Source organism: Mya arenaria, chromosome 10 (genome assembly GCF_026914265.1).
Source record: "Mya arenaria isolate MELC-2E11 chromosome 10, ASM2691426v1".
In the NCBI taxonomy this organism is placed as follows: domain Eukaryota; kingdom Metazoa; phylum Mollusca; class Bivalvia; order Myida; family Myidae; genus Mya; species Mya arenaria.
In genome coordinates this window covers 33,076,736-33,220,914 of record NC_069131.1, presented here as the reverse complement: position 1 = coordinate 33,220,914, position 144,179 = coordinate 33,076,736, and the positions used below count along the sequence as shown (strand labels likewise).

At 34.2% G+C, this 144,179-nt stretch overlaps 12 protein-coding genes across 12 annotated transcripts in view; 4 read left to right on the top strand and 8 right to left on the bottom strand.

Annotated features, from left to right (window-relative positions):
- Nucleotides 1-5,766: 5,766 nt before the first annotated feature.
- LOC128206460 (receptor-type tyrosine-protein phosphatase kappa-like) lies at nucleotides 5,767-17,158 on the top strand. The gene is made up of 18 exons (XM_052908890.1): nucleotides 5,767-5,819; nucleotides 5,990-6,136; nucleotides 7,136-7,299; nucleotides 7,459-7,546; nucleotides 7,840-7,904; nucleotides 8,581-8,617; nucleotides 8,802-8,905; nucleotides 9,058-9,183; nucleotides 10,754-10,902; nucleotides 12,559-12,694; nucleotides 12,820-12,948; nucleotides 13,065-13,167; nucleotides 13,436-13,512; nucleotides 13,709-13,843; nucleotides 14,118-14,246; nucleotides 14,495-14,652; nucleotides 14,900-15,035; nucleotides 15,550-17,158. The coding sequence occupies exons 2-18, from the start codon at nucleotides 6,055-6,057 to the stop codon at nucleotides 15,646-15,648; spliced, it is 1,917 nt and encodes a 638-aa protein (XP_052764850.1). The 5' UTR covers nucleotides 5,767-5,819; nucleotides 5,990-6,054; the 3' UTR covers nucleotides 15,649-17,158.
- Nucleotides 17,159-23,192: 6,034 nt separating this feature from the next.
- LOC128204612 (tyrosine-protein phosphatase non-receptor type 20-like) lies at nucleotides 23,193-24,741 on the bottom strand. Its single transcript, XM_052906015.1, has 4 exons — nucleotides 24,615-24,741; nucleotides 24,171-24,328; nucleotides 23,740-23,875; nucleotides 23,193-23,279 (listed from the first exon to the last, which is right to left on the bottom strand). The coding sequence occupies exons 1-4, from the start codon at nucleotides 24,705-24,707 to the stop codon at nucleotides 23,193-23,195; spliced, it is 474 nt and encodes a 157-aa protein (XP_052761975.1). The 5' UTR covers nucleotides 24,708-24,741.
- Nucleotides 24,742-37,377: 12,636 nt separating this feature from the next.
- Nucleotides 37,378-40,829, bottom strand: LOC128204611 (tyrosine-protein phosphatase 12-like). The gene is made up of 4 exons (XM_052906014.1): nucleotides 40,731-40,829; nucleotides 40,233-40,358; nucleotides 38,692-38,807; nucleotides 37,378-37,543 (listed from the first exon to the last, which is right to left on the bottom strand). The coding sequence occupies exons 1-4, from the start codon at nucleotides 40,827-40,829 to the stop codon at nucleotides 37,378-37,380; spliced, it is 507 nt and encodes a 168-aa protein (XP_052761974.1).
- A 15,704-nt stretch (nucleotides 40,830-56,533) lies between these two features.
- Nucleotides 56,534-69,546, top strand: LOC128204610 (cell death abnormality protein 1-like). Its single transcript, XM_052906013.1, has 7 exons — nucleotides 56,534-56,657; nucleotides 58,459-60,105; nucleotides 61,171-61,253; nucleotides 68,130-68,210; nucleotides 68,460-68,527; nucleotides 69,000-69,033; nucleotides 69,466-69,546. Exons 1-7 carry the CDS (start codon nucleotides 56,603-56,605, stop codon nucleotides 69,544-69,546), a joined length of 2,049 nt encoding a protein of 682 aa, XP_052761973.1. The 5' UTR covers nucleotides 56,534-56,602.
- LOC128206641 (mucin-22-like) lies at nucleotides 69,152-72,750 on the bottom strand. The gene is made up of 5 exons (XM_052909228.1): nucleotides 72,431-72,750; nucleotides 72,165-72,227; nucleotides 71,837-71,971; nucleotides 71,442-71,555; nucleotides 69,152-70,752 (listed from the first exon to the last, which is right to left on the bottom strand). Exons 1-5 carry the CDS (start codon nucleotides 72,744-72,746, stop codon nucleotides 70,370-70,372), a joined length of 1,011 nt encoding a protein of 336 aa, XP_052765188.1. The 5' UTR covers nucleotides 72,747-72,750; the 3' UTR covers nucleotides 69,152-70,369.
- Nucleotides 72,751-80,621: 7,871 nt separating this feature from the next.
- LOC128206548 (uncharacterized) lies at nucleotides 80,622-85,091 on the top strand. Its single transcript, XM_052909104.1, has 3 exons — nucleotides 80,622-83,831; nucleotides 83,985-84,171; nucleotides 84,303-85,091. The coding sequence occupies exons 1-3, from the start codon at nucleotides 80,736-80,738 to the stop codon at nucleotides 85,007-85,009; spliced, it is 3,990 nt and encodes a 1,329-aa protein (XP_052765064.1). The 5' UTR covers nucleotides 80,622-80,735; the 3' UTR covers nucleotides 85,010-85,091.
- Nucleotides 85,092-85,670: 579 nt separating this feature from the next.
- LOC128204609 (uncharacterized protein F54H12.2-like) lies at nucleotides 85,671-87,551 on the bottom strand. The gene is made up of 3 exons (XM_052906012.1): nucleotides 87,207-87,551; nucleotides 86,654-86,990; nucleotides 85,671-86,527 (listed from the first exon to the last, which is right to left on the bottom strand). Exons 1-3 carry the CDS (start codon nucleotides 87,549-87,551, stop codon nucleotides 85,671-85,673), a joined length of 1,539 nt encoding a protein of 512 aa, XP_052761972.1.
- A 447-nt stretch (nucleotides 87,552-87,998) lies between these two features.
- LOC128204608 (uncharacterized) lies at nucleotides 87,999-89,126 on the bottom strand. The gene has a single exon (XM_052906011.1). The coding sequence runs from the start codon at nucleotides 89,124-89,126 to the stop codon at nucleotides 87,999-88,001; it is 1,128 nt and encodes a 375-aa protein (XP_052761971.1).
- Nucleotides 89,127-97,170: 8,044 nt separating this feature from the next.
- LOC128204607 (tyrosine-protein phosphatase non-receptor type 20-like) lies at nucleotides 97,171-98,719 on the top strand. The gene is made up of 4 exons (XM_052906010.1): nucleotides 97,171-97,297; nucleotides 97,584-97,741; nucleotides 98,037-98,172; nucleotides 98,633-98,719. The coding sequence occupies exons 1-4, from the start codon at nucleotides 97,205-97,207 to the stop codon at nucleotides 98,717-98,719; spliced, it is 474 nt and encodes a 157-aa protein (XP_052761970.1). The 5' UTR covers nucleotides 97,171-97,204.
- A 5,791-nt stretch (nucleotides 98,720-104,510) lies between these two features.
- Nucleotides 104,511-114,792, bottom strand: LOC128206527 (receptor-type tyrosine-protein phosphatase kappa-like). Its single transcript, XM_052909068.1, has 16 exons — nucleotides 114,547-114,792; nucleotides 114,302-114,389; nucleotides 113,942-114,006; nucleotides 113,227-113,263; nucleotides 112,939-113,042; nucleotides 112,661-112,786; nucleotides 110,944-111,092; nucleotides 109,152-109,287; nucleotides 108,898-109,026; nucleotides 108,680-108,782; nucleotides 108,335-108,411; nucleotides 108,004-108,138; nucleotides 107,601-107,729; nucleotides 107,195-107,352; nucleotides 106,815-106,950; nucleotides 104,511-106,300 (listed from the first exon to the last, which is right to left on the bottom strand). Exons 1-16 carry the CDS (start codon nucleotides 114,757-114,759, stop codon nucleotides 106,202-106,204), a joined length of 1,884 nt encoding a protein of 627 aa, XP_052765028.1. The 5' UTR covers nucleotides 114,760-114,792; the 3' UTR covers nucleotides 104,511-106,201.
- Nucleotides 114,793-114,956: 164 nt separating this feature from the next.
- LOC128206528 (multiple epidermal growth factor-like domains protein 6) lies at nucleotides 114,957-121,570 on the bottom strand. The gene is made up of 5 exons (XM_052909069.1): nucleotides 120,565-121,570; nucleotides 116,467-116,587; nucleotides 116,256-116,341; nucleotides 115,718-115,864; nucleotides 114,957-115,214 (listed from the first exon to the last, which is right to left on the bottom strand). Exons 1-5 carry the CDS (start codon nucleotides 121,436-121,438, stop codon nucleotides 115,183-115,185), a joined length of 1,260 nt encoding a protein of 419 aa, XP_052765029.1. The 5' UTR covers nucleotides 121,439-121,570; the 3' UTR covers nucleotides 114,957-115,182.
- Nucleotides 121,571-139,352: 17,782 nt separating this feature from the next.
- Nucleotides 139,353-144,179, bottom strand: part of LOC128204605 (receptor-type tyrosine-protein phosphatase kappa-like) — a 7,503-nt gene continuing 2,676 nt past the window's right edge. The window contains exons 4-8 of the mRNA XM_052906009.1: nucleotides 142,984-143,119; nucleotides 140,827-140,958; nucleotides 140,361-140,518; nucleotides 139,975-140,110; nucleotides 139,353-139,466 (exon numbers count right to left, since the gene is read on the bottom strand). Coding sequence (XP_052761969.1) covers nucleotides 139,353-139,466; nucleotides 139,975-140,110; nucleotides 140,361-140,518; nucleotides 140,827-140,958; nucleotides 142,984-143,119 — 676 coding nt within the window. The remainder of the gene's footprint in view (nucleotides 139,467-139,974; nucleotides 140,111-140,360; nucleotides 140,519-140,826; nucleotides 140,959-142,983; nucleotides 143,120-144,179) is intronic.

The window sequence follows — 144,179 nt, the reverse complement described above, 5'->3', positions numbered from 1 at the left end:
CGGTATTTGTAATTCAACGATAGCTTTATGCCAATGCGATGCATATTATACTGGACATAATTGTGACCAGTGTATCGCAGGATATTATGGTAACGACTGCTCACATAGGTGTTCATTAGGCTGCTTAAGAACATGCAATCATGCCGACGGATATTGCAAATGCAAAGAAGGTTGGGCAGGGGATAGATGTGACACGTGTGACGATATATACTTTGGAAACATGTGCAGCGAGCCATGTAGAAGTAGCTGTCTATCTTGTACGGGGGATTTGAATTGTCAACGTTGTAAACCGGGACGTTATGGTGATTATTGTCAACACAAATGCGGTAAAGGCTGCATAAATGGCAGTTGTGATACTAAATTAGGTAGTTGCCAATGCAAAAACAATAAATTTATTAAATCAAAAGCATCAGGGTATTGCCATGAGTGTGTGCCCGGACAATATGGTCCAATGTGTGAGCAAAGCTGTCCTAAGATGTGTAATACATGCGAAAACGAGACAAATTGCGTTTCATGCAATGACGGGTACTTTGGGGAATCTTGTAAAAAACCTTGCCCCGATGGGTGCAAGAGCAATACTTGCATAAAGAAAGACGGATCCTGTTTAACATGTAAACATGGATATTACGGAAAGTCATGTGGAAGCACCTGCCCGGAATTATGTCAAGTATGTGACCACTACGATTCATGTTCCGAATGCAAAGCTGGGTATTCAAATACACGGAAGCAGTGTACATGTAGAACTGATATTTGCGTCAATTCGGTAGGTTGCGACTCATGCACAAATATTTCATATTATGCAAATGATAATGAGTGTTGCTTGGGCAGCATCGATAACTGTGTTTCCTTTACAAAGACGTTTGATAACATTCATTGTAAAATTTGCAGAAAGGGGTATTTTCCACACTACAATGGACAATGTAAGACCTGCAATTCTCAATGCGTCGACAGTGAATGCGATCCGTCTTCGGGAAGATGTCTTCATGGATGCACCCAAGGGTACTGGAATCAAACCTGTGACGATGAGTGTGATCCAGAATGTTTATCTTGCGATCACGCAGATGGATTGTGTTCACAATGCAAAAATAACACAAAATACGGACCGTTCTGTACAATGGAATGTAACAATACCTGTGAAAACTCCATGTGTGACATTAATGGAAATTGTACAAATGGATGCATTACGAATACGTTTGGAAAGCATTGTGAAAACACCTGTGATGAGCATTGTACACCAAATGAAAACAAAACGATTTGTTCCGAAAAGACGGGAATGTGTTTTTACGGCTGCCAAACCGAATACAAGGGGAGATTTTGTCCTCAAAGTAAAGAATTTTTATTTTATTATTTTCTAGTATACTTTGTCTTTATGATACCTGGGGCGTATTCATAAAACTTCTTAAGTTTTTCTTAAGAAAAATGAAATCTGTCTCAACTTAAGATAGGAATTTCATTTATCTTAAGTTCTATTCATAAACGTTCTTAAGTAGTAGTTGGTAAATCTCAACTTAAGATATGAAGGATTCCTAGGAATTTCCTCAGAATTTCTTAAGTCCCGTTGCTATGTGTTGAATACTCTTTAAAGAAAAAAGCTACCGTCTATTTTTTACGGTTTTGGAAGCAAATTTGTATCCTTTTGTTCAATTTTGGATAAAGTACTATTTTAAAGTCGTGTAATAATTGGCAATAGTTTAATTTAAAAAATCAACAAAATCATCAGTTTCGGCACAATTTCTCTGTGATATTATCGTACATAACCATGAATGTCACCTTAAAGTGCTAAAATGCATTTATAATATTCATTGTGAATGAACAATTGTTCCCGCGCTATAACCACAGCTGAGTGACAAGGTGTATGGTAGAGAAGCCAGGCTTCGTGACATCATTTTCATTTTAGTTTGGGATTTTTTTCCTTGAAATTGGGAAAAAACGTATACTTATTTGGCATTGGGAATTGGTCAGATATTCTGACCCCTGAATTGCAATTGCGGATTTAGGCGCGCGCCCCCTCAAAAATCGTCGAAGTAACAAAATAAGCTCATAATACACCATTCCGATTACAAATTGATAAATTTTTCTTGAGAGAGTAACCCCAAATCCACATGCAAACAGTTTATGCTATGCACATTCGGTTCTAAAGGAGGGGCGCATGTCAAAGGTTGCGCCCCTAAGAAACGCCACCTCTAACTTCAATTCCGGAGCCGCCCCTGTGATGGGCCTATTCAGTCAAACATGTGACTCCCTCCCTGGATTCGATAATGTGTTTACATACTGATTATAGAAAAAATAAGACAAAATCAGTTTAAAAGAGTATAGAGAAAAATTCTTTGTTTCAATGTAAGATCATAATATATTTCACCGTATGAGCACCAAAACCTTATTTTCACGAGTGGCGTACCAAGAGTGATTAATATACTATTAATATTAATTAGGTGAAATATGTTGCAATCTTACACTGAAACAAGCAAGTTCCTTTTTATGATATGCCTAAAATGATTTAAAATGACAGTTCCTTGCAGTATTTCGGAAGGGGTAGTCAAAAACGCAACATTATTTTGGACACTACGTCGTTGAAATGGTGTCCCAGACTTGTCGTGTTCACACGCATGTTTTAATAGTTTGAAGTTGGGGGGGGGGGGCGGTCAACATTTAAATACAGTGAAAAATATCAAAATGTTAATTCACAGTTTGAAACAGTGAAATACCAGTTTTAGTTTACTTATAAATTTGTATAAATCACAGGAAAGCCAGGGCTAAATAGAGGATAATTGTTTTTTTAGTGTAAGAACATTATATATTTTTTTGTGAAAACACCTTGAATACTTACAGTAAATAAAAGTAAATATTTCACCCGTGGCTACACCACTTGTGGACTTGGTGTTTGGTGCTCACTCGGTAAAATATAATATGATCTAACACTGATATAAATAAAATATCTTTTTAAAATATGATTTAAAAGGATATTAAATAACAGTTTATTGAGGGTTTTTTTCAGAAATAGAAAAAATATCAATTTATCTGATAAATCTCTATAAGCAACTGTAACATGTAAATAGCATATATATAAAAATAGAGGATAATTGAAGTTCTGAGATTATACCAAATATGAGAGCACTCTGAAGCTATTGTTTATAGTCATTGAACTGAAAAAGGCTTACATAACTATCAAATCATAGAAGTCAGAGTTATGAACGCGAGGTTTCAGTTTGGTGGCCCTTATAACAACGCCAAGGCTATCCCAGTACCTTCAATAACCTACCAGCTGCCACAGCTTGAGTGCAAAAAAGTGGCTACAGCTCTTTTAGGAGCTATATTAGAAAAGAGCCAATGACACTTCCGAGTGAGAGACAAATAGAAGGGCTCAAAAATCCGGGAATGCAGTCCCAAATAAATGTGTTTCATGGGAGAATCATTTGTATTAATCCAAACATTTACAAAATAACCGAAATACATGTGAACTTCACTGAAGAGTAAGCACTTTTAAATGGCAATGCATTCCCCGATTTCTCATATAGGCCTTATAATTGTGGTATTAGGTAGAATTACGAGTCATACTTACTTTATCACGATGTCCGCTCTTTGTCTCTAGTTTATAAGTGTCATTTGCTATTTTATCTATATGTAGCTCCAAAAAGAGCTGGAGCCATTGTTTCGAATACGCGCACAGGTCTTAGGTTGATATTTGATTATTGTTTATGGTTGTCCAATTTTATTTTGACATTTAAAAAATGTCAATTTTATACATTCATGTTATACAACTGTTATCAATACCTACACATGTACTTGTACATGGCATACATGCTATCAGCTCAAACTGCATACATGGACTGGATGTCCTAAAACAAAAAAATAAGCAGAAAGATAATTCGTCATTTTGAAAAGTTGGGGGTGGTAAAGAAACAGTTGCCAGGTTGACCCAGTTGACAAGAGCACCCTGCAAGTATGGGTGATCCAACGATCGAGGGTCCAAGGGTTTGATCCCTATGATTATGCACCAGTCAGTTGTAACCACGGCCCCACAGGTCCGGGAATTAGCGGTGATTTTGACTTTCAGTCCAGCCACCCCCCGTAAAATTCTAACCCTGCGGGGACAAACTGCTAGTCAAATCCATGCCAAAAACCCCCGCACCCCAGGGGCATCCTAGGTTAGGACCATTCCCCGCTATTTTTGGTGCGAAAACAAAAACCACCGCAGTCACTCGGCACTGCGTGGAAAGTAAAAACATGGCTCATTTCCCCCGCTATACCCGGTATACCCCCGGACCTGGGGCGGGGGAGGGGGTAAGGTGACAATTGACTTGGGCATTACTTTACCTTTTACTGGTGTCAGAAATAATTGAAGTGACTTAGTCAGACAGTCAACGATTGTGCTACTTGTTTACTGATAATTAATGGGGTAATTGTACAGGCAGAACATTTTTCTTTCAGTATTATTAAGACTGACAATGTGGCAATGTTTCAGAAAAATGTGGTTCCCCACCCACTGAAAGTTTCTTTAATTTCGAAAACTCAATCAGTTAATGCATAAATCCTTTGATAAACCGCTTACTGAATATAAATGTTGCTTTATTCAAATATATATTCATACAACTTACTGTAAACGCTGAACTTTTATCCGGTTGATGTTGTTTACGGAATGAAAAATCGCAAATACGTTGGTCAAGGTCAAATATGGTTATTTTTATCAACAGAAATGTACATAAAATACGCAACGTTTTCTAAAGAGCGCAACATTCATATGAATTTATCAAGAGCAAAAACGTTCAATATTTTAAATGTTCACAATGAGATATAGAATAACATTGACGATGATTTCATTTCAAGATGGACGACTCCTACTATTAAACGACTTAAGAACTTTTCTTAACTAGTTAAGACACCTCCGACGTTGTCTTAACTTTTTGCCCGATTTATGAAAAACTTAGGAAATTCTTAAGATAAGAAGTTTTATGAATAGCACTTAAGAAAAGAAATGGTAAACTTAGGAAAAAATGCCACACTTAAGTCAACATCTTATCTTAAGAAGTTTTATGAATACCGCCCCTTGCTTGAGGGTGTATTTTGCGCAATACTTAAAGTGATATCTCGTTAATACAAAATAATGTATTTGTGCAAGACAACTAGAGTATTTTTGCCAAAAAGTATGTACCTGTTTTGCTCGTTATTCTATGAACGTTTGATCTTTCATTTCACTCTATGAATGTCCGCAGTTATTGAAACAGAAGCGGGAAAACAAAACTGGCCAATAGCAGCACTTGGTGTTGGTTTTGCCGGAGGAGTTGTAGTTCTTGCTGCCATTGTGGTTGTTGGACTGTTTTTTCTTCGACGAAGGTAATAAACTAAATATATATGTGCGTCTTAAGGGAAATTAATTTTACGCATCAGTTAATCATTCTTTACAACTTATTCTATCAATTGTAAACATTAACTAAAACAAAATGACGATGCTATTTCAGAACATTCAATTTGAAAATTAAAAGCAAAGCACATGAAAAAGAACCTGAGAACTTGTTGGAGATGTACCCCAAGGTGAACAATGGAAGTACGTATGAACTATTAGTTAGTAATGATTTTTAGTGTGAGCTAATAATTAATGGTGTTTGAATGTAGAGTAGTAATTATTATTTTATACTGTACGTTTATGTTCCAATAATGTTCTAATAAGAGATTTGTATGCCTTGACAATGATAATTCACCTGTATAAATATAAAATACATTGTTTAGTTGGTGGTCATCAAGTCCGACACACTGTTTCTCTCTGGGCGCTCCGGTTTTCCCCACAATACAAACTACACACCCGCACAACAAAGTCCAAGAGAGTAACTTAGTATATATATTATCTTCCTTCTCTGTTTTTAACAAATATTAAATCGACCACGGACCAATCTGTAATTAAAGATTATTGTCACTTCAGTGTTGATCCAATATAAAGAAATACATGCTAATAACACATTTAAGAGTAAAATTATTGAAACATTCATTTCCTCAGGAACCACCCGAGCAGAAAACCCTAAGGGAGATACCGACAATTTTCACTCTGTCACCGTCATAGGAATGCCCAATTACCAGAGTCCACCAACAAACAGGTCCGGTAATGAAAGGACGCCTAACTTGACAGAAGACAATCTTGAAATTGGTAAGGTTGTTATTTATATTATTATTAGGTTAAATTATGTGTGTACTATTCTCGTTTTATATGGTCCAGTTCATTGTATGTAAAATTCACTTATTACGGAAAAGATATTACACAAAGAGTGAGGCAAATCGTTAGGAGAGTTAAAACTATGATATTCAAAACAAAGTTAAATATTTGTTCAATATAACATGCATTGACTCTGAAGACAATTATTTTGGAAAACGTTAGAAACAACATTCACCAAGGTTTTTTGCGTACTTGCTTTATCACAGTATCACGCGATGTTACCTATGTGCTCGATAAAGGTTAAATACTCATCAATGTTGAATCATTCATTGTGGTCGAGTTGTTAAGGAGTCGCTTTTCTTAATATTTCTTGACTCTACAGCGTAGGTTAGCTCCACACTAAAACCAGAATATGTCATTATACTTTACTTTATATTTTTCTGCACTTTCAGTATTAAGAGGTATAATAATTATAAAATCAGCGTTTTTCAGATGCATTTTCTGAAAGAAATGGTCATAAATGAGCAATCCTCTTTGAATTTGCCAGGCGAATATTCATGTAGTGTTAAAACAAGATAACTAACGATATTGCAGGCAGACAATTTTCATGAAGCTCATGTTAGATCAATAGAACGATTTTGCAGGAGAATTAGTGTTTTTCCAAAAGGTCATGCTAACTCAATCTAACAATATTGTGTTTGAAAAATCTCATTCTAACGATTTTGCAGACGAACTTAAGTTTTAAGAAGTTCATGTTTCCACAATCCAACGATAAATAAAACACATTTGTGCATTTTTCACTCAATCTAACAATTTTGCAATCGTATGTGTGCTTTACGGCAGGTCATGTTATCTGAATATGACGATATACTAGGCAATGTTAACGCAATCCAAAGATAATGCAAACGTATATGTTCTCATAAATTTTACAATATTTCTAACAAATGTGTGCTTTTGGAAAAGTCATGTTATCTGAATGTGACGATATTTCAGACGAAGATGATGCTTCTGCAAGGGAAGCCGCAGTAATATTTGAAGAAAATGGAGGTTTTTATTATGACAACGCTGTAGAAATTAGCAAAATCAAATTGCAAGTAACCGATCTACCGAAATATGTTCATAGTCTATATTTGAATGACCTAGAAGAAGAATTTCAGGTACTGTGTGTCTGATTTAATTCTGACTTTCTTAAAGATGAAAGTTACGTGCAGATATGTCGAATTGAGATACTTAATATTACTATATAAAATGTTCAAAAATAATAAATGTAATGGCCTTTAACCCGATTTTTTTTATATTTTATTTTGAACTTGCAGAAAATTCCATACGGTCTTGTAAAAGCCTATGGCGTTTCACAAACGAAACTCAACATGCACAAAAATAGGTACAGAGGAATCTACCCGTGTAAGAACACTTCCCTCAATACAGTTTTGTACAATTTTGTTTCATTATTATTGTTTATCAAGCAAGCGTCACTGGTGATATCAATATTGGGTTCTAATTTGATAAGCGTGACATCATTCAGCTAATTGTTTAAGACGTAACTGGCCGACTTCACATTTTAACCAACGCATGCTGCCGAAAACAGAAGCGCAAATATTCCAAGATGTGCAAAATAATCCTTAATGCTGTGGGTTCATATACTATGTATACCAGATTTATGCGTGGCAGGAATGTTTAAACCTCTTTGATTTCAGATGATGATACGCGAGTTTTAGTTCGAGGTGGAGAAACAGACTACATTAATGCAAGCTTTATAGACGTATGTTGTTTCTAACAGAGGCAGTGGTAGTGTAAATAGTTTCATCCCATTATATAAGTATGTTTGTTGCAATATAGGAGTCCGTTTCATTTAAGTTTTTATTAAGTTAGTTTAAAAAAAGCTTATAGAAATTATACCGTTATTTTGCCATATTTATTTGAATTAAATCACAAGTGAACTCCTGGTTCGCTGATAATTCCAAGGTGGTTCCCTAACATTCAAGATTAAAAATTGTTAATGTAAACATATGAAACATGTTATTGTTTTGTTGATACGCTGTGTGTGTCTCTCGTTAATTGTCTGATAGGCCTTAACCGTATGTCTCTCCAAACTGACTCATCAAAACATAATTGAATGCCGGGCTTGACACTCCATCCATTGTGCTTTATGAATAAAGGCTATTATTGTTTAAACAGAAACAATGAGGACATAAATATTTCCGTCTTTGTAGCAAGTGTAATGTAACAGTTTGTACAGAAGGAGGAAATTATGTTTTACTTAAACATTACAAACCATCTTTTAAGTGTACATGCTGAAGGATGGCTGATTTTACTTAGCCGTCTATTGTTTAAGCCACTGATTTGGTACACATTTTATTGCATACTTGGTATGGAGTGAATATAAACTTTCTCACTTAATAACTGTCATTATAAAAACATGATTTTTATTTTTTCAGGGATTCAAAAGGCGAAATGCATATATTGCTACATTGGGTAATGTCTAATACTTCTTTCACCTTGATTTGTTGTCTGACAATACAATATTAAAACTACCTTAGTTAACGACAAACTGTGCGGACTAGTAACCAAGGTCCTATTAAAACCTTATTGATTACGTGTATATATATTTGCTATGTATATAAACACGTATTGTCATAATAACTTATGCCATACTTAGGTCCAATGGCTAAGCAGCTTGGCGATTTCGGCCAATTCTGGCGAATGGTCTGGCAACAGAAAGTGGAGAAGATTGTCATGGTGACTAACTTGGTAGAGGGAAAGGTAAGGTAATTTTTAACGACGTATGTAATCTGACATGATGTTTAGGGCATTTCAATCTAAATGACCTTCTTATTACATTATGGTTGCGTAATTAAATGACAACAAATGGTTTTGAAATACATATTGACAAATTGATGAATATTTCTTTGCAGAAAACCAAATGCGAGCAATATTGGCCGGATCATTATCAAAGAAATATGTACGGCGATATAAAGGTTGTATGCAAGGATGAACAACTGTACAAAGATTTCATTTGGAGACACTTTACTCTTTTTAAGGTACAATAAAATTTCTAATCGGTCTATTGACAGTTCGATTTAATGATTAAATGTTTGAGTGCTGCGGTTTGACAGTAAAAAGAAGCATTTGGACGACTAATAGGTAGATCATAAAATACAAGAGTTATGAACCTGATATACAGTTGGACACCTCTATTCCGAACATCGTTTATTCGAAATTATCGCTATCTAAAAAATAGTTTTCGGTTTCGATGTTATTCCATCTTTGTTTAACTATATTCTTAATCTATAATCCGAAATCGCTATTCCAAATAAATTTGCTATTTGGAAGTAAAGATTGCGGTCCCATTTTGGTATTTCACACCTATTTATCAAGCCTCATTTCGAACTCGATCATCTTATAGTTTTTCACACCAACCTGCGCTATCGAACAATCCGGAAAAATGCTTTTAAACTGTGCTATGTTCGGAATGCATTCATTTGCTGTCGTTTCGTTTTTAATTTGTATTTATGTTTTAATGAAGAAGTATAATAACGAATTATTCGTAATTCATTAAACAATAATTCAACAAACATACGAAAGATTCCTCAACCCGAATGTACCATATTTTGTAAAGTGTAACCCACATTACAATATTTCAACAAACATACGAAAGATCCCTCAACTCGAATGTACCATATTTTGTAAAGTGTAACCCACATTACACTATTTACGACTTAATATTTCAAGTCAATAATTCAACAAACACACGAAAGATCCCTCAACCCGAATGTACTATATTTTGTAAAGTGTAACCAACATTACACTATTTACGACTTAATATTTCAAGTCAATAATTCGCGAACGCTGTCATTTTCTGAAACTTCTCAATCCGAAATTGTTTTGTTTGGTCCCTCCGATTTCGGATTGAAGGTGTTCAACTGTATATATATATATATATATATATATATATATATATATTTTGTACTCCTTCGTCCGTTAGTAATATTTCTTAACGTTTTTACAAAAGCAAATGGGTCATAATATATGTGATTGTTGAGAAGTAAATGTGAAAACGTTAAGAAATAACAATTACAGACAATGGAGTACGAAAAAAGTAAACACTTTCTTATTATTTGATTACATTTTCTTTTCTGATTTAAAAGATGTATGTTTAAAATATATTTTTTGTTGAAATAAAATATTCGATTAAAGTAAAATGTCCTTAAAATAACGTCGCGTGCAATGATCCAACCAAGCATTTAACTATGTAGACAACAATCATAATAGGTAACGTTTATGCCTGTTGATGCTTCTTAGCGCTCAAAGGAACTATCCGCGAATGTCTGATTTATAACCATGGAATTAATATTGCTGTATATGTCGTTGTTTAAAATTAAACCGAGTGGTTTATTTTTAAGCCTAATGATTCAAAAGTTTCAATTTGAGTCGTTATATGTATGATGACAGTGCCAAAATAATTAACAGATGTATACACGTTTATTATATTATTAATAAGTAAAAGTTATCAAAACAAGTATGCATGGTAGATATATATATAATCATAACATTTAAAACATAATAATATACAATTTTTAACGTATTTTTCTCCTCTTAAAATGATTCCAGAATTCGGAAAAAAGAAGTCTTCATCATCTACAGTTTACGAGCTGGCCAGACAAGGACATCCCTGATGATGTTACAGCATTTATAGAGTTTAGACACAGGGTGAATGCCTTGGCGAGTACCTTCGATGGACCAATAGTTGTGCATTGCAGGTTTGATATCAAACTTTGGTTCAGAAATACTGATAATTACATTCTATTTCTTGGTCTGTAGCGAATACAGAACACAAATGAACAGTCTAAAACAATATGAATTGAAAACAGAAAGACCATTAAAGTAAAGATATAATAAATAAACAATATCGTCGCACCGGCATCGGTAATAAATCCAAATCCGTCTTAGTCAGCAGTCGATCGGAGTCCGTCTTAGTCAGCAATCGATCGGAGTCTGTCTTACTCAGCAGTTGATCTGTCGAGTCTGTGTAAGTCAACAGTCGATCCGATTCGGTCTTAGTCAGCAATCGATTCGAGTCCTTCTTAGTCAGCAATCGATCCGTGTCCGTCCTAGTCAGCAATCGATTCGAGTCTGTGTTAGTCAGCAGTCGATCCGAGTCCGTCTTAGTCAGCAAGCGATTCGAGTCCGTCTTAGTCAGCAGTTGATTTAAGTCCGTCTTAGTCAGCAGTCGATCCGAGTCTGTGTAAGTCAGAAATCTATTCGAGTTCGTCTTAGTCAACAGGTGATCCGAGTTCGTCTTAGTCAGCGGTCGATTTGAGTCCGACTTAGTCAGCAGGTGATCCGAGTCCGTCTTAGTCAGCAGTCGATCCGAGTCTGTGTAAGTCAGCAATCTATTCGAGTCCGTCTTAGTCAACAGGTGATCCGAGTCCGTCTTAGTCAGCAGGTGATCCGAGTCCGTCTTAGTCAGCAGTCGATCCGAGTCCGTCTTAGTCAGCAGGTGATCCGAGTCCGTCTTAGTCAGCAGTCGACCCGAGTCCGTCTTAGTCAGCAGTCGATCCGAGTCCGTCTTAGTCAGCAGTCGATCCGAGTCTGTGTAAGTCAGCAATCTATTCGAGTCCGTCTTAGTCAGCAGGTAATCCGAGTCCGTCTTAGTCAGCAAACGATTCGAGTCCGTCTTAGTCAGCAGGTGATCCGAGTCCGTCTTAGTCAGCAATCTATTCGAGTCCGTCTTAGTCAAGAGGTGATCCGAGTCCGTCTTAGTCAGCAATCGATTCGAGTCCGTCTTAGTCAGCAGGTGATCCGAGTCCGTCTTAGTCAGCAGTCGATTCGAGTCCGTCTTAGTCAGCAGTCGATTCGAGTCCGTCTTAGTCAGCAGTCGATTCGAGTCCGTCTTAGTCAGCAGGTGATCCGAGTCCGTCTTAGTCAGCAGGTGATTCGAGTCCGTCTTAGTCAGCAGTCGATCCGAGTCTGTGTAAGTCAGCAATCTATTCGAGTCCGTCTTAGTCAAAAGTCGATCCGAATTCGTCTTAGTCAGCGTCGATCCAAATCCGTCTTAGTCAGCAATCGATCCTAGTCCGTCGTATTCATCAGTCGAGACCCGAATCCACTGCACTGGAAATATATGTTTATAAAGGGTGTTATGAAAAATATAAAAAACAATTCTAAAAGTGTAGCATAATTAGTCAACATTGCCTTTTTGATGTGTAAATATAAACCAATACACTGGTCAAAACAGAAAAAAAAGTGAAAGCGATCTATTTCAAACCCAACATAAACCCAATGTATGAAAAAGAAGTCTCAACTTGAATGGGACAGTTCCGTGAGTTTCACTTAATTCCGTTTTCAAAATGGCCTGTTAACTTTTGATAAAAACAATGTTGCTGTCATAGACAATTGAGTTTGTGTACTTTCAGTTCTGGTGTAGGGAGAACAGGAACCTTCATAGCACTAGACATTCTTACAAAAGAGGGTGAGGCAGAAGGAGCTATAGATATCCCGGGATGCGTTATTAACATGAGACAAAACAGACCCAACATGATTCAGACTTTGGTGGGATCATTATTATTTGTGAATTACACGTAGTTGTTTAGCACAACTTGTAGGAAGTACAGTTCTTTATTCATTCGTTGTCCTTCAAAGTGCCACACGACACATATATATCATTTCTATTTTAGAGTCAATACAAGTATATTCACCAAGCTTTGGTCCATACATTGACTCCTGATTGTGTGTTTATAAGAAGAGAGCACTTCATTCAATATATGGACAAATCAAGTAAACAGGAGATACAGGAGCAGTTTGAGGTAGGATTGTTTTTCAAATTAATTTTTCATAATGTAACAAATCGATATTTGAAATATGCACCGAGTGTGTAAAACAAAACTTTTAAACGCACTGTTGCATTTCAATTATACTTTAGAGATTGCAATCGGATCATGAGAAAAAGTCGGATAAGGAATTGTTAGCTACGAAAAAGAATCGGCTCCTGGCAAAAAAGTACAGGAAACACACGGATATGCCAGGTACAAACATTATATCGCCTACAACAGTGTAACATATTGTCTACATTGGAAGCATAATGTAAACAACAATATAAATTATTAAGCAGAATAAAACTCATATATAAAAAGTAAAACTTGTTTTTCGTTTTTATAAATGTAGATAAATGTTTTGAATCTGTAATAATACAATACTTACATGCTCTCCATTGTTTGCCATTTACCTTGCTTAGTCCGTTGCATATTTCATTATGTAAACATGACCTATATGTTTTGTAATGTGTATTGTAAGGTGACTCCAACAGACCGCATCTAAATTTGTTGATGAAAACAGACGAATCCGATTACATCAATTCGATATACATCGACGTAAGTGTATTGTTTGCATTACATTATAATTTGCTTTAAATGTATGACAGGTGTCCCGTCCATTCAAATGCTAATACAATATATATACTTATGGCAAGAAATAAAGGAAACACATTGTCTAATAATACAAAAGCCTAACAAAAACAGAACGGGAAAAAAAGCATTACTTTGTTGTTGTGACGAATTTTTTTTTCAGAGTTTTAAAACAAAAAACCGCTTCTTGGTTGCAAAAACACCTCTGCCTGACACAGTTTACGATTTCATTGCACTTACTCTTCAAGAAAACTGTTCCTGTATCGTTAGTATGGAGGCAAACCTGGAAATGCATAAGGTAAACAGTTAAATGGCAAGATAGCTAAAAGATGGCGGTAGTGTTTTTGTTTTATTTTTATTATTCATTTCTTACAACACATGGCGTAGGTATTAAGGCAGAACATCTTTAGGTATTGTATTAGGCCTAGAAATCATTTAAGGCATGAATTTATGCTTTTTACAAAAACAGTTATATATAAATCATATTAACACCTGTAACACCTTCTTTTTTATCTCATTTAGGTCTGTACATGTTTGTTCCTGCTACCTCAATTATTAATTGTTTTATACAGGGAATAGGCTTATACTTTCCTGGTGACAATCAAAAAATGAAGGCGGGAATAATTTCCGTACAAACATACACAGCTCAAAGTGCAAGACACTTCGTTAAAAGAATGCTGCGTTTCAAGCAAGAAGGAACGGTACGAGTTCAGACATATTGATTGTGCACACATTAGCGAGTTATCATTCTCTATTTTCTTTGTTACGTTATATATACGTTTATTCGAATACAACCCCCCGAGTATTTTGAAAGAATGAATGTCAGAAACAAAAACAACAATAATAAAAACACCATCACAAAACTAACAACATAAGCTGCCCTTAATACATTGGCAAAATTTCAGCGAAATAATTGCCTGCAAATATAGTATGTTTTTTTGGAATAAAGCCCAAGAAAGATGTGACAATTCCACACTTTCAATATTTGGACTGGGATACAAAGAACAACGTTCCTAAGTCGACAGAATGCTTTCTTGCCTTCATCAAAGAGGTTGAAGCCGTATCCAAATCCTCTAACCTGGGTGGACCGATACTGTTGCATTGTTTGTACGTACATTAATTGTTTTAGTTCCAGTTCAGCTCCAAATTTCGTCTTAGTGTATTTTTCAAACATTGTTTTGTTCATTATCTGTCACGTTCAACCGACTATCTCTGAAATATTAAAGCTATACTGACAGTGTGAAGAACACTGTAAATTAAACATCCAAAACATATTGAAAGACAAATATTCGAAGCGATAAAATAAAGCATTTTTGTTTCTAATTTCTAAGACGATATATAACATTTTTGATAGAAACGGTGCTGGAAAGAGCTGCCTTTTTTATGTTGTCTCGATATTACTTGAACAATTGGATAGAGATGATGTGGTCAGTGTGGTCAATGCGGTGAAGAAAATCAGAGCTAGACGACCGCTTGCTATTCCAAATAAGGTAAATATAAAACCGCTTCTCCAAACAGATGATTCATATTGAATGGTAGAATAATCTGCTTTGTAATGGGTTTGTATCACAATAAGACAATGAAAACCACAGTGACAAATAAAATAAGAAGATAATTAACAATGAGTCTATTAAGAGGCAGAATGATCAAGGTTCAACATACACGAATAAGAGTCACACTTAAACTTTACTGGTTTCATATGAATGTCCATAAGTCATATAATTTACGTCTTTAGTCCTATATATGTGCGGTATATAACTTAATATATGCACTTATAGTTTTCAGATTCGAAATCTTTGGCAGTATTAATGCCAAAGTAACCATTAAATTTGATTATAAATTTAAATTCGTTGTTGCAATGTCATGACATTATGTAACTTTATGACGTTATTAGGTCAAATGTACTGAATTGTTTTCATCTGACGAAGGCTAGATAAAGTCGAATATTTTATCAGTTGTTCAGCAGTTTAATCACTGCATTTTTGTATAAAATTGATATTTAAGGAACAGTTTTACTTCTGCTACGAGTGTGTTCTCCATTCCGCGAACGAAACAGATAAAGCTGTGTATTACAGCATATGTAGGGATATCCAGAGAAAATGAACACGGCTGAACAATTCGGAACAATGGCACACATAAGGTTGATCTTGACTTGAAAATATATACGTTTGATATTCATATGATGACACAATAAGTTATATTTTTGATTACATGCGGACATGATGGCAAAATTAATATTATATCAACGTAACTTTATTGCAATTCTGCATCACCTTCATGACATAATAACAGAACACTAGTATTTCACCTGTCAATATAAACATTGTATTGTAATTCTCATTGTATTTGGTTGCATATATTAATGCTTTTATTATTTTTACCATATTGTAGGGTTTTTTCTTGTTATAATTTTGAATTATTCTCTATAAATTTCGCCCCAATTTCACAAAAAAACTTTAGTGTATCTCACTATCTTATTTCGTTTACCAAAATTCTTTACTTAAATATGATTTAATAGAACAAAAAGTAGTTTATCTTATTAACAAGTACTTTATCTGATTGCTCTTAAATAGTATGTCCTTATCAAACATCATTTCTCTTTAAAAAGAGAATATTACTCAATATAGACCAAACAAAGGTAGTGTTCTGGGCTTGATCCGGTTTTAAGGGTCTTAAGATGTTTCATGACATTGGGGCGCAGAACGTTATGAAACAGTCAAGGCTTTATATGCGAGCGTACAGTATCAACATGTGTAATTGATAAGTAACAAAGATGTTGCAATATATGCACGCTACTTATTGTACGGTAAGCTTGCCTATATATTACAAAATACATACTACATCAAATCCACGTGAGTGGAATTATTCAAATTATTATTATTATTATCATGTAGTTAATGTATATACAAATATGTTATATTGTGTTTTAATGGGCTTTGTACATACTTGGAATACACATTACATTTGTAATTTGTAAAAAAATAGACATAAGGAATAAAAAATATTATTTGTTGTTGTATTTAACAAGGTTTTTACGTATGTTAAAGTGTTTTAAGCTTTTATATGTAATATAGCATTTCAATTGAATTTCTGTTTGTGTTTTATTGTTAAATCAGGAAATGTATTGTAGGAGCAGATGTGCACGCAATAGTGGCGTTTATGAATTATGTGCAGTACTGTTGCTAAACAGCTTATATAACTATAATTATGTATTGTAGATTTGTAAGAAATTATGTACCTGAATTCCTTAATTTTCTAAATACTGTCATTAGTCTAAACCATGAACTTTAAATAATTTGTATTTTTAAATAACCTTTAAATAGACAGTCTCTCAAGTGTCAAGACAGCCATCGATTGAGCATGCTCTATATAATATTCACTAGGGGTTTATCTTAATCCTGATCTAAATATAGAATATCATTCAATTAATACATTCAATGTATTCTATTTAGTTCTTAGTTTTTTTTTCATATTTTCATTAATTGACGAATATGACGGGAATCAATCAATTGAAAAATTCCGGTTGGGTTCGTATTGTATTCATTGCCATATTGATTGTTGTTGAATTTAAATGGAAAACAATCTATTGACTTTTCCGGAATCAAAATTTCCACTTGCTGTAAAGATCAATGTTGACAGAATGTTGCCATATGTTTCAATAGGGTTCATTGCTTATTATGTTGAATTTTCCTTTAGGTAATTTTGTTTTTACTATGATATCTTTTAGAAAAAAAACAACTAATATCCATGTCAATATCCATTGCATTGACACAATTGCATATTTATTGATATGCTTGACCAACAGTCATTATGACCTTATCAGAGCATATTATTTTTGTATTTCAGTTCTCTCAATAAACGTTCACTTCCAGTGTTTTTGTTCTTGTGACATTGATGGTGAAAATGTAAAGCATACCAACCACTATAGCGGTTTCTCTTACACAAAAAGTACAAATTCAACCTCACGTTTTGTAAGCTGACCATTGTGCATAGTTTAATAATTACAAACAAGATCTACCAATGTAGCTGAATGTAATCTGAGCTGTTAGACAGCATTGCAATTTGCAATACACGCCATATTCATACGACTCATACAAGTAGAAACGAAATAAGGGCTATGTTGGAACATCTATTCTGTACTTTACTTGTACCTTACTTGCGTTTCATATGTGTGCAGTTTTATAGACTTAGAAATGATCAATGATCGTGTTATTTCTGAGTGTGAGTTTATCTGCTTAGATAAACTTGATAATTGCAGTCTATTTCTTAAAAAGGAAATTAACTAATATTCGATAAAACTTTATGTAAAAGATCCGAAAATATGTTTTGCAATTCAAATTTCTACGATAGTTTGAGGATCTTAACAACAAAAATATAAATTAAATATACGCGCAGTCAATGAAAACGCACCATAGAACATTATGATCATATCTGACGTTGATGTGAAGCTCCATTATAAACCCAGATTAAAATGAAGTTTAGGCTATTTTGAAATGTAACACTTGCCAAATGACATAAGCTTGGCATGTGCATGTTATATTACAAATCAGACGTTGTATGCGCTACAGGGGGATGGTATTCCACCCATCCCGAAGCGCCTGCACAAGCTCGGCCATATTTTTGAAGACGTGACGTCCACTGTGTACATGAATTTCAAGCTGGTCCCAATGTTCAATGAAAGTCAAGTCTGAAGAGAAGGCAGGCCAGGGCAAAACATTGATGTTCTGACGTTTCATAGAGTCAGTAGTCAGTCTGGCGGAATGGGCCCGTGCGTTGTCCTGTTGGAAAATGTTTACATCACGGTGATCTTGTAAGAAAGTCACCAGGCATGGTTTCAGGATGTCGTCGACAAACTGATGGGCCGTCAGATTTCCTTGCACTACTAGCGTTGTCTTGTAGTGCCAGGATATGCCTGCCTAGACCATGACACTGCCTTCTACCAAGCTAGAGTTGTATGACGCAACAGTCGGCGTACCGTTCACATCTTCGACGCCATGTCTTACGCTTTATGTGTATGCGAGTAATCATACATTCATATAATGATAATTGATTTTAAATGAATGTGTTGTTGTTTATTCAATTAAGAAAAGGAAAATAAAAGATGTTCATACAATTAAGTTCATGGAAAATAAAGTTTATTATTTAGTAAAAACTGTTGGTTTGTTTAAACGTTACTCGTTATATTGCTAAACCGTTTTGAACATTTTAATCAGCAAATCAAAATCATGTAAAACACATATAACAGACCTGCTAAACAGGAAAATTTGCTCGATAGCCGCAATTATGACAGGTCCTTCCTCTCGCTCTTCCCGCCTTCAACTGAACGATTTATTAGCAAGGCTGCCCACACATCGATCTGTTCACACAGACATTTGTGTATACATATCCGCGGGCTTTAAGGCATTGGTCTAATACAATTGAAATCATAATGCGATCTTATACTTTAAGTGTATATGAATTCTATTTAGAACAGGCATCATTTCTTCATTAAATGAATTGATGCATATTTTATGACAGCAAGTAAGTTACATCGAAGTGTCTTCTGGTGCAATTTAGACTTAGGTTTGGAAAACATTCTTTTTTAAATGCCTGGTTTAACTTAACATTTTAACCCAAAATGAATGTTGACTTATGCTATTTGATAAACGGACGAGTGTTGTCATCTACATGAAATGCTTATGTTTTCTTTTGCTTTATTAGTTAAATTTACCTTATTATTTACGCAACTCTAGCTCCACATTGACTGTCCTATGAGCATTTCTGTTAAATAACTGTAATCCATGTGTTTAATACAAACCTTTCATGCATGACTGGTTTTGGTTTGTAGAGCGCATATTTTGTTTAATAAGGTATATTTGCAACCAAGTGAGGACCAGTCGCTATTAGCATGCATAATAAATATGTATGATGTTCATGATTGCAAGCTAGTGCATGTTTTTTTTATCTTTTCCATAATTTGTATTTTGAATAAAATCTAGTTTTTTGCAATTGACAACTTTTATCATGAGGTCCCAATTTGATGTATTAGATTATCATAAATATATTGGGATAAGTCGACACATATTTACATGCATTGGCTGTGTGATTGCTTTTTCCGAGACTTGGGCGCCTATCCCTATAGTAGACTTTATAATATATATACTATTTTTTATCAAACGTAGGATGACAAAATGTGCATAAGGAAATTGGGGTTTAATAACCGGGCTACTGCTTCTGCCACAATGACATGTCCTCGATTAGTTGTATGTAGCCTCGTCATGAATAGTTATTACTTTAAGTCTTGTAAAAAAATGATAAGTGTCTGAGCAGATAGCAATAATTGGTCAAACGGAACTAGTTCAAATATACATAGATGGATTTCGGCTATTGTAGAGAATAAACATTTAAGGGTTATAAATGTGTCACCCATAAAAATCCATGTGGTAGGACTTTAATTTAATTTTTAACTGTAATTTAATTTGGAATATATTAATTCATTTCTCGGTGACACCAATGTATAAATGGCGTTTTCTTTAGAAAATTATCAATTATGAGGTTGATTGTATTCGGTGAACATTAGACTATAAGTAACAACTAGGTAGGTGCTTGTTTGTTGTACTAAAATGCACAGCTGGTAGCTGAGTGGCTTAGGTGGCACATGCGTTGCTTGAAACCTGTATAATATTACAAAAGACTAGTTTTAGTAAAAGAGGATCATGCAAAGCAGGATCGTTTCCATATAATAGGTGTTGCATTAAATTGTAATGCATCAAAGACCTGGCACCTGTGTAGCGTTGTTTAAATGAGTGTTAAGGCCAAAGATCGAGAAACACAATTGTTGTCTCCAGATCGTCGAGACGGAAATATTGTAATATACTGTCGAAATGGTACATAAATAGCGACGGTGTTTTGTGCCAGACCTCTATTATAATGTACCAGCATCGTTATGAAACATTGGAACGTCCTGAAAGCCGAAATATAAAAATAGACAACGAGTTGAGCTGATTTATTTTGGTGTTTAAGCTTGCATATTTAATGAACTTAAATCAAACTTATTTTGTTTGGTGATACGTGTTTTCATATAAATATCAAATAAGCATTGACTTACATTTAACATATTGAGCTATCCGCTGTACATCATAGAAATGTGGTACCCTTATTCAATTTGGTAGATTATAATGATAGTTATCTTTTCTATATCATATTGGAAACCTTAAGGGGGGAGATGGAAAATAAACTGGATTAAGTGAACGACCCTAAAAATATATGGTACTGTAGATGATCTCTAATGAACTCACCAGTCCATCTTTTGCTGACGAAAACTTCAATGATACAGGACTGGAAACTGTGGCTTGATGTTGATTAGGACAACGATAATGACGTTAATGTGTCAAATACATTTGGCGCAAGTAATAGTTTGGTGAGTGGGACACACTTAAATTGTTGTAGACGGTATATGCTTAGACGGAGTGCTTAGTATTGTTTCTATGTTCTACAAGTATTTTACAATATAAATCGTAAGCGTGAATTATGGTTGTTACCAGCGGTCATAATCCTTTATGGCATTACCATTCAATTAATTAACAAACTGGGTGGAGAATGCTTACTATAATTTACTTACATAAAAAAGTGTACCTATCGAGTGTGCAAGAATTATTGAACCAAAACACCATAATAAAAACTTCCATAATAAAGGGAAACAACGCGACTAGCAAAATGCGGTGGTGAGCAACCGATTAAAATTGTCCAAGAACCTTTCTCTGCTTGTAGAAATAAAAGTGCATCGATTACACCAGACTCTACGTTTTCGGAGGACCTCCATCCACATACTATATTAAGAAGCTTTACATTTGGAAATAATAAAACACTAGTGTTTCTAATAACGGCTCATCTAATTATTGAAATGAGAATGGAAATCAAACAACAACACGCTGTCTCATCTTCAAAACATTGAATAAATAAGTAATTCGTTATTGTTTGCACGAGATATATAAGTTAAGTATTGTCTTATCGGCGAAGGGGCACGTTTTCAGAGTTGTTTGGGTTTATCTTGATTCAAATCATGTTGCCTGCGTTGCTGACGCTGCCACCTTCGATAGTCACTGATGAATAACGTATTATGTTGTATGTTGCGTTTATAGACGTATTAACGAATTTTGTACAATATCGCCTAAAAAGTATTTAAAACCTGTTGAGAAAACCCTAAGTTTGCAGAATTAAATATAAAAACTCAAAGTCAAAGTCGGAATTGAAATAAGTAGTAGTTCGACACACATAAATGATGCTTGCGAGTTTGTACCTTGTTATAAATTAATTGTGGTATAACTGAACAAAGCTTTTCTTTGAACCTCAGATAGGTAGTGAATTATAACGTCACAGACAAAGGAACTTGGTCCAGCCAGTCACAGAGAAGAACATTTTTAAGTATAAGTATATATACAACATATGTGTTTGAATTAGGTCAATGTGGAGCACTTAAAACATTTCGATACATTCATTGCAATTCATATAATGCTACATTACGTAAGTAAATAAATTAAACAAACCAGAATCCTGTTTTAGAAATTCATCGATGTACTGTAAAATTTATATCAAATAAGTTTGATTGAGGCGTGATATTTTTGTTCTATGTTGACCATTCCACATTTAACACGTGGTAATTAATGAGACTACCTGGTTACATGAACCTATTTACAACTAATATAAGAAACGAACCAGGCGCAAAAAACAACAAATTAATGTTATATTTCATCTGCCTTTTAATCAATAATAATGCATATATTTATGAATTAACTGTATAGTATTAATAGAAGTGCATGTTCAATGCTAATGCAAATTGATAGAAACATAGAATATCAGAGACCTGTTTTAAATTAAGAATATAACCAATATAAAACAAAACATATACTGTGAAGCAATAATTATGCCCATCCGAAATACTCACATGAAAACAGTCTTTAAACTGTACTATAACGTGTATATCTTCCTTTCTTTGGAACATTTATCAATGCAAAAACATTAACAGTTTAAATACAAAGGTATTATTATAAAAATGAAATAAAGCAGTTTAATTGCAATGACGTAAACACGTTTACATGTATATTAAATAACATGATAATTTTAATGTACAATGCATATATTAAACATTAAAGCAATACGTACTGCATCCACTACATCAACTTCACGACCAAAATTATTCACAACGCGTGCGAAGCTCCAGTTATGAGCGTTTCAATCACGAGGGTTCGTTGTAGTATGCTTTCTATATTATATCGGCAAGCTTTCTGTACAGGTAGAGCTGCGCAAATATTGAGATATCGCTGTATCTTATCAAATGTTACCTATTGCACGGTAAGTTTGCATATTAGGCCTTCTCTATGGGATATAGTTCTGATTAAATAAAACACCCTGCAGAATGGTACAAATCATAAAAGTATTAATTATGCAAATATATGAGTGTTTTTCACAACACAATGTTTTGACTGACAGATGAAATGCTAGCGTTTGCTAAAGTATGTGATAACGATTATGCATAACTGCAATCATGTTACGTTTGCAAGTGTCCCCATGTCTGCAAATTATGAATAGTGTAGCTGATCATGTCATATTTATCTTTGATGCTCGTGCCAAGGGCTACACACCAAGTGTTTCAAATTGTTCAGTTGTGTTCATTCCCGACTTGTGTTGTAATACACATCGTTATCTGTTGCATTCAAGGATTGAATAACACACTCGTAGCAAAAGTAAAACTGTTCCTGAAATTGAAGGAAAAATTGCAATTGTAATAATCACTCTGCATAGCCAGTCTTTTTACATATCCAAACGGAAAGCAAACTACCATTTTAATAATGCTATTTGATACGATAAACAACGTCATAAATAGTATGACGTCTAGGCGATACAACGACAAAAGTACTTATTCGCTTATGCCATCTTTGGCATAAACACTATCAAAGATGCCGATCTTGAAATAACTACAAATATTTAATCATGTAACACACAGACAAATGATGGACTCAAAGAGTAATATAATACAAACTATTAAAGTTTATTCTTGTTCATCAAATGAAAGTATCGTTCATGGACATTAAACAAGCAGTGTCTTAATGTGTCTCTGTCTAGTTTGTCCTTGCGGTTTTCGTTGATCGTGATACAAACATGATATCAAACATGTTTTTACAACATGATTTCTCCGGAAGTTAGATTATTACTTACCTTATTTGGAATGGAAAGCGGTCGTCTAGCCCTGACTTTCCTCACCGCATTAACCACACTGACTTCATTATCTTCACTCAGTGTTTCAAGTAATGTCAAGACAACACATAAAAGGCCGCTCTTTCCAGCACCGTTCCTGTCACAATGTTAATACATCGCGTAAACAGTGGGGTCTACGGTCGTTTTGGATATCAATTGCCTTTATATCTGCCTACAGAATATCTTATTTATCTCAGATATACTCGGTTCATCGTGATATCAAAGGTACTTTAATAGTAATATATATGCAAAAAGCTACAGAAACATGCTCAGTAGCAATAAGTTTAAACATAAACCCGGTTTAGTGGCAATGGGCTTGCCAAAGACATAGAACACAAATTCACAAACACTAAGAAAAGGCGACTTGGGGCTTATACAAAACTTGTACGTACATGCAATGCACCAGTATCGGTCCGTTCATGTGAGATGATTCGGATGCGTCTTCAACCTCTTTGATGAAGGCAACAAAGTGTTCTGCCGACCTCGGAGTATTGTGACTTCTATCCCAGTCCGGATGTTCATAGTGTGGTATTCTGAACTCCGACTTGGTCTGTAATCCAACGAAATCATAATATTTACAGGCAATGCTTGCAATATAATATCACCAACGCATAAAGGGTTGTTATTGCTTGCGCTGTTGACGGTGGTGGTAATACTGTTGTTGTTGATGTTATTAGTGGTGTTATTGCTTTTGTTTTCATCTATTTTAGACTAGAAATCACATATTCGTTTCTAGATAAACTTTCAGAAATTGTTAGAAATACATATCAATTTTCAAGCAAAAGATAAATGACATTTTGTTATTTTGGTAACAATCATACAGCCTTAAAACGTACTTTTCCGTCGTGTTCGAAATGCAGCGTTCGTTTAACAAAATGTTTGGTACTTTGATCTCTGGTGGAAAGTATGGAAACCAGACCTTTCTTCATCGAGATATTGTCACCAGGAACCTATAAGCCAATCCCCTGGAATAAACAATATAAATAACATGCAACAAGTTGTTGTTGTTGTTTTTTCAGATTTAAATAAGATAAAGATAATTGAACATAAATTTCAAATCGATACGGAATGTATTAATGTTGAGACTTTATAAAATTAGAAAGTTATTATAAAGATAACTAGTGCTTGATGAGTAAATTTTGCTTATTTATGAAATTTACTTTAAATTAAAGCACTTGTTATATATTTCTATATAGTTTTACGTGTAATGACGTTATTTCATGATGGGTACGTCATTTGTTATATAAACGAAATGGTGACAATTAGAACACAGTAAAACATCTAATGATTTGTGTCAAAGTACAAACATACCGTTTTCATTTTCAAAGCATATGACATGTCAATAATTTACCTGTGTCTCCATACTAACAATACAAGAATACTTTTCTTGAACAGCAAGTGTAATGAAATCGGAAATTGTGTCAGGCAGTGGTGTTTGTGAAACCAAGAAACGGTGTTTTGTTTTGTAACTCTGAAAATATATATAAAGTGACACATTTGATTTATTATGTTACGTTTCGCCTTTGTACAAAGTATCATTCAACATTTCATTTTACTTTTGACATTGTCGCTGTTTTTTCCATTTATCATCATTTTCAAAATGGTCCGTTTTATTGATAACGAGAGTCACACATATGCATTTTTTTGTAATAAGGGAGTTTTGTCGCTTTCGTTTAGCGTATGCTAGGCTTTTACATTAGGTTTGTATACAGAGATTTATTTTACATGTATTTTTATTTGACATTGTCCATGTAGTGTCCATTGTATTATCATTCTGAAAACGATCAGTTTATTTACAGTAGAAATGTAATGAATTATTCGTTTCAGCAAGCAAACAAATCTTCTGCTGACTAATAAATGCCGTGTATTTTATTCCAATCCAAAAACAATTATAGAGCTATCTTTTTAACATGCGTACGGCCAATTATCGTAAGATCAAAACCTTGAATAAAAAAAAACAAATTTTTCCAGTGCTACAAATTCAGTTGAATACTGTATTTCTATGATAAAAGATACTGGCAAATCAACTGATTGATGTAAACATATATTATTACGACTCAACACTATCGAAATATAGTACGTTATGTTTTAACTATATGGGACCATCTTAACAGTGCGTGAATCGTACGATCAGTTTATCGAAGCGATATTTCATTTACTGAAAATCTTATGTTTTGAAAAACTTGTTTGTTTTTGCAAAGTGTGTTCAATTTTGCAAGTAGCAGTTTCATTTAAATGTGTGATATTTATTCACTGAAATTCTTGATAGTTGTCGTATGTACATTGTTTAGATTCAGGCAAAGTGAGCGATATACACATTTCATCCAGCAATTTGGTTAAAGAAATATGTCATGTTAATATAGAAGCAATACTTACGTTGAAGTATATCGCATTGATGTAATCAGATTCGCCTGGTTTCAAATACAGATAAAGACGTGGTCTGTTGGAATCACCTGGTACAATTTACAAAAGTTTTAATACAAAACACGAGAATATAGATCATAAGAACATGGAGGAAACTGCAACGTAACTTTAACAAAAGCAGTTTGCTTCAGGGATGGGATTTCCCCTGGACGAATGAGGGCTCATGGTCAATATGCAACTTCCGCCACGGCAGCAGGCGGCAAATCAATATGATAGATATATATGTTAACGGTCATTAGGAAGGGTACGGGTCTTTTGAACATGATGGCAAGCGGAATATATCGTAAATATGGTTAATGTATGTTGCTGGACTAATGATAACCGTATTTTGAGAATGTATATTTTAAAAAGTTTTTATGGGGGTACTTGTACTGTTTCTATGTTTGAGAAACATTTGGGACTAAATGGCATTGAACATTTAATCGTTTATAGTTATAGCTTCAGCTTCTCTGAATACCTCAAGATAAACTAACCTGTTATATTTCAAGGGGTGAATGCGAAAAGGTTTTAAGTGACATAATATATAGATAAAAGATAGAACCTTTTCGCATACACCCCTCGATATGTTCATGTTTAGTCGTCTAAATAGTTGCTTTTGAGAAACATGCAATATATGTATTTAGGTCAGTTAAAGAAATGCTGCTTTTTTATAATCAGAATGATCATGGTACCTGGTATATCTGCGTGTTTTCTGTTCTTTTTTGCCAGAAACCGATTCTTTTCCATTGCCTGTAGTTCCTGATTCGACTTTTTCCTGGTTCAATTGCATTTTCTATTGTAAAATCAGAATGCAACAATGAAACTAAAAACTATAATGTAAAGCATACAAACTTAATATTTAGAAATTACATAGCATATTTTAACACCGTTATCCGAACACGGTTTTTCCTAATTAAACGTTCTTTTGAACTATTGTTCTGGTCCCGATCGTTTCTTCTTTATTCAAATTAAAATTCAGATCAATTAACCGGCTATTGCCATTTCAAAGTCAAACCTACAGTGTCAATTCAAATAGTTTCACTCCATACTTCGATAGCACATGGGCCTCGGCCTGAGGTGATACTATAGCACATTTAGTTCATGGTGGAGAATGCAACAAACATCGATGTCAGATATTCAGTTATTTAATTAATTTGAGGGTTATTTGTATGAAATGGATGGTACACAGTCTGAATATGATTTGGATTGTACATCATATCGCCAAATTACTTACTCGACCTGCTGCCGAACAATGCGGAGAAGAGCAAAACGAAACTGAGTTAAAAAATGTATTTACATTGCTATTAAAACATGTGTTTTTTTCAGAAACTGTGCTACATTCCATGCATGTCCTTTCATTTTGATTTACATGCATAAAGCTGTGTTAGTAATAAAGTACAATTAAACAATATTTGACATTCATAAAATAGTTATTAAAGATATTGAAAACGATCAGTCAAACAAATAAAAAATGTTAATAACGTATAGTCGACACTGAAATATCCACAAAAAAATATTGTACGTCACCAATAATTCATGAACGCTATCATTTTCGATAATTGTTAATCTATGTTAAAATTTAGTTGAGACTTTGAGTAACAATCTGACCTCAAACTGCTTCTGTATCTCCTGTTTGCTCGAACTCATATGCATATATTCGTGGAAGTGTTCTTGTTTTACCAACGAGCAATCAAGGGTCAATGAATGGACCAATGCTTCGTGTAGATACTTGTATTGACTCTGAAAGGATTTATCATAGTTATTAGATAAACAGTGATTTTTGTGTATGCTGACTTTTGGCTGTACTAATAGAATTCTTTACCGCAACATATTCTTGAACTTCTTTAGGCATAACTAGTTAAGATAAAAATAAGTATAAACTTGGTACGAAGTGAAATAAACAACAATAGACTAACAAGAAATGAAAGCAAAATAGAAGTATCAATACTCCTTTATGTCCTTTTAATGCAATAATTTGAGCCAAAATGATTTACAAAATCGCATTTTTAAAAGCGTACTTTTCAATAAATATCGTGAAACCATTTTTTTCTAAACGCCGCAATATTGCGCTGATCGATTTACGAGCTACACGTTATTGATTTATTGATTTTCAAAACTAGTAAACACTGCGGAAAATGGGTAAATATACGGGAATGTACTGAAACCCGTAAATCCATCGTGTACGGTAAGTGTACGGGATGTTGAATATACGGGAGTGTTCGGACCCGTATATTCACAAAACTCCTACATCTTGAGTATACGGGATTTGATGTACGGGCGTGTACTAACCCGTACATCAATGTTTTAATTAAAACATGAATTCTGTAATCAAATTAGGTCTCTTCGTGTTTACTTTGACAACATGTATAATATGAACAACATTTATACCATTGACTTAAAAAAAATCACTGTATTAAGGAAAATTGGCAGGTGTTAGTAAAAATCACATTTGTAGCAAATTTAATGCTTTAATCGTTGTTGACTGCTTTTTGTGAAATTAGAAAGAGGTCTGAATACTAAAAAAGAATTAAATACGACAATGTTGAGTGATTTGACTAACGACTGGTACTTTTACTATTTTGATGGATGTACGGTACCGTACATCTCCGTATATCTCCGTGTACGGGCATGTACGGTCTCCGTACACTTTGAAAATACGGGATCATACCATTCCCGTACACGATCAATTTACGGGCGTGTACAATTCCCGTATATTATGGATGTACCGAAATATACAATTTCCCGTACACGGTGAGTGTACGGAAAAGTAACAATTCCCGTACACTATTGATATACGGAAATGTACTTTTTCCCGTACGCCCATGTTGCAAAAAAGTTGAAAATGTGTTATCATTTGACAGCATATATTATACGAACAACATTTACACCATTGACGTGTATACATTTTTCCGTATTATTTGGAGAAACAAGAATATCTTTATGATACAGAAGAATAAGATTTGACCATGCTGAGTGGTGTTACATTTGACAGCTATATGATACGATCAACATTTATTACATATACCATTGACTTATTCGTTTTTCCGTGTTTCAGAGTAACAGGAGTCGCGTTTTGTAGAAATATTAACGCTTTTATGTGTTTAACAGCCGTTGAAGAAATTACAATGACATCTATATGATACAAAATAATTGAATTCAACAATGCTGGGTGGATAAATTCACGGCTAGGGGCCGGGAATTTTTAGTTTCCCGTAATTGATGAATATACTGGCGTGTACAAATCCCGTATATTATGGATGTTCGGAAATATACAAGTTACATTACCCGTACAAAACGGGTACACGGACATGTTGTGATTCCCGTACATGCTTAGTGTTTAGTTTACAAGTATATGCTGAATATACCTAGGAGACATATAGGTTATGAGTGGAGGGGTTCACTCCTAAATGTTAGGACTTACAGTGAAACTGCGTTCCCTCGAACAGGCGGTCGTTCGAGAACCGGCGTTCCCTCGAGGTCGTAGCTTGGTCCCGAACTTTTTCCTTCTATTTTCATATAGAATATACCCACGCTGCATCGAAACCTAATTATGTCGAGCAGTCGAGCAATATCCTCGGTCCCAAGTATACAAATTGTGCACATAACCTTATGGCTCCCTCGAGGTCATAATTTCACACTTTTTCCCGAACGCGTGTTCCAAAATAAACAAACATTAGCTAGGTGTTAAAATTTTCGCAAGTTTTTTTTTGAAAAAAATAAATTTCTATTTATTAATTTATTGATATTTCTTTTAAAATTTATATTTAGTATACATAAAGTATACGACAGCCTTTGAACATATAAGAGATTTCCACAACGCAACACATAATCGGTGTCCTAGTAAACAGACGACTTCAAACTTAAAATACACTGAAATATATTTCATATCAGACTGGAGAATTAAAAATCGGGTCGTTTGAAACATCGGTTCCCTCGTATATATAAACACATAAGGCTATATCACTTCTAGTAAATCGTAGGAATTAACTAATACATTTTTCAGATAAGTCCACAGACGACTGTTTCAATTTATGGGTGACCGAAGAAATTGGGGGCATAACTAATATATGTTGTTTTTATATTGAAAGGTGGCATTTAATATAATTAAAAATTGTCATCACTGTCTTTTTCTCGGGTACTTTTATGGCCTTTTCAATTAGTGCATGTCGGGCGGAGATCATTTGTTTTCATAACCACATGGCCAGTGGGTCATAAATCTACGCAACACGAATTATTAAAATTATTAATTAATTTCATCGACAAGCTGCGGAAAATATTGTTATCGTATTATGCATGAATTGATTAATGGTAAATTAATAGATAAATAAATGAATAAAATAAGTAAATAAATATCCAGCAGGTCTCTTAAAATTGTATTCAAACGATTTTATATTATCTGTGACATCTGCTTTGATGAATGCTGATAAAAGAAGATCATATCTAAGATAAGGCGTCAAACGAGACCGATTACTTATTAAACACAACAAAAATATTCATCAATTTCAAGTTTTCTAATTGCATTTTATTAAAATTGCATTAAGTTATAATTTTGAAGAAACCAGATTTGTTTTGATCTTAATTTTATTGAAAATGTCTCTAATTGTTAGCTTAATTTCTTCATAGTTTGATTCCTATTATGAACTTCCTTTTCATTAAAAGCAGTTTACCCTAATCCTCCCATTGGTTTGAGGGAGTATGAGGGAGTTGAAATAAAGATGCTCTTTAAAGATTGACAATTTTAACATTTTTTTTAAGTTTGGTCTCATCTGATGAATTAGGAATCGATGCCTTCATTTCAGTCATATAAGACACCTCACAGTATAACAGATCTCAACTGTTTTGAAAACTGCCGAAATATTTAGTTTTTTTAAAAACGTTAGTATTATTGTAACGCTTTTAGCCATAAAACATCAATTTTCAAACCTAAATATGAACAATTGTGATCTGATCGTTTGTCAGCAGTCTTATATCATTGAATTCCAAGATATTACGCAAAATTGGCTCATTCCAAGACAAAAGAGTAGTCAAAACGGTCAATCTGTGAGAGTGCAGTTTTAATGCTATTTATTATTATGTATGTAAAAGAAATGCAGAGGAATTCAAAATCAATGTAATTGTGTTAATGCCAGTGTTGTTGGCTCTCATTATTTGTTTAATCTTTCTCTCAATCATAAAGAACTCATTTGTATAAATATTTAGAAAAAAAAGTATTATCCTTCTGAAGTGCAGATTGTCGGAGGTCATGGCGGATATCAAAGGGCGACTGATAAGCCACGCCTTATTTGGACGCTGATTGGTCGGTCGGGTATTGGCCTGCTTGTTTGACTGACAGCGCGCGTTATGTCAATTAGTGACATGATCATTTGCTTTGAAAAACCACATGGCCAGTGGGTCATAAAACTATACGAAATACAACTAAAACACACAAATTCTAAATCTTATTAATTAAATCGACAGACTGCTGGAAATTTAATAACCGAATAAAATATAAATAGAAATAATGAAAATTAAATACATATGAAAAAAAATACACATATATAAACCAGCTTCCTTATCTCACTAATTATTGTATTTAAACAATTGTGACAACTGACTTGAAGAATGCTGATACAATCCGCTCTGATGTCATATATAAAATAATATTCGTTATGACTTTATAGGCATAACGACATTTATTTTTAGGAAATAAACCGCTCTATTTAAGTTCTGTAAGAATTGTTTATGTAGTCGCAGTAATACACAACTGTGTAATTTTGACGCATTGTGGTCGTTTGTTTACACTTTCTGACAGCCGGAAGTGCAATTAATTTTTATCGACTGCTTCCGATTCTGGGATCGAATGTAATCAGATATCAAGATTTAAGGCTGAAATTATTAACCAGTCTGTCATAGCTCTTCCTTTCCGTTTTCGTCGTCTGTAGGATAGCATACAAAAATTTACACCCGCCCTCCCACTCCCCATTGTTTTTCACATGTAGAGTAAACAGTAAAGTTTTTTACAGCATCAAGGCATTAAACGGTGTTCTTGCTGTCCTTTTTCTGCTTGTGTATTTTCAGTGCGCTCGGTGTTGTAATAATGATTGAGAGAATTGTTCGTGGAGATGAAAAAACTTGCCAGGAGCACAAACGGCGTCGCTGTGTTTGATCGTCGTCCCCTCGAGTGACACACAGACAACGGGACCTATTACTACAATATGCGCCAAGGATAAGACTGGGAGATTCGTTTATATTTTATATAGTGCCAGTCTTTTAACATAAGTTATTATACTCATTCACATGTCTTCTTTTTATTACAAGTCGCAAAGAAAAATTCAGCCAGCTGAGAGTAGGGCAACATTTAATCTACATGATCACTATATCAGTCAATAATCTTTTTGGTTAAATCCAATATTTTTTTATGTTTGTTCCCAACTTGAAACTTGATGGCGGGGCTAAGCCCCATACCCATCGGTGAATTGGTGGTTACAGACAAACGGGCAAAAACATGTTAAGACGATAATTTAACGCAATATAATATACAAGTCCTTAGGTTGTTGCTCTTGTGTTATGGTAACACCTATGTTGCGTAACCCTGCAGGTTCTTGCGTGTTGTGTCTAGTAATTTGTGCGTTTAACCTTTAAACGCTGTGGAAACAGTTTGCTTTGCGTTTTGATTGCGTGTCAGCAGGTTCTTGCGTGTTGTGTCCAGTATTTTTTGCGTTTAACCTTTAAACGCTGTGGAAACAGTTTGCTTTGCGTTGTAATTGCGTGTCAGCAGGGTGTGTATTGCGTACAAACATTGCGTTAAGTTTAACTTTGAATATTTAGCAAAGGGGGGTAAAAATACAAATTATGTGCCCTTATCTCGGCTGGTTGTATTTTTAACGGACTGCTTGGCGCCTTAAAACGAACCCTTGCAGTTCCGTTTTTTTGCGGCCGCATATGTCCACTTTTTGTTTTGAATTTTATTACAATAAGTACGTAGTACATTGATGTTATATATTGCGATGTCATCCACGATATTGTCTCTGTTTAAAAAGTTGCAACTCAATAAAATGATATGTTTAAGAGCTGGCGTTTGTTACAGTTTATTTCACTTATAAAATAATATTCGTTATGACTTTATAGGCATAACGACATTTATTTTTAGGAAATAAACCGCTCTATTTAAGTTCTGTAAGAATTGTTTATGTAGTCGCAGTAATACACAACTGTGTAATTTTGACGCATTGTGGTCGTTTGTTTACACTTTCTGACAGCCGGAAGTGCAATTAATTTTTATAGACTGCTTCTGATTCTGGGATCGAATGTAATCAGATATCAAGATTTAAGGCTGAAATTATTAACCAGTCTGTCATAGCTCTTCCTTTCCGTTTTCGTCGTCTGTAGGATAGCATACAAAAATTTACACCCGCCCTCCCACTCCCCATTGTTTTTCACATGTAGAGTAAACAGTAAAGTTTTTTACAGCATCAAGGCATTAAACGGTGTTCTTGCTGTCCTTTTTCTGCTTGTGTATTTTCAGTGCGCTCGGTGTTGTAATAATGATTGAGAGAATTGTTCGTGGAGATTAAAAAACTTGCCAGGAGCACAAACGGCGTCGCTGTGTTTGATCGTCGTCCCCTCGAGTGACACACAGACAACGGGACCTATTACTACAATATGCGCCAAGGATAAGACTGGGAGATTCGTTTATATTTTATATAGTGCCAGTCTTTTAACATAAGTTGTTATACTCATTCACATGTCTTCTTTTTATTACAAGTCGCAAAGAAAAATTCAGCCAGCTGAGAGTAGGGCAACATTTAATCTACATGATCACTATATCAGTCAATAATCTTTTTGGTTAAATCCAATATTTTTTTATGTTTGTTCCCAACTTGAAACTTGATGGCGGGGCTAAGCCCCATACCCATCGGTGAATTGGTGGTTACAGACAAACGGGCAAAAACATGTTAAGACGATAATTTAACGCAATATAATATACAAGTCCTTAGGTTGTTGCTCTTGTGTTATGGTAACACCTATGTTGCGTAACCCTGCAGGTTCTTGCGTGTTGTGTCTAGTAATTTGTGCGTTTAACCTTTAAACGCTGTGGAAACAGTTTGCTTTGCGTTTTGATTGCGTGTCAGCAGGTTCTTGCGTGTTGTGTCCAGTATTTTTTGCGTTTAACCTTTAAACGCTGTGGAAACAGTTTGCTTTGCGTTGTTATTGCGTGTCAGCAGGGTGTGTATTGCGTACAAACATTGCGTTAAGTTTAACTTTGAATATTTAGCAAAGGGGGGTAAAAATACAAATTATGTGCCCTTATCTCGGCTGGTTGTATTTTTAACGGACTGCTTGGCGCCTTAAAACGAACCCTTGCAGTTCCGTTTTTTTGCGGCCGCATATGTCCACTTTTTGTTTTGAATTTTATTACAATAAGTACGTAGTACATTGATGTTATATATTGCGATGTCATCCACGATATTGTCTCTGTTTAAAAAGTTGCAACTCAATAAAATGATATGTTTAAGAGTTGGCGTTTGTTACAGTTTATTTCACTTATAAAATAAGAGGCATCTGTTTTTGAAGAAATAAAACTGAATACTTATTAAAATCAATAACAATAATTATCAATTTCAAGTTTGCATGATTTTCATTGATAGCGGTTGACTCTGACCCATCCATTGGTATGAGGGAGTTGCAATTAAGATGCCCTATCTTTAAAGTTGCACTCTCTTAAGTTTGACAATTTTTACTTATTTACGTTTTGTCTCAGAATCAGCTTAATTTGGCTTTTAGCTATGCATATTTATGCGACTATAATAATTTCAATTTACGCTGATATAATAATAATAATAATAATAATAATAATAATAATAATAATAATAATAATAATAATAATAATAATAATAATAATAATAATAATAATAATATTTAGCTGGTGGTCATTAAACCAATCAAGAACGTATAATCAATAGCCAATCGTAACAGCGGGATGCAGAAAGCGCGAGAATCGATATCATCTGTGTCATTACATTAGCCAAATAGCAACAAGAAAGAATACCCAACAATAATGAGGTAAGACTACCAGCTAGCATATTATAAGATATAATTGTTATTTATTTTTTGATGGGACACCGATTATTAGTTAGTTATTATGTCTGTGAACCGTGCATAGGTATTTATAATTCGAACGTGAACCATTGAACAACCGGATAAACTTAAATTCTGATGAAATGTGGGTTTGGTATTTTAATTAAGGAACAGCATTGTGAGCTTAAAATATCTTTTAATTAGAATAAATGCACATCAGAATAAAGATTGCAATCTAAAAGGTTTGACATTTTGACATTAGACAATTTTTGGCTCGCTGGTACAATTTTGAGGGGAAACAAAATAATAAATATGTATGCCTTTATAAATTTATACAAGCTATGTACTGAATTTACTTTGATTAAATATTAATTGGCATACATTGACGATTTTTCATAGAAATGTCATGTACAACACAGATTTATGTTTATGTATTATCATCACATCTGGGAATGGACTGGTTGAATTTTTTAGAGCTGCACTCTCTTAGATTGACCGTTTTGACATAAAATATTTTGTCTCAGATTTAGGTAACTTTTGTATAAATTCCTTCAATTCAAGCACAAAGATCACAGACAGTTGCTAAAAAACGGCCAAAGATTACAGTTTTAAATGCTTTTAGAGTGCATTTTTAACAAGTCTAGACTTAGACATATTTAGGTTGTGTCACATTTTCTAATGGTTTTTCTATCACGGGATTTTCTAACTTCATGGTGATGAATTTGCCATATTGCTGTATTATATCAAATGTGCATTTCAAATGTCTGTACGCCACAAGCATGTTGTGTCTATATAATTTCTTTTTTCAGTGACCTGATGTCCGTGCGCAATTTGACCTAATGACTGAAGCCAAGAAATCGCGGAATGGAACTCATATTAGTTGTGTTATGTTTTCTGAACGTTTGTTTTAACAGCCTGTATAAATTGTTGTTTGACAAGGCAGTGGAATTTTAATCATACAACATTTTGTTTGAGCAAATGCCACAATGAAATGATTATGTTAAGGCAGATCTAGAATGACATTAAACATTGATTACTCAAACATGATATTTTTAAATCTTATGAATTTATATAAATAGTAATTTTCCTATGTCTATAAATAATGTTTTATAAAAAACAGTATGCATTTGTTATTTCTAATCATTCGTGTCTAACAAGGTCAAACCCTTTCTTTGTCCATCCAGTATAAGGTCCGTACATTCATCCGTGTACGGGGTCCGTATATCCATCCCGTACACGTTGCGTGTACGGAGTCCTATATCCATCCCGTACACGTTGCGTGTACGGGGTCCGTATATTTATCCCGTACACGTTGCGTGTACGGGGTCCGTATATCCATCCCGTACACGTTGCGTGTACGGGGTCCGTATATTTATCCCGTACATGTTCCGTGTACGGGTCCGTATATCCATCCCGAACACGTTGCGTGTACGGAGTCTTATATCCATCCCGTACACGTTGCATGTACGGGGTCCGTATATTCATCCCGGACACGTTGCATGTACAGGTCCGTATATTCATCCCGTACACGTTGCATGTACGGGGTCCGTATATCCATCCCATACACGTTGCATGTACGGGGTCCGTATATCCATCCCGTATACGTTGCATGTACGGTGTCCGTATATCCATGACGTATACGTTGCATGTACGGGGTCCGTATATCCATCTCGTATACGTTGCATGTACGGGGTCCGTATATCCATCCCGTATACGTTGTATGACGTCCGTATATCCATTCCGTATACGTTGTATGACGTCCGTATATCCATCCCGTACACGTTGAATGTACGGGGTCCGTACATCCATCCCGTACACGTTGCATGTACGGGGCCCGTATATCCATCCCGTACACGTTGCATGTACGGGGTCCGTATATCCATATATATTTTGTCAAATTATTCTATGGATAAAATGTGTATTTCTTCAAAAACACGCTAAATAACATAAAAATATTGCACATTTTTTTATCGAAATTAAAATATCTCCGTATATCCAAAGATACGGGAATGGATATACGGAATTCCGTACACGTGGTGTTCCGTATACGTAATAATATACGGGGTCCGTACATGTGGATATACAGGTCCGAACACGCCCGTATATTCAAGATGTAAGGGACCGTTCTTTCCCGTATATTCAACCATTTTCCGCAGTGAAACATCCCACCAAAGTCTGAATCATGCTTGGTATGTTCTGACTCATATTGAGAACACATCCCGGGATATCTATAGCTCCTTCTGTCTCGCCCTCGTTAGTCAGAATGTCCAAAGCTATGTAGGTTTCCGTTCTTCCTACGCCAGCACTGAAAACATAGAAAGCTCAATATCTGTCTATTGTATCTGCCCAAAAGAAAGACGAAGAACATGCATTCTTTTATTCTCAATTTTGTAAATCTTAATTTGATTTACAAGTACTGTTATTTACAATACAATTATTTCTATTCTTATCTATATTTTTCAAAACTGTCCCAGTAAATCGTAGGATGTATTTATATCTTTATTTCTTGCGCAAACATAAGCTCAGTACTCTCAGACTAACACGATGTTATCAGTTAATGATTTGCGTGAGGGAAAGCAATTTAATTCATAGTTTCTGACACAGAAATGATAATGCTTTTAAACTTTACAACTAAAACTTGATACCCATGTATGCCAATATATGCGAAAGTAAGACCGTTAAGATTGATCAATACATGCAATGCATATTCACGAGTTTAATCACTGTTTTACAAGAAATGATTTAAGGATACATTTTAACTTCATACGTTTAAGACGTTATCACTTTTAATTCATAATTCCATATGTTATTTTCACTGTTATGGTGGATGTATGTTCAAATTTTTCCTAACGGCGACGAATCATACGGTTGATTATACTCGTTACCGATACAATAAAAAAACAATTGGTGAGTGAGTTTCTTTTAAGTAAATGTTATGCATTTTCAACTTTATATTTATTAAGTTAATATCAATTGCGAATCGAATGATTCTAGGTGATTACGTTCTCAATCAGTCATTCAATCGGAAGATATGGACGGTAGCCTTTTCTAGCTATTGATATGAAATAGAAATAGCCCACTGAACAAAAGGCCCGTCCCAAAAGGCCCGATCCAGAACTGTATTGTTAGTCAAATCATTGCGGCTTATTTTATATCTCGCACCGAAGAATTAATCTTATTAATCGTAATACAAATCGAATTCAAATACACATTGCCGAGCTTTATATAATTGTTATTTAATTTTCTAATACAAAAGCATATTTTTCTATCAAAATAAATACACTGCAAAATCAAACCAAGACTACCATATGGATCGCTTTTATATTTTGAATTTCGATCTTCGATGTTTTCAATTTATTTTCTACTATGCAATAATATATCAATGTTCAAGCGATGCATACATTTGGTTCAAGCTAGCAGATGAACGATTTAATAATCTGAACCGCAGCCTACCTGCAATGCACTAGCATTAGTCCGTCAAAGGTTATCGGCAAGGCGTTCACTTTCTGTCTAAACTCTATAATTGATGTGACGTTATCAGGAATGTCCTTGTCTGGCCACGCTGTGAACTGAAGGTGATGCAGATTTTTTTTCAGAAATCGGTGTACCCTGTTTGAAAATGAAAAGTAATGTAAACAAGTGTTTCATATTGATAACCTTGTACTATGATGTAATATATCAACGGTGCATACCAATTGTAAGATAATGAATTAAAACTAAAAGTTGGAAATAACAAGGTGTATAAGTGTGTTAGCTAGATGACAGTGTACTCACATTGTATATAAACAATGAACAATGAAATTCGTTTATCATGACTTTTTTTCTTATAAGGAGACAAGTGTGTCGAAAACAGAAAGGATAAACACGACTTTAATTTCTAATTCAATCGGTTCGAATCAATCCTTTATGATAGAAGAACTTTGTTTCTTTAAGAAAACTCATTATCATCACCAATCGTTAACAATTATCTTTTATTTAAATAAAAAAGAAACAGATAATAGTCATTGTTGTTTGGATTTGAATAAGAATTATTTGATCAACTTATCAAAATCGACAGAGAAAATAATGCAATAAAATAATGATTACATTTTTGCATAATTCGAATTATCTTAATTGTTACGAAAGCACACTGTAAAAGTATTTAAGATGACAACTCTTCGAAAAAAGGAAACTACATTGAAATGTAAACGGCAGTAAATGATTTGTTTTACATTGCATGCTATGATTATCAACGGCTATGTATGTTAAACTTTTTTATAGTTCGCTTCTGAACTGATAAGAAAGTGTAAAAGCTAATGTAGCAAAATAATCGGTTAAAACGCAGTTTTGTGACTGAAAAATAAACACATATTTACTAGAAATATCAACATTTAAGGAAGTCATTATAGCACTTGTTTGATCCCGTAACAACTAAAGTGCACATACTTCAAAATCTTATTTTCAAGAGGGGAAATACTGAGTTATTCTAAATACTTAGATATTTCAGCATCCCTTCCTGAAATCAAACTTATTCAAAACAATTATTCTTTAAGTTTATAACGGAGAAATTGCGTTTAATAAGGGATGACATATTAAAATCCGAAACTATTTATCAAACATATTTTATTTGAGCTTTTTTCTGCCTCTGAGGGCTTTCAAGTATTTAGTTGTATAATGGCCGCTTTGCACGCGGGAGGCTACATGTTGATACCTATGTATTTATATATGGTATATATCCCTAAGCTGTCACTTGCCCTTCAAGGAAAGTACTGGAAAACTTGGAGTTCTCAGTACTGATAACTGCTTGACAGCTGAAGGATGGAGTGTCATGAAATTTGTCAGTCTTGCAAATCCGACGATGCACCAACGTATTCCCAGTCACAGGTTGTGTTGTCATGTGTATCACTAATAGGCTATACGATAAAGAGTAAAGCATACTAACACAAATTCCATCAACCTAATTGTTTTCGTTGATACTGAAATTACTGGCATTGTCCAAGTCAATTAAAATTTACCTTTGAAAACGTAAACTGTCTCCAAATTAAATCTGCGTACACTTTTTCATCCTTGCACATAACTTTTATATCGCCGTATAGCTTACATTGGCCATGATCAGGCCAGTATTGCTCGCATTTGGTTTTCTGCAAATACACGGATATTAACTTATTATTAACTATATTGAGATAACGATCCAATTAAGTATGTAATTATATGGACTAATGTCAACGGCCCTCTAATGCCTGAAGGGCATACAGGAAACAATATTATGTTTCATAAGCATAACCACAGTTTCAATATTCTTAAATACCGATATAACATAATATTTAATCTGCATGATATTTTATGGTATTCATAATGGAATCTATTGCTCAAATTGTACTCTTGTCATTTTAATCCTAGATCGTTGAAGTTAAATTACATACACATTGTTTTTACTTGTTGTCCATCCATCACAAAATCACAACACCTTTTATCCAGAAGGTCACACACTTTTCGTTAAGTAAACACCTTACCTCACCCTCTACCAAGTTGGTTACCATGGCAATCCGTTCCACTTTCTGTTGCCAAACCATTCGCCAGAATTGGCCAAAATCGCCCAGCTGCTTAGCCATCGGACCTTTAGGAGGCATAATATAAACATGTAGGTTTTCATTATTATGTCCTCAAAACTAAAATGAAGGTTGATTTTTTTAAACTCAAATTTAGTGTTTTTGTTTAACATTTTGATTCATATGAGTTAATATCATTAGAAAACAAACGTTCAATTAATACATCATATTACCCAAAGCAGCTATGTATGCCTTTCGTTTCCTGGAACCCTGAAATAATTAGGTTATGTAAATTTTGCCATGAGTTATTCATTTTCAGAATATGTTCATGTTGTATTCACAAATACCAAGAGTTCAGTAAAATTTATAATTGTGTCATCAGAAAAAGCGATGACTTAAACAATTGCGTTTATACAATCTAATTGTGAATGTGAAGAAGGTGAAGAAGAAGATCAAGAAGGAGGAAGTAGAAGACGAAGAAGAAGAAGAAGAAGAAGAAGAAGAAGAAGAAGAAGAAGAAGAAGAAGAAGAAGAAGAAGAAGAAGAAGAAGAAGATAAACTAAAACAAGAAAAACTAAAACAAGAAGTACAAAAAGAAGATCAAGGAGATTTATAAAAACAAATATATCACACGTTTTTCTTGTATGGACTTACGTCTATATAGCTTGCATTGATATAGTCTGTGTCTCCTCCACGTACTACAACACGCGTATCATCATCTAAAACAGACATCAATGACACATTTGCTAACACAAGTACAGTACTAAAAGGCCATTGGATTCGTGCTTAATAACGCAAAAATAAGTCAAAGATATTAGAAAATAAACAAGAACATGGAAGAAAACAATCCCAGCTATGAACGCCTAAAACATAGAATAAAACTATGATATTTAAACACATGAAAGGGCACACAAGGAAAGAAGGGAACTGGTTCTTACACGGATAAATTCCTTTGTATCTGTTTCTCTGCATATTAAGCTTCGTTTGTGAAACTTCGTATGGTTTCAGGAGACCGTACGGTATTTTCTGCAAATTGAAAAAAAAATGCTATACAAATATAAAGAATATTCATATTTGAAAATTATAAACGTTAATGAAAGCGTGTACCTAAAATTAACCAAACTATATTACATGTAATAAAAACACAAGACGTAGAAGCAGGAGTTAGACATCAAGGCAGTGTACGGTACCTGAAATTTTTCTTTTTTATCCTTTATGCATATGTTGTGTACATATTCCGGTAAATTAGCTACAGTCAGTTTGAATTTGCTGACTTCTCTTGTGTTGTTGTAATAAACACCTTTATTTGTTTCAAACATGTCTGTAATTTCCCGTGCAGAAATATCATCTGCGTTTAAAACATCATAAAAAATAAGTAGAAACTGTTTTTGTCAAATTTTAATACGAACTACTAATGTTACATTTACCATAACTTGCTTACCGATTTCAAGATTGTCCTCAGTCAAAATAATCGTGCTATCCTGGTGGACTGTGGTAATTGGTGTTTTCTATGATGGTGATAGAGTGGAAATAATCGGTATCTTCATTGACATACTCTTCTCCTGAAGACACAAAGACAAAGGCTTTATATGTCAATAAGGCGTGCCTTTTTGAGATCGAAATCCTGCTACTCTATCAGGAAGTTACTTAGCGCACTATGAGTGTCATTATCTTCTCCCGGCTTGATTTAACAGCTTCTATAAGGTGGAAACAATATAATTCAGCAACTTATTTGGTATAATTAACCAGACTTTTGCTATGGAAACACGTAATACAATATTAATTACAAAACGCATACGTACTGCCTTTGTTCACCATTGCTTTCAACGCGGAAGAGTTATCATGTTCTTTTTCGGGTCGCTTACTTCTGTTGCATAGAATGTCTCTTCTGAAAGTACAAGCGGTTTCCACATTATATGCAAGATTTCTAGTAATATAATTAACTGTAAAACGTATTAGTTAAACTGCCAATAATGTATATTGCTTTTGTCCGAATATGCTAATTTGTCTATCACCTTCGTCGAAGCAAAATCATTCCAACGACCACAATGGCAACAATAGCAACAACTCCACCTCCAACTCCTCCAGCAAGGGATGTAGTTGACGTTTGTTGTCCTGCTTCTGTTTCAAAGGCTGTTAATAGTAAAGTGAACAGTAAATTACAAGATACATCATGCATTTCATAAATTGCAAACCATTAACTTTATCTCCGGGCATGACAATTTCAAGAAGTTGTGACATGAACATGTTCTATTCAATAGCTAAAAGTATTATTTGTGTGTAAAATATTGTATGGAAAGGTATGGATAGTATATTGAAAATTATGTCAGTTTCACCTGCATGACAAAGTGATCCATTGTCATATTGACATTCTGTGCAATCATTGCAATTGTATTTGTACTTTTATACTTTGGTTACATGATGAACAGTGATGGCCACAGTGATGCTCATAAATACTTCCCCAATATCCGTCAAAACAAGCTTGACATCTGGATGACTCGCAGAACGCACGTGGAGTTTCACAATTAAAACAACGACTATTTTTCAAGTAATATCCGAACTTACAGGAATTGCAATACCCATCTGATTTTCTACAAGACAAACAATTTGCAGCACAGCTCCGTTGGCAATTATGTCCATAGTAACCGTTTTGACACGACTGACAACCGGTTGACTCACATGAAAAACAATGCGTTTTACATTTATAACAACGTTTATTTTTTAAGTAATATCCGGACTCACATGAATTACAATAACCATCTGATTTTCTACAATATGTACAATGTACAGCGCATCTCGTTTTACAAGTATATCCAAAGTATCCGTTCTGGCACGACTGACACCCGTTTGTGTCACATGAAGCACAGTGAGTTCCACATTCACGGCAATAATTATTATGCAAATAATATCCGAGTTCACAGGATAGGCAATAATCATTCGAGTTTTTACAGGTTGTACAATGTGCAGCGCACTTCCTTTGACAATTATTTCCATAGTAACCGTTATGACAGGACTGACACCCGGATGGTTCACAGGAAGAACAGTGAGTTCCACATTTAATGCAAAAATTAGTATACAAGTAATATCCGGTAATACATTTTGAGCAATAATGGCCATTGATCCGATCACATTTAAGGCAATTTTGAAAACACAATTCTCTCCATAATACCCCTCTATGCATCCGTTATTACAGTAGCCGTTTGTACAATTTGTATATGACCCGTTAGCACAACACTGGCACTCGGAACACAACTGTGCACACACAGCTGTAAAGTATAACTAATACATGAGCAGTTATCCATACATATGCAATTTCATTAAATTTTGATCTCTTTTACTATTGCCTTTAATGCAGTATAATTTTATTTCCAGACTGACATGTGCATTGATTAATATCTTTGAACCAATTGCAAATGAAGTCGTTACGGCACAATAATACAAAAATAAAACGAAATGCATCTTTACTGAAAATAAAGCATGAAGTTCCTGTAAGATTAAATACTATTGTGTTGATTAAAATATGTTGTTGTTTTTTAAATTCAATTTTATAAATATATCTGTTCCCGAATTTACTAACATTTTATAAGCTAATTATAATACGGTTTTAAACTACAGGTAATATTATCAGTAATATATAGATTTATAACACTGATTGAGTGATGTATCTTTGAATTAATAGAAAACTGGCCAAAATGTTGTTAACGAAAGCATATTTTTTTATTATTTTCAAAAGATACACATTAACATTAAAATGCATGTTATTGTGGGCTTCTATATTTATCAAATAAACTTAATTTGCATGGTATTACGATTTAATTTGATAATAAAGCGTCATAATCTAGAGCTTGTTTAACATTAATCTCAGGAGAAATAAACACGTTTTGTTTCTTTTCAGACTAGGGCGGTGTCCACGACTTTTTGAATCACCCAAACATTCATATCAGTAAATCATTTTGTGTTCAGTTTTATTTTCTCAAATATCATTACAAAATACGTCAGGACACCATCAACTGTAAATGACAAACGTGCATCTTCCGAGACATGGTAATGTATTAAGTTGTTATACAATTATGTTTTAATCATGAAAATGTGTGTTCAAAGATAAACAATATAAAAGCAAAGTCTTTGTCCAAAAACTCTATGAATCGTTAAAATATTGAAATAAATTGGAGCTTTTTAAATTTGGTAGGACGATGGAAAACTTACCTCGCACAAGAATAAAAACAATAACACACGAAAATAGGAGCTTTTAGTTTAGTAGGACGATGGAAAACATACCTCGCACAAGTATAAAAACAATAACACACGAACACATTGCGCTTAAGTTTTGGTGTACACTAGCCAGTTGCTCCAAAACAGGAATTATGTCATTAAAGTGTTCATAAATCCACTGTGACTCATACTTAATTCATTCCGACAGAAGTGTTTTAACACAAAGCTTACGAGCCAGGTTTAAAATATGTTTCATACGCTTAAAGACACGCTGTTATAATATCAAACCAGAAAGATTAGTCAAACCATCATTTGATGGATTGATATGTTATACTTATTTTATATTTGAAGAGAGATAAATATGTTTACACGACAAACTGAAATAAAAATAAATAAACGAATCAACGTTGCTCACAGGAGGCTTAGGTTATATGTCTATGTTTGTATTTTGTCATGTTAACATTACTGGTGATTTCCAAGGTTATTGTTTACGATGTCTGGCACCATGTTAGTATATGCGTGTTTCTTTCCTTGAATTGTATTATACAACATTATGTAATGTTGGTTGTCAATGCGAACTTTAAAAAAAAGATATTTAATGTTGCAATCTTTAAACGAATGTTGATCAAATGATGCTTAACTTATTTAGTATTTAATTTGTTTACGTGTCAGAAACATTGATGAGTAAGTATTGTTTTGAAGCATTTTGCTATTTAAGCAATATTTGTAAGGGATATAGTTGACCTTGTTTCGCCACTGTGATATTTAAATTCATGTAGTACACAGAAATGGTCATTGAAACAATATGGTCTTTGTGACAAAAAAGAATCAAGGAACAAACAAAAGTTGGGCCCACAGACATTTCCATTCTTCAAATATTTCTTGTTTTAACATCGGGTGATCTTGCCGTTCATTTCAATATGTGAGCACAGCTGGGATCAATCAAGCCTAGACCTAATTGACCTGGACACAGAACCTCAACCTAGCCAAACTGAATCAAACCCACCCCACCCACCTGAAACACTACCAACGATGGCTCTAACAGACGCAGATCTTGAACAGCTATGTTCAAAAATGGCCCCAGTGTTGATTAACGATATAAAAGAGGCTCTGAAATCAAGTATTTTGAATGAAATCAAGGCTGAAATCAGAAACTCTATTGAGAAAGAAACAGCAAATCTCCAAAGTAAGGTCACCTCCCTTGAATCAGAAAATTCAAAACTCAGAGAAGAACTTAAAGAAGCCAAGCTGGAGCAGGACGAATTAAACCAGTATGGCAGACGGATGTGCCTGGACATTGCTAATGTCCCTGGAGACAAACCAGATGAAAGTGCCGAGATCCTAGAAAAGAAGATATTAAATGAAGCACAGAGGGCTGGTATTGAACTCACAAGTGCTGACATTGACAAATGTCATAGAAAGGGTCGATATGTTGACATGGGTCACAGAAAAGTAATCATTAAGTTTACCAATTCAAAAGCTAGGGACCGGATGTACTGGAACAGAAAGAGACTGGCCGATGGGTTATTTGTCCAGGAAAATCTAACCCCATACCGAGAATACCTGGGCTTCCGTTGCAGACAGCTGAAAAGAGCGAACAAAGTGACAAAGACTTGGGTTTCAGGCTGCCGTGTGTTCGCTCAGCTCCATGGTGAAGACAAAGGTCGTCAGATCAAGCACCTTGATGACATTTTGCAGATATCCGGCGAGCAACAAGTGTAACTGGTGTAACCAGTGTAACTGTGTTTTGTGAGTCAGGGAGTCTAGTGCTGCTAAAACTGTTAATATATAGTTAATGTATAACCGAATTAAAATGCAAACTATTTACTTATTAATACGAAAGATTACTTACCATAGTCAAATCCGATGTTATATCCTGCTTTTTTGTTTTTGTTTTAATTGTTGCAAAGCATTACTGAATATCGTTAGTAAATATATCCAGTAACTACACTGCAGTACACTTAAACTACTAATCAACTTTAATTAAGATGTCAAATTTTGCACAACTGTCTTGAATTTGTCTCAAATTTATCAATGTTCGTTTTTTTTACAAATAAAAACTAAAATAGCATACACTCTCATGAACATGTACATACATTTACTTCATTGAATAAGTCCTCGTTGTATATAGTTCACTTATTTCCACATTAGCATTATCTCTAGATGTGTTTGTACATATCCACGGTTACGATAGTTATTATCCATGTATTATGACTGTTCTTCAATTATGCACATACATATGTTCGTATGTGTTACACTTCTGTTTTTGACATTTCATTTGACTCTCTATAGCAACTAAGTATTCCTAATAATTATTTTTGAAAACTATTGAAATGTATGTTTAAAGTTATTCCGATAATGTAACAAAACGTGTATATCTTAATGGTCAAACTTTTGTGTAAATGAAATAATACTTGACAAATACCAACATGAGAAACACGAGATAATGGTCATTATGATATTGACAGTCGATTAAGGCCATTACTAGTTTATTAGGTTGTTAAAGGGTCCTAGTGATCCCTGATGATACTAGACATATTGAAATAAAATAAGGTTTTTTTCTTAAATTAAAATAAAATTTGTGTACGTATTGGGAAATAATATCTGCATGTTTAAGTTTATATATATGATTGTATCTGCTAGTTGCGGCTACCATCTATTAAATATTGATTATGACACATGTCTAAATTACATTGTTAATATGTATGGCCTAACACAGTTTTATAATTTGTCCTAATCCTATTGTTAAACGACCATCGATAGTCATCGCGTTATCAACATTACATGATTGTATACTTATTTTAACGCATTGCTGAATAATTATTTAAAGTTTAACCGTTAATGTATAACTACTTGTCCCATCTGAACGTAGTTGATTTTTTTTACAGTTCTTCAACAGATGTTTTACTTATTTCTCTTTCCCTTTTCGTCTCATTACTTAGCCACACCCCAGGAAACCCTTAATATGCTTATATTTGTTTCTCTTTTGCTCCGATCGCAGGTTGTACATGTTTGTGTGTATGTTGTATTGTATCCGCATAGGTGATTGATCTTCAAGCATATAGATCTGCGATCGGACTATTTTATTGTAAAACACAGCGCTTTCCAACGACTTCAAGTATACGAGTACATTCGCTGTGTAGCCTTGTTCTGAAACTTGTATTTTATATATTATTCATAAAACAACTCCTGAGCACCTGGCTGCATATGCAGGCCGTTAATATTCCCGCGTCCTTTTCAGGCATATTTGCTTTGTTTGGCACGGTGTCAATACTAACTCGTTTTGATAACGATTTTGCGGATATGATGTATTTAAACGACCCTCTTTGTGTTTTGGTTTTGTCTGTTTCAACTGCATTATACAGGCTGCTTATTATATCTGGTGATATTGAACAAAACCCCGGTCCAGGAGACACAAACAATTTCAGCTTCTCACTTTTTCATCAAAATATCCGTAGTATACGTAATAAAATCGATTATGTCAGGGACAATCTGTCAGATTTTAACATACTTTGCTTTACGGAAACGCATTTATCACACGAAATATTAAACGAAGATATTGCTCTCGAAGGATTTGATACTGTTTTTCGAAAAGACTGTTCATCGTACTCTGGTGGTCTTCTCATTTATACGTCATCGGTCTACAGACCGAAACGATTATTTGATATTGAAAATATTATACCAGAATCTATTTGGGTGCAAGTTTATGACAGATCAAGTAGTTATATAATTTGTAATGTATACCGCCAACCCAATACATCTGTTAAAATGTGGGAAAGATTACATTTAGGCATTGAGAAGGCTTACGAAATTTCGAACCAAATCATCATCGTAGGTGACATAAATGAAGATCAACTCAATACTTCAAATCATAAATTTAAGGATATTCTTCTTTTAAATAATTTGACAAATATAATTAATGCTCCTACGCGAGTGACAAATACCTCTGCAACACTTTTGGACCCAATCGCGATAAGCAATAACATAAAACTGCATCACGCTGGCATACTTGATTCAAATAACTCGATCAGTGATCATCTAGGTACTTTTGCATACATTGATTTTAACTTTCCGGAAAATAATACTTACCAAAGGCGAGTCTGGAACTATAAACGCGCAGATTTTACTAAACTAAATGACCTAATTAATAATTATGATTGGTCTTCTTTACACCCGCTTGATATAAATACAGCAACACGTAAATTTACAGAAATATTCATAAACTTAGTCAAACAATGTACTCCAAATTATTTAGTTACTATACGATCCGACGACAAACCATGGTACACAAACGAGATTCAGAGTTTTCAAGACAACGCGACAGGTTAAAGAAGGTAGCAACCGTAAGTGGTAAAACATTCGATTGGAATAAATACAAAACTTTTAGAAACAAAGTTAATAACATGAAAAAGTACGCTAAAACAAATTTTTATAACAACATTGAGGAGTCTTTAAATGATTTCAAAAACAACAATCAAAAACAATATTGGAAGACCGTAAAGCTCTTAACTAAAAGCAATACAAACTGTGACCAGAATATACCACCACTGCAAAACAATGACCAGTGATTTTCATTTACTGACACCGATAAAGCAACTACTCTTAATAATTACTTTTCGTCAATATCTACTGTTGATGATTCAACTTCTTCTCTTCCTCCATTTGCCTCTAAAACCAATTCCTCTTTTACCAATATTATTATTAATGAACAAGACAAAATAATCTCATATTCAAAAACCAATCAGGCTTTTTACCAGGACATTCGACAATATACCAGCTCCTAGATATGTATAATCAAATTTGCAAATCGTTTGACGATAAAAAGTCAACATGTATTGTATTCTGTGATATTAGTAAAGCATTTGATAGAGTATGGCATAAAGGTGTATTATTTAAATTAAGACAATACGGTATCAATGGTGATGTTTTAAATTGGCTTTCAAGTTACCTTCAATGTAGATCTCAAAGGGTTTTTGTAAAATCATCATTCTCTCAAAAAATGTCAATAAATGCTGGAGTCCCCCAAGGGTCCGTGTTAGGCCCTTTATTGTTCCTTATATATATTAACGATATAGCTGATCCGTTATTAAGTATAACACGCCTTTTCGCTGATGATAGCTCGCTAGCTGTTACTTCAACTGATGTTAATTACATTGAACGTACATTGAATCATGATCTTGATAAAATATATCATTGGGCAGAGCAATGGCTTATAACTTTTAACTCTGCTAAAACGCAAGTTATGTTCTTCTCAAGAACCAATGATAACCGTCCAACTCTTATTTTCAATAACAGCCAACTCAGCTTTGTTGAACACCATAAACATCTCGGAGTAACACTTAGTGAGAATGGAAAATGGCATGAACATATTAACTCTATAACTAATTCTGCAGGCAAAGTATTGGGCTCTATGAGACTATTTAAATATAAACTGAAGCGGAACACTATTAACCAAATATATGTTTCATACCTTCGTCCAATTCTAGAATATGGGTCAATAATCTGGGACAATTGCACTAAATATGAGAAAGACATGTTAGAAAGAATTCAGTATGAGGCGGCAAGACTAGTCACTGGACTTACCTGTTCCGTCTCTATTAACAATTTATTAAATGAAATAGGTTGGGTATCTTTAGCTGATCGAAGAAAAATGCAAAAACTAATATTGATGTATAAATATAAGGAAGGTTACTTGCCACATTATTTAATTGACGATATGCCTCAACTTGTTAGAAATAATACCCCATATAATCTTAGAAATAATGATAACCTTGAAACACTTGCAAGAAGAACTGAAATGTATTCTAATTCCACGATACCATCCTCAGCGAAATTATGGAATGATCTTAACCCAGAAATAAAAATGTCTGACACACTAGCAGCTTTTAAATATCAGCTTAAAAAGATGTACAAACCGCCAACATTCCCAAACTACTACTATCATGGTGAGAGATTAATGCAAATTCAACACACTCGAATAAGAAACAAATGTAGCAATCTTCATGCAGATCTTTTTAACAACTTTCTACGTGACGATCCTATTTTGCGAATGTGGCAATAGTTATGAAGATGCTAAACATTATTTCTTCAGATGTCCTTTATATGAAAATGCGAGATTAACTTTATTTACAAAAACTAGACCCTATCACCCTTTAAGTCCTGATAAACTCCTGAATGGTATAGACAGTTTAACTGATGACGATAATAGTAAACTCTTTCAACAAGTCCAAGCCTTTATTAAACATACAGGAAGATTTCACCAGCAAACTACCTAAGCGAGTATACGAAATAGTAAATAGCCATGTGGAAGCATAAGCGCTGTAACATTTGATGTAACGCTATATGAGGTTTGTGCTTGGGGTGTGTGCTTTTGTCTCCTTTATATGTTTTTTCTCTGTCCTTTTTTTCTCTCGTCAGTTTCTTTTTCTTCTTCTATATCAATTCTTCATTTTCTTGTTTGATCCAATGTTGTTTTTCTTCTCTTTCTTCTAATAATATAACGAATATTACTTATACACGCAAATTCACAAATTAAATACATTATATACTTTCAGCATATTATGCATTATGCTCTTTTTAGCATATACTACTTTACATACCATTCATCTTGTTAACTCTAACGAAACTATAAGGGGAGGGCCGTAACTAATGTTGTTGATAACTTGTGGCCCGACCCTTTTGCATACAACTTTGATAACATTTATTTCAAACTTTTCTATATACATGTATGTAAATATTTTGACAATTGTAATAATGTTTATAATTTTGCAATAAAATATTATTAAATTAAAAAAAAAATCAAGCCTAGTTTCATACGACTTTGGGCTTGAATGACCCTAACCATTTCGCTGTAATAATTCGCACGTTTACAGCACCTGGACGACCGATTACCAGGGTAATCAAATATTTTGAGATCGATGTCCCCCCTGACCGTCTGCCATTTTAAAGCGATTTGAACGCAATGAAAAACTATATGAAAGTACTGTTTAAACTCAAAGTATCGTTTACTTTCCTTAGCTCTAAGTTACTGCGCTATATAAAGTTGGAAATTTACCAGATTCAAGCAACTTTTTTCCCCTGATTAATCGATTATGGAATGATGAGGTCGCCGATCGCCGAGTCGAAATAATCGATTATCGGCGATCATCGGCCCATCACAACTTGCTACCATTGTTCTATGAGAAACTAAAATAATATTTCATTTTTGTCCCAAATTTCCGAAACTTTTCCGATTAAACATACGTCTTACAAGCGTATCTCGATGGAAATTTGAAATCACTTACCAACTCCCACGTCTGTGATAAAAGTCTGAGTTTAAAATCATCATTCCACGATCCATCGGAATCTCCAGGGTCGGGGTAAGGGGGAAAGATATTGAATGACATTAAAAATATACTCCCGCTTCGCAACTTTATATTTGTAAACAAAACAGAGTTAAACAGACGCTCATTTGAATTATGCGCTTGCCGGTTGATGTAAAAATAGTATTAAATCAATATGCTAAACGGTTTAACCGTTTTCAAAAAATAGGCACTCAACTTTAAAAAAAAAAACTTAGTTAACCTGAAGCTTTAATTTGAAAGTAACGTAGGTTTAAGCCGTCACTCCCCTTACCTTTCGGTTTTTATAGCAGATTTGGACGTTTTGTATTTTTCATTTTTGGAAAAGAAGTGTAGGCCCAGGCTTTCCGTGCTTTGGAGCTACGTCGATGGCCATATGAACAGTTGCGCGTTTCATTGTACAACTACAATATTTTTGCATGTATATTTAAATAATCATGATAGGAAAATACCATTTTGCTATTACAAATAGTCCAGTACGTATAGATATCCTAAATTGCACCGTACACAGCAAACATCTTAATGTATAAAACTTCCAGACAATAATAAAGAAATTAAGGAAACCAAGTTATATGATCTTAAAAAAATTAAGTCCTTTTTATAATTCTTTCAGTATTACAGTAGTTCTCATCAGTATATTTTAATGCAAATAAATATCTTAATATCTGAATTGTTGTTTCATACTATATCATCATAACTTTATTTGAATAGACTCTTTGATTTTGGATGTTTTGTTCCAAATTGTGTGACTAATATCACCTATAAGAATATTGAATTAAAACCTTACAAAACAGTGTAACATACTCAATGGGGCAAGTACGAAAGCAACGATTCTAACCACGCATTTAAATTGTTCGAAAACTTCCGGCGCCCCTGCCGATATTTGCCAATTTTACACTCTGTAAGTGGCTCGACCCAAACAGACATTGGAGGATACGCCACTGCGGTGCCTTCTACGATTTGTCTACTGAGTTTTGGCCATTATTTTAGAAGTTTAACGACACATCGGACACTTTTGACTCAAAGTTTAAGCTCCGTATCTTGCAATTGTATTGTTTTGCAACAAATAGTAATGCTTATAAAAGTTAAACAAAGTAAGGGACATAAAGCCATAATAAACTTGTCAACGCACATATGAAATCGAAATGCGTTCTACGTATTATTATAAATTTCATCCAAATGAAGCAGTTTGAACACTCAACAGCGTTCTCTTTGTATCCCTGTTATCAGTATAAATAGATAAGACCGAAACGATCACGAACTTGTATTCAATTACAATCGTATGTTAAAATTGAAAAAAGAAGGTTACAGATAATCTATAACACAGCCATTTACAAGATTCGCAATAAAAAATTGATCTCAAGTTGCTTCCCTTTTGTTCACTAAATAGAGCTCAATATAATATCAATTTGTATCGAAATTGGTATTCAAATACAAATATTTGATGAACAAAATCTGCTGATATTTAATCATTATTTTTAAATATCCCTACTTCTGATTGTCAATTTCAGGGAGGGATGTAAAGTGCAGTGTTTTCCCCCACTGGCCGCCATTTGACCAGGTGAGAAAACACTGGTGGAAACTGATTTGGCGGGGTAAAAGTAGAGCTCCCTGGCAAGAGTTTTCTTATAGTTTAAAAAAACAACCAAATAAACATAGTCAATTATACATTTTGAAGTAAAATGGTATCATTGGTTAAAGAAAATCATTATAGCATGCAGCCTGAAAATAAACAAAAATATCCATAATCATCAATCATCTTTTTTCAAACAAATTTGACAAACTTGGAAACAGTAGTTATTCAAATTAAATGCTCATTTTAGTACTAACGTGCTTGCAATGAATCGAAATGCATATGGTTCTATGTTGATCCTGACCTATACTATCCGGTCAGAGACTAGTAAGCAAGAGGAGTTCCATTACATCGGTGTTTTCATGGCCTACACTCTTTCTGTTTCAAGTATGTGGCCTTTACTTTCATAACAGAGGCAGGTTAGAAACATTCGGCTCACTTACGTCGATGTAAGTGATCATCGGTTACAATACAATTGTTTTTATGGTGACCTTCGGTTCCATAATATTGACATATACGCTGTCTTTGGTTCCTGTGTTGTGGTTTGCTAAAGGTTTGCTGTTCTCTAGAGTGGCACATTAGAGACCTTATGTGAAGTTTGCTAGCAATACGTATTCCGTTCGCGTTTTCCGTAGAATGGTGAGTCAATAGCAGTCAATTCCTTTACAGTGGCGCGTCAGTTATCTTATAGACCATAGGGTAACTTACAGGTGTCCATGAGCTGCACTCAGTCCATTATGTTACGCAATATAGGCATTTAGTTTCATTGCAGTGCAACATTATATGCCTAGTTGTTTTAAAGCGGTTATAGATTTTTCGTTCTCTAAAAGCAGTGCTTCAAAAGGCTTACTTACTTACTTACTTACTTACTGTGGCGTTTAAAACGCATTCAATGCATTGTATTGTTTAACCATTAAATGAAAAGGATTTTGAACGTGATTGGGGAATGACATCAATTCGTTAAAATGGCATTCAAATTTTATATCAAAGTTCGAAAAAGTATTCAATAAATAAAATACATCATTTCCCCTGATGTGTTTGTTACATGTCGATTTTACGATGCCGTAAACTCTAAGAAATTAACATTATATAAAAGCAGTTTGCCATAACGATACATTTTGTAAATGTCAATATTCGAGGTAAATCCACATCTATTTCTGATCCAAATAAATAATAATTTCAAAAAACAAATCTTATCTCTGCCCGTCTCTCAAATTAAGATACCAATATGAATATATAATAATAGAGTCAATACTTGAAAATGGCTGTTTTCCACACCTTCTGAAATGAATAATTCAGTGGTTAACAATAGCATGATCAAATGTAGGCAATGAATTAATACTGCAACATACAAATGCTGTATACGTAATTATTTTATGACCAACATGGTTATGTTTTTATCTTTTACATTAGTAACACAGAAATAATAACCATAAACAATTTCAACCTGAAAATGAGGGACACGCGGTAAATATCAAGGATATTAATCAAACACAGCAGATTTAACCATTTCCACCTGAACACAATTTGTATTCGCCAAAATTTTAGGTATAATAGATTCTCGTAAAAATGAAAACTTTAATAATAAATATGAACATGCCAAACTGTGATCACGATGAACAATTGAATTCAATGATTTTTGTTGTTAAAATTACAGTAGTCCCGTACTACAATACCATATTAAATGTCAAAGTTTTCTTTGTCAATTTGTCTTAAATTTAACAAAAAATGTATAATGCAAAACATAATTAAATTGCGGAATATTTTATCACTCTGCCATAAATTTAAGAGGTTGCCAACGTCACCAGTTGCAAAATTTACCAGTTTAGATCGTCTACATGATATAAGGGCGTATGTTAAACGTGTGTTCTATGTCAAACAGGTTCGGGTAAGACGTGAAAAGTGAGGTTACCTTATATCTTATTTTATGGCCGCAACGTATTTAATATGTAACACACTAACGAGGAAATAATTTTATATTTATAAGTTCAAGTATTGAATGCTTTTTATGTAAAACAGATATATATATTTGAAATTAAACGCGGTGATAATATGTACAGCAAAGGGACGTCATGCTGCTTGGAGTTTGATACCAAGTATTTATATTAGGATGCATTATCGTTCTTTAAGTCCCATGTATACACATACTTGTGAGATAAATGAGGTATGCATGTCATCTTTCCTTTAACACAATTATTTCATTTGCTTACATTTTTATCATTTTGCAACGGAAAATTATAGTACAATATTGCACTAAACATTATGTTTAAAATATATAAGAGATTCACTTAAACATTATGTTAAAGCGAATGGGGAAATCATATACATGACATTTTCAAAATGGATTGTGTAATGTTAATTTTGATGTAGATTTCTATTTGTATATAAGATTTTGTTTCGGTGTTTTTAGATACAAGAGGTTTACTTAAACAATTAATTAAAACGTTTACATGTATATACTATATATGCTTTCGTTGTATGTATTCAATACAATGAACAGCAGTCCTACCTTATTTAATTTCCGTATTTATCCGCACTTATGAATGTGAAGTTTTATGTTTTAAACTATTCTTAAAATCGATTTGCGATTAAGAAGAATGCAATACGGTTTTGTAGTTAATATTCCATATGCTGAATAAAAGAACGGCTGGAATTCAAGTAAAAATATCAAAAAGAGCGTGTTTTAATTGTATTTAATTTAAAGCTTCATCATGGGGATTTACTATAGTGTGGTGTATCTTTGTCTGATATTTGTTCAACTTCAAGGCAAGTATTTTTCTTATTTATCTGTTTCATTACTTTAAATCGAATTTTGTTAAACTAAGATGCGTTTTTCCTCCCACATATTTATGTTTGCATGTATACTATAAACGGGTTAATACTTACTGATCACTACAATTAGTTTATACATAGTCAATTAAGCTTAATCTTCTGGCCCCAATTTCTCGGAACTTCTTAAGCTTAACAGGCTTAAGTAACTTATTTCAATAAGCCAAATTACATACTTAAATTTAATTATGATAGATGAAACATGGCTTAATGTGATTATCATAAAGATAATTCATATCTTATTTATAAAAACACTGAAAGAAGTAAATCCTACACAATTTTTTCTTAACCAAAAATAGTGACCTTAGCTTAATCCTGCTATAAGGGGTTTCGAGAAATTAGGGTCTGTAGTTTAAATTTTGCATAATCTATTATTTGTTTCATCAACATGTTTTTGGCACACTGTGATATTATCTCTGTTTAAATACTGCAGCATCTATGACATGATTTATCAAATTGTTTTTTTTCACGCACAATGTGACTATGTTAACTCATAACATTAAATCGGTAATAAGAAACTATGTAAAGATCATCAAAACGAAACCAAAAGAGTAGCAATACTATTTGAAAGATACATGTTATAAACTTAATAACTCGTTTTTATACGCCAGTTAATAAAACGGGACATATTGTACTGCTGATTTGCTGCAAAGCAGCTGGCGGACGGGTAGTGCGTCCACTATGCTGTTAGATCAAAGCTTTCGATTTTTTTCCAATCATTACGGAATTAAAACAGAATGCGTAGTTATAATATATTGACCAATTCAAATACTAGCCATACTTCCTGAGTCCAAATGAGTTGTCTCTGTTAAAAATTCAGAAATAATTTGAAGTTATTCTAGTCCGATCAATAACTTTAGACGCCTTTGTCCGATCATAACCAAGTTTGATAAGAATGCATGTGCTATTAATATGTTAAAAGGTGTTTTACCAGTCATAATGCTTTAGTCGCTTTGGAGGAATCACTCTTTTAATAATAGTAATAACCTAAAAAAGGTTATAGTCGGATTGATAACTTAAGAATGTGAAAAACTACAGAAACAAGCTCATAAGCAAAATGTTCAAACATAAACCGGATCTAGTGGCAATGGGTAAACGCCAAAGACCTGGAACATAAAACAACAAAATAAACACAAACAAGAAACATGGAAGAACAGCACAAAACCCCAAAAGCAGCACAGTGCATACAAACTATATATATAAAAAAACTAGGTATGTTTATCAAGGATTGTTAGGTACCGCACAGGAACGGTCAGTTAAATGTAATTTTTAGAAGCCTTAGTTCAATCAAAACCAATCTGTGTATAGAAATAATATTTGATATAAGCCAGGCACATCTGTCGAGTCACTCATTATTTGAATACCTATAAGTATAGACATTATCTAAAATCGGTCTAAATAACTTTAAAAGCGTATATATATCCAAACGTCACCATATTTTGCCAGAAGGTTTATGGAAAGTGTATATCGATCTGGTACGATAATCAACCATGTCGGCTACGTCACTCAAGAAAATTAACCGTTGAATTAGCATAAACAGTTTTATCCAGTGTCTGCACCTTAGAAAGAATTCAACCACTTATCATAGAGTGTTCTAATGAAAGGAGGGTCGAATTGTGCGACAATTGGCGCAATTTTTCATCCAGCACGCATACAATCATAATACAGTCCATTCATTTTTATTTCACAAGTCTAATGGAAGGATTGTTGTTACTAGTTTTGTTTTCTTATTTCCTAGTTACATTGGCACAAACTGAGTGTCACAACTGTGGTTGCTGCGCTTCCGGAAAAGAGATCAAATGCAGTAAAAACAGTGCGTACTGCATGAATGGTTGCCTACATGGATATTGGAATGACACGTGTTCTGAAAAATGTGGATATAACTGTGCAGATTGTCACAGGTGGAGTGGTCAATGCAATTCTTGCATTGATGGATATTGGGGAGTAAATTGCAACAGGGAATGTGGACATCGGTGTAAAACATGCAACATATGGACTGGCTGTACAGCGTGTGACATGGGCTTTTACGGCACCATATGCGAGAACTACTGTGGATACTTTTGTGTAAGTTGTAATAGGAACAGTGGATGCACTGGTTGTATTGATGGTTATTTCCTAAATCAGGAAGTGTGTTCACAATGCCCATCTAACTGCAAATCTTGCATTAGCTCTACAAACTGCACTTCTTGTACAGACGGTCGATTTGGCAATGTATGTCAGTATCAGTGTACAGAACACTGTGTTCATGGTCAGTGTAATACATCAACAGCTTCATGCCAGTGTTATGCATATTTTATCGGAGAGATGTGTGACCAGTGTGTCGCGGGATACTTTGGTAACGACTGTACACAGATATGTCCCGCGGGATGCTCTGATACATGTTCAAAAACTGATGGCTATTGCACATGCAAATTCGGGTGGACAGGAAATAAATGTGACACATGTGCCTATAAATACTTCGGAAAAAATTGCAATGAAACATGTAATAGTAACTGTGAGGATTGCACTGGGAAATATGAGTGTCAGCTTTGTTTACCTGGACGTTATGGTTATTACTGCCAATTCAGTTGTGGGAAAGGCTGCAGAAATGACAGGTGTAGTATAACATCAGGATATTGCGAATGCAAAAGTAATTACTTTGTTGCAACATCATCATCAGGATATTGTCACGATTGTGTTCCGGGCAGGTACGGTCTGACGTGTGAGAAAATATGTCCTCAATCGTGCCTTGCATGCGAACAAGAGCTGAAATGTTCTTCATGCCATGTCGGATACTTTGGGTTATCCTGTGACAAATCATGTCCATATGAATGCGAGGAGAATAATTGCAAGCAAGAGGACGGATCTTGTGTATCATGCGAACTTGGGTATTACGGAGAACACTGCAACAACACATGTCAGGAGTCCTGCCGATCATGTGATAAATACGGTCTATGTTCCGAATGTAAACCTACATTTTTTCCCAACAATACCGGACAATGTGAAACTTGCAATTCAAAATGCGTCGCTAATAACTGTGATTCCTCTTCGGGAAGATGCATTCAAGGATGCTATGATGGATACTGGAACAAAACCTGTAACACAGAGTGTGATGCCGCATGCTTCTCTTGCAAACAAACCAATGGATCGTGTTCAAAATGCAAGAACAATACAAGATATGGACCAAACTGTAGACAGGAATGCAGCAATACATGTAAATCGTCAGTGTGCGACGTAAATGGAAGTTGTATAAATGGATGCATTGTAAATACATTCGGCCATCAATGTGAAAAAAGATGTGGTGAATACTGTTTACGAAAAGACAACCAAACAATTTGTTCTGAAAAGACGGGAATGTGTTTATACGGCTGCCGAACTGGATACACGGGAAAAGTTTGTCCACAAGGTAAAACAGGCTTTATTGATATATACTGTCTCTAAATGACTGGGGTGTATTATACGTAATTCGGATAATAGGTATTTAAACAAATGAATAACAGTGCAAGACCGTACTTGCCCGAAATAATTGACATGTTTGCTTTATATACATGTGTTTTTTGTTTATTTTAATTTTGATCATTTCAACAAACGAGTATTTTTAACAAAGAATACATAATTTAAGATACACGCCACTAACTCTGAACACACTGCGCATTTATAATTTAACTTATTTGACCCTTCATTACGTCAATGAAATGTCCATACGGTTATGTGGTTGGTTCGAATGCAATATACTTTCAAACTCATTTAAAACTTAGCGAATAGTAAAATGTTATTGCTGTGTTTTGTCTATGAATGCAGATCTGAAACATAAACTACATAATATAAGTACTGATTGTCAATGAGTTATTTGCCAATAAAAAGATATATTCATGATTTGCAGTGCAACTAATTTGACAATAGCTTCCATGGATCTAACATTAGTCAAATGAAATACAATAGCCACTAGCATAGCTTATAACACGGTTAAGTGTCTTGGTAAAAAAATGAATCTTCTTTAACAAATGAAGTATTCATAAACTATTCAGCAGAGCTAGAACATTTGTAAAATCTTGGTTTTGATTTAATTATAAGAGAATATTCCGTTTCAAGCTTTTGTGTGTATTATTCTGAAAGTATCGTTGGATTAAATGGTGCTTACTACGTGTATTTATTAGGTCATGTGCATTTGCATGTTCAATTTAAAAATAAACAAAACCAGAATTTTGATGTTTGGACGTTAGACAATCGATAGATATTAAGGTATTTTAATTTTTGCATCACTTATTTTAAACTATTTTTGTAGAACTGTTAATTAATAAATGTGGTTTTTGTTTATTGCTGGTTGCTTTAACTGTGTTGCGTTTAGTGCTCATGAAGGCGGGATAATACATTATCGATGTTGACATGTTGTCTTACTTAACATCAGTTAAGTTAAAATAAGTTCATGTTAACATATATTTTTATTTTTATGCATGCGTTCAAAATACAGATGAGAAGCCGATAACATTGTCAGCAGCACTTGGATGGGGACTCGGTGGTGGCATTCTGGGACTTTTAGTCATAGCAATGCTTGTAATGTGGTTGTTTCGTAAAAGGTTCGATTTGTATTTATTATTTATAAATAGTAGCACTGAATTAAATATATAAATAACCATCGGCTAGGGAAAACTTATAAAGAAGTATTTGTGAAACAAATGCATTGGGTATTACCAATTTACAGTATCACATGATACACAAAATGAAATAAACTGTAACAAACGCCAGCTCTTAAACATATCATTTTATTGAGTTGCAACTTTTTAAACAGAGACAATATCGTGGATGACATCGCAATATATAACATCAATGTACTACGTACTTATTGTAATAAAATTCAAAACAAAAAGTGGACATATGCGGCCGCAAAAAAACGGAACTGCAAGGGTTCGTTTTAAGGCGCCAAGCAGTCCGTTAAAAATACAACCAGCCGAGATAAGGGCACATAATTTGTATTTTTACCCCCCTTTGCTAAATATTCAAAGTTAAACTTAACGCAATGTTTGTACGCAATACACACCCTGCTGACACGCAATTACAACGCAAAGCAAACTGTTTCCACAGCGTTTAAAGGTTAAACGCAAAAAATACTGGACACAACACGCAAGAACCTGCTGACACGCAATCAAAACGCAAAGCAAACTGTTTCCACAGCGTTTAAAGGTTAAACGCACAAATTACTAGACACAACACGCAAGAACCTGCAGGGTTACGCAACATAGGTGTTACCATAACACAAGAGCAACAACCTAAGGACTTGTATATTATATTGCGTTAAATTATCGTCTTAACATGTTTTTGCCCGTTTGTCTGTAACCACCAATTCACCGATGGGTATGGGGCTTAGCCCCGCCATCAAGTTTCAAGTTGGGAACAAACATAAAAAAATATTGGATTTAACCAAAAAGATTATTGACTGATATAGTGATCATGTAGATTAAATGTTGCCCTACTCTCAGCTGGCTGAATTTTTCTTTGCGACTTGTAATAAAAAGAAGACATGTGAATGAGTATAACAACTTATGTTAAAAGACTGGCACTATATAAAATATAAACGAATCTCCCAGTCTTATCCTTGGCGCATATTGTAGTAATAGGTCCCGTTGTCTGTGTGTCACTCGAGGGGACGACGATCAAACACAGCGACGCCGTTTGTGCTCCTGGCAAGTTTTTTCATCTCCACGAACAATTCTCTCAATCATTATTACAACACCGAGCGCACTGAAAATACACAAGCAGAAAAAGGACAGCAAGAACACCGTTTAATGCCTTGATGCTGTAAAAAACTTTACTGTTTACTCTACATGTGAAAAACAATGGGGAGTGGGAGGGCGGGTGTAAAATTTTGTATGCTATCCTACAGACGACGAAAACGGAAAGGAAGAGCTATGACAGACTGGTTAATAATTTCAGCCTTAAATCTTGATATCTGATTACATTCGATCCCAGAATCAGAAGCAGTCTATAAAAATTAATTGCACTTCCGGCTGTCAGAAAGTGTAAACAAACGACCACAATGCGTCAAAATTACACAGTTGTGTATTACTGCGACTACATAAACAATTCTTACAGAACTTAAATAGAGCGGTTTATTTCCTAAAAATAAATGTCGTTATGCCTATAAAGTCATAACGAATATTATTTTATAAGTGAAATAAACTGTAACAAACGCCAGCTCTTAAACATATCATTTTATTGAGTTGCAACTTTTTAAACAGAGACAATATCGTGGATGACATCGCAATATATAACATCAATGTACTACGTACTTATTGTAATAAAATTCAAAACAAAAAGTGGACATATGCGGCCGCAAAAAAACGGAACTGCAAGGGTTCGTTTTAAGGCGCCAAGCAGTCCGTTAAAAATACAACCAGCCGAGATAAGGGCACATAATTTGTATTTTTACCCCCCTTTGCTAAATATTCAAAGTTAAACTTAACGCAATGTTTGTACGCAATACACACCCTGCTGACACGCAATTACAACGCAAAGCAAACTGTTTCCACAGCGTTTAAAGGTTAAACGCAAAAAATACTGGACACAACACGCAAGAACCTGCTGACACGCAATCAAAACGCAAAGCAAACTGTTTCCACAGCGTTTAAAGGTTAAACGCACAAATTACTAGACACAACACGCAAGAACCTGCAGGGTTACGCAACATAGGTGTTACCATAACACAAGAGCAACAACCTAAGGACTTGTATATTATATTGCGTTAAATTATCGTCTTAACATGTTTTTGCCCGTTTGTCTGTAACCACCAATTCACCGATGGGTATGGGGCTTAGCCCCGCCATCAAGTTTCAAGTTGGGAACAAACATAAAAAAATATTGGATTTAACCAAAAAGATTATTGACTGATATAGTGATCATGTAGATTAAATGTTGCCCTACTCTCAGCTGGCTGAATTTTTCTTTGCGACTTGTAATAAAAAGAAGACATGTGAATGAGTATAACAACTTATGTTAAAAGACTGGCACTATATAAAATATAAACGAATCTCCCAGTCTTATCCTTGGCGCATATTGTAGTAATAGGTCCCGTTGTCTGTGTGTCACTCGAGGGGACGACGATCAAACACAGCGACGCCGTTTGTGCTCCTGGCAAGTTTTTTCATCTCCACGAACAATTCTCTCAATCATTATTACAACACCGAGCGCACTGAAAATACACAAGCAGAAAAAGGACAGCAAGAACACCGTTTAATGCCTTGATGCTGTAAAAAACTTTACTGTTTACTCTACATGTGAAAAACAATGGGGAGTGGGAGGGCGGGTGTAAAATTTTGTATGCTATCCTACAGACGACGAAAACGGAAAGGAAGAGCTATGACAGACTGGTTAATAATTTCAGCCTTAAATCTTGATATCTGATTACATTCGATCCCAGAATCAGAAGCAGTCTATAAAAATTAATTGCACTTCCGGCTGTCAGAAAGTGTAAACAAACGACCACAATGCGTCAAAATTACACAGTTGTGTATTACTGCGACTACATAAACAATTCTTACAGAACTTAAATAGAGCGGTTTATTTCCTAAAAATAAATGTCGTTATGCCTATAAAGTCATAACGAATATTATTTTATAAGTGAAATAAACTGTAACAAACGCCAGCTCTTAAACATATCATTTTATTGAGTTGCAACTTTTTAAACAGAGACAATATCGTGGATGACATCGCAATATATAACATCAATGTACTACGTACTTATTGTAATAAAATTCAAAACAAAAAGTGGACATATGCGGCCGCAAAAAAACGGAACTGCAAGGGTTCGTTTTAAGGCGCCAAGCAGTCCGTTAAAAATACAACCAGCCGAGATAAGGGCACATAATTTGTATTTTTACCCCCCTTTGCTAAATATTCAAAGTTAAACTTAACGCAATGTTTGTACGCAATACACACCCTGCTGACACGCAATTACAACGCAAAGCAAACTGTTTCCACAGCGTTTAAAGGTTAAACGCAAAAAATACTGGACACAACACGCAAGAACCTGCTGACACGCAATCAAAACGCAAAGCAAACTGTTTCCACAGCGTTTAAAGGTTAAACGCACAAATTACTAGACACAACACGCAAGAACCTGCAGGGTTACGCAACATAGGTGTTACCATAACACAAGAGCAACAACCTAAGGACTTGTATATTATATTGCGTTAAATTATCGTCTTAACATGTTTTTGCCCGTTTGTCTGTAACCACCAATTCACCGATGGGTATGGGGCTTAGCCCCGCCATCAAGTTTCAAGTTGGGAACAAACATAAAACAATATTGGATTTAACCAAAAAGATTATTGACTGATATAGTGATCATGTAGATTAAATGTTGCCCTACTCTCAGCTGGCTGAATTTTTCTTTGCGACTTGTAATAAAAAGAAGACATGTGAATGAGTATAACAACTTATGTTAAAAGACTGGCACTATATAAAATATAAACGAATCTCCCAGTCTTATCCTTGGCGCATATTGTAGTAATAGGTCCCGTTGTCTGTGTGTCACTCGAGGGGACGACGATCAAACACAGCGACGCCGTTTGTGCTCCTGGCAAGTTTTTTCATCTCCACGAACAATTCTCTCAATCATTATTACAACACCGAGCGCACTGAAAATACACAAGCAGAAAAAGGACAGCAAGAACACCGTTTAATGCCTTGATGCTGTAAAAAACTTTACTGTTTACTCTACATGTGAAAAACAATGGGGAGTGGGAGGGCGGGTGTAAATTTTTGTATGCTATCCTACAGACGACGAAAACGGAAAGGAAGAGCTATGACAGACTGGTTAATAATTTCAGCCTTAAATCTTGATATCTGATTACATTCGATCCCAGAATCAGAAGCAGTCTATAAAAATTAATTGCACTTCCGGCTGTCAGAAAGTGTAAACAAACGACCACAATGCGTCAAAATTACACAGTTGTGTATTACTGCGACTACATAAACAATTCTTACAGAACTTAAATAGAGCGGTTTATTTCCTAAAAATAAATGTCGTTATGCCTATAAAGTCATAACGAATATTATTTTATAAGTGAAATAAACTGTAACAAACGCCAGCTCTTTAACATATCATTTTATTGAGTTGCAACTTTTTAAACAGAGACAATATCGTGGATGACATCGCAATATATAACTTCAATGTACTACGTACTTATTGTAATAAAATTCAAAACAAAAAGTGGACATATGCGGCCGCAAAAAAACGGAACTGCAAGGGTTCGCTTTAAGGCGCCAAGCAGTCCGTTAAAAATACAACCAGCCGAGATAAGGGCAGATAATTTGTATTTTTACCCCCCTTTGCTAAATATTTAAAGTTAAACTTAACGCAATGTTTGTACCCAATACACACCCTGCTGACACGCAATTAAAACGCAAAGCAAACTGTTTCCACAGCGTTTAAAGGTTAAACGCAAAAATTACTGGACACAACACGCAAGAACCTGCTGACACGCAATCAAAACGCAAAGCAAACTGTTTCCACAGCGTTTAAAGGTTAAACGCACAAATTACTAGACACAACACGCAAGAACCTGCAGGGTTACGCAACATAGGTGTTACCATAACACAAGAGCAACAACCTAAGGACTTGTATATTATATTGCGTTAAATTATCGTCTTAACATGTTTTTGCCCGTTTGTCTGTAACCACCAATTCACCGATGGGTATGGGGCTTAGCCCCGCCATCAAGTTTCAAGTTGGGAACAAACATAAAAAATATTGGATTTAACCAAAAAGATTATTGACTGATATAGTGATCATGTAGATTAAATGTTGCCCTACTCTCAGCTGGCTGAATTTTTCTTTGCGACTTGTAATAAAAAGAAGACATGTGAATGAGTATAACAACTTATGTTAAAAGACTGGCACTATATAAAATATAAACGAATCTCCCAGTCTTATCCTTGGCGCATATTGTAGTAATAGGTCCCGTTGTCTGTGTGTCACTCGAGGGGACGACGATCAAACACAGCAGTAGTAGAAAACTAGGTGGAGCAATCTTAGTAAAACTAAGATTTAGCTCCTTTTGCTGGGGAGCAATCTTAGCTTTTTGCTATCGTATATGGTCTATGGGAAATAACTCGTACAATGGAGTACATAGGTGTATACAAGAGTGATGTACCTGTGAACTATGGGTTTTTGGTTTAGTGTGTCATATGAAGATGGGGGAGGGGCGTACTTTTGTCTAGAGCCGTTACGGGTGATATGATATGGTTTAGTCATTGTTTTTTTATAAATGAAACGGTTGTTTATGTTTTGGCTTCATTGATGCCGAGTTTGATCTATCGTCAGTACTACGCGGTGTCAGTATAAACACAATATTTGGTGTATGGGAAATAACTTTTACATACCAGTACATGTGTCTTGTTTTTAGAGCATTATTTTCACTTTACTTACTCATAAGAAGAGAAACATTATATAAGCTTTTAGTTTTTCAATTTTGTTTTTAATGAAATGCTTAGTTATACCTATTAATATGTGTGCATTATTGTGTTTTGTATATGTGCTTACATATGTTTTAAAAGGTTTGTATTTACTTAATAAAAACAGCTCAAACTAAACTTGTTTTGGTTATACAAGTGCGTGTTAGACATGACATACTTATAAAAGTATATTCGACCTACTATTAAAATAATTTAAATATTATCTGATATTTCACACGTTTTTGGAAATGACTTGTATTATAAAAATAATTTATGAAATAGCGATACTGACATTCATAATAATTGTGAGTCATGTATCATTACTAATCTGAGTTCCAAATCAGAAATATATGTAAATTATATTACTGTTTATGAAAAGCGTTATTATATCATTAAATAAAATTGAATAATTTAAACATTATATGGTATAATTTAAACATTACATTACCATGAGAATTAAACATCTTCGTTAGATATGAAAGTATTACATTTTAACATACCATCATTTTGAAAAGTCACTATGATAACCCTTTTTTAATTGAAAAATAAAATTGTGTTATGATTACTGGATGTCTCACATTTATGATTTTTAACCTATATATTTTCATCAGTGTACATTTAACCTTTGTTAAGTGAGGATGGCTAACCAACATTTTTCCATCGTGTTAACACAGCTTTTAAAGTGCCAGGTGGAAAACAGCCTGCTTTGCCACAAGGTGTGTTTTTTGTTGTTGTTTTTTACGATTTATCAACTTATTTATTATATTAGAATTAAAATATCGTTTACGTTATTTTTTCATTTTTTTATTTATTTTTTTAGGAAAGACAATTACTCAGTAAGCTAGTTTTAGTATACCTAATATGACGATATTAAATTTGTGGGAATTTTGATATGTTTATCTTTTTTTTTTTTTATCCGATTTGGTATTTGGTGGTTTGCCTCTTTAAGTTGTAAGCTTTTTATTGTAACTTTTTTAGAATGCTGCCTTAGAAAGAGAGATTGGTTCTTTAAAAGAACAAAATGCTGTTTTACAACAGCAAGGAACAATAATTGAACAAGTAAGTTGATTTTGCTGTTATTGAACCGACTTTGTGATTATAATTTGCTTTACTGAATTATTTAACAATTTCAAGTTATTTTTATTTTACTTCATGTGTGACATTTGAAAACCCAATTTGTTATGTCAAGACAGAATTAAGCCATAATGCATTCGAATACACACACATTGATCAATTTAAATTTACAAGTAGGAAATTGTTTCACAAACCACAACCAGATTCTTAATGTTTATTGCTCTTGTTTTTCAGTTAGAAACCATGAGATCTCAATTATTGGGGATTCAACAATATATGGAAACTGAAAGGGAAAAGGAGAGGTGGGTTTTTTAAATATTTTTATTAAGGATGATACCTTTAAAAAATATAACATCTTTTTAAATACAACAACTTAAATGAAACTTAAAAACAGTTAACAAACATTAACGTGACAATAAACTTTTGTTTTAAAAAATACCCTTTTATACCGAATAATACTGTTATTGATAGAAAATTGACAAAAATGGATGTGATTGATTTTAGAATTAATGAAAAAATATTTACATCGGTAAAGGATGTAAAATGAACATGACAATGTTATGAGGTAAAATGTTGACATGCAAAAAATATATGATGGGATATATGAGGTAGAATATATACGACATACAAAATATATGAAGTAGTATATGAGATTATATTAAAAACAGAATAGATACTAAACCGTATAAAATAAGGTTATCAAAGTAAAAATACCTATGATAATTATTTTTACATCCACAAGTATAAAATACATGAAATGTGATTTTATTGCAGTATCCAGAAGAACAAAACCCGAAATGTCTATCCGGTATGTAACAACATGTTATATTGAAAATAGAAGTTCAAAATTAGTTTTCAGTTAAAAAAAATAAAAAATTAAATAGATCATACATGAATACAAGATTAAATCAAGAGCAAGTTGGAACTAACACTGTAACTATGCATATGTATAACAACAGAAATAACACTAATGAAAAAAAAAACAAAAAAAACAACAACTAACAATAGGAACAAAATAATACAACCAGTTTTGTGTTTAACGTAAATGCTTCCCATTTTAAGTGATTATCATAAAAAAAATATTAGGTGTACAATGAAGCTTTACATTTTTTTTTTTTTTATATATATACATTTGGGATATACACAACAAAGTGGGGAGCTTACAACATATTAAAAACAACATTAAAAGTAGACACAACACAAGTAATAAAACAGGTTAAAAATAATATGTATTTTGTAGGTGTCCGAACCATACATCATCGTCGAGCAAATAGACAACCAAACTGTGAGGGTTGAACCTAACAAAATGGAACAGCAGTAAGTGTTTTCACAAGTTCACTTTTGGAATGTGTTTAAAAGATTATTTATTGGAATGTAACAACCATATTGTGTTATAAAATATAGGCCATAATGTTACTAGAAGAATTGATGACATTTAATTATAGCATGTACAATAATACAAAACCACCATTTTCTATATTTTTACATAGCAAAGTTATTCTACATGTATTAGTCTGTAATGATTTTAAAAAATGTTATTTTATGTGATATAGTATATAATTTTACAACATGCATGCCCACACATTAATAAATTGTATCAATGTTTTACAGTATTGAATTATTTTACAGTTAGTAAGCAGCATAAAAAAAAAAAAGAACATCCCAGAACTAAAAAATAAGGTAATTTTGCTACATTTTCATAATTAACGTTTTAAAAAAAATAATCATGAAATGATATGATATTGTAATACACAGTAGAATTTCACTGATAAACACAACACCAGTTCTATAAGTACCAAGACACAGACAATAATATTAAATATTACCATTGATAAACTGATTTGAAATCAAATGATGTAGATTTAATATCAGATATGTTGTTAGACATTTAGATTAAATATCAGCTTTATCAGTCTGCTATTCTATTTATTATTTCGTTTTGTGATCCTGTTCATCCAATACATAATATATCAAATATTTTTATAGATATTGGTACACAAACATTTTATAGATATTGGTAGATAAAGTACAACTGATAAACACAACACCTAGATGAATCAGGATCCAGCAATTATTAAATCTAGTTACTATTGATATGTTAATTGAATGATGATGAATGATTTCAAATGATATATGGTATTAACTCATTTTTGTTTTTTTGACCTTGTTCTTTGACTTATTGTTTTTGTTTCAGTTTCAACAACGGCAGTAACTTCATCAGATGCAACCGCTGCAACTACGTTTCCTTCCTCATTAATTGACACAACAGCTACATCCTCATCAACTGTCACATTTTGAACTGTCGCAACAGCTGCAACTACGTTTCTTTCCTGATCAATTGTTACAACAGCTACATCCTCTATAACTGACACATTTTCAATGTCATTTTCTGTTCTTGTTGAAACCGTACTATTTAGTAGGAACGAGGCGTTACCAAATTTTATTTTTTTAATTTTCCGTCTAAACAGTATTAATATTAACACCATCAAGAATACACTGGTACCAGCTGTGACTCCTGTACCGATGACTGAAAACAATAGTAATTGTATGCATTAAAAATATTGTTCTGTATTAATACATTTTGAAGAAAATAGACTGAAAGTTACAATTGTGAAAATTCAACATTATATTTAGAACTGTGTAAATTCAATATTATCTTCAGAGCTATCCATATCTTCATAAATATTATTTGTTGAAAGCCAGGTTCTGAGTTCAATTTGATCAGTTTGATTTAAAGCTTGTAAATAATCATTATCGTTTATTACAGTGTCAGTTTGTCTAAATATTGGTGGAAGGTTAATCTTATACTTGAAAAATTTCAGCTTTACATTAATGTTTGAAAAGCTTTGTTTGATCCACTTACTCAGAGCTATTATTATAATGAAAAGAACAACACTACTTATATATAGTATTATATAATGAGGAAATGGGTTGTTTGTGTTGATTGGAGACATTGTGAAAGAATGAGATGGATTATGCGAATACATGTCGGTGTGTGCAATGGTTGTTGAAATGTTTTTAGCCTGTTTAGATTTTGCTGAAAGTAGAAATCATATTGTACATAAAGGAAATAGATATAATTTATAAAGCAAAGAATATTGAAAATAATGGGAAAAAATCAAATTATAAATGAATATAACAAGTCTTGGACTCTAGAACATATAAATAAGATACAAGAAGTTATTACTATAAATTTTAAAAACATGAAATACTTACTGGCATTCAATAACACTTCATTGAAGGTCTTGTCATGTGTAGTTTGTGTAGTGCCAGCAGTGACGGTGGTAGAATTTGTACCAGTACCTACAGCGGTAGACTTTGTACCAGTACCTAAGAGATATAAAATCATTTCAATACTATATAATTTCATTATTCAACATGATTTGAGACATACAATGATGGTTTACGGTTACCGTTGAGGGTCTCATATATTCACTAAGTTTATCTTATAACCTCATTTGAAAGTTTTACAACATGACAAAAATGGAGATTTATATTTGATATTTGTAAATAGAATATATTTGTTATATCTAATAAAAGAAATAACAACATAAGATGTGTTAACTTTTTTGTTATATTTAATAAAAGAAATAAAACATAATATCAATAACCGTGTGTAGTTTGTGTAGTGCCAGCAGTGACGGTGGTAGACTTTGTACCAGTACCTACAGCGGTAGACTTTGTACCAGTACCTACAGCGGTAGACTTTGTACCAATACCTACAGCGGTAGACTTTGTACCAGTACCTAAGAGATATAAAATCATTTCAATACTATATAATTCCGTTATTCAACATGATTTGAGACACACAATGATGGTTTACGGTTACCATTGAGGGTCTCATGTATTCACTAAGTTTATCTTATAACCTCATTTGAAAGTTTTACAACATGACAAAATCGATATTTAATAAAAGAAATAAAACATAATATCAGTTACCGTGTGAAGTTTGTGTAGGTTTTGCGGTGTCAGCAGTGACTGTGGTCAACTTTGTATCAGTACCTATGAAATATAAAATCAATTCAATACTATGGAAATGGTTAATTAACTTTTTAAAATATACTGTAACATTTTTTATGGTGTGTTAATGCTGCTATGAATGATGGTTTTTCACTGAAGATTTGTTATACAACACACACACAAAAACAACAACAACAACAACAACAAAAAAACAAAAAACAAAAACAATCAAAAACATTACTTACTGCAGCATGTTTTTTTACTGCCGACAACTTTCACACAGCCGCAAATAATGTGACTACAATTTATGATCCAATCTTGTAATTCAATTTCCGTTGAGTTCGATTTATTGTTACAAAAGTTGAATGAAGCTGTCTCTGCAAACTGTTCACTAATTATGTATCTATCGTGGTACATTGTGGGAGTATAAACTCCCGGACCCCTATACACTAAAGTACAGATATCGGAATCATCACATAATTCATCTCCAGAAAAAGCAGTAAGTTGAGCATTGATGATGACAATGCAGATACATAAAGAGGTGGGTAAAAGCCACGCCATTTTCTTTGACCTTGAACTTCTCTTTGAGTCAAATCGGTTAATATTAAAACGGGGAGGAGCACACAACAGTTTCTTGTAGACTGTGTACATTCAGAATACCTCATATGTATAGGAGGTGTATACAAATCAAATCAAATCAAATCAAATTTTATTTTTAGTCGATACAGCACAACGAGGAAACATTAGCTATGAATAGCTATTAACCGACTATATGTATATTTTAATAAGCATGTATAACACTCAAAGAAATATAATAACATTAGTGAACATAATTAATTATTAAAAATTTTACATAAATAAATAAATGCGTAATAATAATTTAGCGCATTAAAAACACAGGTTCATACATAGATTAAATACATACAGTAAGGTAGTTACGTGTCATTGTTTGTTATGATAGAGAATTTACAAATATTTGTAGCTGCCGTGTTACAAACTGATAAGCCCTACGTCTGTCATGGCATATTCCAGCTTGGCTTATATCGTCGAAACGTCCCGTGCGAAGGAGGATGTGAATATGATCGTGATTAAACAGTTGGGTAACATGCGGTCTCATAATGTTTAACCCATCCAAAAAATGGAACCAATAATTCCAGTTCCTTCGTGCCCTTTGGCTATGTCTATGGTCCAAGTTAGTGGATGGGAAGTATCCAGCGGAAAGTGGGAGAGCTGCTCCCCCTGACGCATTAGGTTCCAGAAACAAATTGAATATCGGCGAAGTCTGTCCGTATCTTTGCATTGAAGAAGGGATAACCGTTGGTAATGGAGCATAGGCTGGTAGATCCCAGTTAAACACGTGACGGCAAAAAGGACAACTAGTCAACCTTTTAAAGCATTTTTTGCAAACTAGACCGGTGCATTGACAAGTATTTTTAAAATAAATTTCAGCTTCTTCATAGCATATTCCACATTCTTCCATCCAAAGTTCTTGAAACATAATTGTTGATATGGAAAATACAAACAAAAACAAAAAATGTATTAAATATGAAGTAGAACCTCTCAAATATATTTTAGTATAAGCTCTCAAACTATTTTCAAAACTTTAAGTATACGTGTATGGTGCTTTTTATAGTACTTTACTTATTGACAGAAACTACTCTCATTTACATTTATTTTGTTAAACATTATATTGAAGATGATACTTATCGTTGAATAATGTTAAAATTAACATGTTTAAAAAAATAATAGCTGGGTGTTTTCTTATGACATGGAAACGGTATTTTTATGAGAATCAGGTGTTTGTGTAGACTTATTGACGCCATTTACTTACATTAAAAATGTAAGTTATACCTTATCGCTGGATAATGTTTTAATTTACATTTTTTAATAATAGCAGGTGTTTTCCAATTATATAGTAATGGTAATTTTAATGGGAATCAGGTGTTTGTGTAGACTTATTGGCACCATCTACTCCCATTAAAAAATGTATGTTAGACCTTATCGCTCTCGCTTCTAAAGACGTCAGGAAGAGTTATTACATTTAAATGGTTTAATGCTTCGGTAACTGTTTGAGATCTGATAACACTTATCGTCATTAACTAGGTTGAGAAGAACATCAAAATAAAGTAATAGATAAAAAAAATAATGACATTTTTAATGATATGGGATAGATGATAGCATCTATGATTTCCATTTGAATAGTGTGATGTGTTTTAACAGCCATACAGACGATCACTATTTCATTAAAATAACAATACGTTGAATAACTTACCTATAAATTTCTTAATGGTATCGGGTATTATTACTTTAATTAATATTAGAGTTAACCATTTCATTTCCATTTGAATGGGGGGGGGGGTACAAGGCGCCAACTATTTTTAATAAAATGTAAATAACTTAGATGTTGTCACTTCATTTGAATGAGGTCAGGTGTTTTGATAGATTATAGAGGCTAACTATTTCTATTAAAATGTAAATAACTTAGATGTTATCACTTCATAACTTAAAAATTTACATTTTCCTATGACAGCAGGTGTCCTTAATCATTTGAAAGCTTTAACACGCCTACTGATATGAGTAGTTGACAACGGAGGTATATATAAGTGGAGTAGATTACTCTTATCCACACATATCCACTCAAAGGTGATATACTTTTTCGTGAAATAGTTTCGTTTTTTTCTTTTTAATAAAAACTTTCGAACACCTTTAAAAAAAGGCAATGAACACACCACTGAGGATAAATTTCGGCTTTAATAAGTGTGTTTCTGCAAAGAAAAATGGGCAATATATGAATGTATACATCAATGACAACGTTTTTGAAGACGGGAAGCTGGTGAAGGAAAAATCCAAATTCCTGTGGTTAAAGTGGAAGGAAGCCATCGCCTTAAGGGATGCTATCAACACCTTGGAAGAGAAGTTGATGTGTCAGGAAGTTGGAGCAATTGAACAGCATGTGGTATGTTTTGCTTTTTAAAAAATTACTATAATACAACGCAATAAAGTATGTAATATTATGTGATTTATGTAACTTAATAAGCATTCTAAAATGATTTAAAAAAAAAAAAAAAAAAAAAAAACAACCCTAGACTAAGTGTATATTTATATTTATTTTAGGAGACTGCTAACGTTGTAGGCAGTGGAATTTCTGCAGGTGGCGGAAAAAGCAAAGTATGTGCTACGACGAGTGGAAAGCGCATTAACCCGTATTAAGATGAATGTTTTAAACACGATGTTCTTATAAACAATGGATAGGTGTAGCATATGCAGCAGCGGAAGGATAACCGTCTTGAGACAATCTGGGTATATTTCTCCTGCTAGACAAGCTATAAAACTTTGTCGTTGTTTTCAATGTCGAAAATACTTTATCGCTCTTTTTACTTGTGTGGATTTAATTCATGATCAAGGACTTCTCGACGTCGTTATGTATTTACCTATTAGAAATAGACAACATGGATTTACCCTTTTTAGGGAAATAGTTAACGCTCCTATATGTGATTAAATTTTATAGCAATAAAAAACATGTGTGATGTTTTTGACACTGGAGACTGTCCGTCAAGAATTTTAATAACTTCAAATAACATGTGTTTTGAACGGTTACGGCGATATTTGGAAGAAAACTTTATATATTTTGATACAATTTTGTTTCCTAATTTTAGTAGTGGTATTTTGTTGTATTCATCTAAAGCCAGAGAAGACTGTGCTGCTATTGTTAAGACTATTTGTAAACTCGCTGCGAGCGAAGGATTTTGTGTTCATGAATATGTATTGAATGAGTGTATGCTAACTGAACCTGTTGCAAGTGAATGTGATAGCACATCCTAAATGTTTTGTACAGTTGGGTTTCATTGTTTTATTATTATTAAAGGACATCTTATGTTAAAGTGTAAAGAATGTCAGACTGGTGTGTATATTTGTAATGTATGTTTTTTTCGAGTAAAACGCGGTCATAAAATACTATCCAAAGAGTTTAAAGATGTCGCTTGGTTTCAAAAATGTTTAACCTGCCATAATCTAGAAGTATGGGAAAAAACTGATGTTTTATTACATGAGCAATAATGTCCTTTTACGTAGAAGATAACATACGATTTTGCTTGTCATGTATGAAAAGACAAAGGACCTATTTAGTAGAGCAACGTTTATCTAATAAAGTCACTGCGATTAGGATATGCGCGAGTTGTAGAACTAATGTACACGATTCCTTGCTATGTTATGAGGTTCTTTAACACTAAATGTGGATGACGGGAGGGCATTCAACCAATGAGAATCTAAAATAAGTTGAGAGGAGGAGCTTTACTTTCATCACGTAGTTACGACCTCAAAAGCATTTTTCATTTTTTGAGAGGAAAACGATTGAGGATGAGCACAATGAAAGTGATCAAGGATAATTTAAAGACTATCTACTGCGCTCCTTGCAAGGTGTGGATGACGGAATTTTACGTTTCTCGTCATATCAAAAGCAGATCGCATTTTACCAAAAAACATTTTGAAAAGGATGTTTCGCAAAAGAAACCTTCATCATCGAGAAAGCGCGCCAAAAGTTCCTCGCAATCTAGCGCTAATCTGAAACACAAAACACTCGAGAAAACATCGGAGCATGAACATTATATCATACAAGGCAAGTCTATGGAAAAATGTAATTCGGGACAGGACAATTTAGGATCCAACCAGTCAACAAACGTTGAAAATACTGCTGAAATAGAACATAATGAATTACAACTAACTGAGATTGAAGAACTGCCACAAAATGTGTTAGGCCTTCCCGGCATTGATGAGTATTGGAATTTTGATGACACTTTGCTTGATCAGGACGATGGTATTAATTCAACCGTGGAACAATTACCATTTGTGGTTGTAAATGAGGACAACGGACTTCCCATCAAAGTGGTCAGTGGCGTTGCGAAGTGCGTAAATCCTCACTGCAACCAAATGTCATACTATCAATGTCACCAGTGTAATCCTGCTACTTACACAGACTACCAACAGTGGTAAACGTAGTGATTTATAACGTCAAAGATGAATGAAAGTGAAACTTATTTTTTCGGATGTAAAGTGAAATACAACCATTATACAAAGTACCTGAGTCGTTTAATCACATTTGAAACATGGCCTACACAAATGAAACAGGATAAATATGAATTAGCAAGGGCGGGGTTCTTTTACACAGGGAATTCGGATATGGTGGAATGTTTTGTTTGCGGCGTTAGAATCAGTGAATGGGAAGCTAACGATTTACCGGCAGTGGAACACGAAAAACATTTTAGTGGATGTTTCTATATGAAACTGACTGGCGTAGGAGTGAAGAAATCCAGTTTTGATAGTGTGTGTGGATGCAATGCATTTTCTTTTACGAATTTAGAGAATTAAAACACTAAAAATGAGTGAACTGTTATTACTACAGTCTTATTTTGACTATTTCTACGCTAAAGAAATTGGTACAAAAATGTACTCTGTGTTTAAACAAAACTGTTTTGGTTGTCAACATAGTTGTTTATCTCAAAAAGACCATACTTGCTTAACCTTGAGTGACAAACGACAACTAGAACTGTATTTGGAAGACGTTCTTCACGTAGTAGATGAAGCCAGCATTTTATGGAGTTGGGAAAAGGTGTCTTTTGCCCTTGCGACGTCTCCGGAGCAAACTGAGCATTTTAAAGAGAAACTATATTCTGAAGACTGTCGCAAAACCATACGATGGAAAACAAAAATTATAAAAATGACTATTGGGTTGTTATACCTAGAAAACAGGTTCAGTTCGCATTGATTCGTTTTATCATTATTTTTTCTATTTTATTGTAATGACATATTTTGTTAACATGCGTTTATAATCCTAATAATCACATTGTTTCATGTTTTATTACATGTGTAATCACTTTCAAAATATTTTGGTGTTGGTATATAATCAATAAAATGCTAAAATGAAATAGTGTGTTCTTTATGAAGAGGTCTTATCTAGTAAACACAAAGTATAAATATAAGGTGTCAAACATGCGTCATGTCATTCTTTGTGACGGATATGGAAAGCGTGGTTAAATTAGAAACGGACTCCACGGCGCAAGTTATAGGTTAGATTGTTGTTGTTTTTTCATGATTTATATATATATATATTAGAATACTTATATATATATTACGAAGTGAAAACAAACGAATATTTTAAAACGGAATAATAATATTCGTTTAACGTTAAAGACAATTTAATAACAACAAAAAATAATCAAAAAACCACATTGACACCATTGTCATTTATAATTGTAGGTCCCAGCAATGTGGGGAAGAGTACTTTCGTCTTCCAACTTTTAAAGCACGCGGATGGGGCATTTACTAAGCCCATCAAAGCCATTTACTATTGTTATGGAGTAGATCAGCCTCTATTCGCTGAAATGAAAACGGCCATTCCGCGCATAACATTTTTTGAGGGTCTACCTACGAAAGCGGAACTCGAAACTTGGCATATGAATGAACCGGGGGAAAAAATCCTGATCCTTGACGATATGATGACACAAAGTGCCAAATCAGAAACGGTGGTTGACATATACTGTAAATACGCCCACCACTTTAAATTCTTTTGCTTTCTGATATGTCAAAATGCATTTTGCCCCGGACGAGAGTTTCGTACCATCAGTTTAAATACGCATTATTTCTTTTTATTTAAAAATAGTCGAGATGAATTGCAAATACAGACGCTAGGTAGACAGATCTTTCCGGGCAATGTAAAATATTTTATGGATGGTTACAGAAAAGCGATCGCGGAAAAGTACGGATACCTGCTGATTGATTTGTCACCTCACTCAAATTCTGAATATAAACTAAGAACAAACGTTTTACCTGGTCAGTTAATGACAGTCTTTCAACCCGAAAAATAATCAGCATGGTTTCATTAGTGAAAAGGGAAAAATACTATTTATTGTTGCTTTTGCATTCATCCAACAAACAAAAAAAAGTTTTACTAAATAGCATACAATCGTCACAGCTAAGGGCTATTGTGCAAATTGTATACAACATTATGCGCGGTTACAGCTCATTGGGAGACATCGAGAAACGGAGATTAAGCAAACGAAAATTTGTAATTCGTCAGTTTATTAGCAAAGGATTTTCCTTAAAAAAGAGAAAAGAACTGCTATTAAAGTATCACGACTACATTCTACCTTTTATTCGCGTTATTAAAAAGGAACTGTGATCAATATGGCTCGCGCATTGGTGCTCGTACCTAAAGGTAAATACGAACAATTGTTAAATATGGTGGATAAAAGTTCTAAGCCGCTTCTTGAACAATCTGGTGGACAAGTCACGGGTGAAAGCTTACCCGATAATAGGTTGGAAACGGATGATACTAAAACAATTTCAAGAGAAAACCCATCATCGGCGGTTGAAAATAATGCCAAAGTGTCAAACAGTAACGTGTCTGCTGCGGTTAATCAACTAGATAAAGACGAAAAACCAAGATTGTTTGTGGACAAGCCATTGTCAAAAATGCCCTTTCGAACACAACTGGTTACTTCGCATTCTAAAACTGAAAGAATTAAACCCCAAAAGTCGGTTAAGCGAAAGAAGGTGTCACAAACTGGCGGTAACAAGAAAAAAGACGTCAAACAAACTGGCGGTAACAAGAAAAAAGGCGCCAAATGGATAAATTACTTGGTATAATAAGGTAACAGGCGTTGTGTTTTATTTATCGAGATAAAATACCTAGATAAAATATTTTTAAAAAAAAATGACATTAAAAAAACATTATAAAAAATAATTTAAATGCAAATGAATGTTGAAAATAAAAACCATATTCTCGGCTTTTGTAGGCAAAAACATTAAATATCCATAAAAAATCATTATCATAGACACTAATATATTCATGTAATGTAACTGCATTGAAATGGAAATTAGAAATGTAAAACGTTGTCATTAAGAAAGAATTTAGCATAAAACTAATTTAAAATTCAAGAATGATGAATACTTGTGAAAATAATGTAACTTAATGGTTCACAAAAAAAACACATAAATTAAGGCGTTACTAAATTTTCCCACGGTGTGTTAATTTAAAATATGTAAATTTGATATCAAAATATTTCATAAATGGGAGGTTGTTAAAATATTTATGAACAAAATATGAAGACATTGATTTTATTTAGTCAGTCTTACATAAATGAAGCTGGTGAACAGTATTTCGATGGCTAGTTGGAATCATATTTTTCTTTATATTGACAGGAATTGCAGTTTTAGTTTGTCAACAAGAGAATGGATAATAAAAAAGAAACTAGTGACGATGATAATTCACATCATCAGGATCAACTAGGAAAGAAACTGAAAAAAACTCTACCGACATGTAAAATATGCGGAAAACAGTTTGAAAACATGAAATATTTGAAACAACATATGCAAAGTCACTTAATCAAACGAAAGTGTAAATTGTGCCATGCTGAGTACAAACACTTACAAAATTTGTATAAACATTGTAAAAAAGTGCATGGAAAAGAAAAAGACAAGAAACCTAAAGTAACACATTTGGACTGTCATATATGCGGTAAAAAGTTTAAAAAACCTTTTAATCTAAAGAGACATATGACTCGTGTTCATAAAAATATTGGTAGGAAACACGTTCAAGCTGAATTTTCATGTAGGCATTGTAATAGCCAGTTCCTAAATTATGAGCAATTATTTCAACATGTGATTAAAAACCATCCTTTACAAGAGCAACGAGGAGGTCGAAGAGCATCAAAACATCGTTTAGTAGATGTTAATGAAATACCTCGCCATTCGATCGTGAATAATAGAACTGCATTTGCTCCTGATACAGTCGGGTCTAGTTTGGCTAATGGGTATACGGATATGCTTGATTCCACAAACGATCTTAACCAGAGTCAGCAAAATGATGATCCTCCAGATCTTGACAACAACGAATCGAGCGATGAGGATGAACCAGTTAATAATCAAGTGGACGAGTCGGCGTTGGGTAATAGAGTGATCAATAGATTAATACATCCCATTGGAAACGAAAGGTATGATCTTTTGACATTCTTTGGTAATAGAAGAGATCAAGTGAGATCTTTTTTGCATTCACGCGCTCGTCAACTGAGAGGCATAAAATGGAGTTTGTGTGTACAAGTGGAAATGGAACGCATAGAGGAGGGTGAGGTCACTTCAGCGCAACCATACTTTCGTAGCAATACCTACATTACTTTGTCGGTAGATGATTGGAATGAACATGATTTAAATGAGGCTATACAGAAAATGTTCGCAAGTTTGGAAGAGTTTATACGTAGAGGTTCTGGATGTTACGTCAAAAAGGTGTTGAAGCTTGAAATCCATACAGTGGGGTATAAACCCGTAAGCGGTTCCAGTTATCTTCCACTACCAAAGTCCCTGGCATACAGTAGAAGTCTGTTGAATATTGAAAACGATGATGACAAATGTTTCCTGTATTGTCTGTTGGCTTCCATGCATCATGTTACCATTCAACCGGAACAGGTAGAGCACTATCTTCCTTACAAACAAGAGATTGACATGCTTGGAATCAACTATCCAGTCAAGTTAGCGGACATAAGAAAAGTGGAACGAAGAAACGAAAATATCTCTATCAACGTATTTACTTATGAAAAGGAAACCATCGTGCCATTACGAATCACTGAACACACTAGACGTCCACATCATGTCAATTTACTGTGGTTAACAAAGGGAGACATTTCCCATTACTATTTAATAACGGACTTGAATAAGTTTTTGTCTCGTACAAAGAACAGTCACATACGAAGGCATTTCTGTCCATACTGTTTGCATGGATTTCTAAAAGAAACTTCCCTTAAAGAACATCAAAAGCTATGTGCACGAAACGGAGCACAAAGGGTGAATCTTCCAACTCCAGGAGACAATGATATTTTAAATTTCAAGGATTATGAAAAAACACTTAAAGCTCCGTTTATTGTATACGCCGATTTTGAAACTGTCAATAAAAAACTACCCACCTGCGCGTCAAATCCGAAACATTCTTCCACTACACAGAACACAAAATTAGAAGTGTGTAGTTTTGGCTACAAGGTCGTATGCGAAGATAATCGTTATACCAAACCGACTGTGGTGTATACAGGGGAAGACGCGGGGTCAAAAATGATTGAATGTCTTCTAAAAGAAGAAAAACAAATACGGGAAATACTATCACACATAAAGCCAATGGATATCAGCGAAAAAGAACGTGAAGACATCATTAGCAAGGCTAACTATTGCTGCATTTGCAAAAAAGCATTTACCTTTTACGACAGGGTGTACAATCGAATAGTTTTGCATCATAACCATTTGACCTCAGAACTTATAGGACCAGCATGCAACGATCCGTGTAACCTGAACTGTCGTCAAGTTAAGTTTATTCCTGTGATGTTTCACAACTTGAAAAATTTTGATGCCCATATTATATGTCAAAATATTGGTAAATTTAAGTCGTATAAACTAAGCTGTATAGCGCAGACTACAGAGAAATATGTCAGTTTTTCTCTTCCACATTTGCGCTTCATAGACAGTTTCCAATTTTTACCAACATCATTGGAAACACTGGTAGACAATTTAGCTCAAGATGGTTTGGAGGCGTTTCCTCATTTGCTCTCAGAAACGAAAGACGAATCAGAAGCTCAACTCCTGCTTCGAAAAGGTGTCTATCCTTACGAATACATGGACTGTATGAGTAAATTCGATGAGGTAAAATTGCCTGCTAAAGAAGAGTTTTATTCTACGATAAAAAAAGAACATAAATCTGAAGAGGATTATCAGCACGCGAAGACCGTGTTTGAAAGGTTCAACATGACATCATTACGGGAATATCAGGAACTGTATTTAAGAATGGACTGTGTTTTATTGTGTGAGGTCTTTGAGTCATTCAGAACATTGTGTTTAAAGCAGTATGAACTTGATCCGTGTCATTTCTATACATCTCCCGGTCTCTCTTGGTCCGCGTGTCTAAAAATGAGTGAAGTCCAACTAGAGTTGCTAACAGACATAGACCAAGTGCTGATGATAGAAGCGGGCATTCGTGGAGGCATATCTCAAATATCTCATCGTCATGCAAAAGCGAACAATCCCTACTTACAAGATTATGACACTTCACTGCCTACGACCTATTTACAATATCTGGATGCAAATAACCTTTATGGTTGGGCAATGAATCAACCCCTTCCGGTAGGGCAGTTTGAGTTCATGTCAGAAAGTGATATGGGATCATTCAACATCATGACCATTCCCGAGGCTGGAGACACGGGTTATATATTAGAGGTGTCGTTAGAGTATCCTAAAAACTTACATGACATACACAACTGTTTTCCTCTAGCGCCTGAGAGGCGAACGATTTCCAATGAAGAACTGTCTCCATATGCTCGAGGTCTTCTTAAAACATTACATGGATTAACGGAAGAGGATCCGTTACCCAATAGAGGAAAAGTGGACAAATTATTGACCACATTGCAAAACAAAAACCATTATATCCTTCACTATAGAAATTTGCAGTTGTATCTGAGTTTAGGCATGAAACTGAAAGGCATTTATAAAATACTCAAGTTTAAACAAGAGACGTGGATGAAGAAGTACATTGATCATAACACAGCCATGCGACAAAAGGCTACGTCTACCTTCCAAAAGAACTTCTACAAATTAATGAACGTCTCCGTGTTTGGAAAGGTGGGTTGTATTCATATTTTTTCTCAAAATATTTCATTAACAGTTTAATAGTTGCATGATGAATTTAGTAGTTACTAAAATGTTTTATTCTAAATAGGTTAATTTATTCTATAGTATTACCTTGTCTTTAAAATTAGTAACTTTTTCTGTTAGACTATGGAAAACGTTAGACGCTACAAAGCAATCGAGATCATTCACACGAAAAAGCGATTGGACAAGGTGACAGCAAAACCCACATATAAGGACACAACCATCTTGAACGAGGACCTTGTGGCAGTGGAGCTGTACAAGTCAACGGTCAATTTAGTGAAGCCGATTTACTGTGGGATGAGCATTCTAGGTACGCACGTTACCTTCTGTCTTATATGTTGTTTTTTGAAATAAGACCTGAATATACAAAGGATGATAAGAAGGTAATTTATTATTATTATATGTTAATATGGTCTCATCCTTTTCTTTTGTGTTTTTCAGATTTGAGCAAATGTCTCATGTACGACTTTTGGTACAATTATATCAAGCAAAAGTATCCTACGGCTAAAATGCTAATGACAGACACCGATTCAATTTTCTGGCTCTCCCAAACTGACGACATCTACAGGGATATGAAATCTTCAATGTGTCATTTTGACACATCGGATTATCCCAGAGATCATTTTCTTTGGAGCAATAGCAACAAAAAGGTGTTGGGAAAAATGAAAGACGAAACAAACGGACAACCTATTTCAGAATTTGTAGGACTACGATCAAAAATGTACAGTTTTCTGTGTAACGACAAAGAAGAAAAACGAGCCAAGGGCGTGGCTAAAGTGTCAGTCAAAAAGGAGTTAAAACACGAGCATTATAAAAACACATTGTTTAATGAAACCAGCATGATCTCATCTATGACTGCCCTAAGAAGTCATCAGCATGAACTTTATGGGGAAACCATTCAAAAACGAGCGCTTTCGGCATTTGATGACAAGCGTTATCTTACTGACAGTGTCAACAGCTACGCGTATGGACATTACAAAATCACTGCAAAAAACACTAGCAAAGATGTCAATCAATGCCAGGATGAACTGCCATTTTCTATCGTACCAGCCAACGAATTTGTAATGCATTCTGCGCATGACATTGAACAATCTTTCCACCTAGACGGCTTTAAAATCACTCCTTGCAAAAAAGTGGATGTATATTAATTAAAAAATGTATGCCGTTATTTTATTGTATATTGTAAAAAAAATAAAATATTGTTTATGTCATTAAAAACACAAGACATGTCTTTTTTTTATTTATCAATTTAATGAGTACAATATACAAATGTCAGAGGTTTCATTTACAAACAATACAATCTAGAAGCACATGTTTGATTTTGATTATTTAATGCATTCACAAGACATAATGGATAGGCATTGGATATGGTTTTAGCAACAAAATCATCATTACAATCTACAGTAGAAACATCAAACATGTTTAAAAAGTCTTGATAAGTGTATCCCAGAAGTCTATATCGCAAAAACAAAACACAATATAGTCCGCACACACTGGAATGATCACTCTGTAATTGAAAACGATTAATCTGTAGGTGATTAGCGTTGATGCATAACCATTGCTGAAAATATAAGCTATTTTGACTTGGTACTCTGCCATAGGTGTCCAAAAAATCCACATTTCCGAGACCATCACCAAAAAATCCGCACCAGTGTTGACCATGTTTGTTATGAATGTCCGTGTTGGCAATGAACCCAAAACTGGTCTTTGGTAAAGTCACTGGTAGTCTATCGGCAGGAAAAACGCCAATCACTCGTTTTGTTAACACGGGATCACAATCGATCATACATGTTAGTTGAGATGTCTCCATTACGACAAAATTATATCTCGCTCCTTGTTTACTTCGAAATAGCCAGGACCCTCGCTGTACACGATGCAGCTCATAGGCTCTGATAACGGATTCTTAAAGACGACGTCTAGTCGTACATTCCCAGATTTCATTAGTGACAAATACTCTCCGTGATGGGAGAAATCAGGCTCTAGTTCAAACACGAACAACGTAGAACCAGCTATAAAGTGAGATCTATCTAACTGGTTGCCTTCATCTTGCCTCCACTTCCCGCTAGATAAAAGCAAGTTGGTGTAGGCACGTATGGTGGAGGTGCCAGAAGCACTAAAGTCCAGCTTAAGCGGGTTAGATCCGACGGGAAGACCGTCACAATACACAGTGATTTGCTGAATGGAGCAGTTCTCAAAATTAAACGGGTTAGTACCAATATTCCCGCTCACTGCCTTACTTTTCACGAACCCCACGATTAACTTGTTGGGACGTCTGCCTTGGTACATATTATCCCAACTGTACGTGGTGGAACCTGCTGCAATACTGACTGATTTCACCTCCACCTTATTGTAGGGGTAAAGAGCATTTTGCTTCTCTAGTATCTTGGAATGACCAAAAATGACAGCGGGATTCACCCGGATCTTTCTTGCGAGAATGTAAATGTCTTCAATGACCAACTGATAGGGTACCGCATCTGCCGCACACAGACAAAACTCTATCGGACTCCTATAAAGCTTGATTTTCAGGTCAACCTCGTTCAATAGAAATCTACTCATATCGAACAGATAGTGGAATATACAGCCTTGCATATCTAACGACGCGGACCCCGCTATTAATTTGTTCCTCAGAAAAAGTCCGTTGTTAGTACCATTAGGATCGACAACTCCTGCAAAACCAAAACGAAAAAAGATAACATAATGCGAGATACCGAAAAGGATATAATTTTAAAACAAAACAAATAACAGCAACGTAGTATTTATTTGTTAAGGCATCATGATATAAACAAAATTACCGGGAGAGTCTGCATCGTCCATGATAAAGCACTGTGTGGTAAGCTGGCTATCAGCAGCATCCCGCCCATACTTCAGTATAGTTGGTATGTAGGCTCTGTATGGGTTGTAGTTACACGTAATGGTGGCCTTGTTTTGAAGCGTGACTTCCACGGTAGAAAACAACGCCTGAAGAAACATATTGGTAGGAGCGACCTTATTGTCCGCCTTCTCTCCAATGGCACTTCCATCCGCCTTTGTAACTTTTACCTTCACAAATATCCTTGAATTTTTCAAATCCAAATAGTCCATGGAGTTCTGACCGCTAATTCTGAACTCAAAAGGACCATCGCTGGAGGTCTGTGATATAGGCCGGATTTCCTCATCATAAATGTTAGTTACACTCGTTTGTGTGCTCGGAAGATCAAATAAAGCCAATTCGGACACGAGTCCTTCTTTAAATTTATTTTCATTAAACACAGACATTTTTTATTATTTTATTTCAAATATGTCCTTCTGTCTTTTCTCTGGTAATTTCCTCCTTTTAGAGCTTTTCTTCTTTTTGGCGTTCTTTACTTTACCAGTCAAACGCCGTCGCTTTGCTGATGAATGACCTCTTGACGAGCTTCTCTTACGCTTGATCCCTCGACGTTGACTGCTGGAAGATGACTGAAGCATATCTACGACACTAGCCGGATTTATATCCTGTCTTTCAAGCTCAGACTTGGCTTGAGCTGTCGTTTGTTCTGCCGGTAAGACCGCTTTTATAGGATAGGTCTTATCGTCGATCGCTTTTGAGTAGTCAACTGGTATCACTGATAAACGTCGTCCACCTCCATATTGATTTAGAGACGTTTTATCGCTACTAACACGATCAAAGAAATCCACCCACTTCTGAGGATTGGGAACGTATAATGTCATTTTGGCTCTCTTTTCACAAAAAAGGATATTGCTTCAAATGAAGAGTTAGGTGCACAGGTTCATTCAACTCTGTCGCTAAAGTGTCACCGTCTGATTTTATATAAATGAGAAATTCTCTGGCTTCGGTCTTTTTCACTGGCACATAATAGGGTGTATCCAAAATGTAATCCCAACTTCGTTTATTATTTTTCTTAAGCCGTCGTAACAACGGTTGTTCTGATCCATGCACGATGCTTTCTTTACATAAATCTGTGTAAATGTACAAAGCGTCATCAGCCGATTTCAATTTTGAATTTTCAGAAGCATAAAACTCAGTAAGCGCGACTTTCCAGTTACCATTCAAGCTCAATGGCAAATTCAAATGCACTTTAAATCGATACACTTCATTATCCGAAAAGTAAGCTTTACTTTCATCGCTTTTAATGTACACAAATCGTTCCATGGTGATTAAGTAACAGTTGCAGATATGTCTTTGATATCATCAGCATTCACCCAACTGTTAAATGTTTTAGGAAAACCTTGCCACTCCACAAAATACTGCAGTTTGTTGTTTCTTTTTCTTTTCTTCAAAGTTCGCTCAATAAACCACAAACTGTTTTCATCTTTGTTTACTTTTTGCAGTTCTGAGGTATAAAACAATCCTTCAATAGCGTCACCTTTAAGATCTTGCAGCTTGTACATAGGTATGCCTTGTTTTAAAAGTTGAACAGCGACTTTAAACACTTCGGTGGTAAATTGCTCTTGGTAGGCACGTTGAAAGGGCTTTTTGGTAAAACTTATTCTCACTAAATCGCCTTTTCTAAATAAAATCATGGCCTTAGTCGGCTGTCGCTTCGGAGATTTCTTCAAGTACATACGAGCCCAAACATCCGCTTCGTTGTCTTTGTTCACTTCGTTAGGAGCTAACCCCTTAAGACCTCTATGTGGCGTTGCGTTGTAGCTAGCCACGACATTTTGCAAATCATAAATGTATCGGTAGGTTCTTTTATGTCTCATCATCCTGTATAATTTCTCTTTCAACGTCCGTTGAACTCGTTCCACAAAATTACTTTTGGGTGGGTTATTGGTGGTAAAAAAGTACACATTGATGTCTTTCATGTACTTTTTAAACCATCGGTTGGCAAATTCACTCCCTTTGTCAGCTCTCACTTTTTGTATTTTGATTGGTGCTATGTTATCCATAATGTCTTTCATCGCGCCTAACACTTCTTTTGCCGTTTTGGTTTTTAAGGGTAGAACCCACAGTTTTCTGGATAATATATCGATCGCGCAAAGCAAAAATCGAACGCCGTCATTCTCATCTGCTAGGTTAGCCATTGACAAAAGATCTACATCCAGCTGTTCACCGATGCTAGTCACCCTCACATTGGCTGTCTTAAATTTGTGTCTTCTAGGTTTCTGAAGTGAGTAGGCATCCTGGCTACCTAACCACTGTTTAATGTAAGATAATGTAAATTCTCCAGGGTATTTTTTGGCAATCACACGAAACAATTTCTGTGGACCAGCATAAGCAGCTGGGTTTTTTTCATCAAAGTAAAATTTTTCTAAAATATTATTTTTTTCATCAGTATCCATCATATAACCAATGCTTAACAGTATTAGTAACTAATGGTAGATCAAACTCGGCATCAATGAAGCCAAAACATAAACAACCGTTTCATTTATAAAAAAACAATGACTAAACCATATCATATCACCCGTAACGGCTCTAGACAAAAGTACGCCCCTCCCCCATCTTCATATGACACACTAAACCAAAAACCCATAGTTCACAGGTACATCACTCTTGTATACACCTATGTACTCCATTGTACGAGGTATTTCCCATAGACCATATACGATAGCAAAAAGCTAAGATTGCTCCCCAGCAAAAGGAGCTAAATCTTAGTTTTACTAAGATTGCTCCACCTAGTTTTCTACTACTCACAGCGACGCCGTTTGTGCTCCTGGCAAGTTTTTTCATCTCCACGAACAATTCTCTCAATCATTATTACAACACCGAGCGCACTGAAAATACACAAGCAGAAAAAGGACAGCAAGAACACCGTTTAATGCCTTGATGCTGTAAAAAACTTTACTGTTTACTCTACATGTGAAAAACAATGGGGAGTGGGAGGGCGGGTGTAAATTTTTGTATGCTATCCTACAGACGACGAAAACGGAAAGGAAGAGCTATGACAGACTGGTTAATAATTTCAGCCTTAAATCTTGATATCTGATTACATTCGATCCCAGAATCGGAAGCAGTCGATAAAAATTAATTGCACTTCCGGCTGTCAGAAAGTGTAAACAAACGACCACAATGCGTCAAAATTACACAGTTGTGTATTACTGCGACTACATAAACAATTCTTACAGAACTTAAATAGAGCGGTTTATTTCCTAAAAATAAATGTCGTTATGCCTATAAAGTCATAACGAATATTATTTTATATATGACATCAGAGCGGATTGTATCAGCATTCTTCAAGTCAGTTGTCACAATTGTTTAAATACAATAATTAGTGAGATAAGGAAGCTGGTTTATATATGTGTATTTTTTTTCATATGTATTTATTTTCATTATTTCTATTTATATTTTATTCGGTTATTAAATTTCCAGCAGTCTGTCGAATTAATTAATAAGATTTAGAATTTGTGTGTTTTAGTTGTATTTCGTATAGTTTTATGACCCACTGGCCATGTGGTTTTTCAAAGCAAATGATCATGTCACTAATTGACATAACGCGCGCTGTCAGTCAAACAAGCAGGCCAATACCCGACCGACCAATCAGCGTCCAAATAAGGCGTGGCTTATCAGTTGCCCTTTGATATCCGCCATGACCTCCGACAATCTGCACTTCAGAAGGATAATACTTTTTTTTCTAAATATTTATTACAAATGAGTTCTTTATGATTGAGAGAAAGATGAAACAAATAATGAGAGCCAACAACACTGGCATTAACACAATTACATTGATTTTGAATTCCTCTGCATTTCTTTTACATACATAATAATAAATAGCATTAAAACTGCACTCTCACAGATTGACCGTTTTGACTACTCTTTTGTCTTGGAATGAGCCAATTTTGCGTAATATCTTGGAATTCAATGATATAAGACTGCTGACAAACGATCAGATCACAATTGTTCATATTTAGGTTTGAAAATTGATGTTTTATGGCTAAAAGCGTTACAATAATACTAACGTTTTTAAAAAAACTAAATATTTCGGCAGTTTTCAAAACAGTTGAGATCTGTTATACTGTGAGGTGTCTTATATGACTGAAATGAAGGCATCGATTCCTAATTCATCAGATGAGACCAAACTTAAAAAAAATGTTAAAATTGTCAATCTTTAAAGAGCATCTTTATTTCAACTCCCTCATACTCCCTCAAACCAATGGGAGGATTAGGGTAAACTGCTTTTAATGAAAAGGAAGTTCATAATAGGAATCAAACTATGAAGAAATTAAGCTAACAATTAGAGACATTTTCAATAAAATTAAGATCAAAACAAATCTGGTTTCTTCAAAATTATAACTTAATGCAATTTTAATAAAATGCAATTAGAAAACTTGAAATTGATGAATATTTTTGTTGTGTTTAATAAGTAATCGGTCTCGTTTGACGCCTTATCTTAGATATGATCTTCTTTTATCAGCATTCATCAAAGCAGATGTCACAGATAATATAAAATCGTTTGAATACAATTTTAAGAGACCTGCTGGATATTTATTTACTTATTTTATTCATTTATTTATCTATTAATTTACCATTAATCAATTCATGCATAATACGATAATAATATTTTCCGCAGCTTGTCGATGAAATTAATTAATAATTTTAATAATTCGTGTTGCGTAGATTTATGACCCACTGGCCATGTGGTTATGAAAACAAATGATCTCCGCCCGACATGCACTAATTGAAAAGGCCATAAAAGTACCCGAGAAAAAGACAGTGATGACAATTTTTAATTATATTAAATGCCACCTTTCAATATAAAAACAACATATATTAGTTATGCCCCCAATTTCTTCGGTCACCCATAAATTGAAACAGTCGTCTGTGGACTTATCTGAAAAATGTATTAGTTAATTCCTACGATTTACTAGAAGTGATATAGCCTTATGTGTTTATATATACGAGGGAACCGATGTTTCAAACGACCCGATTTTTAATTCTCCAGTCTGTTCTGAAATATATTTCAGTGTATTTTAAGTTTGAAGTCGTCTGTTTACTAGGACACCGATTATGTGTAACGTTGTGGAAATCTCTTATATGTTCAAAGGCTGTCGTATACTTTATGTATACTAAATATAAATTTTAAAAGAAATATCAATAAATTAATAAATAGAAATTTATTTTTTTCAAAAAAAAACTTGCGAAAATTTTAACACCTAGCTAATGTTTGTTTATTTTGGAACACGCGTTCGGGAAAAAGTGTGAAATTATGACCTCGAGGGAGCCATAAGGTTATGTGCACAATTTGTATACTTGGGACCGAGGATATTGCTCGACTGCTCGACATAATTAGGTTTCGATGCAGCGTGGGTATATTCTATATGAAAATAGAAGGAAAAAGTTCGGGACCAAGCTACGACCTCGAGGGAACGCCGGTTCTCGAACGACCGCCTGTTCGAGGGAACGCAGTTTCACTGTAAGTCCTAACATTTAGGAGTGAACCCCTCCACTCATAACCTATATGTCTCCTAGGTATATTCAGCATATACTTGTAAACTAAACACTAAGCATGTACGGGAATCACAACATGTCCGTGTACCCGTTTTGTACGGGTAATGTAACTTGTATATTTCCGAACATCCATAATATACGGGATTTGTACACGCCAGTATATTCATCAATTACGGGAAACTAAAAATTCCCGGCCCCTAGCCGTGAATTTATCCACCCAGCATTGTTGAATTCAATTATTTTGTATCATATAGATGTCATTGTAATTTCTTCAACGGCTGTTAAACACATAAAAGCGTTAATATTTCTACAAAACGCGACTCCTGTTACTCTGAAACACGGAAAAACGAATAAGTCAATGGTATATGTAATAAATGTTGATCGTATCATATAGCTGTCAAATGTAACACCACTCAGCATGGTCAAATCTTATTCTTCTGTATCATAAAGATATTCTTGTTTCTCCAAATAATACGGAAAAATGTATACACGTCAATGGTGTAAATGTTGTTCGTATAATATATGCTGTCAAATGATAACACATTTTCAACTTTTTTGCAACATGGGCGTACGGGAAAAAGTACATTTCCGTATATCAATAGTGTACGGGAATTGTTACTTTTCCGTACACTCACCGTGTACGGGAACTTGTATATTTCCGTACATCCATAATATACGGGAATTGTACACGCCCGTATATTCAGCGTGTCCGGGAATTGTTACTATTCCGTACACTCACCGTGTACGGGAAATTGTATATTTCGGTACATCCATAATATACGGGAATTGTACACGCCCGTAAATTGATCGTGTACGGGAATGGTATGATCCCGTATTTTCAAAGTGTACGGAGACCGTACATGCCCGTACACGGAGATATACGGAGATGTACGGTACCGTACATCCATCAAAATAGTAAAAGTACCAGTCGTTAGTCAAATCACTCAGCATTGTCGTATTTAATTCTTTTTTAGTATTCAGACCTCTTTCTAATTCCACAAAAAGCAGTCAACAACGATTAAAGCATTAAATTTGCTACAAATGTGATTTTTACTAACACCTGCCAATTTTCCTTAATACAGTGATTTTTTTTAAGTCAATGGTATAAATGTTGTTCATATTATACATGTTGTCAAAGTAAACACGAAGAGACCTAATTTGATTACAGAATTCATGTTTTAATTAAAACATTGATGTACGGGTTAGTACACGCCCGTACATCAAATCCCGTATACTCAAGATGTAGGAGTTTTGTGAATATACGGGTCCGAACACTCCCGTATATTCAACATCCCGTACACTTACCGTACACGATGGATTTACGGGTTTCAGTACATTCCCGTATATTTACCCATTTTCCGCAGTGTTTACTAGTTTTGAAAATCAATAAATCAATTACGTGTAGCTCGTGAATCGATCAGCGCAATATGGCGGCGTCCAGAAAAAAATGGTTTCACGATATTTATTGAAAAGTACGCTTTTAAAAATGCGATTTTGTAAACCATTTTGGCTCAAATTATTGCATTAAAAGGACATAAAGGAGTATTGATACTTCTATTTTGCTTTCATTTTTTGTTAGTCAATTGTTGTTTATTTCACTTCGTACCAAGTTTATACTTATTTTTATCTTAACTAGTTATGCCTAAAGAAGTTCAAGAATATGTTGCGGTAATGCCTGTTATAAAGAATTCTATTAGTACAGCCAAAAGTCAGCATACACAAAAATCACTGTTTATCTAATAACTATGATAAATCCTTTCAGAGTCAATACAAGTATCTACACGAAGCATTGGTCCATTCATTGACCCTTGATTGCTCGTTGGTAAAACAAGAACACTTCCACGAATATATGCATATGAGTTCGAGCAAACAGGAGATACAGAAGCAGTTTGAGGTCAGATTGTTACTCAAATGCTAAACTAAATTTTAACATAGATTAACAATTATCGAAAATGATAGCGTTCATGAATTATTGGTGACGTACAATATTTTTTTGTGGATATTCCAGTGTCGACTATACGTTATTAACATTTTTTATTTGTTTGAATGATCGTTTTCAATATCTTTAATAACTATTTTATGAATGTCAAATATTGTTTAATTGTACTTTATTACTAACACAGCTTTATGCATGTAAATCAAAATGAAAGGACATGCATGGAATGTAGCACAGTTTCTGAAAAAAACACATGTTTTAATAGCAATGTAAATACATTTTTTAACTCAGTTTCGTTTTGCTCTTCTCCGCATTGTTCGGCAGCAGGTCGAGTAAGTAATTTGGCGATATGATGTACAATCCAAATCATATTCAGACTGTGTACCATCCATTTCATACAAATAACCCTCAAATTAATTAAATAACTGAATATCTGACATCGATGTTTGTTGCATTCTCCACCATGAACTAAATGTGCTATAGTATCACCTCAGGCCGAGGCCCATGTGCTATCGAAGTATGGAGTGAAACTATTTGAATTGACACTGTAGGTTTGACTTTGAAATGGCAATAGCCGGTTAATTGATCTGAATTTTAATTTGAATAAAGAAGAAACGATCGGGACCAGAACAATAGTTCAAAAGAACGTTTAATTAGGAAAAACCGTGTTCGGATAACGGTGTTAAATATGCTATGTAATTTCTAAATATTAAGTTTGTATGCTTTACATTATAGTTTTTAGTTTCATTGTTGCATTCTGATTTTACAATAGAAAATGCAATTGAACCAGGAAAAAGTCGAATCAGGAACTACAGGCAATGGAAAAGAATCGGTTTCTGGCAAAAAAGAACAGAAAACACGCAGATATACCAGGTACCATGATCATTCTGATTATAAAAAAGCAGCATTTCTTTAACTGACCTAAATACATATATTGCATGTTTCTCAAAAGCAACTATTTAGACGACTAAACATGAACATATCGAGGGGTGAATGCGAAAAGGTTCTATCTTTTATCTATATATTATGTCACTTAAAACCTTTTCGCATTCACCCCTTGAAATATAACAGGTTAGTTTATCTTGAGGTATTCAGAGAAGCTGAAGCTATAACTATAAACGATTAAATGTTCAATGCCATTTAGTCCCAAATGTTTCTCAAACATAGAAACAGTACAAGTACCCCCATAAAAACTTTTTAAAATATACATTCTCAAAATACGGTTATCATTAGTCCAGCAACATACATTAACCATATTTACGATATATTCCGCTTGCCATCATGTTCAAAAGACCCGTACCCTTCCTAATGACCGTTAACATATATATCTATCATATTGATTTGCCGCCTGCTGCCGTGGCGGAAGTTGCATATTGACCATGAGCCCTCATTCGTCCAGGGGAAATCCCATCCCTGAAGCAAACTGCTTTTGTTAAAGATACGTTGCAGTTTCCTCCATGTTCTTATGATCTATATTCTCGTGTTTTGTATTAAAACTTTTGTAAATTGTACCAGGTGATTCCAACAGACCACGTCTTTATCTGTATTTGAAACCAGGCGAATCTGATTACATCAATGCGATATACTTCAACGTAAGTATTGCTTCTATATTAACATGACATATTTCTTTAACCAAATTGCTGGATGAAATGTGTATATCGCTCACTTTGCCTGAATCTAAACAATGTACATACGACAACTATCAAGAATTTCAGTGAATAAATATCACACATTTAAATGAAACTGCTACTTGCAAAATTGAACACACTTTGCAAAAACAAACAAGTTTTTCAAAACATAAGATTTTCAGTAAATGAAATATCGCTTCGATAAACTGATCGTACGATTCACGCACTGTTAAGATGGTCCCATATAGTTAAAACATAACGTACTATATTTCGATAGTGTTGAGTCGTAATAATATATGTTTACATCAATCAGTTGATTTGCCAGTATCTTTTATCATAGAAATACAGTATTCAACTGAATTTGTAGCACTGAAAAACTTTGTTTTTTTTATTCAAGGTTTTGATCTTACGATACTTTGCCGTACGCATGTTAAAAAGATAGCTCTATAATTGTTTTTGGATTGGAATAAAATACACGGCATTTATTAGTCAGCAGAAGATTTGTTTGCTTGCTGAAACGAATAATTCATTACATTTCTACTGTAAATAAACTGATCGTTTTCAGAATGATAATACAATGGACACTACATGGACAATGTCAAATAAAAATACATGTAAAATAAATCTCTGTATAAAAACCTAATGTAAAAGCCTAGCATACGCTAAACGAAAAGCGACAAAACTCCCTATTACAAAAAAATGCATATGTGTGACTCTCGTTATCAATAAAACGGACCATTTTGAAAATGATGATAAATGGAAAAAACAGCGACAATGTCAAAAGTAAAATGAAATGTTGAATGATACTTTGTACAAAGGCGAAACGTAACATAATAAATCAAATGTGTCACTTTATATATATTTTCAGAGTTACAAAACAAAACACCGTTTCTTGGTTTCACAAACACCACTGCCCTGACACAATTTCCGATTTCATTACACTTGCTGTTCAAGAAAAGTATTCTTGTATTGTTAGTATGGAGACACAGGTAAATTATTGACATGTCATATGCTTTGAAAATGAAAACGGTATGTTTGTACTTTGACACAAATCATTAGATGTTTTACTGTGTTCTAATTGTCACCATTTCGTTTATATAACAAATGACGTACCCATCATGAAATAACGTCATTACACGTAAAACTATATAGAAATATATAACAAGTGCTTTAATTTAAAGTAAATTTCATAAATAAGCAAAATTTACTCATCAAGCACTAGTTATCTTTATAATAACTTTCTAATTTTATAAAGTCTCAACATTAATACATTCCGTATCGATTTGAAATTTATGTTCAATTATCTTTATCTTATTTAGATCTGAAAAAACAACAACAACAACTTGTTGCATGTTATTTATATTGTTTATTCCAGGGGATTGGCTTATAGGTTCCTGGTGACAATATCTCGATGAAGAAAGGTCTGGTTTCCATACTTTCCACCAGAGATCAAAGTACCAAACATTTTGTTAAACGAACGCTGCATTTCGAACACGACGGAAAAGTACGTTTTAAGGCTGTATGATTGTTACCAAAATAACAAAATGTCATTTATCTTTTGCTTGAAAATTGATATGTATTTCTAACAATTTCTGAAAGTTTATCTAGAAACGAATATGTGATTTCTAGTCTAAAATAAATGAAAACAAAAGCAATAACACCACTAATAACAACAACAACAACAGTATTACCACCACCGTCAACAGCGCAAGCAATAACAACCCTTTATGCGTTGGTGATATTATATTGCAAGCATTGCCTGTAAATATTATGATTTCGTTGGATTACAGACCAAGTCGGAGTTCAGAATACCACACTATGAACATCCGGACTGGGATAGAAGTCACAATACTCCGAGGTCGGCAGAACACTTTGTTGCCTTCATCAAAGAGGTTGAAGACGCATCCGAATCATCTCACATGAACGGACCGATACTGGTGCATTGCATGTACGTACAAGTTTTGTATAAGCCCCAAGTCGCCTTTTCTTAGTGTTTGTGAATTTGTGTTCTATGTCTTTGGCAAGCCCATTGCCACTAAACCGGGTTTATGTTTAAACTTATTGCTACTGAGCATGTTTCTGTAGCTTTTTGCATATATATTACTATTAAAGTACCTTTGATATCACGATGAACCGAGTATATCTGAGATAAATAAGATATTCTGTAGGCAGATATAAAGGCAATTGATATCCAAAACGACCGTAGACCCCACTGTTTACGCGATGTATTAACATTGTGACAGGAACGGTGCTGGAAAGAGCGGCCTTTTATGTGTTGTCTTGACATTACTTGAAACACTGAGTGAAGATAATGAAGTCAGTGTGGTTAATGCGGTGAGGAAAGTCAGGGCTAGACGACCGCTTTCCATTCCAAATAAGGTAAGTAATAATCTAACTTCCGGAGAAATCATGTTGTAAAAACATGTTTGATATCATGTTTGTATCACGATCAACGAAAACCGCAAGGACAAACTAGACAGAGACACATTAAGACACTGCTTGTTTAATGTCCATGAACGATATTTTCATTTGATGAACAAGAATAAACTTTAATAGTTTGTATTATATTACTCTTTGAGTCCATCATTTGTCTGTGTGTTACATGATTAAATATTTGTAGTTATTTCAAGATCGGCATCTTTGATAGTGTTTATGCCAAAGATGGCATAAGCGAATAAGTACTTTTGTCGTTGTATCGCCTAGACGTCATACTATTTATGACGTTGTTTATCGTATCAAATAGCATTATTAAAATGGTAGTTTGCTTTCCGTTTGGATATGTAAAAAGACTGGCTATGCAGAGTGATTATTACAATTGCAATTTTTCCTGCAATTTCAGGAACAGTTTTACTTTTGCTACGAGTGTGTTATTCAATCCTTGAATGCAACAGATAACGATGTGTATTACAACACAAGTCGGGAATGAACACAACTGAACAATTTGAAACACTTGGTGTGTAGCCCTTGGCACGAGCATCAAAGATAAATATGACATGATCAGCTACACTATTCATAATTTGCAGACATGGGGACACTTGCAAACGTAACATGATTGCAGTTATGCATAATCGTTATCACATACTTTAGCAAACGCTAGCATTTCATCTGTCAGTCAAAACATTGTGTTGTGAAAAACACTCATATATTTGCATAATTAATACTTTTATGATTGTACCATTCTGCAGGGTGTTTTATTTAATCAGAACTATATCCCATAGAGAAGGCCTAATATGCAAACTTACCGTGCAATAGGTAACATTTGATAAGATACAGCGATATCTCAATATTTGCGCAGCTCTACCTGTACAGAAAGCTTGCCGATATAATATAGAAAGCATACTACAACGAACCCTCGTGATTGAAACGCTCATAACTGGAGCTTCGCACGCGTTGTGAATAATTTTGGTCGTGAAGTTGATGTAGTGGATGCAGTACGTATTGCTTTAATGTTTAATATATGCATTGTACATTAAAATTATCATGTTATTTAATATACATGTAAACGTGTTTACGTCATTGCAATTAAACTGCTTTATTTCATTTTTATAATAATACCTTTGTATTTAAACTGTTAATGTTTTTGCATTGATAAATGTTCCAAAGAAAGGAAGATATACACGTTATAGTACAGTTTAAAGACTGTTTTCATGTGAGTATTTCGGATGGGCATAATTATTGCTTCACAGTATATGTTTTGTTTTATATTGGTTATATTCTTAATTTAAAACAGGTCTCTGATATTCTATGTTTCTATCAATTTGCATTAGCATTGAACATGCACTTCTATTAATACTATACAGTTAATTCATAAATATATGCATTATATTGATTAAAAGAAGATGAAATATAACATTAATTTGTTGTTTTTTGCGCCTGGTTCGTTTCTAATATTAGTTGTAAATAGGTTCATGTAACCAGGTAGTCTCATTAACTTACCACGTGTTAAATGTGGAATGGTCAACATAGAACAAAAATATCACGCCTCAATCAAACTTATTTGATATAAATTTTACAGTACATCGATGAATTTCTAAAACAGGATTCTGGTTTGTTTAATTTATTTACTTACGTAATGTAGCATTATATGAATTGCAATGAATGTATCGAAATGTTTTAAGTGCTCCACATTGACCTAATTCAAACACATATGTTGTATATATACTTATACTTAAAAATGTTCTTCTCTGTGACTGGCTGGACCAAGTTCCTTTGTCTGTGACGTTATAATTCACTACCTATCTGAGGTTCAAAGAAAAGCTTTGTTCAGTTATACCACAATTAATTTATAACAAGGTACAAACTCGCAAGCATCATTTATGTGTGTCGAACTACTACTTATTTCAATTCCGACTTTGACTTTGAGTTTTTATATTTAATTCTGCAAACTTAGGGTTTTCTCAACAGGTTTTAAATACTTTTTAGGCGATATTGTACAAAATTCGTTAATACGTCTATAAACGCAACATACAACATAATACGTTATTCATCAGTGACTATCGAAGGTGGCAGCGTCAGCAACGCAGGCAACATGATTTGAATCAAGATAAACCCAAACAACTCTGAAAACGTGCCCCTTCGCCAATAAGACAATACTTAACTTATATATCTCGTGCAAACAATAACGAATTACTTATTTATTCAATGTTTTGAAGATGAGACAGCGTGTTGTTGTTTGATTTCCATTCTCATTTCAATAATTAGATGAGCCGTTATTAGAAACACTAGTGTTTTATCATTTCCAAATGTAAAGCTTCTTAATATAGTATGTGGATGGAGGTCCTCCGAAAACGTAGAGTCTGGTGTAATCGATGCACTTTTATTTCTACAAGCAGAGAAAGGTTCTTGGACAATTTTAATCGGTTGCTTACCACCGCATTTTGCTAGTCGCGTTGTTTCCCTTTATTATGGAAGTTTTTATTATGGTGTTTTGGTTCAATAATTCTTGCACACTCGATAGGTACACTTTTTATGTAAGTAAATTATAGTAAGCATTCTCCACCCAGTTTGTTAATTAATTGAATGGTAATGCCATAAAGGATTATGACCGCTGGTAACAACCATAATTCACGCTTACGATTTATATTGTAAAATACTTGTAGAACATAGAAACAATACTAAGCACTCCGTCTAAGCATATACCGTCTACAACAATTTAAGTGTGTCCCACTCACCAAACTATTACTTGCGCCAAATGTATTTGACACATTAACGTCATTATCGTTGTCCTAATCAACATCAAGCTACAGTTTCCAGTCCTGTATCATTGAAGTTTTCGTCAGCAAAAGATGGACTGGTGAGTTCATTAGAGATCATCTACAGTACCATATATTTTTAGGGTCGTTCACTTAATCCAGTTTATTTTCCATCTCCCCCCTTAAGGTTTCCAATATGATATAGAAAAGATAACTATCATTATAATCTACCAAATTGAATAAGGGTACCACATTTCTATGATGTACAGCGGATAGCTCAATATGTTAAATGTAAGTCAATGCTTATTTGATATTTATATGAAAACACGTATCACCAAACAAAATAAGTTTGATTTAAGTTCATTAAATATGCAAGCTTAAACACCAAAATAAATCAGCTCAACTCGTTGTCTATTTTCATATTTCGGCTTTCAGGACGTTCCAATGTTTCATAACGATGCTGGTACATTATAATAGAGGTCTGGCACAAAACACCGTCGCTATTTCATGTACCATTTCGACAGTATATTACAATATTTCCGTCTCGACGATCTGGAGACAACAATTGTGTTTCTCGATCTTTGGCCTTAACACTCATTTAAACAACGCTACACAGGTGCCAGGTCTTTGATGCATTACAATTCAATGCAACACCTATTATATGGAAACGATCCTGCTTTGCATGATCCTCTTTTACTAAAACTAGTCTTTTGTAATATTATACAGGTTTCAAGCAACGCATGTGCCACCTAAGCCACTCAGCTACCAGCTGTGCATTTTAGTACAACAAACAAGCACCTACCTAGTTGTTACTTATAGTCTAATGTTCACCGAAATACAATCAACCTCATAATAATTGATAATTTTCTATAGAAAACGCCATTTATACATTGGTGTCACCGAGAAATGAATTAATATATTCCAAATTAAATTACAGTTAAAAATTAAATTAAAGTCCTACCACATGGATTTTTATGGGTGACACATTTATAACCCTTAAATGTTTATTCTCTACAATAGCCGAAATCCATCTATGTATATTTGAACTAGTTCCGTTTGACCAATTATTGCTCTCTGCTCAGACACTTATCATTTTTTTACAAGACTTAAAGTAATAACTATTCATGACGAGGCTACATACAACTAATCGAGGACATGTCATTGTGGCAGAAGCAGTAGCCCGGTTATTAAACCCCAATTTCCTTATGCACATTTTGTCATCCTACGTTTGATAAAAAATAGTATATATATTATAAAGTCTACTATAGGGATAGGCGCCCAAGTCTCGGAAAAAGCAATCACACAGCCAATGCATGTAAATATGTGTCGACTTATCCCAATATATTTATGATAATCTAATACATCAAATTGGGACCTCATGATAAAAGTTGTCAATTGCAAAAAACTAGATTTTATTCAAAATACAAATTATGGAAAAGATAAAAAAACATGCACTAGCTTGCAATCATGAACATCATACATATTTATTATGCATGCTAATAGCGACTGGTCCTCACTTGGTTGCAAATATACCTTATTAAACAAAATATGCGCTTCACAAACCAAAACCAGTCATGCATGAAAGGTTTGTATTAAACACATGGATTACAGTTATTTAACAGAAATGCTCATAGGACAGTCAATGTGGAGCTAGAGTTGCGTAAATAATAAGGCAAATTTAACTAATAAAGCAAAAGAAAACATAAGCATTTCATGTAGATGACAACACTCGTCCGTTTATCAAATAGCATAAGTCAACATTCATTTTGGGTTAAAACGTTAAGTTAAACCAGCATTTAAAAAAGAATGTTTTCCAAACCTAAGTCTAAATTGCACCAGAAGACACTTCGATGTAACTTACTTGCTGTCATAAAATATGCATCAATTCATTTAATGAAGAAATGATGCCTGTTCTAAATAGAATTCATATACACTTAAAGTATTAGATCGCATTATGATTTCAATTGTATTAGACCAATGCCTAAAAGCCCGCGGACATGTATACACAAATGTCTGTGTGAACAGATCGATGTGTGGGCAGCCTTGCTAATAAATCGTTCAGTTGAAGGCGGGAAGAGCGAGAGGAAGGACCTGTCATAATTGCGGCTATCGAGCAAATTTTCCTGTTTAGCAGGTCTGTTATATGTGTTTTACATGATTTTGATTTGCTGATTAAAATGTTCAAAACGGTTTAGCAATATAACGAGTAACGTTTAAACAAACCAACAGTTTTTACTAAATAATAAACTTTATTTTCCATGAACTTAATTGTATGAACATCTTTTATTTTCCTTTTCTTAATTGAATAAAACAACAACACATTCATTTAAAATCAATTATCATTATATGAATGTAATAAATATATGATTACTCGCATACACATAAAGCGTAAGACATGGCGTCGAAGATGTGAACGGTACGCCGACTGTTGCGTCATACAACTCTAGCTTGGTAGAAGGCAGTGTCATGGTCTAGGCAGGCATATCCTGGCACTACAAGACAACGCTAGTAGTGCAAGGAAATCTGACGGCCCATCAGTTTGTCGACGACATCCTGAAACCATGCCTGGTGACTTTCTTACAAGATCACCGTGATGTAAACATTTTCCAACAGGACAACGCACGGCCCCATTCCGCCAGACTGACTACTGACTCTATGAAACGTCAGAACATCAATGTTTTGCCCTGGCCTGCCTTCTCTTCAGACTTGACTTTCATTGAACATTGGGACCAGTTTGAAATTCAGGTACACAGTGGACGTCACGTCTTCAAAAATATGGCCGAGCTTGTGCAGGCGCTTCGGGATGGGTGGAATACCATCCCCCTGTAGCGCATACAACGTCTGATTTGTAATATAACATGCACATGCCAAGCTTATGTCATTTGGCAAGTGTTACATTTCAAAATAGCCTAAACTTCATTTTAATCTGGGTTTATAATGGAGCTTCACATCAACGTCAGATATGATCATAATGTTCTATGGTGCGTTTTCATTGACTGCGCGTATATTTAATTTATATTTTTGTTGTTAACATCCTCAAACTATCGTAGAAATTTGAATTGCAAAACATATTTTCGGATCTTTTACATAAAGTTTTATCGAATATTAGTTAATTTCCCTTTTAAGAAATAGACTGCAATTATCAAGTTTATCTAAGCAGATAAACTCACACTCAGAAATAACACGATCATTGATCATTTCTAAGTCTATAAAACTGCACACATATGAAACGCAAGTAAGGTACAAGTAAAGTACAGAATAGATGTTCCAACATAGCCCTTATTTCGTTTCTACTTGTATGAGTCGTATGAATATGGCGTGTATTGCAAATTGCAATGCTGTCTAACAGCTCAGATTACATTCAGCTACATTGGTAGATCTTGTTTGTAATTATTAAACTATGCACAATGGTCAGCTTACAAAACGTGAGGTTGAATTTGTACTTTTTGTGTAAGAGAAACCGCTATAGTGGTTGATATGCTTTACATTTTCACCATCAATGTCACAAGAACAAAAACACTGGAAGTGAACGTTTATTGAGAGAACTGAAATACAAAAATAATATGCTCTGATAAGGTCATAATGACTGTTGGTCAAGCATATCAATAAATATGCAATTGTGTCAATGCAATGGATATTGACATGGATATTAGTTGTGTTTTTTTCTAAAAGATATCATAGTAAAAACAAAATTACCTAAAGGAAAATTCAACATAATAAGCAATGAACCCTATTGAAACATATGGCAATATTCTGTCAACATTGATCTTTACAGCAAGTGGAAATTTTGATTCCGGAAAAGTCAATAGATTGTTTTCCATTTAAATTCAACAACAATCAAGATGGCAATGAATACAATACGAACCCAACCGGAATTTTTCAATTGATTGATTCCCGTCATATTCGTCAATTAATGAAAATATGAAAAAAAAAACTAAGAACTAAATAAAATACATTGAATGTATTAATTGAATGATATTCTATATTTAGATCAGGATTATGATAAACCCCTAGTGAATATTATATATAGCATGCTCAATCGATGGCTGTCTTGACACTTGAGAGACTGTCTATTTAAAGGTTATTTAAAAATACAAATTATTTAAAGTTCATGGTTTAGACTATTGACAGTATTTAGAAAATTAAGGAATTCAGGTACATAATTTCTTACAAATCTACAATACATAATTATAGTAATATAAGCTGTTAAGCAACAGTACTGCACATAATTCATAAACGCCACTATTGCGTGCACATCTGCTCCTACAATACATTTCCTGATTTAACAATAAAACACAAACGGAAATTCAATTGAAATGCTATATTACATATAAAAGCTTAAAACACTTTAACATACGTAAAAACCTTGTTAAATACAACAACAAATAATATTTTTTATTCCTTATGTCTATTTTTTTACAAATTACAAATGTAATGTGTATTCCAAGTATGTACAAAGCCCATTAAAACACAATATAACATATTTGTATATACATTAACTACATGATAATAATAATAATTTGAATAATTCCACTCACGAGGATTTGATGTAGTATGTATTTTGTAACATATAGGCAAGCTTACCGTACAATAAGTAGCGTGCATATATTGCAACATCTTTGTTACTTATCAATTACACATGTTGATACTGTACGCTCGCATATAAAGCCTTGACTGTTTCATAACGTTCTGCGCCCCAATGTCATGAAACATCTTAAGACCCTTATAACCGGATCAAGCCCAGAACACTACCTTTGTTTGGTCTATATTGAGTAATATTCTCTTTTTAAAGAGAAATGATGTTTGATAAGGACATACTATTTAAGAGCAATCAGATAAAGTACTTGTTAATAAGATAAACTACTTTTTGTTCTATTAAATCATATTTAAGTAAAGAATTTTGCTAAACGAAATAAGATAGTGAGATACACTAAAGTTTTTTTGTGAAATTTGGGCGAAATTTATAGAGAATAATTCAAAATTATAACAAGAAAAAACCCTACAATATGGTAAAAATAATAAAAGCATTAATATATGCAACCAAATACAATGAGAATTACAATACAATGTTTATATTGACAGGTGAAATACTAGTGGTCTGTTATTATGTCATGAAGGTGATGCAGAAGAGTGTCATCATATGAATAACAAACGTATATACTTTCAAGTCAAGATCAACCTTATGTGTGCCATTGTTCCGAATTGTTCAGCCGTGTTCATTTTCTCTGGATATCCCTACATATGCTGTAATACACAGCTTTATCTGTTTCGTTCGCGGAATGGAGAACACACTCGTAGCAGAAGTAAAACTGTTCCTTAAATATCAATTTTATACAAAAATGCAGTGATTAAACTGCTGAACAACTGATAAAATATTCGACTTTATCTAGCCTTCGTCAGATGAAAACAATTCAGTACATTTGACCTAATAACGTCATAAAGTTACATAATGTCATGACATTGCAACAACGAATTTAAATTTATAATCAAATTTAATGGTTACTTTGGCATTAATACTGCCAAAGATTTCGAATCTGAAAACTATAAGTGCATATATTAAGTTATATACCGCACATATATAGGACTAAAGACGTAAATTATATGACTTATGGACATTCATATGAAACCAGTAAAGTTTAAGTGTGACTCTTATTCGTGTTTGTTGAACCTTGATCATTCTGCCTCTTAATAGACTCATTGTTAATTATCTTCTTATTTTATTTGTCACTGTGGTTTTCATTGTCTTATTGTGATACAAACCCATTACAAAGCAGATTATTGTACCATTCAATATGAATCATCTGTTTGGAGAAGCGGTTTTATATTTACCTTATTTGGAATAGCAAGCGGTCGTCTAGATCTGATTTTCTTCACCGCATTGACCACACTGACTACATCATCTCTATCCAATTGTTCAAGTAATATCGAGACAACATAAAAAAGGCAGCTCTTTCCAGCACCGTTTCTATAAAAAATGTTATATATCGTCTTAGAAATTAGAAACAAAAATGCTTTATTTTATAGCTTCGAATTGTCTTTCAATATGTTTTGGATGTTTAATTTACAGTGTTCTTCACACTGTCAGTATAGTTTTAATATTTCAGAGATAGTCGGTTGAACGTGACAGATAATGAACAAAACAATGTTTGAAAAATACACTAAGACGAAATTTGGAGCTGAACTGGAACTTAAACAATTAATGTACGTACAAACAATGCAACAGTATCGGTCCACCCAGGTTAGAGGATTTGGATACGGCTTCAACCTCTTTGATGAAGGCAAGAAAGCATTCTGTCGACTTAGGAACGTTGTTCTTTGTATCCCAGTCCAAATATTGAAAGTGTGGAATTGTCACATCTTTCTTGGGCTTTATTCCAAAAAAACATACTATATTTACAGGCAATTATTTCGCTGAAATTTTTCCAATGTATTAAGGGCAGCTTATGTTGTTAGTTTTGTGATGGTGTTTTTATTATTGTTGTTTTTGTTTCTGACATTCATTTTTTCAAAATACTCGGGGGGTTGTATTCGAATAAACGTATATATAACGTAACAAAGAATATAGAGAATGATAACTCGCTAATGTGTGCACAATCAATATGTCTGAACTCGTACCGTTCCTTCTTGCTTGAAACGCAGCATTCTTTTAACGAAGTGTCTTGCACTTTGAGCTGTGTATGATTGTACGGAAATTATTCCCGCCTTCATTTTTTGATTGTCACCAGGAAAGTATAAGCCTATTCCCTGTATAAAACAATTAATAATTGAGGTAGCAGGAACAAACATGTACAGACCTAAATGAGATAAAAAAGAGGGTATTACAGGTGTTAATATGATTTATATATAACTGTTTTTGTAAAAAGCATAAATTCATGCCTTAAATGATTTCTAGGCCTAATACAATACCTAAAGATGTTCTGCCTTAATACCTACGCCATGTGTTGTAAGAAATGAATAATAAAAATAAAACAAAAACACTACCGCCATCTTTTAGCTATCTTGCCAGTTAACTGTTTACCTTATGCATTTCCAGGTTTGCCTCCATACTAACGATACAGGAACAGTTTTCTTGAAGAGTAAGTGCAATGAAATCGTAAACTGTGTCAGGCAGAGGTGTTTTTGCAACCAAGAAGCGGTTTTTTGTTTTAAAACTCTGAAAAAAAAATTCGTCACAACAACATAGTAATGCTTTTTTTCCCGTTCTGTTTTTGTTAGGCTTTTGTATTTTTAGACAATGTGTTTCCTTTATTTCTTGCCATAAGTATATATATTGTATTAGCATTTGAATGGACGGGACACCTGTCATACATTTAAAGCAAATTATAATGTAATGCAAACAATACACTTACGTCGATGTATATCGAATTGATGTAATCGGATTCGTCTGTTTTCATCAACAAATTTAGATGCGGTCTGTTGGAGTCACCTTACAATACACATTACAAAACATATAGGTCATGTTTACATAATGAAATATGCAACGGACTAAGCAAGGTAAATGGCAAACAATGGAGAGCATGTAAGTATTGTATTATAACAGATTCAAAACATTTATCTACATTTATAAAAACGAAAAACAAGTTTTACTTTTTATATATGAGTTTTATTCTGCTTAATAATTTATATTGATGTTTACATTATGCTTCCAATGTAGACAATATGTTACACTGTTGTAGGCGATATAATGTTTGTACCTGGCATATCCGTGTGTTTCCTGTACTTTTTTGCCAGGAGCCGATTTTCTTTCGTAGCTAACAATTCCTTATCCGACTTTTTCTCATGATCCGATTGCAATCTCTAAAGTATAATTGAAATGCAACAGTGCGTTTAAAAGTTTTGTTTACACACTCGGTTTATATTTCAAATATCGATTTGTTACATTATGGAAAATTAATTTGAAAAACAATCCTACCTCAAACTGCTCCTGTATCTCCTGTTTACTTGATTTGTCCATATATTGAATGAAGTGCTCTCTTCTTATAAACACACAATCAGGAGTCAATGTATGGACCAAAGCTTGGTGAATATACTTGTATTGACTCTAAAATAGAAATGATATATATGTGTCGTGTGACACTTTGAAGGACAACGAATGAATAAAGAACTGTACTTCCTACAAGTTGTGCTAAACAACTACGTGTAATTAACAAATAATAATGATCCCACCAAAGTCTGAATCATGTTGGGTCTGTTTTGTCTCATGTTAATAACGCATCCCGGGATATCTATAGCTCCTTCTGCCTCACCCTCTTTTGTAAGAATGTCTAGTGCTATGAAGGTTCCTGTTCTCCCTACACCAGAACTGAAAGTACACAAACTCAATTGTCTATGACAGCAACATTGTTTTTATCAAAAGTTAACAGGCCATTTTGAAAACGGAATTAAGTGGAATTCACGGAACTGTCCCATTCAAGTTGAGACTTCTTTTTCATACATTGGGTTTATGTTGGGTTTGAAATAGATCGCTTTCACTTTTTTTTCTGTTTTGACCAGTGTATTGGTTTATATTTACACATCAAAAAGGCAATGTTGACAAATTATGCTACACTTTTAGAGTTGTTTTTTATATTTTTCATAACACCCTTTAGAAACATATATTTCCAGTGCAGTGGATTCGGGTCTCGACTGATGAATACGACGGACTAGGATCGATTGCTGACTAAGACGGACTTGGATCGACGCTGACTAAGACGAATTCGGATCGACTTTTGACTAAGACGGACTCGAATAGATTGCTGACTTACACAGACTCGGATCGACTGCTGACTAAGACGGACTCGGATCACCTGCTGACTAAGACGGACTCGGATCACCTGCTGACTAAGACGGACTCGAATCGACTGCTGACTAAGACGGACTCGAATCGACTGCTGACTAAGACGGACTCGAATCGACTGCTGACTTAGACGGACTCGAATCGACTGCTGACTAAGACGGACTCGGATCACCTGCTGACTAAGACGGACTCGAATCGATTGCTGACTAAGACGGACTCGGATCATCTCTTGACTAAGACGGACTCGAATAGATTGCTGACTAAGACGGACTCGGATCACCTGCTGACTAAGACGGACTCGAATCGTTTGCTGACTAAGACGGACTCGGATCACCTGTTGACTAAGACGGATTCGAGTAGATTGCTGACTTACACAGACTCGGATCGACTGCTGACTAAGACGGACTCGGATCGACTGCTGACTAAGACGGACTCGGGTCGACTGCTGACTAAGACGGACTCGGATCACCTGCTGACTAAGACGGACTCGGATCACCTGCTGACTAAGACGGACTCGGATCACCTGTTGACTAAGACGGACTCGAATAGATTGCTGAATTACACAGACTCGGATCGACTGCTGACTAAGACGGACTCGGATCACCTGCTGACTAAGTCGGACTCAAATCGACCGCTGACTAAGACGAACTCGGATCACCTGTTGACTAAGACGAACTCGAATAGATTTCTGACTTACACAGACTCGGATCGACTGCTGACTAAGACGGACTTATATCAACTGCTGACTAAGACGGACTCGAATCGCTTGCTGACTAAGACGGACTCGGATCGACTGCTGACTAACACAGACTCGAATCGATTGCTGACTAGGACGGACACGGATCGATTGCTGACTAAGAAGGACTCGAATCGATTGCTGACTAAGACCGAATCGGATCGACTGTTGACTTACACAGACTCGACAGATCAACTGCTGAGTAAGACGGACTCCGATCGATTGCTGACTAAGACGGACTCCGATCGACTGCTGACTAAGACGGATTTGGATTTATTACCGATGCCGGTGCGACGATATTGTTTATTTATTATATCTTTACTTTAATGGACTTTCTGTTTTCAATTCATATTGTTTTAGACTGTTCATTTGTGTTCTGTATTCGCTACAGACCAAGAAATAGACTGTAATTATCAGTATTTCTGAACCAAAGTTTGATATCAAACCTGCAATGCACAACTATTGGTCCATCGAAGGTACTCGCCAAGGCATTCACCCTGTGTCTAAACTCTATAAATGCTGTAACATCATCAGGGATGTCCTTGTCTGGCCAGCTCGTAAACTGTAGATGATGAATACTTCTTTTTTCCGAATTCTGGAACCATTTTAAGAGGAGAAAAATACGTTAAAAATTGTTTGATTATATTATTATGTTTTAAATGCTATGATTATATATATATATCTACCATGCATACTTGTTTTGATAACTTTTACTTATTAATGATATAATAAACGTGTATACATCTGTTAATTACTTTGGAACTGTCATCATACATATAACGACTCAAATTGAAACCTTTGAATCATTAGGCTTAAAAAAACACTCGGTTTAATTTTAAACAACGACATATACAGCAATTTTAATTTCATGGTTGTAAATCAGACATTGGCGGATAAATTCTTTGAGCGCTAAAAAGCATCAACAGGCATAAACGTTACCTATTATAATTGTTGTCTACATAGTTAAATGTTCGGTTGGATCATTGCACGCGACATTATTTAAAGGACATTTTACTTTAATCGAATATTTTATTTCAACAAAAAATATATTTTAAACATACATCTTTTACATTGGAAAAGAAAATGCAATTAAATAATAAGAAAGTGTTTACTTTTTTCGTACTCCATTGTCCGTAATTGTTATTTCTTAACGTTTTTACATTTACTTCTCAACAATCACATATATTATGACCCATTAGTTTTTGTAAAAACGTTAAGAAATATTAATTACGGACGAAGGAGTACAAATATATATATATATATATATATATATATATACAGTTGAACACCTTTGATCCGAAATTGGAGGGACCCAACAAAATAATTTCGAATTGAGAAGTTTCAGAAAGTGACAGCGTTCGCGAATTATTGACTTAAAATATTAAGTCGTAAATATTGTAATGTGGGTTACCCTTACAAAATATGGTACATTCGGGTTGAGGGATCTTTCGTGTGTTTGTTGAATTATTGACTTGAAATATTAAGTCGTCAATATTGTAATGTGGGTTACACTTTACAAAATATGGTACATTCGGGTTGAAGGATCTTTCGTATGTTTGTTGATATATTGTAATGTGGGTTACACTTTACAAAATATGGTACATTCGGGTTGAGGAATCTTTCGTATGTTTGTTGAATTATTGTTTAATGAATTACGAATAACTCGTTATTATACTTCTTTATAAAAACATAAATACAAATTTAAAACGAAACGACAGCACATGAATGCATTCCGAACATAGCACAGTTTAAAAGCATTTTTCCGGATTTTTCGATAGCGCAGGTTGGTGTGAAAAACTATAAGATGATCGAGTTCGAAATTAGGCTTGATAAATAGGTGTGAAATACCAAAACGGGACCGCAATCTTTACTTCCAAATAGCGATTTTCTTTTGGAATAGCGATTTCGGATTATAGATTAAGAATATAGTTAAACAAAGATGGAATAACATCGAAACAGAAAACTAATTTTTAAATAGCGATAATTTCAAATAAACGATGTTCGGAATAGAGGTGTCCAACTGTATATCAGGTTCATAACTTTTGTATTTTATGATCTACCTATAAGTCGTCCAAATGCTTCCATTTACTGTCAAACCGCAGCACTCAAGCATTTAATCATTAAATCGAACTGTCAATAGACCGATTAGAAATTTTATTGTACCTTAAAAAGAGTAAAGTGTCTCCAAATGAAATCTTTGTACAGTTGTTCATCCTTGCACACAACCTTTATATCGCCGTACATATTTCTTTGATAATGATCCGGCCAATATTGCTCGCATTTGGTTTTCTGCAAAGAAATATTCATCAATTTGTCAATATGTATTTCAAAACCATTTGTTGTCATTTAATTACGCAACCATAATGTAATTAGAAGGTCATTTAGATTGAAATGCCCTAAACATCATGTCAGATTACATACGTCGTTAAAAATTACCTTACCTTTCCCTCTACCAAGTTAGTCACCATGACAATCTTCTCCACTTTCTGTTGCCAGACCATTCGCCAGAATTGGCCGAAATCGCCAAGCTGCTTAGCCATTGGACCTAAGTATGGCATAAGTTATTATGACAATACGCATTTATATACATAGCACATATATATACACGTAATCAATAAGGTTTTAATAGGACCTTGGTTACTAGTCCACACAGTTTGTCGTTAACTAAGGTAGTTTTAATATTGTATTGTCAGACTACAAATCAAGGTGAAAGAAGTATGTGACATTACCCAATGTAGCAATATATGCATTTCGCCTTCTGAATCCCTGAAAGAAAATATAAATCATGTTTTTATAATGACAATTATTAAGTGAGAAAGTTTATATTCACTCCATACCAAGTATGCAGTAAAATGTGTATCAAATCAGTGGCTTAAACAATAGACGGCTAAGTAAAATCAGCCATCCCTCAGCATGTACACTTAAAATATGGTTTCTAATGTTTAAGGAAAACATAATTTCCTCCTTCTGTACAAAGTGTTACATTACACTTGCTACAAAGACGGAAATATTTATGTCCTCATAGTTTCTGTTTAAACAATAATAGCCTTTATTCATAAAGCACAATGGATGGAGTGTCAAGCCCGGCATTCAATTATGTTTTGATGAGTCAGTTTGGAGAGACATACGGTTAAGGCCTATCAGACAATTAACGAGACACACACACAGCGTATCAACAAAACAATAACATGTTTCATATGTTTACATTAACAATCTTTAATCTTGCATTTTAGGGAACCGCCTTGGAATTATCAGCGAAACAGGAGTTCACTTGTGATTTAATTCAAATTAATTTGGCAAAATAACGGTATAAATTCTATAAGCTTTTTTTAAACTAACTTAATAAAAACTTAAATGAAACGGACTCCTATATTGCAACAAACATACTTATATAATGGGATGAAACTATTTACACTACCACTGCCTCTGTTAGAAAAAACATACGTCTATAAAGCTTGCATTAATGTAGTCTGTTTCTCCACCGCGAACTAAAACTCGCGTATCGTCATCTGAAATCAAAGAGGTTTAAAACATTCCTGCAACGCATAAATCTGGTATACATAGTATATGAACCCACAGCATTAAGGATTATTTTGCACATCTTGGAATATTTGCCCTTCTGTTTTCGGCAGCATGCGTTTGTTAAAATGTGTAGTCGGCCAGTTACGTCTTAAACAATTAGCTGAATGATGTCACGCTTATCAAATTAGAACCCAATATTGATATCACCAGTGACGCTTGCTTGATAAACAATAATAATGAAAACAAAATTGTACAAAACTGTATTGAGGGAAGTGTTCTTACACGGGTAGATTCCTCTGTACCTATTTTTGTGCATGTTGAGTTTCGTTTGTGAAACACCATAGGCTTTTACAAGACCGTATGGAATTTTCTGCAAGTTAAAAATAAAATATAAAAAAATCGGGTTAAAGGTCATTACATTTATTATTTTTGAACATTTTATATAGTAATATTAAGTATCTCAATTCGACATTCTGCACGTAACTTTCATCCTTAAGAAAGTCAGAATTGAATCAGACACACAGTACCTGAAATTCTTCTTCTAGGTCATTCAAATATAGACTATGTACATATTTCGGTAGATCGGTTACTTGCAATTTGATTTTGCTAATTTCTACAGCGTTGTTATAATAAAAACCTCCATTTTCTTCAAATATTACTGCGGCTTCCCTTGCATAAGCATCATCTTCGTCTGAAATATCGTCACATTCAGATAACATGACTTTTCCAAAAGCACACATTTGTTAGAAATATTGTAAAATTTATGAGAACATATACGTTTACATTATCTTTGGATTGCGTTAACATTGCCTAGTATATCGTCATGTTCAGATAACATGACCTGCCGTAAAGCACACATACCATTGCAATATTGTTAGATTGAGTGAAAAATGCACAAATGTGTTTTATTTATCGTTGGATTGTGAAAACATGAACTTCTTAAAACTTAAGTTCGTCTGCAAAATCGTTAGAATGAGATTTTTCAAACACAATATTGTTAGATTGGGTTAGTATGACCTTTTGGAAAAAAACAAACTAATTCGCCTGCAAAATCGTTCTATCGATCTAACATGAGCTTCATGAAAATAGTCTGCTGCAATATCGTTAGTTACCTTGATTTAACACTACATGAATATTCGCCTGGCAAATTCAAAGAGGATTGCTCATTGTTGACCATTTCTTTCAGAAAATGCATCTGAAAAACGCTGATTTTATAATTATTGTACCTCTTAATACTGAAAGTGCAGAAAAATATAAAGTAAAGTATAATGACATATTTTGGTTTTAGTGTGGAGCTAACCTACGCTGTACAGTCAAGAAATATTAAGAAAAGCGATTTCTTTAACAACTCGGCCACAATGACTGATTCCAAATTGATGGGTTTTTAACCTTTATCGAACACATAGGCAAAATCGCGTGGTAATGTGATAAACCAATTACGCAAAAAAACCTTGGTGAATGTTGTTTCTAACGTTTTCCAAAAGTATGGTCTTCAGAGTCAATACATGTTTTATTGAACTAACATTAAAATTTGTTTTAAATATCTTAGTTTTAACTCTCCGAACGATTTGTCACACTCTTTTTGTAATATATTTTCTGTAATAATTGCATTTTACAAACAATGAACTGGACCATATAACACGAGAATAACACAAGCATAAGTTAACTTTATAATATTAATTTAAATAACAACATTACCAATTTCTAGATTGTCTTCTGTCATGATAGGCGTCCTTTCATTTCCGGACCTGTTTGTTGGTGGACTATGGTAATTGGGAATTCCGTTGACGGTGACAGAGTGAAAATTGTCGGTATCCCCCTTAGGGTTCTTTGCTCGGGTGGTTCCTGGGGAAATGAATGTGACAATTATCTTTCATTACAGATTGGTCCGTGTTCACATTGGTCGATTAAATATTTGTTAAAAACAGAGAAGGAAGATAATATATATACTAAGTTACTCTATTGGACTTTGTTGTGCGGGTGTGTAGTTTTGTACTGTGGGGAAAACCGGAGCGCCCGGAGTGAAACAGTGTGTCGGACTTGATGACCACCAACTAAACAATGTATTTTACATTTATACAGGTGAATTATCATTGTCAAGGCATAAAAATCTCTTATTAGAACATTATTGGAACATAAAGGTACAGTATAGAATAATAATTACTACTCTACATTCAAACACCATTAATTATAAGCTCACACTAAACATCATTACTAACAAGTAGTTCATACGTACTTCCATTGTTCACATTGGGGTACATCTCCAACAAGTTCTCAGGTTCTTTTTCATGTGCTTTGCTTTTAATTTTCAAATTGACTCTTCTGAAATAACATCGTCATTTTGTTTTAGTTAATGTTTACAATTGATAGAATAAGTTGTAAAGAATGATTAACTGATGCGTAAAATTAATTTCCCTTAAGACACACATATATGTTTAGTTTATTACCTTCGTCGAAGAAAAAACAGTCCAACAATCACAATGGCAGCAAGAACTACAAATCCTCCGGGAATACCAACACCAAGTGCTGCTATTGGCCAGTTTTGTTTTCCCGCTTCTGTTTCAATAACTGCGGACATTCCAAGAGTGAAATGAAAGATCAAACGTTCATAGAATAACGAGCAAAACAGGTACATACTTTTTAGCAAAAATACTCTAGTTGTCTTGCACAAATACATTATTTTGTATTAACGAGATATCACTTTAAGTGTTGCGCAAAATACACCCTCAAGTAGGGGCGGTATTCATAAAACTTCTTAAGATAAGATGTTGACTTAAGTGTGGCATTTTTTCCTAAGTTTACCATTGTTTTCTTAAGTGCTATTCATAAAACTTCTTATCTTAAGAATTTCCTAAGTTTTTCATAAATCGGGCAAAACGTTAAGACAACGTCGGAGGTGTCTTAAATAGTTAAGGAAAGTTCTTAAGTCGTTTAATGGTAAGAGTCGGTCACCTTGAAATGAAATAATCGTCAATGTTATTCTAAATCTCATTGTGAACAATTAAATTATTGAACGTTTTTGCTCTTGATAAATTCATATGAATGTTGCGCTCTTTAGAAACCGTTGCGTATTTTATGTACATTTCTGTTGATCCAAATAACCATATTTGACCTTGACCAACGTATTTGCGATTTTTCATTCCGTAAACAACATCAACCGGATAAAAGTTCAGCGTTTACAGTAAGTTTTATGAATATATCTTTGAATAAAGAAACATTATTAATTCAGTAAGCGGTTTATCAAAGGATTTATGCATTAACTGATTGAGTTTTCGAAATTAAAGAAACTTTCAGTGGGTGGGGAACCACTTTTTTTCTGAAACATTGCCACATTGTCAGTCTTAATAATACTGAAAGAAAAATGGTCTGCCTGTACAATTACCCAATTAATTATCAGTAAACAAGTAGCACAATCGTTGACTGTCTGACTAAGTCACTTCAATTATTTCTGACACCAGTAAAAGGTAAAGTAATGCCCAAGTCAATTGTAACCACACCCCCTCCCCCGCCCCAGGTCCGGGGGTATACCGGGTATAGCGGGGGAAATGAGCCATGTTTTTACTTTCCACGCAGTGTCGAGTGACTGCGGTGGTTTTTGTTTTCGCACCAAAAATAGCGGGGAATGGTCCTAACCTAGGATGTCCCTGGGGTGCGGGGTCTTTTGGCATGGATTTGACTAGCAGTTTGTCCCCGCAGGGATAGGATTTTACGGGGGGTGGCTGGACCGAAAGTCAAAATCACCGCTAATCCTCGGACCTGTGGGGCCGTGGTTACAACTGACTGGTGCATAATCATAGGGATCAAACCCTTGGACCCTCGATAGTTGGATCACCCATACTTGCAGGGTGCTCTTGTCAACTGGTTCAACCTGGCAACTGTTTCTTTACCACCCCCATCTTTTCAAAATGACGAATTATCATTCTGCTTATTTTTTTTTTAGGATATCCAGTCCATGTATGCAGTTGGAGCTGATAGCATGTATGCCATGTACAAGTACATGTGTAGGTATTGATGACAGTTGTATAACATGAATGTATAAAATTGACATTTTTTAAATGTCAAAATAAAATTGGACAATCATAAACAATAATCAAATATCAACCTAAGACCTGTGCGCATATCCGAAACAATGGTTCCAGCTCTTTTTGGAGCTACATATAGATAAAAGAGCAAATGACACTTACAAACTAGAGACAAAGAGCGGACATCGTGATAAAGTAAGTATGACTCGTAATTCAACCTAATACCACAATTATAAGGCCTTTATGAGAAATCGAGGAATGCATTGCCATTTAAATGTGCTTACTCTTCAGTGAAGTTCACATGTATTTCAGTTATTTTGTAAATGTTTGGAGTAATACAAATGATTCTCCCATGAAACACATTTATTTGGGACTGCATTCCCGGATTTTTCAAATAAGCCCTCATAATCGTTATATTATGTAAAATAAATAATCATACTTATATAATGAGCCTTTCTATTTGTCTCTCACTCGGAAGTGTCATTGGCTCTTTTCTATTATAGCTCCTAAAAGAGCTGTAACCACTTTTTCGCACTCAAGCTGTGGCAGCTGGTAGGTTATTGAAGGTACTGGGATAGCCTTGGCGTTGTTATAAGGGCCACCAAACTGAAACCTCGCGTTCATAACTCTTGACTTCAATGATTTGATAGTTATGTAAGCCTTTTTAAACAGTTCAATGACTAAAAACAATAGCTTCAGAGTGCTCTCATATTTGGTATAATCTCACAACTTCAATTATCCTCTATTTCTTATATATGCTATTTATATGTTACAGCTGCTTACAGAGATTTATCAGATAAATTGATATTTTTCTATTTCTGAAAAAATCTCAATAAACTGTTATTTAATATCCTTTTAAATCATATTTTAAAAAAGATATTTTATTTATATCAGTGTTAGATCATATTATATTTTACCGAGTGAGCACCAAACACCAAGTCCACAAGTGGTGTAGCCACGGGTGAAATATTTACTTTTATTTACTGTAAGTATTCACAAGGTGTTTTCACAAAATAATATATAATGTTCTTACACTAAAAAAACAATTATCCTCTATTAAGCCCTGGCTTTCCTGTGATTTATACAAATTTATAAGTAAACTAAAACTGGTATTTCACTGTTTCAAACTGTGAATTAACATTTTGATATTTTTCACTGTATTTAAATGTTGACCGCCCCGCCCCCCCCCCCCCCCCCAAACTTCAAATTATTAAAACATGCGTGTGAACACGACAAGTCTGGGACACCATTTCAACGACGTAGTGTCCAAAATAATGTTGCGTTTTTGACTACCCCTTCCGAAATACTGCAAGGAACTGTAATTTTAAATCATTTTAGGCATATCATAAAAAGGAACTTGCTTGTTTCAGTGTAAGATTGCAACATATTTCACCTTATTAATATTAATAGTATATTAATCACTCTTGGTTACGCCACTCGTGAAAATAAGGTTTTGGTGCTCATTCGGTGAAATATATTATGATCTTACATTGAAACAAAGAATTTTTCTCTATACTCTTTTAAACTGATTTTGTCTTATTTTTTCTATAATCAGTATGTAAACACATTATCGAATCCAGGGAGGGAGTCACATGTTTGACTGAATAGGCCTTTTTCTGCCCATCACAGGGGCGGCTCCGGAATTGAAGTTTGAGGTGGCGTTTCTTAGGGGCGCAACCTTTGACATGCGCCCCTCCTTTAGAACCGAATGTGCATAGCATAAACTGTTTGCATGTGGATTTGGGGTTACTCTCTCAAGAAAAATTTAGCAATTTGTAATCGGAATGGTGTATTATGAGCTTATTTTGTTACTTCGACGATTTTTGAGGGGGCGCGCGCCTAAATCCGCAATTGAAATTCATGGGTCAGAATATCTGACCAATTCCCAATGCCAAATAAGTATACGTTTTTCCCAATTTCAAGAAAAAAATCCCAAACTAAAATGAAATTGATGTCACGAAGCCTGGCTTCTCTACCATACACCTTGTCACTCAGCTGTGGTTATAGCGCGGGAACAATTGTTCATTCACAATGAATATTATAAATGCATTTTAGCACTTTAAGGTGACATTCATGGTTATGTACGATAATATCACAGAGAAATTGTGCCGAAACTGATGATTTTGTTGATTTCTTAAATTAAACTATTGCCAATTATTACACGACTTTAAAATAGTACTTTATCCAAAATTGAACAAAAGGATACAAATTTGCTTCCAAAACCGTAAAAAATAGACGGTAGCTTTTGGCGCATTTTTTCTTTAAAGAGTATTCAACACATAGCAACGGGACTTAAGAAATTCTGAGGAAATTCCTAGGAATCCTTCATATCTTAAGTTGAGATTTACCAACTACTACTTAAGAACGTTTATGAATAGAACTAGAAATAGATAAATGAAATTCCTATCTTAAGTTGAGACAGATTTCATTTTTCTTAAGAAAAACTTAAGAAGTTTTATGAATACGCCCCAGGTATCATAAAGACAAAGTATACTGGAAAATAATAAAATAAAAATTCTTTACTTTGAGGACAAAATCTCCCCTTGTATTCGGTTTGGCAGCCGTAAAAACACATTCCCGTCTTTTCGGAACAAATCGTTTTGTTTTCATTTGGTGTACAATGCTCATCACAGGTGTTTTCACAATACTTTCCAAACGTATTCGTAATGCATCCATTTGTACAATTTCCATTAATGTCACACATGGAGTTTTCACAGGTATTGTTACATTCCATTGTACAGAACGGTCCGTATTTTGTGTTATTTTTGCATTGTGAACACAATCCATCTGCGTGATCGCAAGATAAACATTCTGGATCACACTCATCGTCACAGGTTTGATTCCAGTACCCTTGGGTGCATCCATGAAGACATCTTCCCGAAGACGGATCGCATTCACTGTCGACGCATTGCGAATTGCAGGTTTTACATTGTCCATTGTAGTGTGGAAAATACCCCTTTCTGCAAATTTTACAATGAATGTTATCAAACGTCTTTGTAAAGGAAACACAGTTATCGATGCTGCCCAAGCAACACTCATTATCATTTGCATAATATGAAATATTTGTGCATGAGTCGCAACCTACCGAATTTACGCAAATATCAGTTCTACATGTACACTGCTTCTGTGTATTTGAATACCCAGCTTTGCATTCGGAACATGCATCGTAGTGGTCACATACTTGACATAATTCCGGGCAGGTGCTTCCACATGACTTTCCGTAATATCCATGTTTGCATGTTAAACAGGATCCGTCTTTCTTTATGCAAGTATTGCTCTTGCACCCATCGGGGCAAGGTTTTTTACAAGATTCCCCAAAGTACCCGTCATTGCATGAAACGCAATTTGTCTCGTTTTCGCATGTATTACACATCTTAGGACAGCTTTGCTCACACATTGGACCATATTGTCCGGGCACACACTCATGGCAATACCCTGATGCTTTTGATTTAATAAATTTATTGTTTTTGCATTGGCAACTACCTAATTTAGTATCACAACTGCCATTTATGCAGCCTTTACCGCATTTGTGTTGACAATAATCACCATAACGTCCCGGTTTACAACGTTGACAATTCAAATCCCACGTACAAGATATACAGCTACTTCTACATGGCTCGCTGCACATGTTTCCAAAGTATATATCGTCACACGTGTCACATCTATCCCCTGCCCAACCTTCTTTGCATTTGCAATATCCGTCGGCATGATTGCATGTTCTTATGCAGCCTAAAGAACACCTATGTGAGCAGTCGTTACCATAATATCCTGCGATACACTGGTCACAATTATGTCCAGTATAATATGCATCGCATTGGCATAAAGCTATCGTTGAATTAAAAATACCGTGTATGCAAGTGTCTTTACATTGATACTGACATATATTTCCAAATCGACCCTCCGTACAGGAAGTGCACTGTGTAGACGTAGTGCACGATATACAGTTATAGGGACATGGTGAACAAAGGTTTGACTCTAGAAAATATCCTTTAATGCAACCAATGCAGTTTTGGGAATTAGTACATGTGCACCCTAAAACACATTCCTGACATACACCTTTATTTGAATAGTATCGAGGTTTGCAACTTGTACATCCTTTTAGGTTATCACATTGAACACAATTTGCATCACACATGCAAGCGGGTCCATAATAACCTCTGTCGCATGTAGTACAACCAAGCTTTGTATCACAACTGAGACAATTGTCTCCGCAGTAATTTTCACATTTAGAGCCATAATAGCCCTTATTACATTCTGTACAACCACTCAAACTGTTACACGTTTTGCACTGACTACCACATTCATCAAAGCAAAATCGTCCCCAGTATCCTTTCACACAAGAACTACAATGACCATCCGACTTCCAACAAACATCGCAATTTCCTCTACATTTGTCATTGCATGTTTTACCCCAATAACTTCCTTTGCAAAAAAGGCATCCTTTGGTTCTGTCACATGTTTCACAATTAGTTCCACACCAAGATTCACAATCGAATCCGTAGTAGCCTGTCCTACACTCGCAATGGTAGCCATTATTGCGTGCACATCGTAAACAATTAGAGTACATGCATTTGTAGTAACACCTCTCACCCCAGTATCCATCTTCACACCCATTATTACAGTAGCCAGTGTTTTCACATTTTCTATAGTGTCCGTAAGCGCAGCAACCACAACCGTGACACTCATCTGGAATTTTTGCGCATGTTGCTAGAAAAGATAACAAAAATGGTTATAAACGATAGGCCAATCATTTGGATTGTATTCATGTGGTACTTAACAAAAAGTATTTAAATTGTATTGAAAAGAGTATGAAGGGTATCATTGGTACAATGCAAAAACTATATTTAAGATGTACAAGGCGAAACAAACTGAATTTAGCTTTAAAATTTTGAATTACATATAGGCAATGGTATTGATCAAAAGGTATTTCGATGTCTCATTTAAAACAACTATATTAGAAATAAAGATCGCATGTTATTTTAATAAAACCTGAGCAAAAATATGGATAAGAAAATAAATACATACCATGAGGTTGAACAATTATTAGACAAAGAACAACTAAAGTAAAGGTATTATCCATGCTGAAGTTATAAATGACATTTTATAGAATAAATACACCCTCAAATTGATATTTCACCACATAACTGCCTGGATTTGTATTATTCTTCGAACTGAATAAAAATGTACTGCTAATTTCTTAACTGCATTACTCATCAATGTAGCTCGAGTTTTATGACAAATCATCTGTTCAACAATTCCATTTATACTTTTAAACAAGGAAGTTATTTTACATACGAATGGCCATTATCATACAAAAAACGAACCAAGAAAGGAAGTCACATAGACCGATTGAACTTAAACATTTTGCCAAGATGCGAAAAAAGCCTTAAGAAGGTATTTGGAAGTTCATTCTGTTGTGGTTTTATTTCCAAGGAGATTCATATTTAAGAATTTTACTGTATGATTATGTACTATTAAAAAAGCTGATTAATAATTTTGATTAATCTGATTAATTGATTTAAACAACCAGAAATCTACATGAATTGACCATTTTTGTCAGAAATGTCATGATATTCAAATGAGAGATGTCAACAGCAATTATTTTGTGAGTAAACAATCTCATTTAGTCTGAATTTGCACGGTAAAGTGTTTACATAACGTTTCTGTAATATAAATCATTATTGTATTTATCAATTTTAGTTAGACCACAAAAAAGTGGTGAAAACTTCTATATTATATGCCTATCAATTCTATTTCGTATATCTAACAGTGCTGAACAATTATGCATCATGACACTGCTGTTTTTCGATCGATCACGTTTCAGCAAAGAAGCGTATGTTGAGTGCTACCTTTTACAAGCTTATGTGTATTAAAGCAATGTTTACAATATCTACTTACTACCCAAATATCGTTCTAGTTCTAACACTGTTATTCAACATGTATAAGACATTTATTTACTTTTGCTTACCTCTTGTACTATAGTTTTGTTTTAGCGAGTGGTATCTGTGCTTAAGAGTGTGTAATGGTATGGTATATGTTTGCAGCTATATCTATATTGACGAATTTGCTTCATTTTAATATAAAATAGTCTTACTAAAACATATAGTTTTGAACTATAAATTACTCTGGTGGATGTCAATGGTATTAACCTGGTTTATATGTGTACAAGAAGTTAACGCCGTTGACATCAGGTACTTTCGAGTACTTATGTGTTGGATTATATTGTCATGCACTAGACATTTTAATATTGAAGGCGTTCACACACTTTTAATTCAGCTGAAAAATAATGAAGTTTATAGTTTTTTCTCATTGTATGTACATCATGTAACACAACCAATAAGCGTGTTATTGTTTCTTTGTCAAATCGTTTCGAAGTTGGATTGTTTAATATCTGTGTTAAAACGATGATTCGTCGTAAAATCGTTATGCATTTAGAAACAAAGGAATTTAAAATTTCGAGTATGTTTTGATGAATAGAGTACTTGCCGTAATTTATGTGGTGACAGATATAAACGATGATTTAAAACAAAAATTGAAATATAAAACGATCTTACACTATATTCATTATTTGTTTCATGCATTTATCATGGTTTTCCATTTATTTCCCCGCTGGGAACAATCTTGTCTTACGACAGTGTTTCCGTGGCCTCTTTGCGACGGGAAGTAACTGCGGCATAACTGCTGTGTCACGTTTACTACTGTTAGCGCAAGCAATACGTCCACTAAAATAGTTCCATGCCGTATGGAATAGTTGCGGAAATTATTTATATATGTATTCGATTAGTTTTGCAATGTGAGAAATGCTATACATTTTATATACATTTTGTTAAGAATGTCTTCGTTCTTTACAATATGTTCTTATGACATCTTCCGTTAGGCTATTGATGCAATTTGGCGCCGTCCGATTTTAGTTAAGCGCGATTTTACGATGTTAATTATTTGTTAGGCACAATATTGTGACGACAGTTAATCGATATTTGCTTCATGGCGACGTATGTTAATCATTGGAGTAAAATACCCTTTTTATTTGGAAAATGTCGAAAATCTGAATTAAATATTATAGCTGAAATCAAAGCAATATATTCAATGGTCAAAAAGGAGATCCTTATTTTTTATTTATATTTCTCGTTAAATTTATTAATGTATCTTTTACGCATTACCAATTTCATTTCATTTAATACATTGAAATCTATATTAAAGAATCCATGGAAAATTCAGTAAAAAATCATGTGCCATAAAAGCATTCTATAAAGCACTGTAAGAGTATGCCTAAACATTATCATATACCGGAACAACCCTCTGTCTAAGATGCACTGTTTATTTTGTATATATGATTTATATTTGAAGAGTCAATACAAGTTTCTTTACCAAGCTTTGGTCCATTCATTGACCATTGAGTGGTCTTTAAATAACAAGAGACCACTTCCATGAATATATGGTCATGTCAAGCAAACAGGAGGTACACAAGCAGTATGAGGTACGATTGCTACTGAAAGTATAAAATGTTCAAATGAATCAATGCTTGAAATATTATGGGAAAACATTACTCGGTGTTATATAAAAATAATAATATTATTTAATGTTGCATTCTTATGCTTTAAAAACTGCAATTGAATCAAGAGCAAAACTTGGATAAGGAACTTCAGGCTATGGGAAGGAATCGGCTTCTGACAAACAAAAACAGGAAAGTCGCGGATATACCAGGTACCTCGATTGTTTTTGTTTGAGAAAGTTCATTTTTTCTTGCTAACATAGTTTCGTACACATGTTGTGTATGTCTAAAATGCAACGATTTTACACGAATACACATATCATCAAATAGAAAGCATGTTAATTATAAACTATTCAAATTTCAAATCCAATTTTCATTTGAAAATTGCTGATCATTTTATGTTGAAAATTCGTAGCATTTGTGTGTGTTTATATTAACATGATCTGTATTCTTGGTTTTGTGATTCCAACAGACAATGTCTGTATATGTTTTTGAAATCTGGCAAATCTGATTACATCAGTGCGATACACATCAACGTTAGTATATGTGATATATTAAAATGCTAATTGCTGAAAAATCATTTGTGATATCTAAAATATGTCTATTCAGAGTTTCAAAACGAAAAATTGCTTCTTGTTTGCGCAAACACCTCTGCCTGACACAGTTTGCGATTTCATCACACTTGCTGTTCAAGAAAACTGTCCATGTATTGTTAGTATGGAGGCACACTTGGAAAAGCATAAGGTAATAATTGACAGGCAAAATATTTAATAAAAGTTACTCTTTGTACATTTAAGTATAACTTTAAATATTGTTAACACCGTGATTTAATCTTATTCTATTATAAAGTCATTATCGAATGTCAATATACGTATATATTTGATATATATCTAGTGAAAAAAGCTCTAATATGAAGTCATTAATGATTAGGTTACACGTTATTAATTGCAATATAGACGTTTATGTATTTAGTCCTTTAACAACATAAACTATTCATTTTTATCAATTCTAATAGCTAATTAACTCCATACTGAGTTATAACTGATGTTATCCTCTATTTTCAATGCAAATGTGAACAATTGGTTTCCTGCTACTTATATTGTTTTATACAGGGGATTGGCTTGTACAATCCTTGTGACAATCAAACAATGAAGATGAGTATAGTTTCCGTACGATCATCCACAAGTCAAAGTGAAATACACTTTGTAAAAGAATGCTACATTTTCAAAACGAAAAAAGTTAAGATTGAAGACATGTAAAAATACTAAAATTAGCAAAGTTGCATTTTCTCTTTTGTTTATAAAATAATATACAATATTAAAAGTTTCAATACGTTCATTTGAAAAAAATACAAAAACACTGTACAAATAAGTTAGCAACATCAACAAATCAACAACAACAGCTATGACACCATTAACAACAGAATCAAAATCAATGGCACAACCACCACAACCAATGATGGCACCACCACCAACAACAAAAACCTTAAATGCATTGACGATATAACAGCGGCAATAGTGCCTGTAAAATATGACCATGAAATGATGATTTCACACTATGAATACCTGGACTGGGATTTCAAAATGTTTGATGTTCATTGATTTGTCAACTTCTTGCATTATTTAAAAAAAAAATAATCATCCCTGTTAACGAAGTTTTTGGGAATATGTTTATCAGTCTGCACTGCACAAACAAATGTGTTTAAACCATATTTTTGTATAATGGTAGACAGGTCATTTGATTTTCCATGGTTGTGTTCTGATTGCCATGGAGATTTTGAACATTGATCCAATTTTGGTTGTTCTACTCTTGGACGTCTCCTTGGGGTTTGGCATCCTGGGCTAGGTGATCGCTTCCAGAACGTTTGACGTTCACTTTCTGTTGGTGTACGACATCTTGGACTTGGGGAACGTTCCCATATCGATCGACGTGCACCTGTGGCTGTCTTCGGTGAATCCCACAGCTTTCTCGATGCCCGTGTCTGTTGTTCCATGTCTAGTCAAAATACACATGTTCGAATTTAGGTTATTAGGTATAATCCAATTAAGTCATATAACTAAACGAGGCTGTTAAGTAAGAGGAACATTCACGTCAATCGTGTGTGGCTTGGCTGAACAGATAGTTGAATGTTATAAATGTATGAAGTGTTCCCATTCATCTTACTTTCTGTAATTTTATGATATAATATATCAAGAAGCGGCTTTTGTTTAACTTGTTGCAATATAGTACCTTTTTAAACGAAATGCTTTCATTTCCTGGTCACAAGCGTAACTGTTTGTTGGCTATTCAAGTAGGAAAATAGTTAACTGAACACTTTTTCTTATAAGCATATTCCCTAATGAAAATAAAATTCGTGTACCTTGTATCTTGAAGTCCTTACTAATGATATGCTTACATGTTGTATTTTTTTTTTTATTCAAACATTGCTTCGAGCCGCCATTGTTCACCGGTGCATAAACGTGTGCCTTACATTCAATTGCGGTTACACATCACCATATTTATGTTTAGTTATCGACAAAACGGTATGATATCGGACGGGCATGCAAATTGAATGGCAGAACCCGCTGTAATACGGATGTGGTCCAGTACAACCAATTAAAGTTTTGGTAACGACTGCACCATATTTACTATTACTATCAGAGCAATATATATACCTAATTTATTTCCTAGTAAGAAATCGGCCCTCCCCGATTACACAAACTTTTACCAACAAAAGTAATTGTAATTACTATGTATAAATTATCACAAATTATGAAATATACAAACTCCTACGTTAAGAAAATGCTGGGATAAACTTATAGTATTAAAATGACATCAGTTGAATTTAGGTGCGATGTTTATAAGTGTATGCAAAGAGGGAAAGAAGTTTGTAGCCATTACCTCATTTTTTAAGTTACACTGGAAAGACAGCTCTAACAAAACTCGTTTTGTATTCGTTATTTATTTTGACATATATAGAATAGGAACTCATTATGTTCATCAGTTAGGTTGTGGGAGCCAAACAATATTTTTTTCGATATTAGGTGGACGGTAGGCCCGGATCCCTAAATGTTTCTATGCGTTCTATCAAATACTAATTTGCACTGGAATAGAAAGTGTTTGTCGTCTTCAATATCAGCTCCACAAGCACATGAAGAAGTTTGCATCAAATGATTGTAATGGTTGCTACATTTTTTTTCCGTATACGTGCATGGTGAACAGAATGAAGTCGTTCACCTGTGATGTTATATCTAGGTATTGTTGGTTCTTTGTACAATACTTCCATTTTCGTTTTGAAGGTTTCTAAGGATTCCTAATCTCTAGTTTCTTGATGTCAATCAATGTACAAATATATGAGTTTATTGTTTACTCCAACACTATCTTGGTCTGCAGCTAAATCCAAATTAGCAGCTCAGGCAAGGAAAGCTATTTTTTCAATTAAAAACTATCAATTGTCATTTGGTACGATTAATCATAATGATTTTTTTTAACTTTTTGATACAATGGTCTCCCCGATACTGACATTTGGCTCAGAAATTTGGGGATTTAAGGAATGTAATGAGATTGAAAAAGTACAGCTTTTCTTCTGTAAATATTTTCTCGAAGTTAAGAGTTCTGTAAAAAATTGTGTGGCTTTATATGAATGTGGTAGATTACCAATGTTCACTATTTATGTGTCGAAATGTGTAAATTATTGATGCAAAGTATTACTAGAAATTCATATATTATTATAAAAAATCTGGATGGTTAAGGTAGGCGTATTTGGGCAACTTATATAAAAGAAATATTGTTTACATATGGCTTTGGGTATGCTTGGATTGCCCACGATGTGGGAGATATAAATATATTTATCTGTCATTATAAAATAAGAATTGCTGATTGTTGTAGACAAACATGGCTCGGTGATGTAAATAATTCCTCACACTGTGATACTTATAAATGCTTCAAGTCTTTATTGAATGTTGAAAGATACCTTAATATCAGTTCACCGTTTCCTGTACGGAAATCATTGGCTAGATTTAGAACCTCTAGTCATAAACTTCATATATAATCGGTCGGTTATTTGTATTGATAGAAATGGTCGTTTTTGTATTTATTGTTTGTTGGATGAAAGACATACTTGTTATTGAAGATGAAAATTATGTATTTTTTAAGTGTTTAAAATTTAATGACATCAGGGAAAATTTATTTGTTCTCTTGGTATCGTGGAAATACTGACATTGTTCATTTCTATAATATGATGGCATCGGAAAATGTTGCCCATATTAAATCCCTTGCTCTTTACATTCATAAACTCATGTTAGCTATAGATAACACTTAACCTGTTAACCAAGAGACACAACTCTTATTTAGTTACATATATGCATTTTGTTATATTTGATTTGCATTGTAAAATGTATTATGGGCTGGAGGCCTTCCATAACTTGACTTTTGATGAAAATTTTCGATGTAACCTACAAACTCGATTTTTGATGTTGAACTTTGAAAATTTTCGATGTAACCGATGTAACCAGTTGTAACCAATGTAACCGCGTAACCCGCTATTTGAGATAGAAAAAAAAACACTTTTTCAAACTTTTCACAAACTTTGCTGTAACTCATTGTAACTAATGTAACTGCATAACTCTGATCATATGTCGACCTGAAAACTCGATTTTTGATGAAAATTTTCGATGTAACCGATGTAACCAGTTGTAACCAATGTAACCGCGTAACCCGCTATTTCAGATAGAAAAAAACACTTTTTCAAACTTTTCAAAAACTGAGCTGTAACTCGTTGTAACTAATGTAACTGCATAACTCTGATCATATGTCGACCTGAAAACTCGATTTTTGATGAAAATTTTCGATGTAACCGATGTAACCGGTTGTAACCAATGTAACCGCGTAACCCGCTATTTGGGATAGAAAAAAAACACTTTTTCAAACTTTTCAGAAACTTTGCTGTAACTCATTGTAACTAATGTAACTGCATAACTCTGATCATATATCGACCTGAAAACTCGATTTTTGATGTTGAACTTTGAAAAATTTCGATGTAACTGATGTAACCAGTTGTAACCAATGTAACCGCGTAACCCGCTATTTGAGATAGAAAAAAAACACTTTTTCAAACTTTTCACAAACTTTGCTGTAACTCATTGTAACTAATGTAACTGCATAACTCTGATCATATGTCGACCTGAACACTCGATTTTTAATGAAAATTTTCGATGTAACCGATGTAACCGGTTGTAACCAATGTAACCGCGTAACCCGCTATTTGGGATAGAAAAAAACACTTTTACAAACTTTTCAGAAACTTTGCTGTAACTTATTGTAACTAATGTAACTGCATAACTCTGATCATATGTCGACCTGAAAACTTGATTTTTGATGAAAATCTTCGATGTAACCGATGTAACCAGTTGTAACCAATGTAACCGCGTAACCCGCTATTTCAGATAGAAAAAAACACACTTTTTCAAACTTTTCAAAAACTTTGCTGTAACTTATTGTAACTAATGTAACTGCATAACTCTGATTATATGTCGACCTGAAAACTCGATTTTTGATGAAAATTTTCGACGTAACCGATGTAACCAGTTGTAACCAATGTAACCGCGTAACCCGCTAATTGGGATAGAAAAAAACACTTTTTCAAAATTTTCAAAAACTTTGCTGTAACTCATTGTAACTAATGTAACTGCATAACTCTGATCATATGTCGACCTGAAAACTCGATTTTTGATGAAAATTTTCGATGTAACCGATGTAACCGGTTGTAACCAATGTAACCGCGTAACCCGCTATTTGGGATAGAAAAAAACACTTTTTCAAACTTTTCAGAAACTTTGCTGTAACTCATTGTAACTAATGTAACTGCATAACTCTGATCATATATCGACCTGAAAACTCGATATTTGATGTTGAACTTTGAAAATTTTCGATGTAACCGATGTAACCAGTTGTAACCAATGTAACCGCGTAACCCGCTATTTGGGATAGAAGAAAACACTTTTTCAAACTTTTCAGAAACTTTGCTGTAACTCATTGTAACTAATGTAACTGCATAACTCTGATCATATATCGACCTGAAAACTCGATTTTTGATGAAAATTTTCGATGTAACCGATGTAACCAGTTGTAACCAATGTAACCGCGTAACCCGCTATTTCAGATAGAAAAAAACACTTTTTCAAACTTTTCAGAAACTTTGCTGTAACTCATTGTAACTAATGTAACTGCATAACTCTGATCATATGTCGACCTGAAAACTCGATTTTTGATGAAAATTTTCGATGTAACCGATGTAACCGGTTGTAACCAATGTAACCGCGTAACCCGCTATTTCAGATAGAACAAAAACACACTTTTTCAAACTTTTCAGAAACTTTGCTGTTACTCATTGTAACTAATGTAACTGCATAACTCTGATCATATATCGACCTGAAAACTCGATTTTTGATGTAGAACTTTGAAAATTTTCGATGTAACCGATGTAACCAGTTGTAACCAATGTAACCGCGTAACCCGCTATTTGGGATAGAAAAAAACACTTTTTCAAACTTTTCAGAAACTTTGCTGTAACTCATTGTAACTAATGTAACTGCATAACTCTGATCATATGTCGACCTGAAAACTCGATTTTTGATGAAAATTTTCGATGTAACCGATGTAACCAGTTGTAACCAATGTAACCGCGTAACCCGCTATTTCAGATAGAAAAAAAACACTTTTTCAAACTTTTCAAAAACTGAGCTGTAACTCATTGTAACTAATGTAACTGCATAACTCTGATCATATGTCGACCTGAAAACTCCATTTTTGATGAAAAATTTCGATGTAACCGATGTAACCAGTTGTAACCAATGTAACCGCGTAACCCGCTATTTCAGATAGAAAAAAAAAACTTTTTCAAACTTTTCAGAAACTTTGCTGTAACTCATTGTAACTAATGTAACTGCATAACTCTGATCATATGTCGACCTGAAAACTCGATTTTTGATGAAAATTTTCGATGTAACCGATGTAACCGGTTGTAACCAATGTAACCGCGTAACCCGCTAATTGGGATAGAAAAAAACACTTTTTCAAACTTTTCAGAAACTTTGCTGTAACTCATTGTAACTAATGTAACTGCATAACTCTGATCATATGTCGACCTGAAAACTCGATTTTTGATGAAAATTTTCGATGTAACCGATGTAACCGGTTGTAACCAATGTAACCGCGTAACCCGCTATTTCAGATAGAAAAAAACACTTTTTCAAACTTTTCAGAAACTTTGCTGTAACTCATTGTAACTAATGTAACTGCATAACATTGATCATATATCGACCTGAAAACTCGATTTTTGATGTTGAACTTTGAAAATTTTCGATGTAACCGATGTAACCAGTTGTAACCAATGTAACCGCGTAACCCGCTATTTCAGATAGAAAAAAAACACTTTTTCAAACTTTTCAGAAACTTTGCTGTAACTCATTGTAACTAATGTAACTGCATAACTCTGATCATATGTCGACCTGAAAACTCGATTTTTGATGAAAATTTTCGATGTAACCGATGTAACCAGTTGTAACCAATGTAACCGCGTAACCCGCTATTTCAGATAGAAAAAAACACTTTTTCAAACTTTTCAAAAACTGAGCTGTAACTCATTGTAACTAATGTAACTGCATAACTCTGATCATATGTCGACCTGAAAACTCCATTTTTGATGAAAATTTTCGATGTAACCGATGTAACCAGTTGTAACCAATGTAACCGCGTAACCCGCTATTTGGGATAGAAAAAAACACTTTTTCAAACTTTTCAGAAACTTTGCTGTAACTCATTGTAACTAATGTAACTGCATAACTCTGATCATATGTCGACCTGAAAACTCGATTTTTGATGAAAATTTTCGATGTAACCGATGTAACCGGTTGTAACCAATGTAACCGCGTAACCCGCTATTTCAGATAGAAAAAAAACACTTTTTCAAACTTTTCAAAAACTGTGCTGTAACTCATTGTTACTAATGTAACTGCATAACTCTGATCATATGTCGAACTGAAAACTCGATAGTTTGTGGTTGAACTTTGACTTTGTTTTTATTGTATGTAATATGTTCTATTTATTTGGCTGTAACCCATGTAACTATAGCGTGAGAAGGGTTACAAAATTCGAAGCTCTCATTTTATGGGCCGATTTTGGGCGCTAATTGTACGGCTGCCAAAATGGATACAAAGGAAGATTTTGTCCTGAAGGTAAAGCAGGTTATATTTGCAACTACATTTTAAATTTACTTTAGAATATTTGTTTACGTACTAATAAGATTTCTTTTAAATTAAACAGCTTAAATTAAATGTTCTTGTCTAAATATAATTAAAATGTGTTGCAATTTACGGTCTATTTTTCATCTTTTTCTTGGAATGTCCTGAGTTATTGAAACAGAAGTGGACAAACACACATCTTCAAGAGCAACCCTTGGTGGGTGTATTAGCGGAGGAGCTATAGCTTTTGCCACCTTTTTGGTTGTTGGACTGATTTTGCTTCGACAAAGGATATACACTAACTTTGTACGTCTGTCTTTAGCGAAATTAATTGCATGCATTTTAAATGATCAAACTGTTTATTTTACTTAAATAATTGTAAACCTGAAACTGAATTGAATCCCATGCAATTTCAGGAAAGTCAACTTGAAAAATCAAAGACAAACTCCTGAAACAGAACCTGAGAACTTATCTGCATTGTACGCAACTGTGAACAAAGGAAGTACGTATGCGTTATGTATAGCATGTTAATGATGGATTGTGTTTATTCATAGTAGTAATCTGACGAATAGGCATCAAGTTTATTACTTAAAGTGAAAGTACCTAAACTTTGCGCAGCTATGAAATATGGAAAATATAGTAATGCGTAACCTGGAAAAAACATTAACGTCGTTGTGCGCTTAGTAAAATGTCTTACTGAAAGGACCAATGGATGTTTACTACCTTAAAAGGAAGGCCTTATTAATATATTAAGCTTTTACGTGTCTATAGGACCTTCACAAGCAGATCATGCCAATGATACCGACAATCTTCACACTGTCACCATCATAGAAAATACCAATTACCAGAGTCCACCACCGAAGAGCTCTGGCAAGGAAGACACGCCTATTTTTACTGAGGACAATTTTGAAATTGGTTAGCTATTTATCGTAATTGTAACATAAATATAGTTTTCATTATGTGCTTTCCGGTGGTGTTTAGAGATTTATCAGAGGAATTAAATTATATTTCAATCTTTCAAACAGTGAACATATCAATTTGATATTTTTCATAGTTTTGATATTTATGCCCACGCTCAGTTCCAAATCAAACGTCAGCGCGTATAAAGCTGGGTAACAATTTCTACGACGTAATTTCTGAAATGGATTTCCGTGCGCATACAAATTGACGCGTTGTCTTCTAACAAAGTGAAATTAAATGATTCTAAATTCAAAGTTTAGGCATATAATACTCTCTTTTCTTCCTTATTATTATTATTTATTATTATAAGTAGTAGTATTAGTATATTTGTTATTATTATTATTATCATTTTTAAAATAATAATAATAATAATAATAATAATAATAATAATAATAATAATAATAATAATAATAATAATAATATTATTATTATTATTATTATTATTATTATTATTATTATCATCATCATCATTTTTATCGCTGAAACCACAATCAAGGCAGGACACACGATTGTTTTTACTGAGAGCCTGGTGAATGATGGAAACAGATTCGATAATACAACGGGTATCTTCACGGAATAAACCTGGTATCACTACATATTTTTTCGTAAATAAGCAGAATCTTTACTATGGAGTAGAATTCGATGGCAAGGAAGTCTCCGTGAAGAAATGTTTGAACATCGAGCATACTCTTGCAATTCCTTACAACAATTGCTGACCCTCAAAGCTGGAAATAGTGTTTGGATTCAGGTTTTTATTAAAAATGTTACATTGTACGAGAGTACTGGCCACTGGAATACGTTTTATGCCTTGCTCCTGAGTAAGGGAAAGTGAATTGAAGACATGTTGAAATTCATAATTCTTACCTTGCCGTGTGATAGATATCGTCATGAAAAGATAGAAGTGTACAATAACCAAAGCTCTGTCGACTATCTGCTAAGATTTATAACCATTCACTTCAATGAAAGAGTGCGTCAACTTTACGTATGTTCCAGATATACTTGGTATTGATATGTGTCATTAGTGATGTAGTTTTAATGCAGCTTATTTCATGTTTGTCAGAACTCATTGACCAAACCATAACCGCTGTAAAGTTAATGATTTAGTATACTTAGTTCTGTTGATTATTCACTGATTACTTAAGAACACAGGGGTTTGGTAAACTTGGTTTACCTCAGGTCGCATCAGATGGCTAAAGCAATTTGAAAATCTAGTTATATTGAGTTAGGTCCTGCCACCGAGCCCAGCAGTGCCTGCCGCTCCGCCAATGCCTCCACACCACATACCGCAGCTCTCGAGTGATGAGAGTGAGGAGTATGATGAGGGTTCGCTGGATGGCAAAGAGACCGCCCACCTAAACGCTTTGCTGCCACCTGATATGGCTCAACCTATTAGTACACCAATTCGTTCACAAGTGAAACATTCTCTTACAAAGAAAATATGGGAAAACAAATTTGTTGACCTCGCCTTGCTAACGCCCTTCACTCTGGCAACATACCGGTTTGCCATTCAAATGGACAAGAATGTGTTTTGTTCGGCAGAACAACACGAAAAGGATCCATTCAATTGAACAGTGGACGACCGCATCCTGCGTTTTCCTCTTTTGTTCCCCAACCAATGGGCCTATTTAAAGTACGGGGAAATAGTGCGCGATATTGCCTCAAAACGGCTCATGTCTTTCATTCAATATGACACACAATTGTTGAGGTTTTGAGTGCAATGCTCTATTTCATGGTAAATATTCATATGGAGTTTTGGCTCTTGGTGTCCACGAAGTCCAAGCTTTCTCAGCAGCCCTTTCGTCCAACGCCCTTCCCCCAGTCCAAAGCTAGACAATCGCCCCAGTCGGTTTCTTGAAAACACATGCTGGACTTTCAACCGAATGTCAAAGTGCCACAAAACCTTGGGCACTCGCCCACACATTTGCGGTAACTGTCGTGAACAACACCCAGCAAGGCCAAAACAGGATCATTCAAACAAAAACATTAATAACGATAGAAACATCAGTTGGCTGACTACTTAAACATGGATTCACCCATGGTTTCAAATTTGGCTAGACCGCTCAGCATCATCCAACTTGTTAACCAAATGTTAAGTCCTGTCACAAACGTCATGACCTCCTGCTGTAAGGTTGTTCGCCCTGGATGATGTTTCCTCAGACGTTTAATGACGTCAGTATCCGTTAAAACATACAAAACAACGAAATAGCCATCTCGTTGTTAGTTTTTAAACAATGTCTTATATTAAGTAAACATTAATGAGCTTATGAAGACAATTAGTTCACCTAATGAAACGACAACAACAATAACCCAATGTTAAGAATGACAGGGCATCATGCTTTGCATTTATGCCGTCGACCTTCGTCATCAACGTCCGTCAATGTTAGTTTGTATTGCGAACGTTGAAAAATGAATAACGTTATTAGCAGAATATACGGTTATTAAACGACGATGTAATACAGACTTCGTACGTTGGCGAAAAGCTATGGTTATACGCAGTTCCTGTAAAAGTGTATAAGCTGAATCAGTTGATTTTCAGTCAATTGTTTGAATCTTGAATAAAAAGACGAAGAGTCAGAGCATGTGTTCCATGGTAGTGACTGATTGTCGTACACAACCTAGGGGCGGGTTTGTGCGTTCTTCGTGGCAATGCATTAAAGACGTTGTCTTCTTCAAACTCTTGTAGAAGTGGACCTTGAAACGAACATAGGCCTTAACTCCATTTTGTTTTTAGACCAAACAATATGGGCTCTACTTAATAGTTTTATTATGTTGCTTGTAACACGTTACAACTGAGCAAACATTGCATAAACCGTTCGTACGCATACAAATAACTGTCGTAATATTTCAGATTTGAAAACTCAGTTTATTATGTACAGGATGAAATTAAATCTCCAAATAACGTAACAAGCGCAGTTTGACTTTGCTAATTTTCAATGGAAAAAAAGCCTATGTGTTCTGACTTTTGACGACAGGCCTTTCCAAATAAATCAAACATTTTTTGAGATTGTAAATAGTTGATGAATAGTTTTTCACCTACAAATTATAGTATGTAAAATATCAAAATTTCGTAACACAAATGCATATCTGTTGTGAATTATCGATATTCTAAAGAGTTTTTGTATAAATTTCTTTATTTTAATAAGAATTATTCACGTTTGGATCACATATTTACATAAACATAATGTATATTGTTATTTAAGGCCACCAGCCCAGAATACATAAAACAAATCGTACTATTGAGTATGAAAAGTAAATTGGATATTTACAAAACATATTTCTATGTTGTTGTCAAGCATATAAAAGTTATGATTATATACACGTATAAACATACACACACACACACACACACACACACACACACACACACACACACACATGCATATAGATGGTTTTATTTCATGTGTAAAAAGTTGTATAATATATCATTCGTGTAAGATCAGTTGTATTTTCAACTCGAATGCTTTATATACGTAGTATGTTAACGAGAATATATAACTAGTAGAATCAGTGCACATTAAAGAATTGATAATTGAAAGTTTGAATGCGTGAGCCGAGCCAGGAACAAATCAAGTCGTAAACCAACATACACAAAACAACACTGATTCAATATCTCACTAAGAAATGAACAACAATTTTGCCGAAAAAGCATTAGACTATTTCATTATTTCACTTATTAACGCACAGCATGTTTAACTACAACATCATCTGACTATGTCCAAATAGCAGTAGGCAATGCACAACAAAGTAAATGGAAAACTTATGGCATCAACACTTTCGTACGACAAAGGGAAGTAACCGCTGTGTGAAAACTGATAAATGTAAGGCCACACTCTCAGTTAACGTCGTGCCAACGAACGTGATACAGTTTTATAGCTTGGGGTCGAATGAAAAAATGCGTTATCTTTACAACCAGGTAGTTTTTATATATTTCTAGGTCAGCTGTGGATCTGAGCGAAGGAAGTTTCCGGTAATTTACCAAGCTGGCCCGGTACGAACGAACCATTCTATAAATACTTTTAACTTTATGAATGAATGCTTTTAACCGAGAAAATATCTTCAATAATTAAATGGAATTTGCAATTTTAATTGCGATTATCAAAAGAACCATACTATCAGCAATCAAACAAACGTTATGTTTTAAATATTCATACTTTTTTGTTAAGATTAAACTTAGCCTGATTATAAAATAAAATTTTGCATTGCGCGTATTGAATTGACAAGAAAACCAGGAACAAATAAAGCCTTTACTATTTCCAGTACCATGTTCTAATAAATAAGAAGTATTTTAAAACGTTCTGGTAAATCCTGATTTGGTTGTGTTTTGTGTATAAATATGTCTCAAATGTCATTGTCCAATTTTATAATGTTAATTTTATCGACGTACAGCTGTTGATAATATTATACATCACAAAGCCACACTTTTGAAAAATTCTAATAAGGTAAAAAATAAAGACAATGATAAATTCAACAATGGTATTTAGACTATTTACAATATATTGTAAACATTGACAGATAACATATTATTGTTTGTATATTATGTCATGTCATGGAGGTGATGCAGAATTGCAATAATTTAAAACTAAATCATAGTCCTTTTGTCCGCACGTTATAAAAATCATAACTAAATTCGTCAGCTGTATTCATCCCGTCTGTATATTCCCACTTATATTATAAAACGCATCGTCATCTGTTGCGTCGTTACCCGTTGCATTGACGGAATGGAAAGCACACTCGTGGCAGAAGTAGAACTGCTCCTAAAATATCAAATCATACATAAACGGATATTTTTAATCATTATCTTTATTAGTATTATTATTATTCAAGACACGATTTGACGTTATTTAGTCTTTATCAGACGAGAGCAAGAAAGTGCATTTGAATTATAAAAAACTCCATAAATAGCGAGACGTGATGAAGATTCAAGAATGACGTTATAATCTGATGATCACTTGGGACTAAATACTAACAAAGATGCAACATCTGAATACTATAAGTTCACATTTTAAGTAGTATTACACCAAGTCACATGATTGGACTAAAAATAATAAAGTGATAAAACGAGTTTATCCCGTTCATTAAATGTATATATGATTCATGGACATTCGTAATAAACTTTTGTTTTATTATGTCTCTCGTTAAGTGTATGTTAGACCCTTGAACCCTTTGCCTCTTAACACGCTCATTGTTCAATTGTTTTGCTACTGGGCTTGTTTCTGGGGTTTCCATTGTAACATTGTGTTTCAAATTACGATTATTGTTTACCTTATTTGGAATAGCAAGAGGTCTTCTAGCTCTGACTCTGCTCACCGCATTGACCACACTGGCCTCAGAAGTTTCGCTCAATTGTTCAAGTAATGTCATGACAACACAAAAAAGGCCACTCTTTTCAGCCCCAGTTCTGTGACAAAAATAATACGTCGTTTACATACTGGTGTCGTAAAAAGAAAATGGATTCTGTTATTACATATTTCGTCTATGCTATATATCAAATTTGCGCACTATCTTTTATTATTTATTTGTACCAAAAACTTCAGGTCATCTCTAAGATACTCGGTATATTGTTATATCAAAGTTAAGAAGGTATGTTAATAATTACACTTGGAGATGATTTCAGGGCGAATTGAAACTAAAACAAAGTTTGTACGTACAGGCAATGCAACAGTGTCGGTCCATTCAGGTGGGATAATTTGGATGCGTCTTCAACATCTTTGATAAAGGCAACACAGTGTTCTGCCGACTTAGGAATATTGAGTTTTGTATCCCAGTCCAAGTATTCATAGTGTGAAATCGTCACACCTTTCTTGGTCTTTAATCCATTAAAAACATAATATTAACAGGCAATGCTTGCGATGTAATATGCTTATAAATTATTGCTGCTGTGTTGTTGGAAAACGTTGTGTTGGGAGTTATGGTAGTGTTCGTATTGTTTTGTTGGAGGTGTTGTTGTAATAATGTTGATGTTTTTGGTAGTGTTATGTTTGAGTCCAACAGTTATTTTATACGAGAAATCACATATTTAATTTCTGATAAACATACGAACTAAAATACATATCAATTTGCAAACGAGAAATTAAATGACATATTTTCAATTTAGGCACAAATTTTACATTTTACCTTTCCTTCGCCTTCAATATGTAGCAATCGTTTTACAAAGTTTCTTGCACTTTGATCGTGGTTCGATGGTACAGAATCAAAACTCTCCATTATTGTTCGATTGTCACCAGGAAAGTATAAGCCAACCATTCCCTGCATGAAACAATATACGTTACAGGAAACCAGTGTTTTTAATTTGAATGAGATAAAGAAACTGCTACATAAGTGGTTTTGCAATGCGGATTTTATTGTACTTTAATAAAATTAATAAAAATGAAAATGATTCGATATTTGAAGGGCTACATACATTAACGCTTATATATTATTGTTAGTATATTTTATTGCAACGCTATTCATTAATGACGTTGTTTTAGATCATATAACGTTAGTTAACAGAATATACGCATAATGACGTTATCAAGGCTTAGTCATTTGTAAAATTAGATAAGAAATAGTGTTTAATAAAAAAAACATAATTTAAACCCCACATAAGCGTCATTGTACAATCATAAAGTCATGAAAATATGTGGCCATTCAACTATTTACAATATGCTTTTCTAAGCGTGCCTCCATACTAACGATACAGGAACAGTTTTCTTGAACAGCAAGTGCGGTGAAATCTGAAACGGTGTTAGGCAGAGGTGTTTGAGCAACCAGGAATCGGTTTTTTTTTTTTCAAACTCTGAAAAAAGAAATATTTTAAGAAATGCATTTTTTATTTTGCTGTTTTTCGGCGTTTACCTCTATGCCTTTATACAGGGTATTATTTTAATTTTATTATAATCTTACTATATGTTGTCGCTTGCCCGTTTAAAGTGTGCGATGGACTAGTCTCGTCAAGGAATTAATTGAAAGGAAACTGTCACGTCAAAATAAAATGTAAACTTACGTCGTTATATATCGCATTGATGTAATCAGATTCGCCTGGTTTCAAAAAGAGAAAAATACGTGGTCTGTTGGAATCACCTAACAATACATAAAACCAAATATGAGGGTCATCGTGAGATTAAGAAAAAACATCTTAAACATAACTTAATAAGGAATTCATCAACAAAAAATGACATGAATCATTTTGATCGTTTATGATTACAACTTCAAACTCTCTAAATATATAAAAAGAAGAGTACCTCTATACTACTTTTATAATATGTGTATTTGTCTAAGTCATCTCTTTTTATATATATGTAACATATGTATTTAATTTATGTAAAATTGCAAGTTTTTAAACCAAAAAATAAGCATACCTGGTATATCTGCTTGTTTCCTGTTCTTTTTCGTCAGAAGCCGATTCCTTTCCGTAGCTTGAAGTTCCTTATCCGACTTTTCCTCACGAATCAATTGAAGTTTCCAAAGTAGAATCCGAATGAAAGATTATATTTGAATTATAATAATGCAATTTATACCAACTCTATACAAAGGATAAGCATAATTGTTCAAACGTGGATGTATAACGTCATATATTTGTTACGTTGAATAACAAACCTACTTCAAACTGCTTCTTTATCTTTTGTTTACTGGAGTTTTCCTTATATTCATGGACGTTTTCTCTCGTTATCAACGAACATTCAATAGTTAACGAATAAACCAAAGCTTGGTGAAGATACTTGTATTGACTCTGTAAAATAAATCATATTTAATTAAAAAAAATATATTTTAAAACAGCCTTTCCAATGAATGCATTTTTTAAACAAGCATATGTAATGAAATGGAATGCTTTTTAAGACGCTACGTATTCATGATAAGCCATTCCCGTGGTCTAGTGGTTAGGGTGTCCGACTAAGCAGCGGGAGGTTTGAGGTCAATATAGCATAGACTTAAACGTGTGTTGAATTAAACGTGTGTTCACATGTTTTCAATTAAAAAGATAATTAAAACTTCGTCTTTCAAACGTATTACACCTAGCGATTAACTGATGGCCCCATTACATTAACGGACGCCGCTATACTGCGCCTATCGATTAACGGACGTCGCATTATTGCGATGAACTGCAGACGTATTGTGGATGCTAACCAAGTAGTGCGCTGGTTCGAAGGAAATATATGCATCTTTTACCAATGGAAAGAACACGATCGAAATTTAATCAGCTTATAGCTATATTTACGTTATATTTAAAATCAATACAAAGGTTCAAATTGCAAATATAATCTTAAACATTAGACTGAAAAGCAATCATCTCACAAAAGACTGAATCATATTGGGTCTGTTCCGTCTCATGTCGAAAACACATCCTGGAATGTTTATAGCTTTTTCTGCCTCACCCTCGTTGCCTAAGATGTCCAGAGCTATATAGGTTCCCGATCTGCCTACACCAGCACTGAAGTTACACAAGACTCATTTTGTGTGTGTAATTTAACCGCCCAGAAGAGAGATTACGGTACACACAGCGCAATAGCTACCTAATATAAATGTGCCACCTTTCACCAGTGTATTTGTACGAATCAAACAATAAATTTCTGGCTGGAAAATTTAACAATTATGTCTGGCAATAACTTATGACATTTTACATATATTCAAAATGTCCATTTTTTTAAGCAATTGTTTTATTTGTGCATTCTTTGGATGTTTGTCAAATATTGTTTAATATACATGTACTGCTATTGCTCATTGTCACAATAAAACATTCAAATAATAATGATATTCGTCACCAAGTGTGTTACATATCGGACATTTTCTGGAGTTTTATTCCAATTTCCTATTTCTATTGGCAGTCTGTGTTGTTTTTGTTCTTTACATTATGAGTTAATACAGTCATAAATCTGGAATAAAGTGAAGGTACTTTTCATAGCCAATGATATTTTAAAGCATTCCTGTTTTTGACTAGTGCTTACATTTTTAATTTGTGAATACCATGTTATTAAAAGCAGATATATTATGCTAAACTGTAACTTAAAGCCATTTAGCACCACTGTTGTTTATATCAGGTATTAAATCCACATTTTATAAGTTTGATTATAGCGAAGAATTGCACTTACATATGACGGAAGAGAGCCTTATGAAGTTATTGTGAATACACAAACGTGTCCAGTATAGAAAAAAATCGATTTCTAAAATTATTGGTGTGGTTCAAGTTTCGTAATCAACCATATGAATTGGTGATGAATTTGTCATTTTAAGAATGTACTTTAAAAATATTACTTGTACTCATTTAATAACACCTAAATTACATTATCCCCGTATTTCCTCCTTTGAAGGGCTGTCATCGAGGTCCCAGAGGTGCAATACGACTACCTGATTGTTAAGCATGATGACATTAATTGAATCATCTTTGGATTGACGTTAAGAAATGATGTTTTCGAGCGGTAACGTAATTATCGCGTCGCTGTGAGATCTTCTACAGCAGGTTCATTGTCGGCAAATAGTTTCAAGGAGTAAAT

Bases quoted from the DNA above. Each gene is read 5' to 3' on its own strand.
- LOC128204610 (XM_052906013.1), top strand. From the start codon at position 56,603: ATGGGGATTTACTATAGTGTGGTGTATCTTTGTCTGATATTTGTTCAA. The intron at 68,528-68,999 runs GTGGGTTTTTTA...ATTTTATTGCAG, and splicing joins ACTGAAAGGGAAAAGGAGAG to TATCCAGAAGAACAAAACCC. The intron at 69,034-69,465 runs GTATGTAACAAC...TGTATTTTGTAG, and splicing joins AAACCCGAAATGTCTATCCG to GTGTCCGAACCATACATCAT.
- LOC128204612 (XM_052906015.1), bottom strand. From the start codon at position 24,707: ATGAAGAAAGGTCTGGTTTCCATACTTTCCACCAGAGATCAAAGTACC. The intron at 24,329-24,614 runs GTACGTTTTAAG...GTTGGATTACAG, and splicing joins ATTTCGAACACGACGGAAAA to ACCAAGTCGGAGTTCAGAAT. The intron at 23,280-23,739 runs GTAAGTAATAAT...CTTCAATTTCAG, and splicing joins CGCTTTCCATTCCAAATAAG to GAACAGTTTTACTTTTGCTA.
- LOC128204608 (XM_052906011.1), bottom strand. From the start codon at position 89,126: ATGGATACTGATGAAAAAAATAATATTTTAGAAAAATTTTACTTTGAT.
- LOC128204607 (XM_052906010.1), top strand. From the start codon at position 97,205: ATGAAGAAAGGTCTGGTTTCCATACTTTCCACCAGAGATCAAAGTACC. The intron at 97,298-97,583 runs GTACGTTTTAAG...GTTGGATTACAG, and splicing joins ATTTCGAACACGACGGAAAA to ACCAAGTCGGAGTTCAGAAT. The intron at 97,742-98,036 runs GTACGTACAAGT...ACATTGTGACAG, and splicing joins CCGATACTGGTGCATTGCAT to GAACGGTGCTGGAAAGAGCG.
- LOC128206527 (XM_052909068.1), bottom strand. From the start codon at position 114,759: ATGTGTGCTTTTGGAAAAGTCATGTTATCTGAATGTGACGATATTTCA. The intron at 106,951-107,194 runs GTACGTACATTA...CATTTTTTATAG, and splicing joins CCGATACTGTTGCATTGTTT to AAACGGTGCTGGAAAGAGCT. The intron at 106,301-106,814 runs GTAAATATAAAA...TTGATATTTAAG, and splicing joins CGCTTGCTATTCCAAATAAG to GAACAGTTTTACTTCTGCTA.
- LOC128206460 (XM_052908890.1), top strand. From the start codon at position 6,055: ATGCCCAATTACCAGAGTCCACCAACAAACAGGTCCGGTAATGAAAGG. The intron at 13,168-13,435 runs GTACAAACATTA...GTGTATTGTAAG, and splicing joins GAAACACACGGATATGCCAG to GTGACTCCAACAGACCGCAT. The intron at 15,036-15,549 runs GTAAATATAAAA...TTGATATTTAAG, and splicing joins CGCTTGCTATTCCAAATAAG to GAACAGTTTTACTTCTGCTA.
- LOC128204611 (XM_052906014.1), bottom strand. From the start codon at position 40,829: ATGGCTAAGCAGCTGGGCGATTTTGGCCAATTCTGGCGAATGGTTTGG. The intron at 38,808-40,232 runs GTAAATTTTAAT...CATCACCTTCAG, and splicing joins GACAGTTTACGTTTTCAAAG to TTCACAGCGTGGCCAGACAA. The intron at 37,544-38,691 runs GTAGGCTGCGGT...CTATGTTTTCAG, and splicing joins CTAATGCTAGTGCATTGCAG to TGCTGGCGTAGGAAGAACGG.
- LOC128206641 (XM_052909228.1), bottom strand. From the start codon at position 72,746: ATGGCGTGGCTTTTACCCACCTCTTTATGTATCTGCATTGTCATCATC. The intron at 72,228-72,430 runs GTAAGTAATGTT...TATATTTCATAG, and splicing joins CAGTAAAAAAACATGCTGCA to GTACTGATACAAAGTTGACC. The intron at 70,753-71,441 runs GTAAGTATTTCA...TATTGTTTTCAG, and splicing joins TGAAGTGTTATTGAATGCCA to TCATCGGTACAGGAGTCACA.
- LOC128206528 (XM_052909069.1), bottom strand. From the start codon at position 121,438: ATGTGTGAGCAAAGCTGTCCTAAGATGTGTAATACATGCGAAAACGAG. The intron at 116,588-120,564 runs GTAAAGAATTTT...GAATGTCCGCAG, and splicing joins GGGGAGATTTTGTCCTCAAA to TTATTGAAACAGAAGCGGGA. The intron at 116,342-116,466 runs GTAATAAACTAA...ATGTTATTTCAG, and splicing joins CTGTTTTTTCTTCGACGAAG to AAGAGTCAATTTGAAAATTA.
- LOC128206548 (XM_052909104.1), top strand. From the start codon at position 80,736: ATGACTCGTGTTCATAAAAATATTGGTAGGAAACACGTTCAAGCTGAA. The intron at 83,832-83,984 runs GTGGGTTGTATT...TTTTTCTGTTAG, and splicing joins ACGTCTCCGTGTTTGGAAAG to ACTATGGAAAACGTTAGACG. The intron at 84,172-84,302 runs GTACGCACGTTA...TGTGTTTTTCAG, and splicing joins CTGTGGGATGAGCATTCTAG to ATTTGAGCAAATGTCTCATG.
- LOC128204609 (XM_052906012.1), bottom strand. From the start codon at position 87,551: ATGACATTATACGTTCCCAATCCTCAGAAGTGGGTGGATTTCTTTGAT. The intron at 86,991-87,206 runs GTAAAGAACGCC...CCTATATCACAG, and splicing joins GACGGCGTTTGACTGGTAAA to ACCTCCAGCGATGGTCCTTT. The intron at 86,528-86,653 runs GTAATTTTGTTT...TTGGTTTTGCAG, and splicing joins GGACGATGCAGACTCTCCCG to GAGTTGTCGATCCTAATGGT.